This window comes from Lupinus angustifolius, chromosome LG04, assembly GCF_001865875.1.
Source record: "Lupinus angustifolius cultivar Tanjil chromosome LG04, LupAngTanjil_v1.0, whole genome shotgun sequence".
NCBI lineage: Eukaryota > Viridiplantae > Streptophyta > Magnoliopsida > Fabales > Fabaceae > Lupinus > Lupinus angustifolius.
Genome location: NC_032012.1, coordinates 6,872,840 through 7,003,562, shown reverse-complemented (window position 1 = coordinate 7,003,562; position 130,723 = coordinate 6,872,840). Strand labels below are relative to the sequence as shown.

Here is a 130,723-nt window from a genome sequence, read left to right as displayed (position 1 = left end):
ACATCATTTAAATATTCATCTACTTTTACGTTCATACATTCATAAAAAAAGTATATTAATCACACATTCATTCATTCATGCAATCAAAAAGAAAAATTCTTTCATTGATTTAATCATACATTCAAAAATAAAAAATTGATTGACTTTTTCATTCGTTCATCATTATAAAAAAGAAATATTCATTAAGTCGCTTATGCATTTATTCATTCATTCAATTTTTCATGCATACATTATTCATACACTCATTCATTAAATCATGCATACATACATTTTAAAAAAAACAAATCATACATTCACTAAAAAAATTTAAAAATATAATAATCATACATTCGTCTAATTTTATTCATTCAATCATTCTAAAAAAAATTTATTCATGTATTCAGAAAGAAAAGTAATCATTCATTGACTTAGACATTCATTCATACATTCATCAAAAAAATAATAAATAAATAAATGATACATTCATTCATACATTCATCAAAAAAATAATAAATAAATAAATGATACATTCATTCATACATTCATCAAAAAATAATAAATAAATAAATGATACATTCATTCATACACTCATCAAAAAAATGAAAATAAACTATTCAAAAAGAGAAAAAATTCATTCATTCATTCGAGAAGTACATCATTCATACACATATTTATTTGTACATTCATGCGTAGATTCATAAAAAACAAAACTTCATTCAAAGAATTAATAACCATTTTTTATATTTTCATTCATTATCATAAAAATAAAAAATAAAAAATGTCAAACATATTCTTATATATCATAAACCTCATGCATTCAAAGTCGTACATATCATAAATTGCATTTTCAGCAGTCTCATTCATTCAAGAAAAAATAAAATTACATGCATTCCCATATCTCATGCATCATGAAGAGATTTAAATCCTTGCACCATCCATACATCCAAACATATGAATAATCATACATGTTTCTTGCATTTCATGCATCATTTTAAGTTATAGGTTGCATCAATTCATGTAACATGATAAAAAATTCACTTCATGCATATCTTGCATCAATAAGAAATCATTTTTTTGCATGCATTTCATGATCCCACTACTAAGGACACTCATAAATGGAAGATTGATTTTAAGAACAAGTCTGCTAGACTCGACTGAAAGCCATAAATATTGAAACTGAAGACATTCAAGAAGAAAGATAACTCCCAGTTTATGGTTGAGTCCATACTCGATAGTGCGTTATCTTCAACCCCAGAAAAGTTGGAGACCAATTTGAAAATTTCTCTTCACTTGAGGACCACAGTCAAGGTTGAATCATTCAAGCATTCACTCGGAAAAATTTATTTTCAAATGAATATTTTTTTAACAAGTATATACTAATACATTGATCATGCAAGTTTCACCATCTGATACCTAACCATACTAACTTCACTCACCATATTTATCCAAAAAACACATAACCAAATAATCCCAAATAAAATTATTAATCTATGCATTATTGTGAGATATTTGATTTAAAATAAAATAAAATGGAGAATGGTGCAAATGTAAAACAAAACAAAAATGATGTACATCTTCAAGCAAATTTTTCTAATGACACAAGGCATTTTTTGTAATTCCTAAACATCTTGGAGATATCCCTAGTCACCCCATTTGAGCCCAGACATAATGAAAGGAGATAATTTTTGAATAACCCTCAACAGCCCGGGGAGGGTAGTTTTTTAATAGTTTTCCTTGACATTCAATTACTAAAGAAAAATATCATTTTACACCAATCATGTGACCGAGGGATGAGAAAATACAAAGAACGTCCCTTGCCAAAAAAATAATAAACAAAAAAAAAACCTGCTGAGAATCCTAAATTAATATCTCATGCAAAAGTTAAGGCAAAAGTGCAATATCAAAGATCACAAAAGAAACCCTTAATGAAAAATTATCGCCTTAATCATAGGCCATCCTTATAAAAAATTCTCTCAATAGTTGAATGTCATGTTTGAAAAATGTTGAAAGTAGGATAAAGAAGAAAGGTGAATGGTGGATACGGGAAACACAAATTTTGAGCCTTATATCATTTTCTTAAAAAATCTTAGCCTAGCCACGATACAAGCATAAAAAGACCTTGTTGAAGACTTATTTACTTAAGATATGCATTAATACCAACAAAAAAAATGGCTGACTCCACAAATCTCGTAAAATTTTGATAAAATATCTCATCTTCAATGCATAAGTTAACATTTATTATCATCACCATCTACTATTAGCCAAACTCAAATTGAATTCTATCATCATCACCACCATATCTATAAGCCAAACCTAAATTGAATTCTATCATCATCACCACCATGATATTTACCCAAGCCAAAGACAATTTCAATTCTATCATAGCCACTACCACATCTACTACAAGCCAAACCCAAATTGAATTCTATCATCACCACCATGTCTACCCAAGCCAAACCCAAATTAAATTATATCATCATCATCACCATCATATCTATCCAAGCCAAACCCAAATTGGACCATCACTACCACATCACCACTCATAGCCCAAACACTTACCAAAATTTGCATGATCATTGTTTTAGAAAAAAAGTTATGCATGAAATAAAGAGCAATAAAGGCAAAGGAAAATTGGAAGCTTCTCAAACTGGGGCAGATTTTAAGATGATTCATGGCCTATAACTTGACAATCTAAGCTTACCAAAATGGATATAAGAATGACTCGGATTATCTCACAGTGGGGCAGTGGAAAGTCACAAGAAGTCCAAACTGGGGCAAATTTTGGTGTTGATCACATTTTCTAGTGGAAAGTTAAAAGAAGCCAAAACTGAGGCAACTTTTGGGTTGATCCCATTTTCTTGAGTAAAATTAAAAGGAGCCCAAAGCTGGAACAGTGTAGAAGTGATTTCTCATTAGTTCAATCAATCACAAGAAGTTAAAATCTCTCAATTAGACACAAGAAAGATCTTCATTTATCAAACATCTTGAAGAAAGAACTACTCATTGTTCAAAGCTTTCACTTTCTATCGAGTCAAAACATGTTCAAAGAAAAGAGCAAAAAAAAAAAAACAAAAGAGTGTTAGGTTGAAAACTCACATTGGTAACCTAGAAAAAGGCGAGGGGTCTTAAGTTGAAAACTTACAAAGGCGACTTGAGATCGTAATAAAACGAGAGAATTCCCGACAAATGCCTACATATGGTATTCTGGGCAAAAATTAGGGAAATTAAATGAACACCCCAAAGTTGAAGACTTGCTACTACATATCATCAATCACCCAAACTGGGGCAATCTTTTGGAGAATCTAAGTTGTAGCCTCCCGGGTGAAGACAAGAGTTCATAACAATCACATTAGGGCAATTTTTGCTGTTACAAAAAGCATCAACACTTTTTGGAGAAATTCTATGCAAACCTACACTCAGGCAAAATAGTTGGGTTTAGTCATTGTCCTCAAGATCATAATGAAGTGGTTTAAGGATCACCTTAAATAAAAACATCTTCAAGTAAACTGGGGCAGATTTTGACGGTACCAATCAACATCAAGCAACAAAGACCACTTCAGTTGAGTCTACAAAATTTGATGAATTTCATTCACAAGATAAAAAAAACAAATTGAACCATAAGTGACGCATTAGAACAATCGTGCACGAGTCTTACTCCTCATTCCATTCAAACATTATATATAGTATTCGTATCATACATGACATACATACATTAAAGCATAACTATATTTTTCAATGCATAGTCACATTCATATACCAATCATTACAGCACAAACAAAAAACATGACATAATCATTCATTGCATATAACTAGTCATGCATACATGCATATTCAAATTATTCTTCCTATAAGCACAAACAAACAAAAAAAACAAAAAATAATATTGCATTACATATAACCAAACATTAAAACATATATCCCCTATTATTCTTCTAATAAGTACAAACAAACAAACAAGACAGTGCATTGCATATAACCAAGCATTCAAACATGCATTCTTATACTATTTTTCTAATAAGCGCAAACTAATTATTGCATTGCATATAACCAAACATTCAAACATGCATCTCTAAATCATTCCTATAAACTCCCTGAATCGTTTTGGCAGCATGGGTACCTCAGCAAATCCCTGAATCGTTTCGGCAGCATGGGTGCTCAGCAAATCCCTGAATCGCTTCGGCAGCATGGGTGCCTCAGCAAATCCCTGAATCGTTTTTGGCAGCATGCGTGCCTCAGCAAATCCCTGAATCGTTTTCGGCAGCATGGGTGCCTCAGCAAATCCCTGAATCGTTTTCGGCAGTATGGGTGCCTCAGCAAATCCCTGAATCGTTTTGGCAGCATGGGTGCCTCAGCAAATCCCTAAATCGTTTTGGCAGCACAGGTGCCTCAGCAAATCCCTGAATCGTATTGGCAGCACGAGTGCCTCAGCAAATCCCTGAATCGTTTCGGCAAGCGCGGGAACTGCCTCAACAAATCCCTGGTCCATCACAGCAAGTGCGGGAACTGCCTCAACAAATCTCTGGTCCATCATGGCAAGCGCAGGAATTGCCTCAACAAATCCCTGTTCCACCAGCAGAGCATCGACCTGCTTCATCAAATTCGGTACCTTTCCTAATGGCCCTTTTCTGAGCCTCGACAAAATAACGTTCACTTCTTTACTGGTTACTTACCATAATATCTCTCAAACCTTGGTTTGCTTGCTATCTAGTAAGCAACAAGTAAAGAGGGGCAGCTGTGAACACCCAATTTTGTCCGGCCCAGAAAAAGGTCCAAAAAAACTTTGTATATAAAAAGAATAAATTAAATTCATTATATTTATTTTGACATTTTCCAAAATTTTAATATTTGATGAATATAAATAATTAAAATATTTTTATGAATCTTTTATAATTATTTTCGAAATTATTTAAATATAACAAAACAAAGCAAAATCAAGTTCCTAAATCTAATGATTAGGTTAGCTTAAAATTCAAAAAAAAATTAATAAACAAATGAAGTTCCTAAATCCAAGTGATTAGGTTAATCGGAAATTCGAAATAATAATAAATTAATGTTGATAGGGTTCCTGAATCCAAGTTGTTAGGTTAACCAAAGGTTCAAAACTAAAATAAATTAAGAAAACAATTTTAGGAAATAAAATTTTTGAATTAGGAATATGTCGCTATAAACTCATACTCTTTTTTCCAAAAAGAGAAAGAAAAAGGTTTTTTATTTATTTATTTTAAATTTTCGAAATTTTTAATATTAAATGTATAGAAAATAATTAAGTTTATTTTTATTCATATTTTATAAAAAAATTGAAACAATTTAAATAATTAAATATACTAACAACCTAATTTAAATTTGAAAAAGGAATAACAGAAAATTATTAAAATAATATGAAAAGGTAGAGTCAAACCAGTCTGTTAAGATCCCTAAATTTAAGAGATAAAATTTATCCGGGTTTGAAATTTTCTTAACCGAAATTTAGGGATTTAGTTGTTAAATTTTCACTATAAATAGAGCTTAGGTTAAACAAAAAGTTGGACACTGGAAACACTAAAAAGCTCTGCCAAAAAAGTCACCTACACTAAGAGAGAGAAAAGACTATCTTTTACTTTCAGAGCGATCCAGTGCAGGCAGGTTCATGCCATTCCCATTGCTTACTTTCCACTCCATCACGTTCACCAGAAATCCAGCCAATCAGACCAAGAAAAGGGTCCCAGCTATGGTACACTGCGTCACACAGGATCACTACATCCACTGGAACACGTGTTCCAGTGCAGCCGTGTACACAGAACCTTCTGTGCACCCTCCTCAGTCATCCAACACAGACACGCCACGTGTCCAGACTCTTCACATCATCATCTCCTCATCCACTCACCTGCTGCCAAGTGTCCAAGAGTTACCCAAGTGCAACACACTAGTCTCATCCTCACATTGCAATTCCCACAAAAAGGTATGCCTTTTTATATAATTTATTCTATTCTCACTACTTTCATATTATAATAACATCATCTAATATATTCTTTTTAACCATATGATAATTTTATTTGACATAAAATAAAAAAAATAAAAAAAAACAATAGCATATATTTAAATAATTTTTTGGAATAAACAAAAAATAATTTTTATATATCTATTTATTAATCAAAGCAAACTTTTTTTAATAAAAATCATTTTCTAGAAATAACTTGGATAAATTAATAAATTGTTTTTAACCTTTTTTTATATAAAATGACAAATAACTTTTTCAAAAAATAAATTAATTTTGAGATTTAATCAAAGATTGAGAGAAGGTCACCCTGGAGGCCTCTTTCTTCTCAGATCATCTTCGAAAGGTCGCGCTACGCCGCTTCTTTTCAATCGATTAAATCTCAAAATCANTTAGTTCAATTTTTTAAATAACAAAATAAAAAAAACATTTTTCAATGCTAAACAATACTTGCAAAATATATATTTTTGACTAAAAAATATATTTTCTTTAATTAAAATACACTCAACCAACAAACTTTTTTCTACTTAAAGAACTACGTAAGCCTTGATCCCCTTAATAGGGGTACGTAGGACCAAAGTCAATATTGTCAAGCTCAATAATAAAAATAAATAATTTTTTCATAATAAGTAACTAATTTACCAGACAATTTAATAAATAATAATAATAATAACAATAATAATAATAATGTCATATATTTTAATGAAGGGTACCGCTTAAGGCGGGCGGGTAGGGTGCTAATACCTTCCCTACCTTGTAACCGACTCCCGAACCTGGATATCAAAAATCCAAAAGCCCAAGGTAATTGGGCTTAAAAGATTTTTCTACATTTTTAACTATAAAATGTAGTGGCGACTCTAAACAAAGTCGTGCAGCCGAAAATCGGGGCGCGACATGGTGTATACCGATTCATAATGGCGCGACTGCAACAAACCACATCGGATCGCATTTGGGCTCATCGGACCGCAACGTAACCGCAACAGACTGTATCAATTTCAAAAATATTTTTTGACTTATAAAATAATTCACAACGCAATTGTCGTTACCTGTATCGCAGCAATTGCAACCGTAACTATAACTGCAATTTAAAACACTATTGGAGATCTTATTGAACTGTTAAAATTAAAGGGATTGACCATGTGATGAATAAATAACTTATAATCATAATCATTAATATTTAATATATGATTATAAGGCTCAAATTTATTATTCATTTTTATATATATGAGAATTTTTCCATTTTCACTTCCAACACATTTCATAAAATAAAATAAAAAAGAATTGAAAAAAATATAAGACACCTAGAAACATGTGCATAGAGAAAACATAGTTGTCTCCGTTATGTTCGGTTGCCGGCTTGAGAACAAAGTGGGATTTCTATGCACACTTTTAAAAAAAGGGAGAAGACATGAAGATAACGATAGGTTAATATCTTTCCTTTTCAATCTTGAAAAGATTTAGCAGCATATCTAGGAAGATTTTTTCTTCGAATAAGAAACGGATTTTGAATTGTCTTTAAACTTCATAATAAAATTTTCTTTCCGAAAAATTCTTTTAAAAGTTTGATATAAATTCTGACATCATGATACAAAATAAACACATAAATTCTCCTACTATACAAAATATTGGCAAATGTCACAAAATGTACTTTAAACTAGTACTTTGTTACAGGTATTTTTTATTATGATGTAAGAATATATATTATTTTAAAACTGTCTTGCATTAGAAAACACCCAAAATTAGGTTAAGTGTAGAGTAAAGAAAACGATACCATAAACATGAAGAGATACAAACAATAAGGTGTAGGAGAGGTAAGAAAAAATTATGTTTAACTATTACCCATAACATGAATATTAAATTATTTTTCAAATAAAAAATGTCATAACATCTAATAAAATTTTATCCATAGTGATGTTTCCCCCTTAAAGAATATCCCACAACCATAGGCCAAAACTAACATATGTTGCCTCTAATAATAATAAATAAATAAGAATGGAAGAACAAAAGAACATTATTTCTGAAAGGGTTTAAGAGTTCTAATTATTCATGCGCACACACACCATGTTTCATTTTAGTTGTTTGGTATGGTAAAAAATAGAAGAAAAATGGAGGGAAAAATATAATTATAATTAGAGAGAAAATGTATGCTTAATTATGTATGAATTTTATACATTATTTTTTGTGTCATTTACCATTCATGTTTAACATCAATGACTCTTCCTAAATTGATGATGATTATACAAGTGTTATTATCTCACAATAGAAATACTTCATTCCCTTAATTAAATCTAAATATTAAACTATGATATTTTATCCTATATAAATCTTTACACTCACAATGCATATCTATTAATTACACTCTTATAATTAATAATAAAAAAGATATGGATAACAACATAAAGACTTAAGTTCCACTATATTATTGTATTTGTTTGCTTTTTTCACTTAATCTTTCACCCAATACTGAAAAAAAAAACATAAAGGAGGTATGAATCATATCATCTTTTCTCATTATATAAAAAAGAACCAAAGCAATAAAAATAAATTAAATTTTTCTCATAGATCTAGAAAGTTTAAAAAGATGTAAGAAATAAATTAATTATTTTAATAAAGTTATAATTTTTGTGGTACATAATAAAGTTATAATGTGACTTACATTCTATTTGGTTTAAGAAGAAAAATGCGTGAAATGAAAGTTGAAGAAAAGAATCATAGAAAAAAATAGTGATTTTTTAATTATATGATATAAAAGAAAGAAAAAAAATATATTAGTGAAATGAAAATTATTTAAACAGCAAAAAATAAGCTTTACTAATATATAAGTTAAGAGCAAATTTGATTTTTCCATTCATTTTCTTCCCATATGAGAAGAAAAGTTTTTAGTAGACCCATAGCTATTTTTTCTTTCTTTCCTTTGTTTTCTTTTCAACCAAATGATGGAAAAGAAACTTTTCTTCTCCTTTTCTCTCCTCACTTTTTCTTCCATTTTCAATGGAACCAAACATAGCCTTAAACAGAACAATAGGACTTCACATTGAAAGTTCAAGGAAAATGCAGCTCGAGAGAAAATGTGAGTGAAGATGCATGTACCATAACGGCATAACATATCTAACCATATTTATATAGGTATCGACAATAGAGGCCCGTACAAATCAGAGGTATTAGTCAGCAACCCTGATTTATAAATAGACAAATGAGTAAACTAGGCACAAGAAAGTCTTAAGGATAAATATGAGGGTTGATTTTCCAATGTTACGACCCTTAAATAGATGATGCAATGCAAACTAAAAAAATGCTAAATTTCTCCTACAATCATCTAATTATCTAAATAGGAAAGAAAAGACAAGAAAAAAAAACCATTTTAGAACTCTCAACTTCAAAGGCATATTAAATTTACATGTCTTTAGTCTTTCTTTTCCTTCCATATCAAATAGGAAAATTGTTAAGCTGCTTTTGTTGGATGATTTAGCATTTCTAAAACTACAAAGAACATCACTGGAAAAGACTGCTGGTACAAGATATATATATTAATATATATATACACACACATATGTATATATATATACACTACAGATTGGTACTTTTGAAACCCATAAGCCATCTCAACCAGGAATCTACTCATAGTCCCCATTCTCATCAGGTGACTGTTGTGCTCCCTGGCCTGTTCTTCCTGCATGCATAAAAACTCGCATGAGTCTCGCGTGTCTCTCTTTTAAACCCATGACAAAAAAAACGGAGTGGGGGGTTTTCAAAATCGTCAAAGTTCGTACAGACCTGTCAGTTCAAAGGCAACATTTCTTGAATCCGGGTGGCCTCCCCAGTCGGAGGGACGAGAATGTGTCCCTTGCATACCACCTTGTTGAATCATGAAGTGACTTCCTCCAATAGTTTGTTGCTCCTCATTTCCCCTGACTGGATTCCCAGTAGAAGAGTCAACTGTTCGGGCGAAGCCAAAACTTGATACTGATTCACCAACCGGTGGTGGGGGCAACTTACTGGAAGCAACATCACCTTTAATTCCAGCACTTGCATCCTTCTTGGGGTCAATGGTGAATGTACCAAGGACGACCTGTATGAATTAAATCCAAAGTGGCTTCATGTATATTATATCAGCTATTATTTGGTATAAATGAAAAGTAGAACAGTGCAATTTGACAATATATTTGTACAAAGTCGTATGCATTAAGTCTTGATGAAGACAAAAATATGAGGTAGGACATGGCTCATATCTCTCCATCACAAGTTCAAGTTCAACAGAAGTTCATTAAGAAATTACCTGAACTGGACCAGCAGCTTTAAGGGGTCCACCAACGCCACCACCTATGATTTGCCCATCGGTACTAGATAAGCATACACTGAGACCACCAGATCGACTTCCAACTTCATTACGAATATAGGAACCATTAAGTGAAATAATCTCAAACCGACCCTGATAACAAAGTGGAGAAATAGTTAAACAGTGGCACTGGGCTAAAATTTTCAGAAAAGGGGGAGTGCAACTGTGCAAGAGATATCTACATGAAATGACATACTATTTTGTTTACACCTAGTTCTACTCCCAACCATTTCTACCATCAAAACCTTATCACGGGGGCAACATTGTGTGCATCAGTGCATCTGATTCTGAACCTCCTTAAACTACAAAAGGGAGGGAGCCTTGCGACTAGAACACCATTTCATTTTACTTTGTGCAAACTAGCTGTGAGCACGTACAGGTTTATGCTTAAAATTAGAGATAGAAATCACTCAGGAAAAATAAAGAGATGGAAAGAAAATCCAATGAGGCAGAAAAGTGATTTACAGATGAGTGAAGTGGAGAGATAAAATTAATTATTTAGTTATTATAACATTCATTGTCATTTGTATATTTAAATTTGTAAACCGGTGTCCTTTTAAAACTTTTGGGAAACGTGTGAGTAAAGGAGGAACCATTTTAGAACTTTATGTGAGCGGGAGAGAAGAAGAAGTGAAGATGGAACCTCTGTCTCTTTATTGATAGTACATAACTACAGATAACTTCAAATTCAACATATTTAATCACTTCAGTAGTTGAGGATAAGAGAGGAATCTTCAATAAAAGATAGCTTTAGAAATAAAAACAAAAGATAAGATTTTGAGTGTAGGATATCTGATAATCATAAGATCAGACTTTGAGCAAAGGTTGCAGCAGTCCCATTTCCTTTTGAAAGATTGTTGCGGGAATAGGGATCATAATAAAAGACATGGGAAAAGAAAGTGATTAACATTCTACCTCATATGTAATACTGCCTCCTGAAGTTGCTGGCTGACTAAGAGAGGCATCAGAGATGGAACCAGATGCCGACAGAATGCATATCTCACGCCTGCTTTGTTGCATGAACAACATAATTTTTTGGCCAACGTCCTATTAAAGCCATGCTCAAAATAATTATAAGAGTAACAGATAGACAATACAAAGCTGAAGAATTGAACAGACACAATATATTAAAGTATCATAGAAGAATAAAAATTCAAGTTATTTAAATAATAAAATATCCAAAACCATTTTGAAGGTGAACTTTGAGAATAAATGAGCTAAATTCAGAAAAATACGCACAATCATATAGAGTTCCCATTCCAGTGAAATAAAATGTTGTATGTGGAGATGGAAAAGGTAAATCAAAACATATCGCTCTAACTCTCAATTCATATCATACTGTTGTGTCTAACCCGAACCCATTAGCAGCTCCTTTAAGTAGGTTGCTAGAGAGTAATATGTGAGTTTGTAAATATTTCACGGGGCTAGTACTGATTACACTTCACACACATGGTCATGTATGATTAGGTTGATGTATATAAAATATGGAGGAAAAAAAACACTATCCTAACAGTGTATAAAAATTAAACTCCGACATGCATACTAAGTACTAACACTATCCCTCTACAGTATGTAGACACATTAACTAAGTTTAGACTCAAAAGCAAGCCTGTTTACATAAGTTCACTGTTAGTTAGATACGGCCGGAAGCAAGGTTGAAAATGTGGTCTGCAATCACAATTGAGGCCACATCAACCACATTTTCTCACAATTCTCCACAACTCCACCATATTAAAACCTTTGGCACTCTCAGCAACTGCAACCGCAATTTACAAACTCGTCCGGAATTGTATGAAATTAACATTTAGGAATAACTATACTCACTAATATAAGAACTTACCTACCAAATACTATGCAACAAATATAAAGACATAGAAAATAAAATCAACAGATCAAACATGATGATAAGTGAATAATAATAAATTAATAATAATGCATACCTCACCGGCGAGAACAGTAATGAACTGTGTACTGAAATCTTGTCCTACAGTGCCTGCATCAATGAGATTATAAAACAAAACAAAACAAAACATTCAATGAACCTCAAATATTAATAATAATAATGAAACGAAACCGTTGAAATTGAAATAAGAATAAGAAACAAAACCTATAGAAAAGGACTTCGACGATTTCTTGGAAGAAGCAACAGAGAGAGTAGCGGAAGCGGGAGAAGACGACGTCGTAGCAGCTTTCCTAGCAGCAAGTGCTTGTTCAGGTGAAGCGTATTTTCTTGGCCTCCCACGCTTCTTCTTTTGCAATTGAGATTGTGAGGACACTGCAGAGGGAGGGGGAGAGGGTACTACAGTAGTTGCGGTGGTTTGAGGGAAGAGTATGTGGGAGTGGGAACCGTCAGTGGTTGGTGGCAACACCCCATTGGACGGTGACTGGTGGTGGTTGAAGTGGTGGAAGTAGGAGCTGAGGTTGTTGTTGTTGTTGTTGGGTTCCATTTAGTAGAACCAATAGAGGAAGAAGGGTAGAGAAGCAACTAGGTCCTCACTTTACTCACTGTGCGACGTAAACCAATAAGCCCATTTTCTTTTGTTTTCTGTTTTTTATAAAAATAAAATAAATGGGTAATATTTGTTTGGATGCAGTGTCGGGTCGTGAACCGTGTGAGATTGGTTTTACATTGAGTGAACCGGTTCCATTTGGTCTAATTTTAATTGAATATGTATCTCACCAGTTCTCATTAGACCTGTGATTTTAAAAATTAATGTTTAAGATCGGGTAAATAAGAATTTTTACTCAACTCCACATATGAGAGATTAACTATTGACTTTTATTTATATATGTTTGTTTAATTATGTATAAAGTAATAATATCTTTTTAACCTATGATATATAACGTATTTGGTTGCAATGACCTATCTAATCATATAATTTCATCTTTTATGATATGGTAGAACTTGGCCAATAAAAAATGGCATGGGTGTTGAGATTGATTTATAACTACATAATATTAGTGGCTCATGTTTAAAAAGTTTTAAATAGTTCTAACTCACTCGAATTCTAATCTAAATAGTCATTCTCTCCCGAATTAATGTTTCATCTGCATCCTATTGCCTAATTCACTTATGAATGTATGAATCCTCTCAGAAGTTATAAAGCCAAATAATGATTTTGGATCCACTCTGAATATCACTTTTGGAACATAAGATCATATCTATTTGTCATAGTCAATATGGTAACAACTTCCTTTAATTTCAAGTTGACTTCCTTAATTACCCATTGGGGTTTCTAGGCACCTTCCTTTGCTGATATGTATAACTTGTATACAATAATTATTCATTAATCACAATAAAAACTATATTTAAAAAGTGGTTTGTAACAATAAATTCACTTATGTTTAGGGAAGTAGCTTCACCAAGTGCATATTCCCTAACAATCTTCCATAGGCCACCGGCACCTTGCAAGAAACTTGTTAAACCATAATTAATATTCTAAGATTAAATGTACCTTGAAAATAATTAATAACTCCCCTCTCAAAATAGACATGGAGTGGCTTTACATGGAAGATAAAGACTTGTATTTCCTTTAATAGGGGAAGCCCCTTACCCTAGTTCACATCTTGCCTCACATGCCTAAATTTACATAATGCTTCTCACCTTTTGCACCAGCTACCTTGCCATTATACTAATTATTATTTACTTCATCCATATGGAGGACTTGCTTCACGCTTCCTTATTATGTCTCTTCTTATCTCGTAAAAAACTTCAATTTACATTCTTTCTTATTTTTAGAGTAAATTATAGTGATTTCTCATAGTGAAATTTTATAAATCATCTATTAATTTTTAAACTTACACAAATCACCCCAAATTATATAGATATATTATATTGATTATTTTTGTACGAAAAATAAATGTAATATCTTAAACAAAAATAGTGACGAATGTAATTAATCAAACAAAATATGTTATACTATGAAGAGAAATCCAAATAATATAAAAGTTAATGTCTATTCATCTTAACCAATCAAAATAATGATGAACATCAATTGTTATGCTATTTGGATTTGCCTTCACAATATACCATATTTTGTTTGACTTAAATACGTTCAACACCATTTTTTGTTTAGGAAATTAAAATCTCTCCTACACGGGTAGTGACGTTAATGTATGTATATAATTATGGGTGGTTTGTGTAGATTTAAAAAACAATGAGGTGGTTTGCGTAATTTTACTGAAGGTCACATGGTGTCAATATAATTTACTACATTTTTTAGAGGCGTAAGTGGTTCCGATTTAAACCGTGAAACCAATGGAATCAAACTGAACTAAACTGCAAAATGTGGTTCGGTTTGGTTTTACGATTCGGTTCATTTATTTCTTAAGGAACCATTTATGTTCAGTTCGGTTTATGGTTTTAGAAATTTAGGAATTGTTGAAACCGCACCGCATATTAAAGAAATAGATACTAAAGAAGTATGTTTTATTGTTGTTTAAATTCTTTAAGAAATTTTGTGATTTAAATTATTAATTTTATGTGAATTGTAGTATTATACATGTTACTAAATTGTTATTATGTTAATAATATATATGTTATTACTAAATTTTGCAATACTGAGCTTGAAACTAATATATATGTTATACATGTATTATTACATGTGTTACTAATTTTGAAATATAAAGTTATATAAGCAACTACTATATATTTTACTAATTGATATATATATATATTACTAATCATGAATTATATTGTTATATATGTTAGTAATTGATATATATGTTACTAATTGAGGATTGTGTTATTATATATGGGATAATTCATCTTTTCTTCATAAATTACATAATTATTATATATGTTAGTAAGAAACAATTATGAGTTTCAATTTTTTTACTCATCTACATATGATTCATAATTTTTTTTATAATAATAGTAGTAGTATTTTTCCTTTTATAAATAAACAATATCTCTTATAATACATTTTGAACTTTCAATCGATACAAGATTTTTATAAAAAATAATAGAAAAACTGTTGAACCGGGCCAAACCATTCAAGAGCGTTTTAGTTCAGTTCCAATAGTTATATTTGCGATTAATCAAGCAAAACTGAATCATGTGTTTGTGTTCGGTTCGGTAAGTGAAATATACTAAAAACTAAACTAAACTAACCTTTTCACCCTAATATTTTTTATGATAATGAGTAAGATTGAAAATTTGTTAAGTCAAAAACTAATTAAATCCAATTAATAAAAATTATTAACTACAAATGAATATTAAAAAACTACTAATTAAGCCACCTTTCCAACATTTTTTCTAGGGAAGATGGTGAATGCCATCTCCTAATCAATCTTGATTTTTCTATTCCCAAGGCTTTAGCATCCATTTTATGGATTTTCTTAACTAAGTAGATAAATATGTTTTCTTGGAAATGATATATTAAAAAAATCACAAAATTTATCTTCAGCTTTTAAATAAAACTCATATATTTCTTACGTATATCAAACTTATCTAAATGACTTCAATTATTAATTTCTCTTAAATTTTGTGACCTTTTTATCCCATGTGACAATACTATACTATTATGACATTAAAATATCACATCCGTCCTAAAAATTCTACCCAACATGCTATATTTGTCCATGAATATTTCCAATGGATGGTTCATTGACATTATTAAATAAAATATTAAACATCAAATATGTAAAATATATGTATTTTGTTAAATGTAAGAAAATTTATTTCATTTGTTATATATAATTTGTATATCAAATATAAGAAAGTATTATCATATTCTTATTATGCCTATACATTTGTATCTCACATATTATATATATATATACATATGTATTATTCATTTTTATAATTTATATGTAAATTATGTACTATACATATTTTATATGTATTGTTCCATTTGTATGATTGTTTATTATTATAAATATATTAGTATGTAAAACATACATTGTTTATTTATATGTAGTGTATATATATTTTTTAATTTTATTTTGGGCAACCTACTATCCCACCTTACTTATGTTTAGGGACATAATATTTCATGTCTTATTTTAACATGAGCATGTCAAATTGCTAATATACCCTATCCATCAAATTACACTGTATCGTTATTGGGCCGGGTCAAAATTGGGTATGACTGAAGACTAATGAGAAATTGAGATTACGAATTGCGGTTATCTCTGGTTTTGAATTTGAAACAGTGTTAGATAGTATGGCGTTAATGGAAGAAGAGAAAGAAACAGCGATGGTTACACCAGGAGAAGTGTTGGGTAGAATCTCGGAAATAAAACCAGGAAGAGGAGCATATGCCGCAACTCACAACGACACCGTTTACGCCTCCTTAACCGGTTTCCGCCGTAACATACCTCCGGCGATAGACTCTTCCGACCAGGTCACTCTAAATAGTCACTGTTAGTTCTAGGTTTTTTTATTATTATTATTAGTTATTAATATGAATAATTTGTGTTACTGAAGATGTTCAATTAATATACAGAGACCGATTGTTGAAGTAACCGGTCATAAGGCACATGGACCTGTTCCACAACCTGGATCTATTGTCATTGCTCGAGTAACTCTAATGCACTTTTCGTTTCTATTTTTTTCGTTATACTTATATCTGTTGACCAAGATGTCACGAGTTCAAATATTGGAAGCAACCTATCCACTTGTGGGTTAAGGCGGTGTATATATACCATTTTCCAGACTTGTCTCGTGTACTGAGTCAGTCTTTTTTATATGTTGAAACCTTCAAATATATGACTTTTGGGCTATTATTATCATTTGTAGGTTACTAAAGTCATGGCTAGGAGTGCGTCAGCTCATATTGTATGTGTTGGAACTAAGTCCGTTCGAGAAATATTTAATGGCATTATTAGGTATCCTCTATTCTCTATGCTAATTGCTATCCATAAATGTTTATGTTCAACATTTTTAGACAGATTTGAGATAATATTTGATTTATCTGAGCATATATGAATATTAAGCTGTGAATTGTTACAAGCATGTCACTTTAATTTCTTACGTTTTAGTTTTACACATTTACAATTTAGCTGATCTTAGCTAGCGGGAAAGGCTTTGGTTTTTCTGTATGTTTAAATTTCACAATTTACCGCACATATACATATTTGACAATACTCTAACCTTCACAGATCTGACAATCATGTTTCATGTTTAAGAAACTTCAACTTTTCACAATTCTTGTTTTGACAGGCAGCAAGATGTTAGAGCAACTGAGATCGATAAAGTAGACATGCACCTATCTTTTCGTCCCGGTGATATTGTTAGAGCTCTTGTGGTATAATGTTACTGCTCGAAGATTTTGAATACGCTGATTTCAGATTGCTCTTAAATCAACTTGTTGATACTTGATGGGCCCTTAACTCAATCTATATTTTCAGGTTTCTCTTGGAGATGCGCGTGCGTACTTTCTGTCAACCGCAAAAAATGAACTTGGTGTTGTTTCCGCAGAAAGCATTGCTGGTGAGTCTGTGCTCTTATTCTGGGAGATAAATCAACATAATTGGTTCTAATTTATTATTGGTCACCTCTAGTTTGTGCTTGTATTCTGGGAGTTTGGCTTTTTCTTCTGTTTGTCTCTCTTTGGGAACGGACATGATAAGAACAGGGGAAGTGTATTTGAGGTCGAGGAAAGCTCCCTCTATGATTGATGGTTTTTCTTGTTTATGGGTCATTGATTTCTCTGGGTGGAATCATTTTTCTTGGATGACAGGTCTAGTAATGCTGAAGTACAAGAGAACAAAATGCATATTTAAAGTTGGTGAGAATAATTTGGATGTTCCCCAGATTGTCGTCCAGTCCCAGATGAGAGTAACTTGCATTAATTTATCAGATAGTAATACGCACAATAGCAGTTATCATTAACTATGTGCAAACAATTTAGTGATGCGGGTAGCTTTGACCTTGTTAGGGATTTGGAGTTGGACTGTTTTGATGATTTGATTGGAAACCTGAATTGGTTTCAAATGAACGGATGCAACTAGAGATGATTTTGTGTATGTTTTAGATTCTACTTGAAACTTAAGGTTTTTAATTAAGGTTTCAGCTCGAAGTTTAGCTTTTTATGCATTCTCAATTTAGTTGTTCCTTTCCCCTTTGTGCTCAATACTATTTCAATGAGTTTATACCAGGTACTGAAGTAAACTGTAATAGTGTATTATAAGCTGGTACATTCATAGGGCTGAGCGCCTATCAGGTGGGGATTCCCATAGATGCTAGGCACTACTAAAAAGATTGTTTCATTTAAGCTTATGTACCATGACACACCATCAATGATGTTTTACATATCCTTAGTCTCAACTTGTTATGCTGTCATTCTGTTTAGGTGCAACTATGGTTCCAGTAAGTTGGACTGAGATGCAGTGCCCATTAACTGGTCAAATCGAGCAAAGAAAAGTTGCAAAGATGGCAAGTTGACAAGAATAGCAAATTTCAAGCTGGAGTCTGTTCTCCCTTTCATCTGAATAGGTCCTGTAGAAATCTACTAACAAGCCTTGTTACAGTGAGACATTATATCTAAAGCAGTTTTGGTTAGTCACAAAAGAACACAAGCTTGTATTCTACATTGCAGACTTCGTCTTGTGAGCAGGATTTTAAGTTAAATGCTATTTACTTCCTTTGTAATGGTTTGATATTCAACTTGGAATCGAACTAATGTTTTATTTGTTCGAAAGCAGTTCTCGAGTTCAATACGGTAACAAAGGCATCATCTTTGGTCATTGTCAGTATGTTATGGCTGTGTTGAGAGTTTGATTCTCTACATTATAAGACACTCAAGGAAAAAGTTTTGATAGTTGATACGTAATATATCAGCTTCCAGCTTCACCCGGAAGTTTAAGTTTTCTGTTTTTTTCTCACCCTTGGTTTGTGAATATATATTTACAATATTTAGATAAAAATGGAAAATGTGAATACATATATAATTTTTCATGCACATCAATGTTCAAAAACTCTTCAATTTACTTTACTTGTTTCAAGTTGGGAAACGTATTTTCATATTGATCTCCATCCTTATGAGATATGCCTATTCATTCGCACCACATTATTTCTTGCTGTGAAGGTAAAAGTTAAAATTAGTGTTTTTTAGTAGACCTGGGTTGACAAGGCCTGATTTGTACATAACCAACTTTACTCAGTAAAAGCATTATTTAACTTTTTAGGTAGCATTAACTGTCACATATAATACACACATATGTAACAACATTGGTAACATCAGAATTGAATTTCCATAAGCATATAAAACAAACAAGGACCACTCTTTCGACAGTGCCAAAGAGTTGCGCTATAAAATTTCATGGACTCTAGTTCTTGGAAGATAAATAGAATATACATGAAGTCTAATAAACAAAAGAAATGGATAGAAATGATGCTGGATTTTCAAGTTTCAGTTCTGAGAATAATTCCACATATATGGTTGTCTTATACTTCTTGTGTCATTCAACAAAACATATGTATAAAAATCAAGCTGACAAAATTACAAAGCAACATGACAAATTATGTGCATGCATATTGTTCATCATGACAAGTCTGCAACCAAAGGTTGATATTGATGACTTTATTTTGTATAATGAACACTTCCCTCATCTCATCCACTGGCTGCAATATCCAAATAGAACAATGATCTGTTGTCCCAAACCATGTTCCGCACCAATAGCAATGAAGCAAAAACAGAAAAAAATAATGAATGTTTAAATTTTTTAATTGACATGACTTGTTTTCATTGTTGTGGGACATGATTTGGGACAATAGATCCTTATTCATCGAAATGGTGGCCACTTCCCTCATCTGATCCCATGCTACTAGCATGATAATGCATGCTTCCTCTCTCCTCTTCTGATCTTTTGCTGTTGCTGTTATCTGAATGAAAACTTCCACTGCTGGTAAGGCCTGAAGATATGTTCCCTTGTGATATTCTGCTGCTATTACGCCGAAATGCATAGCCTCCATGATCTGATTCCATGCTGCTCTTGGTGCTATTTTGGGTCAAGAAAATGCTTCCATCCTCATTGGATGCCATGCTACTCTTGTGGCTTAAAACTTTGACAGAAGATTTTCTGCTGCTCTTTGAGCTTATATCTTTTATGGAAGATTTTCTGCTACTCTTTTGTCTTAAATCTTTGGCAGAAGTTTTTTTGCTGCTCTTTTGGCTTAACTCTCTGGTAGAAGATTTTCTAGTACTCTTTTGGCTTAAATTTTTGTGTGATTTCCTACTACTTTGGTTGGTGGAAGAAGCACTTCCATCTTCTGATTCTGAAGTGATTGTTCCATTCCTTGATCTTGCACTACTTTTGCGGCTTGATTTGGAGTGAAACTTCTTGCTTCCCATAGTATCTTCAATATCTGAGACATCACTTTCTTGGTATTTTGAACTTGCTCCATCCTGATACTTAGAAGAACCCTTCTTTGAACTATACCTTTTGCGGCTCTCCTTACCCGATTCTGATTCGCTTCCACTTTCATATTCGCTTTCGCTTTCACTTGCACCTTCACTGTGCTTAGAGACCAAGACTGCAGGTGGTAGAGAGGGTGGAATAGCATTTGCAGGAGGAACTACGGAAAGAAAGCTTAGAGCAGTTACAACATCACTCATCAAAGGGCGAGCTTCTGGTTCCTCTTGTAAGCACATTGCTGTTATTGCAACAGCTTGGTTGAGATCCTTTTCTGGGAATTGTTTACTAAGATGTGGATCTGCCATATCTGGAAACCTTTTTGGGTCCCTGAATAAGGGTTGCGCCTGCTCAGTCACAAAAAGGAAATGTGTATCATTAAAGAAAAAGTATATCAATGAAATTGTTGGAAGTTGGTATGGTTTTAAATAAGGATTGCGATCCAAAAGAGTAGTATAATTTTACCCATGAAACTAGGTTTTGCTCATCATTTGGTCTTCTGGTATCGACGGCTCGCCGTCCAGTTATAAGCTCAAGCAAGACAACTCCAAAACTATATACATCTGATTTAATGGTGAGTTGTCCTGTTCTTACATACTCGGGAGCACAATGACCATAGGTACCCATAACTCTTGCAGGTGAAGGGGTCATTTTATTATCCCCACCACTAAACTTAGCCGTTCCAAAATCAATTAGTCTTACATTCATATTCTCATCTAGTAAAATGTTTGATGCTTTCAGGTCCCGGTATATAACAGGGGGATTGGCACTGTCATGCAAATACTCTACTCCTCTTGCAGCTCCAACTGCTACTTTCATTCTGTTGTACCAATCTAATGGAGGTTCATCATCTTTTTTCTCTGTGCCAAAGGTACACAAGTGTTAAATTTAAGATCGAAACAACTAAAAGGAGATAATATACTTCAACTTTTATTACTTCTCACAATTTTAATGGGCATTTTAAAGAGGTAGAGATCATTGAAGTGGATTTTATAGTTCTCACTTTTCATGCTTCTTTTGGTAGTTGACATGTTTTGGTTAAACATTTCCTATCATAACCAATACAATAGTAGCATTTTACATGCAGATAGAACAGAATGGAATAACTAGTATTTGCTACACTCTTTTGTGTAACAAAAACATCAGCACTTTTTAATCATCTAATGATTCTAAATATATAACATTCTCTTTATAAGTAACATCAAATATAAAACAGAACCCTATATTTTATTCTGTATCATAATGCTACCAGTGAATTTGCACATAGTAATAAGCTTTATAACCTTACACATGTTTAATGGCCTTCTTCATCCATCTGATTTAATATTCTCTACATTATCTAACCAAGAACTACTTCAAAATTCAACATCAGATTTTATATAAAGAAGGAAAGGTTAAGTACCGAAAAGACGGTCTTCTAGAGGAATGGATTGAATGAATTCATAAACCAGAAGACGTTGATCCCCATCAGCACAATAGCCAATGAGATTGACAAGATTTTCATGGTGCAAGAGACTTAGTGCCCAAACCTCAACCAGAAAATCCTTACTATCTTGCATACCATTTCGGTCGAGTTGCTTTACGGCCACTACCTGGATGAATGCAGAGAAAAAATGTAAGAAATTGTGAGGAAAAATGCAGAGAAAAAATATTCAGAGAATTTTTTTTTGAGCACTTCAAAGTTAATAATGAACCTTGCCAGTTGCAGGAATGATCCCTTTGTAGACTTTGCCAAAGCCTTCTTCACCAATGAGGCATTCTTGCCTGAAGTTCTTTGTTGCAGTTGCTAGCTCTCGGAAAGTGAAATTTTGTGCATTAATATTTGCAGGGTCAAAAACCTGGTTTGGTTCATCTGATCTTGGTTTCTTTATATCTGCATGTCAATATAACAAAGATCACAAAGTTTTTTAGTCATGCAAACAAGTGAATACTAATGTTTACTATCATGATAGTGTATATAATTCAGTAATGTTTGGACATGGTATCCATATTTATTCAAGACTCAATTATCATTAACAATGAATTTAAATAATATGCTTACAGTATAAAAGCTCCTACACTATGGATGCATATATTATTTTCTAAATTAAGTTTTCTATGGCATCATGTGAGATTAACTGTTCACATGCATGCAATTGACATCAAACAAAGTAGAATTTGTGCAATTTATCACAGTTTTATGATTGTGATCTCGGGTTTTAGTCTCTGATACCCGATTCTATTATAACACTACTTCCTTTTCGACAAACCCGGTATGTCATACATAGAATTATGTACGTAGCAGATAAGTTAAATGAGATAACCATGTAACTATGATCTATCACGTGTGTGTCTCATCGTTCCAATTTTATGGGATGTCCCCCAAGGATATTTCATATGATTTATAATAAATCTTTAACAATTTTTACATGATTCCTTTTATAAAAAGCATACAACTGATTCGTGTTTAACATCATTTGAAAAGTTACCTGGTGCTTTTGCCATAGCATTTTCAGGTGGTGTAGATCCATGCTCCCTTTTGCTATTGCTTTTCTTACTTTTCTGAGATGTAAAGCATGGTAAGCAATTCATGCTTCCAGCCATTATATATCAAAAAGCAACCTCCAATAAGGGTTCCTCCTAGTTGAGGAACTACAAAATATATCTATACATCAATGCTAAACAAATTTAATTTGTTTCAAAGTGTAAGTAAGCACTTTGGTTAAATTAATTAATAAGAATTTTCAATATCAAAGGTGATATAATGATTAATGCATCAAGGGTCCTTCAAATGACATTGAAGGACCCCTTTTGAGGGGAACAAAGTCTATAGGAATGGAACTACAAAGGATCAAAAGAAGAAGCCATGTTTTGTGACAAAGGAAAAAAATGGTGATGTTTTCCCTCAGAAAAAATGGGAGAATATTGAGTGGACTTAATTATTAGGAATGGATTCTATTAAATGTGGAATTCAAGTTATAGTTTTTGCGTTGAAATTAGTTGGATGTGACTATTGTCTTTCCATATATTGGTGGCATCCAGCCATTTTATTTTGTTAATTAAGGTTATATTTTGATTAGCTTGTACCATTTTTTACATCAATATGGTTATGATAATCACTACTACTTATCCTTCTATAACATATTTGAATCACACAGTGTTACAAGAGCTATGATTGGTTTACATCTAATTTATATTTTGGAATTACACTTGTACTCTTCCAAAAGTTTAGCTTTATTTTATTCATTATCTCTCTTATTTCTAAAGTAGTTACATTTACCCTTCCTTAGTTAGAAGCTGTCAATAAAATTTCAATCAATTATCACCTAAGGATAGAGAATCAAGATATTTTCCGCAGCAAATTGAAAAGAAACAAAGCAGTGATATATTTTGTGTATAGGTGAAGTGCCAAAGCAGGATATACAGCAAATTGAAACTCCAATGTTAATGTTCTTCCCTTTGGTAGCATCCATGCACCATGCTCCACCTAGTTTCAGGATATCTCCATTTGAAGGTGTTGGACTGTCCACAACCAGGAGCGTCCAACCATTCCAAACATCATGGAGTCTCATTGTTGCCGAAACATGAGAATAGTGAATAATCATAAATGAAACGGTATGTAACTAAAATCTTTAGACAATAATACCATAACATTTTCCACTTATAAATTTTTCTATTTATACCTACTGAATATGAGATTTCACTTATAAACTCTTATATTTGAACTGGATCTTAATAAACAAATATAGTCACCCGTACTAATATACATTGATAGTGTAAGTGTTTTTTATACTGTCAACAAATTCTCACCAATCATATATTAACTACAATTGACTTTCAAACAAAAGTATTATAAATCAATGGTGGGTAATATGCTGACAGTGTAAAAAACTTTACATTGTCAATATATAAATTTGAAACTCTTGATATAAATGATGAATTTAGTATTGATAATGTAAACATAACATACATTCTTTCTCATTGCTATTTGGGTAAGTAACTTATTTAGAACACATTAATACACATACAAACCAAAGTTTTGGCCACAACAGAAAGAAACCCCAAAACTCATCAAAAGAATACCAAAAGACTCTGCTGAAACCTTTTTTTACTTGTTGGTCGGCCACTCATCAACATCTTAAAGGGCTTGTTTGAGAGTGAAATTTTGGAAGGGAAGAAAAAGAAAGAGAAGACTTGAGAACCATAAATATAATTGTGAGATGACTCTCAAACCTTCACTTTCTCTTTCTTTCCTTTTAAAATTCAACTCTCAAACAAAGAGTGTATTACACTGCATAGGAATAGAAATTAGTAACACCATTCATTCTACTAGTATCAATTATTATTATTTTACCATTTTGGGTACATTTTGCCATACTTTTACCAATAGTTACTGCATACCATGCATCCAAACTATCCCTGAATATTAAGTACTTTGCGTTGATATTGTGTAACAAATTTTGATGTGCTACATTATGCATATAAGTGTGTGAGGTTCAAATTTGAAAATAATTATATTCCTAATGTGTAAAAGTTAAGCTTCGATAATTTTTTGCCATACTTTTCATGACCGATTTTGTGGAATTATAATATAACCAATTCCTTCTCAATTTTTAGTCATGATTCTAAGAGTTGTAATTTCAGAAATAGAGGTTTCATTTATCCACATCCTGGGGCAACCCATGTTCAACAAAACAACAAATTGTCATTGTGCTCACCACATCATAGTTATTCTGTCTATGCCGCAACTCCATCACAACCGTTACTAATATCACATCATAGTCTTCACCAGCACAATAAGCTCATCATGGTAACAACAATTATTCAGCACTTCGATTTTTCATTCGCCACAAATCCACATTTTTTGCAACTATCTCATCCTTCCCACCCCCAAAACATATAATTTATGATCATAAACCAATTTCAATTCCCACGGAATTGAAATTATTGTTTAAATTACTATTATTAAGTTTGATTAGAGTAATTTATATTTACAAATATACACTTTTGAATGAAGAGTTTATATTTGATGTCCAGTACACGATTAATACAATCTTACTAAAGATTGTTCAGTCAATATACACGATTAATATAATCCAATGCAACTAAATATCAAATTTTATATATTTTACTTTATATAATTATAAATTTTTTTGTATTTGATATATTTTATAATATATATTTTTATTAGATATACTTTAAATTATATACTTTTTATTAGAATCTTCGATGTAAGGTAAAAGTTACAGTTTTAACTTGTTGTTAATGTTTTAGTGGTGATTAGCTATGATTATATGTTTTTTTGTAAAATTTAAAAATGTTAAAAATAAAATAGAAATATAAAAATTATATTATAGTAATACTAATAATTACCCATATTTTGGTTTTATATATATAGTATAGATACAACTAAATATTACATCTTCCTAATAAACTTTATACGATAAAAAAATTGACTCGTGTAATTTGACCAACTCAAGCCAATACGAAGAGGAGGATCGTTAAACTTATTTTACTAGCAGAACATAACTCTGCTTTAAATATAATTATCTCCCAAAGTATTAAAATATACAAATATCCTCCCAAAAAAAGAAGAAAAAACAAAATGATGATAATGAAAGGCAAATTTGACACGAGTAGAGGACATGTGCAAGCATTAGATAGAGTCGATAAAGATAAAGATCCTTTGAGACATTCAATCCTTACTTTTATAAAATTGAATTTGTGTGGCAAATATGAATGATGCCATTTCAACCATACTTAACCACTAAGCTTCCCACCTTTCTCTACCACTATAAACAGACACAAACCCCAACCACATAAAACACAAACACAACAAACATAATTTTCCACAAAAAACACACAAACATAATATTTGATCATTTTATTGTTATTAGTATGATGATAGAAGAAGGTGTTGTAGACTTCAATAATTTACCAGAAGGTTGCATAGCAAATATTGTTTCTTTAACAACTCCTCGTGATGCTTGTAGGCTCTGTTTGGTTTCATCTACGTTCAGATCTGCTTCTGAATCTGATGCTGTTTGGGATAAGTTTCTTCCCTCTGATTATCAAACCATTATTTCACAATCTTCTTCCTCTTCATCTTCTTCTTTCCCTTCCAAGAAGCACCTCTTTCTCTTCCTCTCTCAAAATCCACTCCTCATTGATGAGGGTAAAATGGTAACTCCACCCTTTCTCCTTCATTTTATAATTATTTTAAAGGCATTAATCTTTCATCTGCTTTACTGTTCATTAAAATATGTAGAATTCCCCGCAGTAAGTAAGCGATGATCATTTATTTTAATAAAATACAATGTGCATTATTTTATATATTAAATTGTTCAAGTTTTTATATACCTTCATATAAATTTTATATATTATGATTGTATTATTCACCTGATAGATATCACACATTTCCCATATTATTTTCGTTGAATAATATTGTCACGAACAAAGAGACTATTGAAATGTATGGCAGTGATGCAAGTATTTAGACGTGCAAATATTGTTTTTGGTTTAGTTATCACGCGTTTTTGTTACAATATTCACCATGATGGAAATGTTTACCACATAAATGAATTTGATATGATTCATTAATTTATGTTTGATACATGGAATGGTATATTCAGAGTTTTCAGCTGGATAAAGTAAATGGGAAGAAATGTTACATGCTATCTGCAAGGATGCTATATATTGTATGGGGAGACACTCCCAGGTATTGGAAGTGGGTTTCTCATCCAGATGCCAGGTAACTAATTCACTACTACCGTTTTAGCATTTTTAATTAGGGTAATCTTAATCTATGTCTAATGTTAATGGTATCTGGTTAAGGAATTAAATATACAAACATATCGTGTATTAAGTGGGAAGGGCTGTGCCACAGTTTGTGTCACTCCATGTGTCATGAGCGTGAGATTGGTAAGAAAAATACTTAATAATTAAATTTTAATTTAAATATATTTTTCTCACCAATCACATTTCAATGTCACATGAAGTGAGTGTACCCGGTCAGCATGTGCTGTACCAAAAGAGGGTAGCACATCTGCCGTCTCATAACTTTGTGAGTCACTTCATGTGTCAAGATGTGGGATTGGCGATAAAAGTATTTAATAATTATAATTTTAATTTAAATAATTATCTTTAACAAATTAAAATTAATAGCAAATGAAGTGGTACAAAAAAAAAATGGGACAGCAAATGTTCTCCCACCAAAAGAGTGTGTCACTTCCTCAGATTGGGTGAGAAATATATGTTTGAGTTTAAAATTTAATAATAAAGTATTTTTCTGACTAATCTGAAAAAGTGGCACATGAAATGATACACTTTTTGGGACTGAAGATGTACTCCCTTATTAAGTGTATCATTAGTTTAGAAGTTCTAGTTTCCATGTAAAGTTTATGTTTTTGATTCATTACTTGTTAGGTTATTGGTTAACATGACTCGGCTCAACTTTTTGAACAAAGATGTGTTGTCACAAATCTTGTTTCGTCCAATATAATGAAGTAAAAACAACAATTTTAAAATTTTTAATTGACATCATTTTTCATTGGTGCGTGACAGAATCTGAGACAATAGATCTTTGTTCTAACTTTGTGACATGATGTCAAGAAAAAGAATATGATATATTCTCATACTAAATTCTCATAAATCATCATTACAAGAAAGTATCCCGCAAGAAAGTGATATATGTTACAAAGAAATATTTTGTTTATTTATTAATGATTGATTTAAAATGATATCACTTTCTTATGCGTAAGAAGATTTAGTAGGAAAATATATGATTCCTATTATCAGAATGTGCCACACATATTGTGTTATAAGTGGTGTTATCTTGTTAACTCAATTAGTTTGAGCTAGAGTTGTAATTGATCAATTTGTTAATTGCAGATTTTCTGAGGTGGCTGAACTTGTAAGTGTATGTTGGTTTGAAATCCGAGGCTGGATCAACACTATGTTGTTGTCTCCAAATACATTATATGCAGCATACTTTGTATTCAAGCCAAATCCTGTTGGAGCCTATGGCTTTGAATACCAGTCAGTCGATGTCTCCATCACAATCGATGGGGGTGAAGCTCGCGATCGAACTGTGTTCTTAGATGCAGAAAGAGGAAGAAGGCTAAGGTACCAGATTGTACCTCGCCGTGGTGGCATATTCAACAGAACTCGCTTTGTCCCTGTTGTCGAAGATAATAATAATGCTGCTGATGATCTTCAGTGTCCAAAAGAGAAAGGAGATGGGTGGTTAGAGATTGAATTGGGAGAGTTTTTCAACGAAGGAGGTGAAGATAAGGAGGTGGAGATGGGTGTTTATGAGGTCAAAGGTGGAGATTGGAAGGGTGGCCTTGTTGTCCAAGGAATTGAAATAAGGCCTAAACTAAATCATTAGATAAATGATTTCTTGCAATGTTTGTATTGATGTTGTTTCACTTTCAATGTTTTTGAAGTTATCATATGACCAAATTGTTACCATCTTAATGAATAATATCTTTCGTTTCGATCCAATTTATCATTTACTTGTTGGTATATGTTCTGTTCGTTCTAGTACTTGATGCGAGGGTGTGAAAAGTACAATGTATAAGAAGATACTACCAAGAGTATCATTTACCCTTTTGGGTAAGGAAGTTATCTCTTTCAGGATTTGTGTTGTCCTCTCAATAAGTGTCGCTCTCAATAATCGAACACTTCTTTTGGTAATCCTGAGCAGAACTTTACACTACTAGATCAATACCATATTAATCGGCTTTAGCAACTAGTTGTTAATTTATCAAATTTTCTTTTACTGTTTTCTGATGCAATTTTTCCAAAACTTTTCAATGTAAGGTAATTACTGATACACAATTTTTTTAAACAAAAATGTAATATTGTCTTTTAATATAATTGATGACTTTTTTGGTTCTATACAATCAGTGTTTAGGGTAGGAAACTTGTTGTTTAGTTTTAATTTTTCAATATACATGAAAGAGGAATTTATGTCCATCCATGGTGTTGATTATTCATGGTGAAACTAAATCTTAATTGTTATATATACCCATATCTACTTCTTGTATTGACTTGAAAATGAAGGAAAAATAAGATAAATATGATCTATTTTTTAAAAAGATTAGATAGTAAAAAAATTGGTAAGGAAAAGAAACTTGTGACAAATATTAAAATATATGCTAACATGTAATGTAAGTAAGTTCCTCCAGCTTTTAGAAAATAAAGTGTCACACTAAGTAAAAGTAATAGCTTTTGGGATAGTGATAAATCTTTGATAAAAACCTTTTAAGAAATAAAGTTACTTTTTAACTAAAAGCTATAACTTTTGCGAAAGTGATTGATCCTACGTCAGTTACAATCTAGTAATGATATCAACGGAATAATTAATATCTCTAGTACTTCCAACTAAAGAGGCTATAATTTCCCTCCAACTCATAGGGTTACTATATTAATCACTCTGGTATGGTAGTGACAGTGGTAGTGTACAATTCAGTGAATTCACCCTCCTCGATTCCTTAACTCTTTGTTTGGAATGGTAAAGTTAGAGAAGACAGAAAAAAGGAAAAGAGAAGTTAAAGAGAAAAAATAAATTTCTCTCATTTGATTAAGTGGAGAGGAAGAAGGGAGGGAGGAAAAAGTAGGTGAGCCACAAAATTTATTTCTGTTCATTTGTAAGGAAAAAATGAAAAGAGAAAGAAAATCTTTATTACAAGGATATGTTGTCTCAAATATTATTTGAAACTATATCATTGAAAATGTTAATTAAAATTATAATAAAATTTATAATTTAAAATTACAACATTTATTTTTAATTAATAAAAAATAATATATTTTTTTTATTTTAAAAATATTTTTGTAATTTGAATTGCAACATTGTCCTTCTCTTCTCATTTTCTATTCAACCAATTTGTATCTAACCAAACAAAAGAGAAATAGAAGAAAATATTTATTTATTCATTTTCTTTCATTCTTCTCTTATACCAAATATCATAAAAATCTAATATATTTCTCATATTTCTCTTTCTCACCTCTTTCTTTCTTCTTATTTTCTTTTCTTTTGTCAACCAAATAAAGAGTAAGTTTCACAATATAGAATGATCCTCCCGAGACTAAAGAAAAAACCTTAAAAAATGGAAAGATTGAAGCAGACAGGATGAAAGGAAGACAGAAGAAGAAGAGAGTAAATGCAGGTTTAGAAATTGATACCATATCAATAGAGCGGCTTGAGAATGAATGAATCACTGAATTTCATTGATTGAAGTATTCAATATCTATACAATGATTGGCCTTAACTGCATTGAAGCTGATAACTTTGGTAAAGCTGAAAATAACAATACTGCAAAACTATGTTAGTAACTTAAATAGATTAAATTGCCTTCATTAGCTACTAACATTTAAAATAGCATATCATATCAAAACTAACACCAGCGTAATATTTATGTATACTCAATACACTATCTATTATTCATTTGTATTATTTTTATAAGAGTTAATGATAACTGAACATGAATAGTGTATGATATAATACAATATATAAAATTCACCCACTGTCATTACATACATTTTTTTCTGAACTAACAAAGGTGGGTAATTGAAAGAGCACCAATTTGCATAGTTATCAAGGATCCACATAGATAACTCTTTTTACATTGTTTCAAATTGCATTAAAACAGTGTAAAATGAAAACCACACAAGGATATCATCCCAACTCAAAATCTAGCATTAGCATTAAGTATATATTTTGGTCACTCATATGTTTCTTACTTTCAGCAATGAGCATTACTTTTAGTTGAGCCATTTCCCTCATTAGTTCTAACAAGTGGTTTGCCATATTTGTATGTGCATATAACATTTTCGTTCTTCTTTCTTAGTTGTTTGATAAATCAATGTCCACTGTTTAATGCAGGTTTTTGATTTTCAAGTCTGCATGTGTTGAAGCGACTCTGTTTGGTAGTTCTACACTTATCACTGTCAGAGTCACACAATAGTCCAAGATTCTGTTCTTGTATACGATTCCTATCTAGCCTTTTATATTCAAATGTGAAGTACACATTAGATAAGATATGAGTTGTAAGTGAAAAAATTGCTTTAAGGTTTCGGTTAAAAAACGTTATATCTCACTTATCCATGATTCTTCATTCTGCTCATGGCCAGATGACAATGAGACTCCCCGATCGCGAATCTAACACCTTCGAAAAATGGGAGCTTCATAATTTGCTGAAAATAGCAGCATTTTGTTGGAGTTTTCTGAAGTTCAGACATTTGTCTGTCTACAAATCTCATTCATTTAATTCTCTACAAATAATATACTTCAACAAATAATTAACACATAATTACTGTTGCAACATACAGCTGCATGTGATCTTCAATTTTTATTTCACCAAATAATTTATAAAAGTCTATGTATCTGTTTGGCAGTTGAGTTTCTCAACGTAAATGATGTATGTAATTCTATTTTTTATCAGTTTCAAATGTACATAATCCTATTTATAGAATCAATGCAGAATCGATAATCATGTAATAATAACCAATTAACCATGTTTATAAAGCAAATCCCTGCATAATTACATATCTTTAACAATCAATATATTAAAGTAACAGTGTAACAGCACTACGAATCATTTGGCTAGACAAATAACTAAGATTCGCTCCCGATTCCAGAGACTGACATGCATGACAGAGACAAGAGAGAAAATTTTAAAATGTATGGACTGCCTGCACAAACTACTGTAAAATTGACATATTCGAAGTTGCCAACCAAATCTCAGTTGTTTTGTTTATATACATAGGACTCAAGTGAAGTGGATCAAATGTCTGAGTATTTCAGGTATTACTATGATTAAAAGGATATCACTCAAGTTTAAGAGGAAGTTTTACCGTATAGCTATAAGATCTATAAGTTACATATGTGACTGAATATGGGCGATCAAATATCAATAAGAGAATAGACTCCATCTAGCAGAGATGAGAATATTGTGTTGGATGAGTGGACATACTATACAAGATATGTTTATAAATGAATGCATTAGGGAGAAAATTGGAGTAGCCTTTACTATAGAAAAATGTGATAGAATTATGTCAGAAAATGTGGTAGAATCGTGTCTTAGGTGGTTTGGACATATGTGGAGAAGATTGGTATAAGCTCTGTAAGGAGGGTAGATTAAATGGAAGCTAGTACAATTCATAGAGGAAAAGGAAGACCAAGAAAAACCATAGATGAAATGATAAAGAATGACTTAGAGATCATTATTTTGTCAATGGACATGGATAGAGCATTATGGCATCGTTCGTTCCATGCAACCGACTCCATCTAGTGGATAAGGTTTGGTTATTCTTAGATACTTTCAATACATACTATTTATTTTATTTACCATAAACAGCCTCCCTGTAAGTATTATTAAACCTGGTCCAATTTCTTTCAAGTCTTTAACATGATTAAACTGCCAGATATATAGTTATTTATATCAATCCTTTATATGTATGTGTGTTTCCCTTCAGCCTTATAATTTTTGTAAGGTACAATGCCCTTCACTATTTACTTCTGAATTTATTTGACCCCACTTCAGCTTGTTAGTGCAAGGGAATAGTATACAGTTATTGTATAATGAAATTTATTCTAATTTTATTGTAAACATGCATGTCAATATCAATATATAGCCATGCACATAGAAAGCTTATATAATGAAGCTGCTTTTTCAAAACAAAAATTCACATTGTTAGATAGCTGCTTCTAGCCTTTGACAAATAATGGAGCCTCACCACTTCGTGGTTCCACTTCCACTAATGTTCTTAATTACTCATTGGCTTTTATTGGCTCTCTATGCCAAAGGTGAAAGTTTTACTACATACATTGTTCACATGGACAAGTCCCTCATGCCAAAAGTCTTTGAAAGGCATCATGATTGGTATAAATCCACCATTCATTCCATAAACTTAGCTACAGTTAATCAATCATCAAACTCCAACAAAACAGAGAAACTAGTGTACACCTACAATCATGCCATGCATGGATTCAGTGCAGTGCTATCTTCATATGAGTTGGAGACCCTAAAAAACACACATGGCTTTGTCACAGCTTATCCAGATAGGTCTGGTAGCATTGACACCACTCACACCTTTGAATTCCTCTCCCTTGATTCCCCTAATGGCCTATGGCATGCTTCAAATTTTGGTGAAGATGTCATTGTTGGTGTTATTGACTCAGGTGTGTGGCCTGAGAGTGAGAGCTTCAAAGACGATGGTATGACAAAGAAAATTCCATCCAAATGGAAAGGAACATGTGAGTCAGGACAAGACTTTAACACTTCAATGTGCAACTTCAAGTTGATTGGAGCAAGGTATAGAAGTGTTAACTTAGTCCTTATAATCTTATCCTACAATTTAATTTAAATTAGTTTCTCTGATCAGTTGGTTTTATCAATTAGAAATTTAAAAGCTACTATATACTAATGCAGTTGAGATGAGAATATTGTGTTGGATGAATGAGTACACTAGATAAGATAGGATTAAAAATGAATGCATATATAAGGGAGAAAGTTGAAGTAGTTCCTATTGTAGAAAAGAGGGTAGAATCGTACCTTAAGTGGTTTGGACATGTATGAAGGAGATCGCTAGAAGTCTCCGTAAGGAAGAGAGAGACCAAGAAAAATCATAGGGGAAATGATAAAGAAAGACTTAGAGTTCAATGTTTTGTCAAGGAATATGATTTATGATACAACATTATTGTGTCGTTCGATCCATAACTCGACATATTGAGATAAAGGTTTCGTTGTTTATAAGCAATAAAATTACTTCTTGGCTGAACTTGTTTACTAGGTACTTCAACAAGGGTGTGATTGCTGCAAAACCAAATGTCAAAATCAGCATGAACTCACCTAGAGACACACAAGGACATGGTAGCCACACATCATCAACAGTTGGTGGAAACTATGTTAATGATGTCTCCTTTTTTGGCTATGCTAAAGGTGTAGCTAAAGGCATTGCACCAAGGTCTAGACTTGCAATGTACAAGGTTCTTTGGGATGAGGGGCATCAAGCTTCTGATGTACTTGCTGGAATAGACCATGCCATTGCTGATGGTGTTGATGTTATTTCAATCTCAATGGGTTTTAATAATGTTCCACTTTATGAGGATCCTGTAGCAATAGCTTCTTTTGCAGCAATGGAAAAAGGGGTGCTAGTTTCATCTTCAGCAGGTAATGAAGGTCCTAAACTTGGAACCTTGCATAATGGTATCCCCTGGGCTCTCACAGTGGCTGCAGGAACCATCGATCGCGCCTTCGAAAGCTTGGTACTTGGAAATGGCCAAACCATTATAGGTTGGGCATTATTTCCTGCAGAAAATGCTGTACTGGAAAATTATCCACTTATTTACAACAAGACTTTATCAGCATGCAATTCAGTGGAGTTGTTATCCCAAGTTGCAGGAAAAGGTATCATTATATGTGATGCCTTAGAATCAGTGTCTGTGTTAAACCAAACAAGGTTTATTACATTGGCAAGTGTTATAGGAGCTGTGTTTATCTCTGATGATCCTGTGCTAATTGAACTAGGACATTTGCACTCACCAAGTATTGTAATCAGCCCAAGGGATGCACCTTCTGTAATCAAATATGCAAAATATGCTAAGAACAATAACCCTTTTGCTAGCATAAAATTTCAACAAACATTTGTTGGAATAAAGCCAGCACCAGCTGCAGCTTTTTACACTTCAAGGGGGGTCCTTCACAAAGTTACCCTGGTGTCTTAAAGCCTGATATAATGGCACCTGGAACTAATGTCCTAGCTGCTTTTATTCCTAAAATACCATCAGCCATAATTGGAACAAATGTGTTTCTATGGAGTAATTACAATTTTCTCTCTGGAACTTCAATGGCATGTCCACATGCTTCTGGTGTTGCTGCATTACTTAAGGCTACACATCAAGATTAGAGTGTATCTGCTATAAGATCAGCATTAATCACCACAGCAAATCCACTTGATAATACTCAAAATCCAATAAGGGATAATGGTAAGCCATTTCAACATGCTTCACCTTTGGCTATTGGAGCTGGTCAAATTGATCCTAATAGAGCTACTGATCCAGGTTTGATATATGATGCAACACCACAAGACTATGTTAACCTTCTTTGTGCATTGGGCTACACACAAAATCAAATCTTGACAATCACAAGATCAAGATCTTATAACTGTGATAACCCTTCTCTTGACCTTAACTACCCTTCATTTATAGCTTCTTATGGTAACAAAACAAGATCAGTGGTGCAAAAGTTTGAGAGGACTGTGGCCAATGTTGGAAATGGTGCTGCTACATATAGAGCCAAGGTGAGTAATCCCAAGGGCTCTGTGGTTACAGTGTTACCTGAGACACTAGAATTTGGCTTTAAGCATGAGAAGAAGAGTTACACTATTGTGATAAAGTACAAGAGGTTCAGCAAGAAGGAAGAAGATGTGTCATTTGGGGACATAGTTTGGGTTGAAGATGGTGGTGCACACACTGTTAGAAGTCCTATAGTAGTGGCACCAAATTTTGTTTGAACACTACTGCAACATAGTTGAATAATAATAACTATTAGCCACAGTATATAAGTATTAGAACAATATATTATTCATCATTTATATTTAATTAATATAAATTGATTTTTTAGAAAAAAATAATAAAATGAATATGAATAATATATTTAATATGTATAAATTTTTACACTAAAGTATAACATATATATATATATATAAAGTCATCTTAAAAATTTATACACAATTAAATTAGTACTTTATTTTATATTTATTTTTATTTTTTAAAGAGTTAAAGATAAAATATGAATAATCTAATATACATTTTTTCTCATTATTTTTACATGCCCCGAACAAAATATTACTTTTTGGTACATTGGATAACAAAACATATTATAGTAAAACTCATTCTGGTCAAACAAATTCAAAAACAAAATTGATTCTAAAAAAACAGATTAAATCAATCATCAACATAATAAATTAATTATTAATATACTTTACTTTTTAACTAATCAAAATTCATTCTAAATGTCCTGATTTAACTTAATTTGAAAACATGATTCATTATTTATAGAAATGTGAATGCTCGCTCACTCACATTTTCATTAAGTTAATGAATTATGCCCACGTATCTCATTTGATTAAGCTATTAAAATAAGCTTAAGATGAAGGTGTTAAAAAGATAGTTACGTAATTATGTAAGTGGGACATCTTCCTCAATGAAGATATCAAATAAAATGAGAAATGTCTTCTATGGTTTTATATGAAAGCTATGTGAGTTTGAAAAATAAATTTGGTAATATAGAAATAAAATGGAGCATCTCTTCAAAAACGTATTTTGTATTATCTATCAATACTTCAATATTATATATAAAGCCAAAACTTGAAATAACTATCATCATGATTTTTTTATTTGCCCTTAATATTTTTTATTTCTAAAGTAAAACCATATAATCCTAGATAACTATCATTAATATATCTTATTATAAGTTGAATATTATAATAAATATAAAAATTATAACATAAAGTACATCCAATAAAAAAATATTATAATTCTCTAAAATAAAAAATACAAATTTAATATTTAATATCATAAAATAAGAATGCGAGTTGGCAGATATGAAATGTTTGTTGACTACGTACATATGGTATAATTTTTTTTACATATTTTATCCTTCTAATTAACTATTATTATAATGTTTTCTCACATAATAAAAAAATATTAATGGAAGTTAGAGTAAGTTACATCCACAAAAGAATATCAAATCACCAATGCAATTTTTAATGTAAGTTTTAGTAATATCACAATTCATTATCATATTTTTCTATTACATAAATTATAATATTATCTATACTCAATAAAAACTAATATAATTTTCTAAAATGAAATATATAAAAATTAAAATTTAATTAAAAAAAATAAAATGCGGGTCGACATGTATGAAGTGGCTGTCGACACGTTAGTAAAAAAATTACTATTGCATCATCTAACATTTATATTTTATCAACATCGATTCTTCAAAAAATTAATACAAATAAAATAATAGATAATATATTAACTTTTTATAATTATATGCATAAATAACGAGTAAGACTCATGGAGAGGCAAATTATATTTTGTAGTGTATTTTTAAGGCTAAAATTGTAATTCCAATAAAAGTATAGATTATATATATCATTATTTTTTGAATTTTTAATGTATTTTTCCACTATTTTCCTCTCCGTAACGGAGAGGAGTCTAACTCATAAATAACACACTCAAAATCCTGATATATTAATGTAGAACATTCAACATTGAATATTTCAATTAATGAAGTGAACATGTGTTGGGCTAAGCCCATGTATTTTATTTTCCCTCTTCTCCATGCTATTTATTTAATATTATACTATTATTCATTATTGCTTCTATTGTTTCAAATTAGAGTTGAAAGAAGAAAAAAGAAGTAGATCGGAATAGCGGTAGCAGCAGTAAGATGAGGATTGTTAGAAAAGACCTTGTTCGCGATGGACCTGGTAGCGTTAAGGTACAAACCCTAATTCTCAATTTGCTAATTGTAATTCTTCAAATTCAATCATTTAATTGATGATAAGTGATATATGTAGATGGTTGCAGTTGATTCCGATGATCTATGGTATGCATATAACTTGATAGCTCCTGGTGATTCTGTCATGGCTGTTACTGTTAGGTACTCATATACATACACTCTTTTTCAATTCTCAATGTTTGTTTGTTTGTTTGATTGATGAATTCTATTTTGTCCTTTTGTTTATGCTGTTGGTTAATTTTGTTGTTGTAATAGGAAGGTTTTGAAGGAAGCAGCTTCTGGTGGACGAGATGCAGAAAGGGTTAAGCTCAAACTGGAAGTTAAAGTCCAAGAGGTACTACAACATTACGGACAATATCTGAACTATAGGACACTAAAACACAATACTATATATATATACACACACAACAACCAAACCTTATTCCATGTTTGAATATAGAAATACGCCATAATATTGGATCATAAATCACGTTTCTATTTACAAACCAGTGATGTGTAAGTCTTTCGTAATTGTTTTGCCTATGTTTTTTTGGGACCCCTTGTTGCTTCTAATAGTCTCCTCCACATATACACAAACCACCCTAGGCTTGATTCTACGGTTTCTACCACATGGAGCTTTAACCTTCTTTCTAATGCTTTCATTTCTAATCTTATTTCATCTAGTGACAACATTCTCATATCTGCTATATTAAGTTTATTCTCTTGTTGATATTTTATCGTCAAGCATTCAAACCCCTATCCTCTAGGCGTCCATGATGATTTTAAAAGGCGTCATTTGTCATTTTATTTTAAAAAATCTTTGAAATTGTTTTGAAGAGTTTTGTCCTTCATTCTTTGACATTTAACTTCTTTCAGATGGTGTTATAAAGGGCATTACATTTTGATTCCACAAAAAATAGATTCGTCAATGCTATCTTTTATTTTACTCATCCCGTCTAATATGATGTAAAGAGAACATTTCAAGTTACTTTTTCCGTTCTCTTATCTATATTTTTTTCTAGGTAGCAGATTATGACAAAGAAGGTTCTATTTTGCGTGTTCGTGGAAAGAACATTTTAGAGAATGAACATGTCAAGGTAGTTAGTTTACTTCCATCCCAATTTTAAATCCAATATAAACCATTACTTCTAAGTTCAACTTCTCATCTTTATAACTCACTTCAGATTGGGGCATTCCATACTTTAGAACTCGAGCTACAACGGCCTTTCGTGCTCAGAAAGGTATTCCTCTTAACTCCTAAATTATTTTGCTTCCTGTTACTGTTTTTTTCATGATATTATATATGTGATTCATAGACACATGCTAGGTCTCTTGCTTGGTCTTCTTTGGATATATCGTTATGCTTACTCTTATGCTTGTAAAAAAAAAATTAGACATTGAGGAGGGGGATGAATGTTTAAGAAACTCGCTCTGAGATATTTTTTCCTCCTCCTTTAAAGAATTATAATTGCTGAGATTACTTTTTACATTTTGTAGGATGTTTGGGACTCTTATGCATTAGAGGTACTACAGCAGGCCTCTGGTATGTTCTATGAATCTAGCAAAATTTCAAATTATGCATATACCTCTGGGAATTTAAATTAGTAGAATCTGTGTGCATGGAAATAACGGGGACTTCTAATTTTGAAGATATTTCTTTAACAGTACAGATGCAGCCTGGGTATTCATTTCTGAGATATGACTTTAGACCTGTCAAGCATACCTATGATTAAAACATGATAGTTTAAATCATGCACCCATATAAATTTGCATTGTATGACAAATGGGGGAAGGTGAAATTCATGCTTTATATAAAACTGCAATACGCTGAATAAAAGTTGCATGTATATTTTGCAGATCCTGGTGCAAGTGCTGATCTAGCTGTGGTTTTGATGCAAGAAGGATTAGCCCATATCATCCTTATTGGAAGAAGGTACTAGTAACTTTTGTTTGAATAGGTTTCGTCCATATAATCCTGTATATAAAAGATATTTAGACTATTTAGTCAGCATTCTATAGTTGGATAGTAAGTATGGGCTTGATTTCTGTGAGGGAACACATACTGTATATTGAATATTTGTTCTTATTGATATTGTAGTTGAAATTTTGACATGTAATCATGCTATTGCAATCAAATGACTCATCTTATTGTGACCAATATAACAGTATGACTGTTACTCGTTCACGGATAGAAGCTTCAATTCCTCGCAAGCATGGATCTGCTATTCATGGTTATGAGTCAGTATGTCCTCTCACTCTATTTCAAGATATGTCTGTAAACGAACACAATAATTTGAGCATTATGATTCTAAAGCATCTTCCTCCCTTTTGTAGGCTTTGAATAAGTTCTTTGAGAATGTTTTACAGGTATGTTCAACTCGAAGAACTTCAGACATTTTATTTATAGCATTTATTCATACTAGTCATATAATAAAATGTAAAAGAGGTTTAATGAACGATTATAATATTTATTTTCAATGAGAATGAATTAATCATACAATTAATGCTAATGATATGCTGCAAATTTAGAATCCCCGCAAAGCTCTGCAACCGGATTTGTGTTATGTGTGTCTCTAGCTTTGAAGTAGCTGTTTCTTTCTTTATTCACGGCCTTACAGTCCCTTCCATGCTCATGTTAATATGAGATGCTTGATAATTTCATACCCATGTACCAACATGAGCATCCTGATCAAGAATCTTAGATATCCGGAAACACTAGAGTCTGGATGGTGATATTATGTAGCAAATCTCTCATTACTGTATTCATGAATTTGTTTTCTGTGTTTCTTTTTTGTGCCTTGTCTAGGAGGATATCTTATCCTCCCCCTTTGCTGTAATATTTTGTTAATATATTCTACCAATCTTTTTTAGGCCTTCTTGAAACACATAGATTTCAATGTTGTTCGCTGTGCTGTAATTGCAAGTCCAGGATTTACAAAGGTTTGTGTTCACTCCTTGCTCATTTTTATTTGGATTCTTTTTCAGTGACCATATACAAGTGTGATACAGCATTATTTTTTATTAGAATTTTTATCTTTGATGACTTACATGTGTTAAGCTTTGGAAGGACTTTGGTATGTATATTTTATTGTACTTATATTGTTTTTTACCTCTAATTTGTTTCAGGATCAGTTTCATCGTCACTTATTTCTGGAGGCAGAAAGAAGACAACTGCGACCTATTATTGAAAACAAGTCGCGCATCATTCTCGTACACACAACCTCAGGATATAAGTATGGCTGATTTCTTCAGTTCATCTTCTTTTCTCTGTTCCTACTTTCCTAGGACTTCATTAGAGGGCATTGTGATGTAGCTAGCATTAAGTAACTCGTGAAAACATTACTGTGGTCAATAATTAGAGATATAACCTGCCTTGCATAATATTTTTTATATAATATGCTGGATAATGTGCCTGTCTCAAAAATTTGTATTCAGTTATTTGAGGCTGGTGACTGAAATTAATTTTGTCAGTACATCTGCTCCACATATAAAGGTTTAAGCCAAAGCCAAACCTTATGTCCTTTTTTAGACTGTTGAAAGAAGAATGTTCCAGCAAACATTGATTAAGACACTGTCCTTTTAATGATGGGCTTGTTGTTTAATTGCTTGTGAATACTCTATTAATTGATTCATCTTATCTCTTTGACATTAAAATTTCTTATCTGTAGGCATAGCTTAAGGGAGGTTCTGGATGCTCCAAATGTCATGAATTTGATAAAAGATACTAAGGCAGCACAAGAGGTACCACAAAATCCAAATTAGTACACATTTTATGGTTTTTTTATCATGTTTTCTTTATTTCCTGTTGAGCCTGAAAACAAGCTATATTCTTCCTCTCTTTTTTCAGGTTCGAGTATTGAAGGATTTCTACGACATGCTTTCAAATGTCAGGTTCTATTTTTGAGATATTTCTGTTTGCCTTGTCTATGTTTATATTTGGAACATCCAAGTCTCTATTTCAAAATTCCTGTTGACACTGATTTGAGAAGTAGTTCATCTTTGGTGGACCAGTAGTATCTTTGTATAACAATCATTTGCTCATAGTCATATCATACAACAATAACCAAGCCTTAATCCCACTAGGTGGGGTCAACTAGGTGGATCGAACAATATCATAATGTTATATCATAAATCATGTTCAATGACAAAGTATTGATCTCTATCATAAATCATGCTCATAGTCACATTATGCCTAGAAGAAGGGTATTTATGTTTTAGTCAATTGCATGATGAATTGCTTTAATGACTGTCAGGGGCACTTTACAGAAGATACTTGATAGAATAACATCTTCCATGAAATTTCCTTTCCATTCTAATTTGGCATTAAGTGTCTATAACTCAAATTAAACATAATTGTTTTTAAGAAAAGATTACCCCAAAACTATATGGAGCATTTTTTATCTTACTAGCATGGGAGAGTTGCTTCAAGCACGTGTTATTTTTTATTTTGAATGTGGAATATGGTGATTTTTCTCTAATGTATGCATGATAATACGATATCAGGTTTTTATCTCGTCCAGGGATGCTTGATTTCATGATGTTAGAGTTTTGCAGTTCATTAGTGGTGGAGAAACCCTTATTGTCCTTGTGTGTTATACAATGGATGTTCTTAGTTGAGCAAATCAGGAGTTAAGAATGTTACTGGGTGGAAGATTAGGGATCTTAACCACTGATGAGAAAACCAATGGCTCATATTATGATAAAATATATGCATAACTACAAAATTTGTTAGAATCCATCCCTCGATTTTCTCTCCAATGTTTAAGAATCAAACCCTCACATTTCCCACAGAAGTAATCACTCTAAAGGGGCAAAGAAATGCAATTTAGCATAAAGGGAGTATAACATGTTAAACTGGTTACCACATGAAACATGTGAGATGGCTATATGAATGTTGCATTTTCAGAAATCTAGAAAATCCTTAATGAAAATTTATGTGTTTGGGCAGGACTCATCCCGTGCTTGTTATGGAGCAAAACATGTTGAGGTTGCCAATGAACGACTAGCTGTGCAAACCCTTCTCATTACAGATGATCTTTTCAGGTTTGTATGATATAGCCCTTAGATATTCTGAATCAATGGCAGTGTGCTGCATTGTCCTATCTGATTCATACTCACTTTGGCATTTTTGTATCCTACATTTTTGTGCAATTCAACAATGTATCTTAATTTATCTGTTAAATCCATTCGAGTTGTTTAAGTCAGACTTCTTTTTAAACTGCTTTCCTTTACAATCTGTTTTATAGAATTGTTTTGGTTCTGAGCCACTAAACTGCATCATGACAATTTAACTTCAATCTCTGTTATTTCTTTTTCATCCTATTTTAAGCTTTCGGCGTTGAGATACAACCTAGAAAATACACCTTTGATATTTAGATCGATAGTTGTGACATCAACATATCTACTTCTTTTGGTTATAGGAATTCAGATATAGCAGCAAGACAAAAGTATGTCAACTTGGTCAACTCAGTTAAGGATTCAGGTGGCTCTGTCCATGTATTTTCGTCCATGCATGTCTCTGGGGAACGTAAGTTTTATTACGTTCTTTATTCTTTGCATTTTTCTGGGGTGGTTTAGTATGTAATATTTACGTTGGTTCCCCTTAAACTGAGAACTATGAATTTTTTTAAAGAAGGCAGAAATATTAATATGGTAATGCATAAAAATACTAAAGATCTTGTTCTCCCCTCCTTTTCCTATGTGGTACTAAATCAAACTTCTGCATGAAAAATATGCTTTAATTTTCAAAGGTCATTTTAAATTTAACTTGCCAACTTTTTACGATGCACAGAGCTAGCACAGATAAGTGGCATTGCAGCAATTCTTCGGTTTCCTCTCCCGGATCTTGAAGACATTGAGATGTGATGATTGGCAATTCAGAGAAAACATCATTGATCAACCTTGTTGCCAGGCACTGTCATAGCTTATTTTCAATTTATACTATTGCCAAAAACACAGCTGATGTTGCAACAGTGCCTTGGAGCTCCTTGCCGGTTGCTGACTCAACTTACGTTGAACTGTGGACCTGTATATTAAACCAAACAATGGTATGTAGCAATTTCAAGATATGTTCAATGTCGAGTGAATAATTTGTGGTGAATACAACTTGGATTTGTATGTTGAAATTGATACTCCATCATATGTATGGAACTGTAGAGTAATTATTTATACACTCATGTACAATAAACACCACAAAGTGATGAGTTAATTACCTCTCTTTATCTGCAATGACTATACTTCCATTTGCCATCATAATACCTTTGTTTCTTGCTGCACTCACTTGCATGCTTTGTAATGCCCCGAAAGTTACTCCAACAATATTGCCCAAAAATGGGTAAAAAATTTTGTTTTTTTGTGTGATAATGTAAAACTCTTCATTTACATTTAATTTCTTTTCGGGACATCACATTTAGTAACCTAAAATGCGGAAAAGACAACAATAATTTGTGGAATGATCCTTTATTGAAATATCTGAAAACATATACAAAGGAAAGCGGAATACATCCTAATTCAAACTGAAATATATATCATAGTCTGATTTATTCAGAACATTATAAGTACCCTACACAGATACTCGCTTCAAGGGCAACTAGAAATAGAAATGACCACTAGCGACTAGCTCCGGGGTTAGCGGGTGTACTAAAACACTCGCTGGGATCCTCCTCCGTCTCAGAATCAGAAGAGAGGTCCATCACCTCAATGGAGTCCTCTATACATGCCAACTCCACACAATCTTCCTCTTTGGCTTATCGCTCCTCTTTCGGGTTGTTGGACGAACCCTGTGACTTTCTTCCTACTTCTGCATCTGCCTGGAGATTGGGCGGTGTCGATATAGCAGCTATCTTCCCCGGTGGGGAACTGGGCACATCATCCCTGCTCCATCTCCGAGCAGATGGTCCAACATCAGTGGGTCTGCGAGGGATCACATACTAAATGGATGGCGAAGTAGACGCAAATCTTTGAGCAGACAAGGTGAATGAAGCCTCCAAGTTTGCATGTTGAGAAGGGAAACCCATCGTAGAGCCGTCACAAACCATCTCTAGCTCTAAGGCACAAGGGCCTGTATAGGTATATTTATGTCCATCACTACTCCATATCCCCTCCTGGGACATCGAGAATCGGTAGCTCTGAATCCTCGCCATACGGTTCATCTGAACGAGAACGCGAACCGAGAACAAGTAGAAAGAAAAGAAAAGAAGAGAGAGTAAGACATCTAATGAATATAATTCATTGACGCCGTGGAATTACACAGAATATCACATCCAAACGGACATGTATAATATACACAATATAGATCACAAACATAATGCACAATGATGAATGTGGTTATAACTCGGATCATGGGGATTTAACATCCACGATCTCAATGTATGAATCTTATGATTATTTCATCCATTCTTACACCAATATTCTCCCAATATACTATTCGGAAATAACCAAGAGTACAAGTCCCATAACAAGCCGATTTGACCGCACCAAAAATTATTCATCGCAAGGATATATATATGATCGACCGGTTCCGAAGAACTGTCCATTTCAGGACGGTGTCGTATCAAACACTTTCTGGGCATCCCTCTCATTGATCCTGATTGTAAAGAGGGGTTGTTAGAGATAGTCTAGTTTGCGCTGTGAGAACTGTCCGATCCAACAGAATACCTCATCCAGGAATACAGGGGACTCGTCTCACCTAGACTCTCCCTCAAGACTTTGCTGACGAATTACCGTCATCGCCGTCCCTCTCAACATCGTGGGGCTCGTTCGTCTCCCATAAATTTCCCCTCCACTACTTCGTTATTTTATAATGAATATGCACACTAACTGAAGTTAACCGATCAAATATTTTAATTAGTCTTTTAAAATGATCGGCCCATCCTAAGACATCTCCCAAAGGAATGCTTCTTGTGGGACCCGATCTTACGTTATCACGTAATATAGGATTAACATCCCTACCACTACGAACCATCGCTGACTTACCCTGGACGACCACACAACCAAGCCTCTTACGGTCAGACGATCTCACTGCGTGATATCATATAATATAGGAATAACATCCCTATCACTACGAACCATCGCTGACTTACCTTGGATGGCCACATGGTCAAGCCTCTTACGGTCAGACGACTTCGCTGCGTGGTATCATGTAATCCTTTTTAGGCATAGCCTTGCTCACGACATCCTCGTTGGAATCCTTGCCCACATAAGGCGCAAGAACCAAAAGTAACAGTATAAGTTTATTGATTTGGGCACCGAACTCAATCCTCTGAGCCACGGTCTTTCCCAAGTGTAAATACACTTCACGCCCAAGCTAGGGCTATTGTCTAAGCAATAAATTAACCAAAACAATCATAATTTATGTTTGTCTTTCGCCTAAGCGAGAGACTGCCGCTCAAGCAACCAATTCATCAAAACCGACTCAATTTCCTGCATGGTTCTCGCTCGAGCGAGGGGACTGTCGCTCAAGCTAAAAATCCACAAAAAACTGGTCAAAATACCTGTCTTGACTTGCCCGGGCGAAATACAGACCCTTTGGCCCTCGCTTAGGCGAGAAACGCTCGCCCAAGCGAGGATGGCTCGCCCAGGCGCCAACTGGGGGTCTAACTCACTGTGTCTTTGGGCGAGGTGGTCCAGTTACCAGGACCATTTTCCTCGCCCTTTTGGGCTACCTGATCGAAACCCTCCGTTGTTTTCGATCCAATACATTTTAGTTTCTCGAGTGGTGTTCCTTCATGGATAACAACCATGAGACTTGATATTTTATACTATCTTAGGGGCATTCAGCCTAAAGAAACATCATACTTAATCCAGGCACGAAATCATTTGGTTAAGTACGAGTTTCTAAGAAAACAGAAATAACTCCCAACTTTTGAGATGGTTGGGAGACCCGGGTGTCATATTCAGACACCACCATATCACGATGTGTTCTCTCTCACCTTGGGTTATAGCGTGGTTGATTCCCTTTCCGTGAATGAATCAGTTGTCCAACTTCGAACGCCTCGAAACTAACACAAAACACAAATCAATGATTCACGAGTTAAATCGCTTTCCTAATAACTCTAAGATAAAAACATAATTTTAATCCATTATAAAAACATCTGAGACTTTCATCCATCCGGTCCAAGATTCATAATCTCGAACCATCCTTTATCCTCGAAAGTCTCGTTCCCGATCCCTAATGTGTTCATGATCACTTCAACACCTTTTCACAAGGATTGATCTCATCATCAAAATGACATTTCGATTTAAAATATTATTCAAAATAATCATCTTTCATCAACATAAATAACATGCATATATTCAAAACACTAAAACAGCTCAATGAACAACAAGATTTCATAGTTTCCAAAACAACAATTTCTAGAATCACAAAAACTCATTTTTCGCGTTCTTGCGTATAACAAGATATAGTAAGGTTTTTTAGAAAAATTTTGACGGTTGAAAATGTTCGTAACATATACATAACATCATACTCGAATATTGAAAACATTGAACAGCTAAATTTCTAAGAGATCAGGAACAGAGAACTAAGAACTTACCTTAGAGTTCTTGAGAAAAATCTGAATGAAGAAGAGAAAAATGAAATGAAATGCTAAGGGTTCTCCAAGTTAAATGGTTCTTTTAAGGTGCAACGAATCAACTTTAGAGAGGCAAGCCAAGGGTTTTCTAACTAGAGTGACACTTTTATAGGAATTGAATCAGATTTAGAGAGACAAGCCAAGAGTTTCCAAGATTAAATGGTGAAAGGTTAGATGAAGGATTTAAGGGGTTTAGTGTAAAAGATGATTATTTTTGCTTGCTTACCCAACAAGTTTCACTTGGGAACATGAGGTGACTTTTTGGCGAAACATTCACGATGAGACCATGCCCAAGTATTGTAGGCTAATACTTGGTTGGATATAAAAATCTTTCGATTACGGTCAGAATTTCGAAATGCCGAGTGGAAAAATATTTAGAAATGCGTTTTGGATAAACTTGATGTCTATCCTGGCTCAAAATAATATTTCGAAGCCAAAAGCGAAATCGGAATTCGATTCCGAGCTACGGAACTCAACTCGGGTGAATTTGGTCCCGACATTAGTCCAAAAACTTTTCGTCACAAAAGATTACGAAAATTTATCACAAGCTAGGAATTCACAAAACAAGACTAACACCCAACTAAGGTTTAGCCTAATTCATTACCGATTAATTTCTAAAATTATTATTTTTTAAATAAATAATTAATAAAATATATGGAATTTTCACGGTGTTACATGCTTCATATGATCAACATACATTATGATGAGTTAATCAAATGATCTTCTAGATGGATAGTTATTTAAGGTTTGTACTATCAATATTTTTAATTCCTCATGTTTTGCCTTATATAGAGGTAGCACAGTATTCATCCTAGCTTTCACTACCATTAAAGCATCTCTAACTTTAATAATACAACTCAGAAGAGTTGCATACACTATGAGTTTCATTATACCACATTATTTTGAAACTTGGGAACAGTTAGCATGTAATTTTGTTCAACTCTAAATTTATTGAAGAAATTTTAACTATTTGTAAATCCTCCCACTAGAAGACATGCATTTATATCCTTTATCATTGGGTGGGTAACCCATAAAAATGTATTCTTAAAACATAGGTTGTAATTTGTGCTTAGTATATAGTCTGGTAGGGATTTGTGCATAAGAGTGAAAGGAATTCCCCATTTAATGAACTGACTGGGAAGTCTATTTCATAGTGAACAATTATTTCATATACCTTATGTAACCAAATTCACTGAACCATATATTACATAATGGGTTCATCATAAAGAAATTCATGAAATTAAGGTAAAAACTGATGAATCACATACTCAACAAAACCAAATATCAATATCATTACTGATATCCATATTGTATACCAAGTAGTCTGATTTAAGAGGCATAACACTAGCAAAAGCATGATCGTAGTGAACTGTTAACATAGAAGCTTATGCTAGTAATTTGAGACCTATTTCATCAATATGCCTATGTTTACTTTCCATAACTTAAATGGTGGTGCATATTGGGGAATATAACTCCCTGCAAACACAAATACTACTAAGATAGTTTCAAAATGATCTTAATTCCCCACCCATATCAATGGACTACATAGGTAAATAACTGTTTAGACAATGTTAAAGACCATTTATTTTTGTTTTAAAAGAAATAGCCATCTGAATCTCGTGCATGAGTCCAAGATTTAGTATTTATTAAGGGTTAACAAGACTCTACCCTACTCGTTTCCCACTCAGCCATAGCTTTATGACACATCTTTAGCTCATAATAGATAGTGCATTTGAGAGAAGTAAAACCAAACAATTATGCATTCGCTATGTGCCAGAATCTTCCGTTGAGTATTTGGCCCCATTGTAAGAAGTAAAACCACACAATTGTGTCTCTCATTCATCACAGGATGTGGCTACTTGCAATTAGTTATTTATATTCACAATAAACAATGAATCGGGGTAGTGAAGCACATTTTAAGATCAAATTGAGCACAATAATACTTACACAACCTCAATAAAGATCAGAAAAAAGCACCAGTTAAACTATGCTCAATCAGCAACTCTATTTATTGAGAGAATAACTCACTAAATGCTCAATTCGTGTGCACTTGTATCCACAAATATCTCATCTAAAAAGTTTTTATTGCCTTCAAGAAGCTTTCAGTTGACATGGACATACACGAATGCAAGCGTACAATATCTGAAGGGTTCAGGACAGAACAGGTTTAAGAGTATAATTTAACCAAAAACTTTATAACAGTATGAAAGCCCATCAAAAAAATATGAAACTAATTAGTAATTACATACCGTTTAAAATGTTAATCGTTCAACATGCCAAAAAAAATGTAACCATGACAGAAATATAGCAAACACTACAGTATTGTTGCTTGGCAACAATTTAACAGTTACTGCTCCTTAAGATTTCCCTTCAAATAAAAATATTGACACATAAAAGAATATTACAAATCAATTATGCCAATGGAAGGCAATAATGTAATTCATAAATCTCTAAAAAGATGGGGTCTTGCATATTTTAACAGGATTAACAGCCACCAGAAGAAAAAGGCAACATACGGATTCAATATTTCCTCATTCCTTTTGTGCTCTGGTGGTTTGTGATTTACACCCCAGAGGATGATGTCCGGTTTATCCGCTGAGCACCTAATTTTGGAGCGGCAGGTTTCGCTCCCCGACCTCTGCCAGCAGATAAGGGTTTGGCCTTGGTAGTGGGTGCAGGAGCAGCAATGGCAGCCCAGGGATCGTTATCATCAGTTACATTTGGTTTAAAATTTATAGCTTTTGCTGTTTTGGGGGCGGGAGCTGCTATGGCACCCCACAAATCATCATCTTCATCCTTGCTTGACCTTGGTGTACTTTTGGGTTGCAAACTTGAGGCTAAATTAATTAATAAATAAATGGAACAGCCATCGAATTAATACACAGGTATGTAAAAGCAAACAAATAAATAAATGAATGGAGTAATTAGTATAAAGAAAATTCCAATTGAATTTAGGGATATTATCAAACTTTCAGGTTTCAAATACAGATCATAAGCTATATAAATTGGTAGCAGCATCTCTAAAACATAACTGTATTTTCTTCAATAATAATTTGAGTTAAATAGTCTCCTAGCAAACAACAAAAACTCAAAGTGCTTGGTCACTAATTCACTAAATGCCAAACTACTCATTAGCTGCAATCCTAAACTAGGAATTCATACACTCACATAAATCACGTCTTGAGGATACTGGCATTATTCTTTAAAAAAGGCATAAACATGTAAGACTTTTTTTGGCCTGACATAAAATTATTAATAGTAACCAGTAGTCATGGAAATGAGTAAGTCTCTACCCAAATACTGGTAATTGAATAGTAAGTACCTTGTCTAACGGGTTGAGAAACTGGCCGCCGTTGAGCCGCTTGAATGTTTGCAAGAGCTGGAGTAGGTTTTGTCTCTTCAAGTGGTTCCAGATCATCCCACCCATCCTTATCATTTTCATGCTCCCCATCGATTCCATTCTCTAGTTCTCCCCAGCCATCTGTTGATGTTGGGGATGTAGGCACATGGTGCTCAGCAAAATCTGGTGTGGAGCTTACACGGAAAGGTGCCGGGTGTTCAGCAAAATCTGTTGTGGAGCTTACACGGACAGGTGCTGTCGATGGAGTATCTACAGCTAGAATACCCAAAAAGAAATTAAATAAACATATGATATATTATAAAATTTACTCAGAAGGAAGCCATCCTAACAGAGCAGAACAAATTAAAGAAGCATCAACAGATCATAAAGAGGAGCAAAATCAGTAATGTTGCTTTGAGGACAAAGGATAAGGAGATGGGGGATGAGGTCTTCAGTTGTGTTTTACCCTCTAAGTTTTCCGTTTTCTACAACTTATTTTTCTTCATTCCATAAATTAACATAAGACCACATATATATGGTCACTACAACTTTTGGGGGCCAAAGTAAAGTAAGACAAACCATTTTAAGAACTTGCAGGGTATAGCTTTTGATCACCTCAAGGACCCTGTTCGACAAGAAAATGTATGTCCACCTAAAGGTCAAGAAGGTGGTGCACTGGCCTGAAGGTCAAAACACGGGCAAGAATGGAAGGTTTTCTCCTATTGCAGTTCTATTATACAAGATGAAGGTTCCACTCGCTTAATGCTAACACATACACCTGTCATTGCTGTTGTGGATTTGTATTTACCTCTCAATTGTTCATCAGGAGTGTTGACATTATTCCAGTGAAATGACTATGAATGACAGATGTTGGTTAAAAAGCATTTTAAGTTATCTGAATAACCAGGGGTAGAACCCAAGCTCCACTTATTAGAGGTTCAGTTGTGAATATAAAGATTAATCAAGGGCTTTGCTATGCAGGCCAAAAGGGGGAGGGGAAGAATAAACACATTCAGGGGAATAAGCAATAAGCAATAAGCAAATCAAATTCAAATTCACTAAGATACATCATGATCATGAGGCATACCTGAGCTGGCATTAGAAGATGAGGGAGTAAGTGCACTAGAACTTGCAGAAGCAACTGGAGCATGATCAGAAGGTTTACCTTTCAGGGTCAAGGAGCTCATAGCCCATCTGCATAGTGATGAGAGTTAAGTCAGAACCAATTTCATAGGGCAAATCTGGAGGAACTGCTCTGCAGCAAGATATAGTTAAGGACGGCTGAAGCTCAACTAGAAAATCAGGCACTCTAAGGTAATGGGGAGCTCCTTCAGATTATTTATACAAATAACCATAGCCAGGTGCTTATATTTTACAATAGATTAAGCACCTTTCCTAGAGTAGCTGTGGCATGCAACAAATGCAAATATCATTTAACTAATTTACATATCGTAGATTTGCAATCTAGACATATATATATACCTCCCGAAGTATTGACAATCTCTCGTCCTGCACCATACCACCATATTTCACATGCATGCAAGAATGCAAATATACTACCACTAAGAAGACATAAATGCGAGCTTCTGAGCATACCTCCCCATTTATCATGTATTTATATGTGGCCACTAAATCAAGTACTTAAAAGTAGATTACAAGAAACACACTACGGACGAAAACTGCTAGAAGGTAGACATGAAATCAAGAATTAGCTATTACTCTGTGCATTTTATTGATACTAATTTTAAAAAAAACGGAAGCTAAGTTATATCTAAATGTTACAAACTCACTATCACACTCTTCCTCTATATATATTTACTTATATATTGTTTAATATCTGAAACTGTCTGCTCAAGCACAGTTTGAAATGACTTACCCAAGTAAACTTGCATTTCCTGGATTTGATGAGATTCCCATGCCCGCACCCCCAGTAGTGTCTGCTGCATTTGTCTATTATAGAAAAGATAAGAACATAGAAGCAGCATATATCACCATAAAAGGAGGCAACTAGAAAATATAACCATCCAAGACAATAATTTAGACTTAGAACCTGGTCCGCAAAACTCAGAAATGTGGCCAACCACATAAGACCTTTTTAATTTTGTGCAACACTAAACTATATAAGTAGTTTTAACTTTTCGTTTTCTTGTTTATCTGATGCATATAATGTTTGTCAAACACCCCATTGTTTCCTGTGGGTTCAACCCTTTTCTTATACTTCTTTAGTTTTTGCAAATATAATTTACCACTAGAATCAGGACCACTGATACTGCATAAGCTAAAGATTGCCCAGTCTGTACACACATTATGTTAGTATGCACCTTCACTGTATGCCCAAGATAATCCCAAATTTCGTTAGTCCATATGCACATAATGGGATGCAGGTCTTGGGGGAGAACCAGCATAAACATGAGGAATAGTTGTGCTTTCTTCGCATAAGAGATTTCCTTCTACTAAAATGTATTTTCCATCCAAAAAACTTGACAGAGGAGACACTATTGGTAAAAATGTACACCAAAGGAGATGATATGTAAAGGATAAACTAAAAACCATAATAATACGCATCTGAGTAAAAGGCAAACAGAATTTCAGATATACCTTTTCATAATATTGCTTTGCTATCTGCAAAAATTGATCAACAGCTTGAAATGCCTTGGTTCGAACATCACTATTTGAAACATGATAAAAACAATATATGATCACTATAAAAATAAGAAATAACCAAAGGTTCAATAATAAGAATGATCTCAATTTGGAATCTGAAGGCAGGCGAAATAATGATAATGAAGATTCCAATATTAAAAAAAAAGAAACAAAAAAAAGGAATCAAACAACAATAACAGTACAATAAAAAAACATAAGCCAACCGACATTTTTTTATAATAAAAGAAGTATATTAGATGAGAAGTGGACATTACAAAGAAGAGGGTAAGACATTCTAAAAAAGAACAAAAAGAAAGAGCTAGACTAGGATATAAAGCTATGCAACAAAGCATACCAAAAGACAGGAGGTTGCCACTTGTGAGAATATCTAGAAAATATACCACGATATATGTCTTGTACCTTGTGATATTTTAGAATATCTTTAAAATATATTGTTGACTCAATTAGTCATCTAATTGAAGAAGCAATCATACCAGTTATTTCCTACCTCAGTATATTTCCTCATTTGTTTCCTAATTTAATTAATTTTAGACCATTGTCTTAGTCTTTTGTATCACAGCACTGTACACAAGAATAACATTCAAAGTCTCTATTCTCTCTTTTCCACCTTCCCTACCTAAAAGCATACAATCTCAATAGGGATATAAGAAAGTAATAAGCAATTTGCAGGGTGTAACCTGTCAGGATCAATTGTGAGTACAACAACGTTGGGAAGAATCCGGGTCGCAACTTCAGTTATGTCATAGTAGGAACTGGTGGCACATAAAGCCATAATGCCTGAACAATCAAAATGTTAAATGCTGAGAAAATTACTGCTTAGGAATTTGTTAACTCCAAAACCAAAGAAAAAGACAAATAGACACCTGCTCCTCTAGCAGGTGGAAAAGTATCACGTAAAGCGCGGACAGTAAATGCATTAATCAACACTCTTTTTCTTGTCTGCAAAAACAGGTCTGAGCCATCAGTTAATTTATCAATGCAATATATGCTACAACTATTTAATAGAATACAGCCGACTGATTAAACTTGCACATAGCATTTGGACCATACCCCTTCGTTTAAGTGGGTTGCAATATTTCCCAATAAGATGGTAGTATTTGTTCGAATAGCTGCCTCTTCATCAACCTACAAAACAATTTGCAGATTTTACAAATTATAGAAAAGAAAAACCATGAACTTAAAGGAAATAATGGGTGGGCGGGGGGAGAGGATCATTGCAAAAAGACCCCTTAAAATGCTATCATTTCAATGAAAGTTTGAAATTTCCAGTCAGGTAATCAGCAAGCTTAAAGGGTTAAAAAGTCCAAATTGTTAATGGACAGCTAAAAGAAAGCCTTGTCTACTATTCACCTCCTTAGTCAACATAAGCGACTAGCCTTTAATTCTGCAGACATTTAAAGTTGAAGCAGTACCTGTAACTTCGACAGATGCTTCAATAACGACCCTGAAATGGTCCTTTGAGACAGCTGCAATTAGGAGACAAACAACATTTTTTCAAATAAATATACAAACAAACAAATATTCACTGAAGATTTATCACATAAAAGAGAACATTTGGGGGGGGGGGGGGAAGAAAAGGAATATTGAAGATAAAGTAAGCTATTTTTTTAAATATAGAAAAGGATGTGTTATTAGATGAAGATGAGAAGAGCACAAAGAGGAAAAGACATCCACACAAACAAAAAAATACAACTAAAACCTATGACACTGTGTCATGCAACAGTGCATGCCAATCTCTTAGCATGTCTGACAAAGAAACATGAAAAGGATACCACAAGGAAGCCAAAAAAATAACCCTATCCTAAACGAAGTGTAAAAAAATATCCTTTAAAAGTCCTAGCAACACTTTCCAACAATAACACCATAGAATAGTGAAGACAGAACACCGCCATAAGATTTTTGCTTCTTTAAGAGAGACAAAACATCTAACCTTTAATAGAGTAGACCCAGGCCTCTTCAACTCAACACACAGAGATAAAAAGTTTACTGCAAAAAATGCAGAAAGAAGCAGACCCCTGATTATGAGGTAAAACAGCACATTATACACATTAAAGGCAAGGCTGTGAATGGTCTGTGCTTCTGGAGCCTGTTGATAGTCTTAGTCTTTCGAGGGTTGTATTGAATGACCACAACGCATAAGTAATGGGTTCGGTTGAGTGCAGTTATCATGAGAGTAGAAATTGGGTTCAACTGAATCCGAGTTATGTATTTTGAGAGAGAACCCTGTCGGTTTCTGGGTAATTCACCTTCAATAGCATCAAACTTGGTAATGGGTGTGATCAATAAGGATTTGTTTATGCCATTGTGGAGCCCCCAATCCTGGGGCATTTCTTATCTTACCTTACCATATATTTTTATCCTAACTTATCATTTATTCAGTTTAGAATAATCTGTACTTGTAATTAATGATACTAAGCAAAAACATAGTCTTTGTGGATTCGATACTCTTTTTATTACTTGATGGCGAAATTTTACACTTACAGATTTGCACATCAAGGTATGACAAGCTTGTGCATAGTCCACGCTTCAAGCCCAAAGGACTCATGCGTGAGAGGGCATGTTAGAAATATAAAAGCATTCATTTGCCTTCATCCAACAGCTTAAGCTTTTGGGATGTGTTCCTTAATGATCTCTACATTATACCTTCCACCAAAGCTTAAATCGAACAGAGATCATTTTAACATAAATCTCACAATAGCCAGGTCACACATGCGATACAAACACCAAAAGACCAGTACTAGCAACGTAATTTTCATGACACTTTTTATGTTTCCAATATTCTCATTAAAATATCTCATTTTTAGCATAAAACTAAGAAGAAAAATTAACATAAGAATAAAATAGGCAATACCTTCGGAGAAAGAACTAGCATGGACTTGAGAGTCAGTTCCCTCAAAAAAGCAGATGTATCAGAGAACCCAGTAGCAACATGAGGGTAAACCTGATCATAAGTGTCAACAACAATTGTGAAGTAATCACATTGTTAACATGAATCTTTGAATATTGTACAAAAAGGACAAAAGAAGGAAAGCAAAAACAAATGAAACAATCTTATCCTGACTACATACCTGCTCGTCAACCATTTGTGGTGATAATGACTCTCCATATTGATCAATATGTTGCAGAAGGCCAACTCGAATAGCTCGGTCATTGGAGGCAAAGAGTTTTACAATTGATGGAAGCACCTATATATTAATATAGAAATGAAAAATAGCATGAGATGAATCCTAATTAGAGAGATAGGAGAGATGACGAAACTCTCTATGAAATAAAGAAAAAGCTCATCATGAAGGTACTGAAATTATTGTTTACCTTGACGCGAAATTCCTCATCTGAAAGCCAGGAACCCATTTTCAACAATGCAGTCAAAGCGGGGGCAGCAGCTGAACCGAATTCAAGGGAAGAAGCTAATACAGGAAGTAACTGTGAAAAAAATGAGAAATATAATCAATTGGGAGAAAACATTGATCAAATCAGAAGTTTAAAATTAGAACTTCCAATGTAAATACCTTCTTCAACACGATCTGACGAGGAAGCTGCTCTGCTAAAGTTGGAAGCTTGCGGAAGAAGGTATCTTTTTCAACACTATCTTTCAAACTAAGAATTTCCATGAAATGTATTGTGTCTACCAACTTATTTTGAAAATACTCTGCACATCCATTAGCAACAAACTCAGACTAAATACAAAGAAAGGATTACATAGAATTATATCAGGACTCAGGAATTCCAAAAATGATAACTATCAAAACAAGAAAGTCAAACATTTTTAGAATGGGCTATAGATTGTTGAAGAGGATTATATTTTTTGTTGTTCACAACTAATCCTCTCTCTCCTCCACTTTTAATAAAAACTGTCAGATTTCTCTCATTTACAATCTCATCAGGAAGTTAGAGTTATACAGCACATTTCTGACTTGAATGCATTCTGATAAACCAAAGCCATACCTGGACTGATTAAGTAAAACATGAAACTTCTTTCCAAAAAACTACGCTAAGCATCCATCTTAAAACCACTTAATTATAACTAATACCATATTGTCACAGTGCAACCAATTACCAATGTACTTTGATGCAGTTTTCAGCTGCAGTTTATGACAATCTAAAGCCAATAACAAAACCAAAGACATAGATATAACAAGACAAATTTTAAGTGGCCTTATACATCAATTAAGGAGATCCTGCATAGCTTATTAGATAAACTACAAAACAAACAAATCCTTTAAATAAAGCAGGAAAACAATACAGCGGCAGGTCAAACAAATTTTCTATAAATGATAACTACAAATATATAGAGGCACTAACCACTTTCTATAAGCTTTGATGTATTTAATCTTCGGGAAGGCATGGAACTCAGTAGCCGCTGATAATCTGGAAGCAGAGACTGTGAGGAAAATAAGACATACAAAGATGAAGTATAAATATTTCATTAAACGAGAAATAAAAGTAACTGACACTACAACCTTCGCTAGTGTTTATATGCGGTAATAAATATAGTTATATGCAGTAATAAATGCATAACAAAGATCAAATTCCTAAGGAGGCAAACCTTGGGAATGGAGACTGTGTTGCGTAGCTCCTCTGTTTTGGCCAACTTCGTACCCGAGAATAGCTCATAGATTAGACAACCTATTAGATGAGAATTTTTTTAATGACTTAGAGATTTCTACTAGGAAAGAAAAAAAGGTTGGACATAAATTATTCTGTAAATATGCAACATCTGCGGAAATTCACATAATTTAAAGTAAAATTACTAATTCAGAAAAAGGTAGAAAGCTTAAAGCCTTTAAAGAAGGATCAAGATTAGTTTTTACATCTCTCATGCATCCCCATGTAAGAGCCTTTTGGGATCAAAGTGTGGATAATGCGCAAGCTTATTCTATATTGTTTTGAAATTCAACATTATTTAAAAGAATGGGGTGGCAAGGATCGAATTCTTGACCACCTAGTCATCGAGGCTATGATACTAAGTGTATAAGTCAAGGATCAATTCTCCCAAAAGCTTATGTTGTTTGGTGAAAGTTCAAAATTAGTTTTTAATCTCTAAGTAGGGCGGCCCAACACACAAAGATCCCACCTAGTGGGGTCTGGAGAGGGTGAACCTCGACACAACGGTAAGGTTGCTTGCTTGTGACCTGGAGGTCATGGGTTCAAATCCTGAAAATAGCTTCTTCGCTTACAAGGGTAAGAGTTCATGTTTTAATCTCTAAGTAATGACAAGAAAGTTAGTGCAATTTCAGACTAAAAGTTGAATTCATTTGTTCCTTTTAGGGAAGCAGCTAAATGAGAACAAGTTGCTGAATATAAGTTGTGACCATGTAATAATACACCCATACTTACTAGGCTTAACAAAAAGGGGAAGTGAAATGTCAACATCAGCAAGCAAATATAATGCAAATAATGCCAGAATGCTACTTTGCTCCAATCCACCTTATATTCCAACTTGCTATCATAATTTCTAATAATTAAAAAGAACGGAAATAGCATACCCATGCCCCAAGAATCAATGGCCCATGGAGGAGACTTCTTAATTGCAGCCCAGTCAGATTTTGCCAACTCCATTGGTTTGTATTGTGTTCCAACAAGCCATGCATATTGCTGAATGGAAAACATGAAAACATATGTGAGGAATATATATTAAGCTTTACTGCTTGATATCCCTTATTTTTTATTTCAAAAAAGGCCTAATAAAATCCTTGCAAGATCGCCCAAGACAAACCTTTGCAAGGGAGCATCCATAATGTCAGTCAATTTCGACATAAATGTTACAAAGTGAAGCCACCCATGGCTGAAACTTGAGATTTGAGAACAAGATTAAAAAGGCACACTTCAGCCTGATGAAGATTTAAAAGGCACACTTCAGCCTGATGAAGATTTAAAAGGCAATGACCTTTTAATCTCTTACGAATAAACTTTCAAGTTGTTTGGAGTGATTATTTCACAAGGATTAGTTGCTACTTGCTAATATATAAACTGAAATGAATGCTAAAGCTAATAAGAAATCAAGGTACTGCAACCAAACATAAAATTACCAGCATTTGCCCGGAGGCAGCATCATTACTCCCATCAAACTCCGATAAAACATCAAGTGCATGGAGTTTCCAATCCAAAGTTTGTGTGACAACAACACTAGCCAAGCAAACATTACCATGAACCTGCAACAGACAAAATTTGTAAAGAAAAACTGAAAAAGTAACAGATGAGCCCCCAAAAAAACAATATTTGAGTCATGAGTACTCACTAGTTTACAATCATTATTTAAGAAGCTCACAGCTTTAGCTATTTGATGCAGGCCCCAAGCATAATATTCATCCCTACAACCCCAGTAGAGAACAAAATAACGAGTGAATACTAACTCAATCACAAAGCAGCTGATACTTGACAGTAAAAGCATAGTATGTGCTCTCTAATTCACGGATAAATTTTACACATAGGAAACAAAGTGCATAACACTTAGATTAGATAAAACAAAATCCGACACACAAATTTATGAGTAAAATAACAAAGAACGCTTAGAAACTGAAATATATGAAGCAGGAAATGGAACTCCATTGGCATTCATCCATACCTTTGTGTACCTTTAAGACCTAACTCCTTAATTTTGTCTGACAAAGGCATTACAGGCTCGGTTACAATATAAATCGTAACCTTGGGAGTACCAGCATCATAAGTTTCAATCTCTGCACTGTGAAGAAACGACAAAACATTTGGATGTCGAACCTGAAAATAAGAACCATGATGCCACACAAAACTGAAATCCAACTGTCCAATTTGATCCATCTATAACATACCACACAAAGATTAGATTACATACCGTACGGAGACGTTTGACTCCATTTCGACCCGCAGCTAAATGCCCATCCTGAGCGCTACTTCCTGATAAAGAAAATATTGAAACTGCAGAACCATCATCCTGAAATCACAGTGTATCAAATCAAATCAAAGCAACGTGAAATTAAGACTATCCAAGCAATCCAATGATTCAAATTATGGACCACATCACATGATGCAGCCACAATAATATCGGTTGCGGTGACTACCACATCACGCCGCAATTGTGGTATGACACCGAATCTAGTGCGGCTGCAATGGACCACATTTAGGCCGCATCAGACTGCAATGACAGTAATCGCAGTAACAGTACCCGTAATAGTGAAGGCAATTTAAAACACTAAAGCAATCTTAATGTCCAAATCGAAATAGAAAACATGCAGTAGGCGCTAAACTAAAATTAAATTCAACAAATCATCCTAAGTAAGAATTTAGAATAACTGATTAATGCTAATATTATATAATTAAGAATTAGGGAAAATAGCAATTGATTAATGATGATGATAATTACCTTGGAGGTGCCACGGCAATGAAGCCAAGAGCCCCAAGCACAAGAGTAAGGTTCACCGATGTTGTAAGGGAGATCTTTGAGTCCAGCACCAGATCCACCAACAACTTCTTTCAGAAATTTGAACATTTTGTTGTTTCAATCTGTGATGTGATGAAATTACTCTTCGATCTGAATCACTATTATTCAATACGATACTATATGTTCATATGAGATGGGATTACGAGGGAAAAGCCCACGCACCTTCTTCGCCGTAGCCAACAGTGGAATGAATGATACTTTTGAGGAAAAAACAAAAACAAAAAAATACAATTATTTGTGGTTATTTCGTGTTCACTTTTCACATTTCGTTCGACGTTAAGAATTTTATTTCTTAATAGTTAATTTTTTTTACAAGTAAGGTCTCACTCATTTGGGTGATTGTAATATTGGTGTGAATGACACTTGTTGGTAGGATCATTTACGAAGAGATTAGTAAAAAAAAAATAATTGAATGTTACTTTTAAAATAAGATGTTTTCAGTAAAAATGAGTTGAATTGATTTTTAACTCCTTTCCAAAATATTTTGTAAATTTTGTTTTAAAGATATATTATCACACCACAATGATGATTATCATAACCTATTATCACTATCCTAACACTCTGTCTATATTCATCAACATTCAACACAACTAAAACCACCATAATACCATGTGTCTTCTATTATCATAATCAGTATTGTCATCATCACACCATCACTATCAAGATAGGTCTTTCACCTTTTATGAACATTAAAAGTGGAATATCATGTAAGCTAATTCTGTATTAAGTGTACCATATACTATTTAACTTGCTAATAGTATCAAAATCCCTACGCCTTTTAGATAAGGAATTTTACATAGGTAAGTTGTTTTGCTGAGAGAAATGAAAATGATTTTGAATATAGTGGGGCAAGATGTGAATGGAATACATATGAAGGGATTACTTTTTTAATATTAAGCTTTTCCATAAGCAGAACCATTCATTATACTATTGTTATTTTCAAAAGCGGTACATGAACTCACATGGTGCATCCTAAAATGAGCATATTTTGATTACATGAACATGTCTCAGTTAAATACTAATGTTTAAATTTAAAATATGCATTAGACAATTCTTATTTGTCTCTATTAATAATAAAAAGTAGTTCAAATTTTCACCATAATGGGGCCATCAGGTATGTTCCATGCTGATAAAAAAGGCATGCCCACTCAATTTGAAGGAAGCACATTTGTTATCTTGTAGTTTATATCACACCATGTGTCATCAATTGTAATAATTGGTTGATGAAAATATTTGTGTTAAAAATTTAATTATTAAGCATTTTTCTAACCAATTACAGTTAATGATATATAGAGTGACAGAAGATGTGCTCCTCAGTTTGAAGGGGTAGTAATCAGTTTGGTTATTTAGGTGTAGATAACTCATAATTGCTTAACATGACTAATGTTTGTTCAAGTTATATCTAAATCAAGAGTAACAAGAATATGGTTGGTACAACAGCTACATCATTTTCAACTGGTACAGAACAGTAGTAGCCTACCTTGGCTCTTAAAGCTTACTTTAAAGCTTAAATTCATAAAAAGGTGATCCAGAGCGAGCACAAGGCTCTCACCAAGTGAGGTATAGGAAAGAAAAATGTATACCCCTACCTCACAAGCAAAGAGGTTGTTTCTAATGATTAAATAGTAAAAACTAAAGAGGAACTCAAGATCTTCACTAAACAGGCAAGAGTAACCTTGGTTCACAAGAAGCTTGTGTACTCAACAGAGACTACTAAAACAATAACACTAGTTAGTAAGTGCATAATAATACATGAGGGCATACCCATAATATCATGGGGCAATTCTACACTAAAAGTTGTGTATAAAGTTATAAACTAGTCATATTCTTCAGCTGGGGTTGCTTGTTTTCTGTTTAGCCTTCTCGATGAGAGGCTTCAACTGCTTCTTCTCAGCAAGGATCTTAAGAAAGTTAAACAAAAAGGGTATGTAATTGTGCTTTCTACAAATATTTTCCGTTTTCCATCTTATGAATTTTTCCTCCTCCATTGAGATCTTCTCAGTAGCAGCTTCAATCCCAGCATTGACTTCAGAGAGAGAAATGTTCAATGCCTCAACATTGCTATTATCCTCTAGTCCCTCTGACTTCGGAACATTCAGCTGATGCAAAATACGTTCCCTCTTCTTTTGAAGCTCCTTGAGCTCTATAGTATATATCTCTTTCCTGTTTTTGATGATTGCCAGGACATTAAATCGTATCTCGCTTTGTGAATACCTTTCAATGCGTTCCTGGATCACAGGTTGCACCATCTTCAGCCATTCCATATCACCTTGCTCACCAGTGCACTGATCAAGGCTGATAGGACCCTCCTTTAATCCATCAAGCTCATACAGTACCCCATCGACAGGTAGGTAACTTATAAAATGGTAAACATTGTCATCTTTGCCAGCAACCTTTTGCTCTTCGGGGACAAAAGGTTCCGGCCTTGCAAAGCTGTTGTGGGCTGTTCGTATGGCTTCACTATTATTGATAACCAGACCTTTGAGTTCAGGAGGAAAGCTCTTGGTAAAGTCTTTCAATTTCTTCAACTCTGGACCAATATCAACATCTGGAGAATTCATAAGAATCGATAAGATCGCTTGGGTTGCACAAGCATTATTAATCACCGGTAAACAGACCAATAAAATCAGTAAAACTCTAAAATGGCAAAACAAAATTTTGATATTGTTTTTAAAAAAAAACCTAACCTGGCTAGCAAAAAACAAGTTAGGATTTGGATCTTCAATTACAGCACGGTCATCATTTTCTCCTAGTCGCGTTTGAAAAGAAAAATCAAGCCATATACAGGCCTGTGATTGAGGGTGGAATCATCACAAAGAAAAGGGAAAGAGAAGGCAAATGTTCAAAATTAGTTATCATAACCAATGAATGTCATTACAAGTTCAAGACCAGTTTAGATAGTACACTGACCTAAGGCTGTTGAGAGAGTCTAGGTCCAATAAATATAGTTCCTCAACCTGCCAATATCTACGCATCAGAGTAGAATACTTTGAGAATATAATAAAATATAGAGCTAAGAAATTAAAATTAAATCGCTTAAGTGTGTGGTACAAAATCACATTCTGAGTAGAGTCGTACATAAAATAATCATCATGCATAGCCCTGAATTTTTCCAGAACAATTCGGGGTCACAAAATTGAACAATTAAATTGAAAAATAAGCAGATATGTACTTTACTCGTTGCCAGAAATCCATTTGCACAAACTACAAGCTTTTCATGAGGGAATGAAGAGTTTAAAGGACCTTTTTACCTTCATCATTCTATTTTTTTTTTAATTTTATATCTGGTTTTCTTGTCTGAAGAGGAAACCCGCAATCCTTTTTTTGTAGGACAAAATTAAATTAATTGAAGTACAAGTGGTACTTCAACCCAAATACAAATTACAAATAGATCAAAACAAATAACCCACCCTACATCATGTGAACAGAAAATACATGAATATTACTGTATGAGAAATATCCATCCTTTATAACATTGAAATGAGACATCTCAAATAAACATGTTTCATCTCCTTGAGCCCTTCAATCCAATATAAGGTAGTACAGGTTTCTTTTACTTCATCACTTTTTCCTGCCATTATTATACTGAGCCACGTAATTTCCCTTGTTATTTTTATATTCATGTACGCCATTCAGACCACGACCTCATGGAACAATCCTTTAACATTCTTGTTTGTTTTTCATAGAATGAACCAGAAGCCCAAAAAGGTTGTTTTTAATATAAAATATATAAAAGACCCCAGCATAGTCTTTAGGCTATTATTTACTTCTTTAGGAATCTTATGATGCATGCAACTGTGAAGGTTGACACACAATATTTTCCAGAATTCCTCCTAACTAAATTTAGAGGTTTTGGCACACGAAAATATGCCAAAATTATGCGCCAGTGCTCTCTGTTTTTGCTATCCTTTGGTGTATGTGGTTGGAAAGAAACGGTAGAATTTTCGATGACTTCTTTTCGTACATTGACATTGTTCTCTACACATGCAGAGGGATCAGCATGCTTTGTTGTATGGCCTTGTTGTTGATTAGTTTTAACTGATTCTTTTTGTTTTCTTTAGGTATCTTATCCTCTTCCTGTAACTTTCTATCTTCTCGTCTAGCAATATGTCGTTAACTATAAAAATAAAAACACCATTATTTGCCACTTTATTATCCATGTAACTTTCATGCCAAAATCTCACATTGAGCATGTCAAGGAAGCTAAAGCAGGGTAGAAGGAAGCAAATGGCCCTAAACTATGACAGAGTATGTGTAACTTCAATAGAGGAAAAAAACAAACAAAATACCTGGGCGCCTTTGACTTGCATTTGCTGAATAAGTTCTGTAAATACACATGGAGAAAAAAGAAATGAGCAAACTCTATAGCAGTGCAGCAATAAAAATGTATACCAGAGTGTACAGAACAAACAAAATACTTCATGAGCTCTCGACATTAGTTATCTTTTCATCGGTAAGAATGGAATGGACTATGGACCATAACACATGTTCCATGCATCTTTTTATAGGCAGACTTTCTTTAATTATTTTCAAGGGGAATAATACCAAGTTTGAACTCGGGCACTCACACTTTATGGTTTATGCCCGGTAGCTTAACCAACTGAGCTAACTCTAGTGAACATATGTTTGGTGCATTTTAATGATGTTCAGTGACTTTACAAACAGAACAGAAGATGGACTAAAAAGTGGGCCATTTTGGTTCCGCTGAAAGAAGCTAAGAAGAACTTAACAAAACTACTCCCACTTGGCCACTCCATTCCTTTCAATTCCATTCCCTTTTATCCACACATCACACCCTATCATAGGCACAAATATAAGAGAGAATGGGTTGTCCACTAAGGGTGTAAAGATTTTTTATAATGTCACTGCATCATCCATAGTTGTTAATAATCATCCACACTTCACTAAGCAATACAGCATCAAAATATAATATTCATATCAGGGGGGAAAAGAAAATACATTCATTAAAGTCGAATATTAAGTTGAGAAACATACCAGAATCAGATTCAATGGTGCACCAAGACATAATTATTAGAAACTGTACAAAACAACCTGCAAATTAAACAACCACTGAGATAAACTATGCATATAATGAAATTCACAAATAAATCTTATTTATACTTCAATTTCATATCTTCTCTCCCCCACAGGAATGTTAAGTATTGAGTAATCACGATGTGAAGAGTACCTTTCTCTTTCGGTTATTCAACTTCCTTCTTCACTTCACTTCACTTCTCCCTTCTAGTTCCACCCTTCACTTTTCAGGGTTTTTATTTTCTTTATTTTTACCCAAAAAATATATAATTTTCTTACATTATGACACCATATTCAACAACAATTTTAAAATAATCATCAAAACTATATCATCTATTGTTAATATTCAATCATCATTAGTATTACATATTTGCATATATATTTTAAAATGTAATAGTTAGTAGTATAACAATATTAGAATGTAATATTTATTTAATGTCTATGTATAAATTTTCACCCAACATGAAAATATTATTGTGTTATTAGCTCTACTTTTTCTTTTCAATAATTGGGTTAAGCCATGAGAAAATATTAAGTTAAGTCATCAGAATTGGGAATAAAATAGTTTGGGTGTGTTAGCAAACAGGCTTATTTTGATAACAAAAAGTTTCTTATTAGTGTAGGAAATCCAAATCATAGACTTTCCATAATGGATGAGACAATCCTAAGGCCTATGAATCCCTAAACTACACAAAAACCTAATTAGCCCCTTAGACTAAATCCAATTACTAATTTATATTCCCAAAACACCCTCAACTTTACTCACCTTGCAAAACACCTCATTCTCTCTATGGTCTGTTTACAATTTGAGTTTTGAAGGGGAATGAAGGAAAATAAAAAACTTAAGAATCATCTCACAAATATATTTCATAACTCTAAAACTTTTCATTTTCATTTAAAATTCAACTCACAAACTACACAACCAACAAAAAACAAAACAACTCCGACCATATTATCAATATCAACTCAACTCACAACAAAACAATAAGATAATGGACATACTTTAATTGGACTAGAATTTGTACAAAATTTAACAATATTCTAGCATATATGGAGTAAAATTTATATATATGATTATTCTTTTAGAAATATTATTCCTTTAGAAATATTATTCATTTATGTTACAATGGTTTTGTTAGTGTAAACAATAGATAAATTGAAGCTCAAAGCCTCATCAACAAAATCCAATTAAAATGAATCCAATAACACTCAAAACATTTAATGTTTATGTTTTTAGAAAGCTATTAGTTTTCAGTTAGTGTTTTTTGTTCTTTTTGTATGCTATTTTTAGCAGTATATATATATTTGATTCTCCTCTTTTAGTTAATCAATCATTTCAAAATTACAAGATACTCTTTCATTCTTTTTCAATAATATTCAGAAACATTTCTTCATTTACTTTCTTCTTGTACGTTTGCTTTCTTTTCTTGCCATCTTTAACTTCTTGTATCAAGCTTCTATTTCAAGCCTGTTTTCATGAATTGTCCATTGCTTCATTCTTTACCATGGCAAGTTACAACTTTGACATGGTATTAGAGCACATTCTATGAATGTGTCTCTATTGCGCCATTTCCCTTTCATATCACATAACATTCCTTCTTATCTATTGTTCTTTACCAAATGTAAAACTAGATCACCAACCCAATTTTAGATCTTGGTAGCCCTTTCTTTATGCACCCTAATAAGAACCATAGTGCAGTAGTGGTTTTTTCTCTCTTAAAAGGAGACAACTATCTTCGATGGTCCAGAGCCATGAGCATGGCATTAGAGTCAAAGAATAAACTTCAGTTTGTGGATGGATCATTGTCAAAACCAGCTCTAAACGATGCTATGTTCTTGGCCTGGAAGAGACGTAACACCCTTGTGGTATCTTGGCTGAATCAAGCAATTGACCATGAAATAGTGCATAGTATCCTATTGATGGAAACAGTTGCTGAAATTTGGAAAGATCTTTGAGAAATGTATTATCAAGGTGGTATTTTTCGTATCTCATATTTAATTGGTGAAATTTACACTATAAAACAAGGAAACTCATCTATTAATGCATACTTTACACGAATTAAGGGGTTTTGGCAGCAACTTGATAACTTTAGGCCAATCCCCCTTGTCTTTGTCAAATCAAATGCACTTGTACCATAATCCCCATCATTCAAAATTATAGGGAGAATGACTATGTCATATGCTTCTTGAGAGGATTAAATAAATCTTTTGCAACTGTTAGATCCCAAATTATGATAATAGATCCTCTCCCCTCCAGAAATAAATTTTTTTCTATCTTAATCTAACAAGATGCAAATGGATGATTCTAGAGTCTTAGTAAAATTTTCAAATAGATACATGCAATACAAAGCATGGATATCCTCCAAATTACTTTATTACAGGCTCTGCAAATAACTATGTTACAACAAAAAATGAGCAATCACATGAGGAAGAGGGGTTTGTCACTGAAACTCCTAAGCAAGCATCAGATGGATACAACTCAAACTCTTCCTTTACACCCGAAGAGCAACATGCCTTAAGATCCATGTTAAATAAGCAAAAGCACACTGCCAATTATATCACATCTAACTCCTCTAGTTTAGATGCCAAGAATCCAGGTAACCATTTAATACTATCATATGCCACCAAAGATAACTCTTGGATCCTGGACAGTGCAACAACAAATCATATTTGTTACTCCTTGTCTCAATTTCAGTCCTACAAGCACATCAAACCTATATCAATTACTCTGCCAAATGGGAGCCAAGTTGTTGCCCATTATTCAAGAACAGTGATGTTTTTTGCCCTTCTATACCTTACTAATGTTTTATATATTCCAACTTTTAATTTCAATCTTATCTTCATTTCTAAGCTTATTTCTTCTCTACCATATAATCTAATTTTTTCTAATATCCTCACTCATTAAAGATGATTGGTGCAGCTGTTATGAAATAAGGATTGTATGTTATGGTATCATCTATTTTGACTCAACCAAAGCCTCACAATGTTAATGCCTATACTAGCTATACTGATTGTAATATTTGACACTCTAGGTTAGACCATTTATCTCATGATAAGCTAGTAACTATGTAGAACACTTATCCTTTTATACATTGCAATAATCCTCGTGACATTTGCCATAAACCTAAACCAAAAAAAACTTCCTTATACTGACAGTATTACTAAGTCCGCTTGCATATTTGATCTCATACATATGGATATATGGGGACCTGTTTCAAGTCCGTCTACCTTTGGTCATAAGTATTTCTTAACCACTAGTGATGATAATAGCACATTTACTTGGATTTATTTCATGAAGTTTAAATCTGAAACTTGGCATCTCATAAAAGGTTTCATACAATATGTCCAAACTTAGTTTTCTTGTAAAGTTAAAGTCATTAGAAGTGATAATGTAAAAGAATTCCTAATGCCTGAATTTTACTTGTTTAAAGGAATCCAACACCAAACTTCTTGTGTTGAAACCCCTCAACAAAATGAAATTATTAAGAGGAAACATCAACACATACTTGCTGTTGGAAGAGCCTTGATTTTTCAATCTAATATGCCTATATGTTTTTGGAATTATGTTATCTCTCATGCTACTCATTTAATAAGTAGACAACCAACTCATTTCTTATCAAATAACTCACCTTATCAAGAATGGTATAATTGTCTGCCTAACATTAAGAATTTAAAAGTGTTTTACAGTCTTTGCTTTGCTTCTACTATTGTTTCTCATAGGACCAAGTTTGATCCAAGATCAAAGAGGTGCATATTTCTAGGATTCAAGCAAGGAAAAAAGGATACATTCTCCTGGATTACAAAACCTATGAAATATTTGTCTCTAGAAACATTATCTTTTATGAGCACATATTTCCATTTCATCATTATGAACCTGACTTTGAAAGTTCAACACCCATTCTACATATCACTCAGTGTGATCCTTTCAACTATCATTCTTCTGATATGCAACTTGTTCCGACATATTCCATTCCTAACAGAGAAACTGAAGGCCAAAGTTCCATCAATCCTGATCCAAATCAGCATACTGATAACTCAAACCCCTCTTCAATCTCTACTAACAGAAATTCTACTAGACCTAGAAGACCACCTCATTACCCGTAGGATTACCATTGCACTATCATAACCAACTCAACCTCTAATCCCCATCCAAAAATCAGATATCATATTTCAAATATAGTCTCGTATGATAAATTGTCTTCATTTCACAAACACTTCTCTTCATCCATCTCCACTACCCATACACCAACACAATACCATGATGCAATTCAATATAAATGTTGGACTGATGCCATGAAGACAAAATTGGATGCTCTAGTAGAGAACAACACCTGGACTCTAACACCCTTACCATCCAATACAAAGGCCATAGGATGTAAGTGAGTCTAAAAAATCAAACATAGAGCAAATGGTTCAGTTTAAAGACATAAAGCTAGATTGGTTGATAAAGGCTACAACTAGGAAAAATGTATTGACTACTTGGATACCTTCATTCTAGTAGTGAAAATGACTACAATAAGGATTCTTTTTCCCTTACTGCTGCTTACAACTAGAATTTACATCAATTAGATGTAAACACAACCTTTTTAAATGGATAATTAAAAGAAAATGTATACATGAAGATTCCATCTGGTCTATAAGTCTCCAATCCTAATCTTGTCTGCAAGTTACAGAAGTCCATTTATGGACTTAAACATGCTTGTAGGCAGTGGCATGCCAACTAACCATTACCTTACTCAAATATGGCTACAAGAAATCCCAATCACATCACTCTTTGATCATCAAATCCAATCATCCAGGTTTCACATCAATTCTAGTTTATGTAGATGATTTGGTTCTGGATGGCGACAAACTTCAAGAGATCATACAAACTAAGCTCCTCTTAGATAAAGAGTTCATCATTAAAGACCTTGGGACCCTCAAATGTTTTCTAGGCATGGAGATAGCTAGATCCACTCATAGAATTACCCTTTATCAAAGAAAACACAATCTTGATCTACTACAAGTGGTTGGATTTCTTAGATCGAAACCAGTTTCCACACCTATGGAGTACAACACTAAACTTCATACTCACTCAGGGAACCTCCTTCCTGATGGATAATCCTATAGAAGATTGATGGGAAAGCTTCTCTACAACACACACACTCGTCCATATATCTTATATTCAGTTGGCATTCTAAGCCAATATCTAATTACTCATACTCAACTTCATCAAACTAGTGCATACAGGATTCTAAGGTGCCTAGAAAATTCACCCAGAAATGGAGTTTTGATAAGGCAAATCGCAAATGCACAATTATGTTGTCAAGTAATAAAATATTGATCCCACGAAGACTGGAAAACTCCTTTAATTATAACAATTAATTTATCCTTAACTCAAATAGGAGTTAAAAGTGAATTTAGAACAATTGACAAGAATAATTATGAAAATAGTAAAAAGGGATTGAAATCTAATTTAGGAAGAGTTCTAGGATAAGGGTTACCGCATTTACACTCGCAAATTCTTGTTTTGCTCCTTTTCATGAACTTTAAGTTATGAGGGTGAATTTCTTTTTGATATGTGTCATCCTCTCCCGAGCTCTGACACGTGTACTCAATTGAAGTCGCACCTACTCTTGTGGTACGGTTATCAATCCAACCTTTTACTTGGATCTTTCTATCCAATCGCTTCGTAGCAACCCAATGTGAATTCCAGAAACTCCCGAGAATCCTAATATTAATCTCGTGAATTAGGATTTTAGTTTGAAAAACTGAATGGTCAGATAGTTGGGTTCACCTCTTGGTCATTCCCCAATGCATCTAAGAGGTGTAATTTGTTGGTCATACAAATCACACAAATAAAACTCAGTTTAATAATTCAAATTATAACACTCAATGAAATAGAAGTAAGAAAAAGTATTTATTGAATGTAAAAGGGCATAGCCCCAATCCTATAAACAAATGTAATTACTCACTCGTGATGGAATATAGTATACCAAATTCTAAATTAGAGAAATGTAATGTAAATTGTAATGTATTTCATCATTAAGGGAGAACCCTCATTTATCCTAATTACAAAATATCGGGTTAAGCCCAACAAAACAAATCTAAAAAATAGGAATATAATATAACATCTATGACTTCTTTTGGCCATTTAATTGGTCTTCGCATAGCATCAACACTGAGTTCCATCTTTTGGCACCCAATCTCTACTCTTTTTTACTTTAATCCATCCAAACTGCACAACCTAGTTAAAAACACTTGCTCAACCCGAAAAACAATCCAAAAGTCCTAATTATGTCCTAACATCTAAGTTAAATGCAATGCAAATGTAGCACAATTTCACATTCATCAAAACCCCCTCAAGTTTATCTCTTTCTTGTCCTTAAGCAAGTATTAAGTCTAACTTTTACAATCATGTATGAATGATGATATAGAAACCATGGCCCAAAATAACAAGCAATCTCATGTTAGTTTGAAATAATCCAGACATAAAGACAAGACAGTCATAAACAAATTTAATTCAAGATAAGTCTTTGAGCCATAACAACTGCATGAATTAGGGTCACACTTCTCTCATCACTTTCATGTGTTTAAATGTCATAATGTTTCGGTCAGAAATTTTCATGAAAGTAAATTATCATAGGCATGATTATAGACCAAATCGCCACTAACTGTATTTGAATGCATGCAAAAATTAAGAGGTCTTTAATTGGTTGTAATGGGGTCAAGGTGAATGATTTAAGGTGGGATAATCAAAGAAAGGATAATTCAAAAGGCCTACAAATGTTTCCCAAAATACTTAAACATTTTACACATCTGATTGAAGCATTGAGACTCTCTTAATATGCCTTACTTTACCATATTATCTTATTTTAATCAACTTTTCTCCTTACAACATACTTTTTTTAGTCCCTTCTCTTTTAGTATACTTTGTATTTCTTCTTTTTTTTTCCTTTTTTTTGAGATTTTCTAAAAGAGAATGGATGAAATTAATTAATTTATTTTCTTCTTCACATTTTTATAGATTATTTCATCACACATGACATTTTTTACCTTTCTCATTGCTTCAATCAAACATCATAAAATACTACAAACTCTCATCTGAGTAGCTCTAAAAAAATCATTAAAATTCAGGCTCAAAAGTATGCAACTAATGAGTTTTCAACGTTTATAGCAAGCAGTTGAAGGTCAAAAGAAAAAGTCTTAATTGCCTCTATCATTTTAATGCATACAGATAGACTTCAATCTTGAAAAGATCACAAATCAAGTTATAGAACGTACAACCATAGAAAATTATGCACTCATGAAAGAAAAAAATATTTTATGTCATTGTCAATTCAAATCAGAACATTTATTGTATTTGGCCCAAGTTTCTCACATTTGGTACATTCAGCAGAAGTTGAAACAAAGATCTTTATTTAACCAAATTTAATTCACAATTGTCAAATCTAATGTCTTTCATATGATTATTCTATCAACAATTTTTTCTTCAATGAGGTCACAGATCAACAATCATCATTCATGCATACTTTTTCATTTAAAGCAGATAGACAACACACAGAACAAAACATATGATTAATGATATATGAAACATATGATAATGCATGATAATATGAATATTCAACCTAAAAAAATTAAAATCTATATGGTATAAATGACATTAATGAGCTATCTAAATGTGAAACTCCCTCAAGCTTAGAAATTTACATTGTTCCCGATGTAAAAATCTAAACAATAAGAGAAAGAAAAAGAAAAATCACGGGTTAGGTAGGAAGTGTCCTTAACTCATGTGTCAATTATAAGTGGTTGACTTCATTGAGTATAGTGCAAGTACCTACAAAAGAAGAGAAAAATGTCCCAAATGGACCATATGTCCTAAATGGACTAGGTGTAAATACCCTATTTGAATGGAGCACTAATAGGCATTACAGTGTTAGTACTATTCCATGTAATTTTTAGTTTTTTTATAGTTGATGATTTTTTTTGGCCGACACTATATACTTCCCCTTACAAAGGCTTCAAACTCAAGGATGCACTACAGCCGACACTAAATCACTAAAATTAATGAATTAAAAAATGTACCTCCAGCGTTGGTTGCCTCACACAAAGCGCTCGTTTAACATTATTAACTTGACGGTTGGTCCTTGCACATCACGCAAGATCTCATGAACTCATACCTGATGGTGTAGGGGAGTGTTGAACTTGCATTTATAGATTCACTACCATCAGTCACTTCCTCATCAAAGTTTGTAGTTTCACCTTCCAACATTCTTCTCTCCAAGAGATTCTCATATGTCACTTTAGGCAGTTTCTCCTTCACTACTTGGTTCAGCATATCAATCCTGCAACACAAGTCCTCAAGAGAATATGGTTTAATAGATTTAGCAATATCAAACTCAAAATTTTCATCCCCTATACTTAAAGAAAGTTTTCCATTTTTAACATCAATTATAACACCAGAGGTAGCCAAAAATGGTCTACCTAATATGATTGAAATTTGTGCATCTTCTTCCATCTCTAGTATTACAAAATATGTTGAAATGTAAAACTTCTCAACTTTTATAGGAACATCTTCCAAGATACCTATAAGGAATTTAACTGACCTATCCGCTAATTGAAGTGATATAGTAGTGGATTTTAGTTCATCCACATCCAATTTTTTACACACGGATAAAGACATGAGGCTCACACTTGCCCCTAAGTCAAAATTAATGTTACCAATTAAGCAAGGGATAGAGAAACTACCAAGATCTTTTAGTTTTGGAGGCAATTTATTTTGAATTAAAGCATTGCACTCTTCAGTTAAAGCAATGTTTCATAATCCTCTAGTCTTCTCTTTTTAGATATAATATCCCTAAGAAATTTCATGTACGCAGACATCTCTTACAGTACCTCATTGAAGGGCAGTTCGATATATAATTTCTTAAGGATATCTAAGAATTTCCCATATTTCTTTTCTAACTTTGCTTTTGCAATTCTCTGGGAAAAAGGAATTGGTGGTACATATGGTGGTGGAGCTACAAACTTAGACATATTTTCAGAATTTTGTTCCTCTTCAGGGGGTTGTGTTTCAGTGTGTTTCTCTCTCACTTGTATATAATTCTCAGTTTGTGGAACATCATTGAGTTCCTTCCCACTCCTTAATCGGATAGTCTTACAATGTTCATTATTTAGATTTTTCAATGGTTGTCCTAGAAACATTCATATTTGCCTATTAAAGTTACTAGCTTGTTGGGCAATTTGTGTTTCTAACATTTTTCCATGGATGGTTAGGTTTTATATCTTAGAATTCAAATAATTTAACATATTTGCAACATTATCAATCATGATTTGATCCTCTTGAAATTTATTAAGGTTAGCAAATGATTTTTCTTAACCTTCCATTATTGTTATAAGAGTGGGATTAATATAAGAAGATTGTACCTGTGGAAACCATGTTGTAGGTTTCCTATTACCTTGTTCATCATGATGTTGATGATTTAAAGTGTTGTTGCTCCTCCAAGAAAGGTTGAGATTGCTCTGTCTGTATGGTGGGTTGAATTGTTGTCTACTCATTTCCTTATTGTCATAGTAATTGCATGATTTAGGTTGTTCATTGACCCAACCTCCATGTACAGGTTCAGTGAATTGTTTGCATTCAGATTATTCATGTCCTTTTGTTCCACACCCCTCACATGTTGCAGTAGACCCAATAGCATTAGCATGGTAAATTTCCAGCTTTCCAAACCTTTGAGAAAGGTTCTCCAACGTGAAAATTACATTCTTCATCTGATTGTATGAGTATTGTGCACCAGAGTCTCTTCTTGGATGGTGTCTCCTCTCATTCGTCCATTGATGATGATTGGAAACTACATTCTATGTGATCTTTGAAGCATCATCAATTCCTTTGCACATAAAGACACCACCTACTGAAGAGTCCAACAATTGTTATGATGGAAAGTCTAGCCCACTGTAGAAGTTCTGAACCAGCATCCAAGGTGGAATAGGAATACCATGATGAGGGAAATCTTCAGTTAGCTCATTTAATCTTTCATAGGCCTCAGCAATTGACTCCCCATACTTTTGACTAAAGTTTTGGATGAGGTGCATATAGTGCACAGTTTTGGAAGGAGAAAAGTATTTGTTGAGAAAAGCTTCCTCCAATGTTCGCCATGTTGCTTGAATTTTAACATTTTGATTCCTTAGCCACATCTTAGCTCTATGTCTAAGGGAATATTGAAACATGCGGATACGAATGACCTCTTCAGAAGCCCCATGAATCCTTATTGTTTCACAGAATTCTAAGAACTGATCAATATGTGCATTCGAATCTTCATGAGCTCCTCCTCCAAATTGGTTTTGCATCACCATTTGGATCAAAGCAAATGGCCAAGAAAAGTTCTCTGCCTCAATAGCTAGGCTGATTATTCCATAACGTGAAATACGAGCATTAGGGGCTGCATAGTCGTGAAGTGAATTTTCATCTCGTTCAGCCATTGTTTGTACACGTGCACGTCTTTCTCTTGTTCTTTCTCTTTGTTGTCTTCTTCTTTTACGAAAAGTTCTTTCTGGCTCTGAGTAGTAATTTGAACTTTGCATAAACCAAATGGGTAACCTGGAGAGGTACCAAGAAAAAGGAAAACATGTAATACACTAGAGTAAAGTAATGAATTAATTGAGAATTAAAGAAATTTTGACACAATCCCCGACAACGGCGCCAAAAACTTGATAATGCAAATCGCAAGTGCATGATTATATCGACAAGTAGTAAAACATCGATCCTACGAGGACTGGAAAACTCATTTAATTATAAAAATTAATTTATCTTTAACTCAAGGAATTAAAAGTGAATTTAGAACAATTGAACAATTGACAAGAATAATTATGAAAATAGTAAAAATGGATTGAAATCTAATTTAGGAAGAGTTCCAAGGATAAGGGTTACCGCCTTTACACTCGCAAATCTTTGTTTAGCTCCTTTTCATGAACTTTAAGTTATGAGGGTGAATTCCTCTTTGATATGTTTATTCCTCTCTCGAGCTCCGACACTTGTACTCAATTGAAGTCGCACATATTCTTGTGGTACGATTATCAATCAAATCATTTACTTGGACCTTTCTATCCAATAGCTTCGTAGCAAACCAAGGTGAATTCTAGAAACCCCCGAATATCCTAATACTACTCTCGTGAATTAGGATTCTAGTTTGAATAACTGAATGGTCATATAGTTGGGATCACCTCTCGATCCTTCCCCAATGTATCTAAGAGGTGTAATATGTTGGTCAAACAACTCACGCGAATAAAACTCAGTTTAATGATTCAAATCACAACACTCAATGAAATAGAAGTAAGAACAAGTATTTATTGAATGTAAAATGGCATAGCCCCAATCCTAGAAACAAATGGAATTACTAACTCATGATGGAGAAGAGAATACCAAATTCCAAATTAGAGAATTGTAATGTAAAGTTTAAAGTGTTTCATCTTTGAGGGAGAACCCTCATTTATCCTAATTACAAAATATTGGGCTAAGCCCAACAAAATAAATCTAAAAATAGGAATATAATATAACATCTATGACTTCTTTTTGACCATTTAATTGGTCTTCGCATAGTCTTAACACTGATTCCATCTTCTTGCACCCAATCTCTATTCTTTTTTGCTTTAATTCATCCAAAATTTACAACATAGCCAAAATCATTCGCTCAACCCGAACAAAGAGAAATAAAGGCTAAAAACAATCTTAAAGTCCTAATTATGTCCTAAAATGTAAATTAGATTCAATGTTAATGTAACATAATTTCATACTCATCAAGTTTTCTTTCCCTACTCAAACACAACAGTAATCAATGATTCTCATATTCAAATTTGGGGCATGTTTGGATACACGAAAATTCATCACAGGTTGGTGCTTCTATCTAAGATCTGTTAGAAATTCCTTATGATTGGTTGGTGAAATACCAATCATAGGATCTTGAATTTAATGATTCTCACGCACATATATGAATCAAAGGGTGCAGTGTCATACATGAATCCATGTTCCTGGATGTGCTCCTTTGATCTACGTTTCTGAAAGAGGTTTTGTGGTAAGATGACCTTCCTCAACCAAATCCCTGATTCCTCTTGGGACTTGCGTTTTCACTCTGATGGGGAGAGGAGAAAACTAAATTTTTGATTTGGTGTATTGGGGACCATAACCTTCTTGATGTGTTAACTTCTAGGGTTCCCATTATCCCATATGGGTTAACCTGATGGGTATCCACCCATTAAGCCCATATCCGTTATAACCTTTTAGAAATCTAAGGGGTGTCAGTAATTAAATCACTTATAATGTAACCCCGAAAATAAATAGTTGATATCATTGTATCAAAAAATATATTATGCTCACCTTAATTAGAAATTTATAATTTCTAACAAGATCTTCATTGGTTTCATGGAAAAGTAAGAAGCAAAATACAGTTTCAAGGTCCTCTACAGAAGTAGAGTATATAGCATTAGTCATTGCTTCTTGTGAAGCTCAATGACTTCTCTTTCTGCTCAAAAATTTTGGCGTTACACATTCTACTCCTATCAGTATCTATTGCGATAACAAATCAGTCTTATACATTGCTACAAACTCGATTTTCCATGAGAGAACCAGACATATAGAGATTGGCTGCCATGTGGATCGAGAAAGAGTTCAAAATGACACAATTCACCTTCTACATATTTCTTTTTCTTCCCAAATTGCAGATATCTTCACTAAGTCCTTATCACCAACACCATCCATACTTTAGTTTCCAAGCTTAGCATGATAGATATCTACATGTCAGCTTGTGGGGGACTGTCAACAACAGATAAATTGAAGCCCAATGCCTTATCAACAAAACTCAATCAAAATGAATTAATTAACACCCAAAATACTGAAAGTTTCTGATTTTAAAAAGCTCATAGTTTTTAGTTAGTTTTTTCTGTTTTTATGGTATGCTATTTTTAGCAATATATATGTATTTGATTCTCCCCTTTTAGTTAATCAATCAATTCAGAATTACAAGATACTCTTTCATTCTTTTTCAATAATATTCAGAAGCGTTTCTTCATTTACTTTCTTCTTGTATGTTTGCTTTCTTTTCTTGTCATCTTTAACTTCTTGTATCAAGCTTTTGTTTCAACCTATTTTCACTAATTATCCATTGCTTCATTCTTCACCATAGCAAGTTACAACTTTGACGGTCAGAGATGATAAAGGAAGATGACATGTGGGTTTTTATGTTTTTCTGTCCTCGGTCACCAACATTATTAAATAGAGCTTTCTTTTATTTGATATAGACAATTTAAACATTGTTTCGTGAATTGAGTTTATAAATACATAATTGGTATATATCCCTTTACGACTTTCTTTGTGATCATTATTACTTTTCATGAGCATCATGTCTATGATTCCAATAAAAGATTTTAGTATTAAGATGATTTGTAGCAAGAAATTTGTTGTCCCTGTTTTATGTTATTTCAAATGTTAAAATATTGCAACTGTAAAACAATTATAATCTATTGTTAAAATAGTATGAGATGCATGAATGAGAAAGATAAGAAAATCTTAAAGAAAGAAAGAACGAGAAATGGATGAATAATATTATCATTATTGAATTGAACGAGTGATAGTTTACGATGAAAGTGAACTATATATACATGTAAACAAAGTTTAACTAACTAAAATCACTAAAAGCAACTCTAACTATGACCGGCCTAATACAATATCAACCCACATATTAAAATATAGTTTAAAATATATTTCAATAACCCCTTAAGCAGGAATGTATCATGTATTTCAAGCTTGAAATGATTGTGTTTAACACGATCATATACTTTAGTACATCTTCTACTTGGTGAGTGAATTCTTATCTCTCAGTCTTGAAATCATAATATGAAGCAATATTGACACTTAATCATTATAGACAAAAACAACTTCATCTAAAGTTTAACCATTTATTTTGATAAGAGCTTAACTAATCAAACTAACCATAATGAATGAGAGAGAGAGAAAATGGTTGTTTAATTAATGGAGAAACCAAAGCAACCAACTCAAAAAATTGACATCAATCTGGACAAGTTATGTTGTAAAGATGTGCCCACAATGAAGCTTTTCCAAGATGTTGACCACCTTCCACCTTCATCTCCTCTTTTTAATGTGAATTTCTTTCTTCTACATTGTGCATGTGAGCTGAGAGATGAACATCATCTGAATGTCATTGTAGTTAATGCAGATTGCAACAGCTCCTTTCTTTCTTCCAATTATTCCTCCATAGTTCCAAGGGGTTCTTTGTCCACCTTCAATTCTTTAATGAATGTTCCTACATGCTTTAGCCCAAACAAGTATAATTGTAGAGATTTCATCTTTACTTTACCTATCAAAGTGTGAAACTCAAGCACAACATTATTGCATACTTCATCAAATTGAGAACACTTATAAAAAAATCCACATAAGGTGTTAAACAAGAAAGAACAACTCATGCAACAAATAAGCATTGACTTGATAAGAAAGATATCACCCTTAGAAATTACACGCCAAACCATGTAGATTCACATTTGATTGAATAGAAGGTTCAATATGAGTCCGAACAAAATGTCCATCAACAATCACATGAAAGTAGAGCAATCTTTAATGCGAATGATGATTCTTTGTTGAATCTTGAAATGATAGAGCTATAAGTGGAAGCTATAATAATAATTATGCTATGATACTATCTTAAAATGGCAGGAGCCATTAATAAATGAAAAAGATAAGAAAAACTTAAAGAGTAAGAATGAATGAGAAATGAATGAATAATATTCTCATTATTGAATTGAATGAGTGATAGTTTACCATAAATGTAAATTATATTACATGTAAACAAAACTTAACTAACTAAAACCATTAAAACTAACTTTCATTATAACTAATCTAATACACTATCAATCCCAATACTAAAATGTAGTTCAAAATATATTTCAACTTCTATTAAATTTTTGAATTAAATTTGTTATTTTTGACCGATCATACTTTATTTGTTTTGCAATTTGCATATGTTGCAGCCAAGGAGTTCACTCACCACGTGGACTGAAAAATGGGTTCATGCATATACAGAGAAACATGTTATATAGTCTTGGTTACCACATTTGCGTTAGTTTTGACCCTATAAATAATTACTTTAATAGCTGAAAAGTTTTCTGTTATATTTTGCGAATACCATCGAGAACCGAATCATATGCAATTGCAATAGTTGAATGATTACTTGGTTAAGGAATTTTTAAAGTATTAAAAATGAAATGTTATAATATGAAGAATAATTATAATATACATTCATACAATTAATAATATGTTATATTTCAAAGGTATCAATTTTAGGTGTTTTGCTTCCACACGACTTAAAGCTTGACTTTGTAACTACATAACGTGTACAATTTCTTTGGATTTTTCTTTAAATTTCATTGATTATAAATATCAAGTAACTATAATTAATTTTTTATGTAGGTAAGTAGGTTCATTGCATGTTTATAAAATTTAAGTTTGGCATATCACACAAATCATGCATTCATTGTAGTATATTATAAAAAATATTATATCGTTGTATAATAATTTATCACACTTGCACTATTATATATTGATATTGATGTTATTGGTAGAAATTGAATATGCATATATAGTAATAACTCATGTACAAAAAGAAAGTAATTCATCATATTCATCTCTCTTTTATTATCCCAACAATGATTCACCTCCCATAAAATTTGAGATTCATTTATTATAGTTTTTGAATTCAGATGTTGAGACGATAAGTGTAAGTATAGTAAGTTTTATTTATCAAAAAAGATTCATCTAATATTATAGGGTTTTGTTAGATTTCCAAGAGGACTAAAAAATTAAATGTTCGATTTCTATGATTAATACTTATTGAGATAGACAATCACGCACCACAAAATAAATTAATTGTTTACTCATAGAATAAGTGGATATTCTAGTAGTACTAAAATATTCAAAAAGCTACGTGTAATTTTTAAAATAAAAGTAGTGCATCCTATAATTAAGAGTAAAGCTAAACTGTTCTAACTTCTAAGCTTCAAATCAATTATCAGAGTTGCAGAAAATTAATGCGATTACTTGAGTTTAAATCAACCTATTAAAAAATATATTATATTTTCCTCAAAAAATCAACATAAAAATCATCTCAATCATATAAAATTGAAATGTATTAAAACATGTTTTTTTCTTAAAGACATGATTTAAGAGAAAATGGAAATAAATCTTGCATTGAAAAATGACAATGTTACATTTCTAGAATTATTGGACTTAGTTTTTTAACATTAATTTAAAAGTAAATATAAGACACTGTGATAATGTATCAAAACTATTCTTATTAGGTTTTTACATTTTTTATTTTTAATGCTTAGTCCGATCAATTTTTAAGTGATTTTTTCATAGAATTATTATGCGATAAATATCAAGCAGGTGTAACCTAGTAATTATTATAATACATTTTTGATTATTTTTAGAGAATTCAACCATTTTCTTAAAAAATTACAACCGTCTACTTTACTTATATAAAAAAGTAAAGGAGTATACTTAAATAACAATTATGATATTTACTCACGCAACCTAAAATTATTATAGTAATAAATGTGTCTTTCTTTGAGAATTGAATAATAATTTTATGATAGAGATATTGGTTGTTGAGGTAGACTAGCCAACCAAAAATGTTTGGCAAATTATGATTCCTATTGACGAAAAGAGAGTGACGCAACCGTTATTTTAAAGAAAATTTGATGAAGCATTGAATGAATTTAATTATTCTGAAATTTTATTGCTTGATCTATGAGGCTTTGCTCTTTAGTGTTGACCAAACTTATTTATGATTCTAAATTCTATGTATATTGTGTATTAGTTTAAAAATAAGAATTTATTTTCTTACATCATAACAGTATTATTATTTTCATCCGCGTGGATACTTATGTAACATGTTATGTTTGAAAACCATGAGTTTTTTGTATTTTAATCTTATTCAATAATAAATAATTAATATTACATCTTAATTAGAATTAAAGCTTTTAATATATTAAAAATATTTCATTATATAACACATATATGTATATAACTGAACAATTTTTATTTAAACGTTAATAATACAAGAAAAGCAACAAAAAAAATCAGATTATCATTATATATGTTAGATTCTTTCTTGTCATGCGTTCTTAAGAAAATGTTTAGTAAAATTGAACTTATGATTACAATAATATACAAGTAATGAAAGATATGTATATATCAAATATATTATTTTACCATTTATATTACCTTTATCTAAAAAATTAATAATAATTATATATAAATAGAGATGGCAAAATGGGTCGCCCGACCCGTTTAGCCCGCGTCCGTAAATACCCATAAAAATTTAAGCGGGTGCGAGCATGCCCCATTGATTTAGCGGACAAAATTCAATGTTCTGCTCGTTTTAAAATGGGCTAATGGACTTGCGGGCGGCCCGCGGGCATTATTGAATAATTAAAAAATAAAAAATTTATATAATAAATGAAATGAAATTAAATAAAGTAGTTGAAGATAAAAAATTAACAATTTTTTTGATATTTTATATGAAGTTGAACAAATTAATTAGATTACAATTTTTTTAGGAAATAAAAATCACGTAACATCATAAATTATTTAAAATTTTCTTATTTTTTTTAAATTATATTTATGGACTGCTCGCATGCCGAACGGAAATATCCACAAACTTAGCTTTGGAGAAACGGGCAAATGGACAAAAAATGTATGTCTTGCCCGCAAAGAAATGCGAGCTATGTGGGTACGCCCGCGGGGAATACCCATTTTGCCATGTATATCTACAAATAACAATTAATATAGATAAATAATAAATATTGTTGTTTGGTATAAATGTTTTTCAGGTAAGGAAATAAAGTTTTTTGACTACTCATTTTAACAATTATCATTTTTAGGACTTGAATACTTGATATTTTGGTATTGTCAGGTCTCTTGTTTTCTTTTTGATACTACTCATGGTATCTTCTTACTTTTTTTGATAAATAATTAATCTTTCTTTTAAAATATAAGATTGACTTAACCAATAAATACCCCTTAGAAGAATAGAACCAATAAAATACACGATTGACTCAACCAATAAATATATAATTTAGTAGAACCTCACCGTGAGCATGATTTTCTTGTTTGTTGTATATACATGTTTATTTACGAGGAGAAAAAAACAACTTGGTATGTTCTGTGGCAGAGACCCCGCGCTGTTCGGTTCCCGCTCCATTCTCGTCAACTAATATATCTCTGATCACTAATCTCTTTCAACTGCCACTTATCTATTCATTCATTTTTCCCTTTGTTTTATATTTCCATAACTCACAATTCACAATCAAAATCACCATCACCATCACGATCACGATCATCGTGATCTCTTATTAGCTTCTTTTATGTGAATTTCGATTTTGATTCACAAACAACATAACAGCTTCTCCTTCTCCACTTCTCAATCACAAATATGAAGTCTCCTCGAGTATGCGTTACCCATAACTCTTTTTTCTTCCTATTATTATATATTATCATTATTACTATTATTGATATTGTTTCTATTCTTGTTTCCTCCTTCCCTTTTTTAATACAAAAATACTATTATTGCTATCATTCTAAGTGGCAAAGATTTTGTTTAGTCACGATTCTGAAAGTAGTTTCCTTTTTAAATCCAAAATACTATTATTGCTATATGTCTAAGTGACTAAGATTTTGTTTAGTCGTAATTCTTAAAGTAATGTCTCGTTCTACTCTTGTGAATGAAAAAAGAAATAGAATAAATTATGCTTTGAGCCTGTTTTGTCGGTTAGGTTCTGTTTGCGAGTTGGTTTTAGAGAGTAATGGAGGGAAGAGAAAGATTTGGAAGCCATAAACCTTCCATTTCATTTCCTTCCCACAAACTCGCAAACAAAGATTTAGGATTCTATTGTGAATTGGGTTTTGGAGGGAAAGAGAAGGCTTGCTCCAAAACCCAAATCGCAATCGGACCCTTAAGATTTTTCTGGTTCAACTAAGTCTACAGTGATTTTTGGATACAGAAGGATTTCGGACAAAAAATTTACTGTTTCATCTTTTTCTTTTCAATTGGTAGACTTCTACTTGACATCGAAACAAAACTTCTTAAGGACTAAAAAACGTATCATCCATATACATTAAGAGTTAAGACACATCGATTTGCTTTAATTGAATCATTCATCATCTTCTGCTGCTGATTACTTGTTTAAACCTTCATGTAGTAGTATTTCTTCAGTTCTATTACAATATGGTATATTACTTTATCTAACTAACTAGTTAACCTTTGTCTATGTACTTGAACCAGGCATATATAGTTGCTGATTTAGCATCACGTCTTTATACCCTCTTCCCAGCAACTTTTTTAATTTGTCTTGTTTTGTTCTTAACGGTTTCAATATATTCACAAGGCTGCAACCAGGTATGCATCTAAATCGAGAGTATCTGTTCGTATTTCGTAGTTCAAGTACCCGTATGGATTTAACCTTGATTAAGTAGGATTCATGTTGTTCCATACATCTGCAGAAACTATCAAGCTGGAAAGTGGACAAACATGATGTGGTGGAAATTGATCGATGCAAGGTTCATTTCTAACTGTGCTTGCTTGTTCATCAGATATTAACTACTATTACTATTTAAGATGTTCAACCTTGGTGCTTATATTTGTTTATCTTGTTTAGTAGAACCAGTGCAGGCCTAGAGGAAGTGAAGCATTACCTGTTGGTATAGTCGACAACACTTCCAGTTTTGAAATGAAACCTTTGTGGGAACTTCCTAATAGGAAACGTCGTCACACAATTGATGTAAGTTTCATTTAGTCATGACTCATGACCATTCAACTTTTGCCTTTTATGTGAGCCTACCAAGAAGAGATTATTGGGGTAAGGTAGGCGTAGCTCTAATGCTCCTTAGTTCAAGGAATCTTGTTAGTTGTGATGTGTCTCTGAATACAGTGTGAAGGTGACATGGTTGTTAAACCGTCCTTATTTGTTGATTTTTAATGTAAATAATATATATGTGTGCGTGTGTGTGCGCGCATTCAAATGCTCAATTGCAAAGTTAGTGTACTTAGACTTAAAGGCAGTTGGCTTATTAAAACCAGTTTGGAGATATTTTGTTGTATTTAAGTCGAGAAAGATTAAGTCTGATTTAGTGACCTTAAAATGTCTTTCTGTTTGTACTCTTTTATTTCTAACTTTTTTGTTTGAAATTATTATTGATCAAATAGAGGTTAATCCTATTCCTAGAGGAAGAGGGAGACTAAGAAAAACCATTGGGGAAACGATTATGAGAGATTTAGATATTAATGCTTTGCCAATGAACATGGTTTATGATAGATAATTATGGCATTGTTCGACCTATGTAACCGACCTCGCCTAGTTGGATTATTAAAGCTTGGTTGTTGTTGTGAAGTTACTATTGATGTAGCCTATGTAATCTCTTTAATTAGCATAGAACATACATCACCATTTCTGTTCAATGGTCCTAGTTATTTTTTCTTTGCTTCTGGTATGTATTGACTTGTCTTCGTTTGAGCAGATTAAGGCAAATGCAACCAATTTGTTTGCAATGGCAGTCGGGATAAAGCAGAAAGATCTTGTGAACAATATGGTCAAAAAGGTCCTTTAATGAGTTCTGTTAAGATTAATCATTACTAATAATCTATTTTAGTCCATTGATCATGACCCTCTTCTGCACCAAATTTCAGTTTGTAGAAAGTAATTTCATGGTGATGCTCTTCCACTATGATGGTATTGTTGATGAATGGAAGGATTTTGAGTGGAACGATCGTGTCATTCATGTGTCGGCAATCAATCAAGGCAAATGGTATCTCACATTTCATTCCAATCCATATCTTCAATAATTTCAGTTATTATAAACGTCTTTCTGTTCCTGGAAATGTTTTCAATGACCAGGTGGTTTGCCAAGCGTTTCTTACACCCGGATATAGTCGCAGAATATGATTATATTTTCCTCTGGGATGAGGACCTAGGAGTCGAAAATTTCCACCCTGATAAGTATGTTTCGTACTTCTCTAACTTCTTCAAAATACAATTATACAGTTTTTTTGGCGAATATACAATTATATAGTTTAATACACTTGCATTTTAGTTAAAATAAGCAATTATAAGTTCATATCTATCCTCTCAAGTATGATTTTTTGTTCAGACCATCATATTAAGATTGTATACTTAAGAGAGAGATGACGTTTAAGTAAAAGAAACGCTATATTAGTATATCATCTTAAGAATGAATTTCTGATGTGTTCTTAAATGATTTGTAGGTATGTTTCTATTATCAAACAAGAAGATCTAGAGATATCACAACCAGCATTGGATCCCAAGAAATCAGAAGTGCATCATCAAATTACTGCACGTGGGAGGAGGTCAACAGTGCACAGGTTACCCTTCTTATGCTGTCAATAGTGATATATACATATTTGATCATTATGTTTTGTCACAACACAGAATCTACAATTAGCTATACTAAGAGTCTCACCTTTATAAGGCATGGCTTAGTTACATTATATCATTTGTTAGACCATGAATTACCATTAGCAATCTGCAATATGTACTTCAGCCGCTGATAGACTCTGCTAGTACTTTTGCGGTGAAGGGAGTTAGTAGTTACCAAATAGTAACCATACATCTAATTTGAGAAGAAGATCCTGAGTTCAAAACCTGTCATAATGTTTCGTAATGAACATTTGTCGAAAAAACTAGAGAAGACCATAGCTTTTGCCTCCGAAAGATGTTATTATTAAATAAGTGTTAAGGGAGATGCTTGCTTATGCTCAGTTACTTGAATCTAATGTCGTGCACTGTTTTGGTTGTTGTGCTTGCAGAAGGACATACAAACCTGCTAATGGTGGTAAAGGCTGTGATAAAAGCAGCACTGCTCCTCCTTGCACCGGGTAAATTTTCTTTGCGTAACTAAGAACTAATTTAATGAGGATTTTTCTTTAGTTTACTTCGTTGAAGAAAGTTGAACTATTTGTTTCAGGTGGATAGAAATGATGGCTCCTGTTTTCTCAAGACCTGCATGGCGTTGTGTTTGGTATATGATTCAGGTGCACCATTATGTTCTGTTAATGCTTCTGCTGAGAATTATCATAAGCATTGTTCTGTAAGGATTATATATGTATATTCACCATATGTGGTTTATTTTACAGAGTGATTTGATCCATGCATGGGGTCTAGATATGCAGCTTGGCTACTGTGCTCAGGCAAGTTAAGCTCATTATTTTTTGGTTTGATTTCATGATTTCCCGTTTTTCTACATTTGAATATTCATTTGATGGCATTTTGCTATTTTAATTTTATTTTCCACAACAAGGATATATAGGATAAGATCTTTTATTTAATGCAGAATAGTACGCAAAATCAATAGATGTCAATGAATTAAAAAAGGATTTATGACTATGCAATTGCAAACTATTGAGGGTAGTTTTAGATATGATCCAAGATGAACTGTGTTAGAGGATTCATCAAAACATTGAATTTTGAATATAGTCGAGTATCCTCGGGTGGTGATCTACTCCCTTGATTGGTGTTGCAATTGCTTTACTTACAATATTTCTATTTATTATTTTCGACATTTATAGTTTGTCTATTTTACATATCAGATTTTCTACGAATTTCACTTTGACCTTATTTGTAGTGGACAGGGTGATCGAACAAAAAAAGTTGGAGTTGTGGATTCTGAATATATAGTACACTACAATCGTCCTACTCTTGGAGGCATAGATAAGACTAAGGTCAGAAATGTAGCTGGCATATTTATCAGAGTCTACTTTATGCAGAAATGCTTTTCTTGATTATCCTTAAGATTATAATTTCATAACACGGTTCTAATCCGGAATGTTGTTTCGTATTCTATGAGCCTTGAAACTGAGACTTATCTGTGACTTGCAGGTTACATCTAACGAAAAGGATCATAGAGTTGATGTAAGTTACTTAACCACTGTCTATCTTACCTATTTTAAAAGTATGTTCCATTTCGCTCTATGAATATTTTTGCTTCTTTGTTTCATAGAAAAGTAAACAAAAAATTGTTATGAGAACTTTCTGCCATTATCTTAATTGCATTGCATGCTTCTGAATGATTTTGTTTCTACTGTTACTAATGCAGGTGAGGAGACTTTCCTACCGGGAATTAGATGTTTTTCGAAAACGTTGGAGCAAGGCGGTGGAGGATGATAAATGTTGGGTAGATCCATATCAATAGCCAATGCAGACATTAGAGTTATAATCAAAGTTTTGTGTAAATTTTTGTAAAGACACACATTGCTTCATTTATGTAAAGGGAAAAAATGCAACTGGCATCTACAGCAAGATTGAAACAGAGAAGGCTCAGAGGATTTCAAGGCCAAGTGCAACATGACTCAAGGAATAAAGTATTATCTTAAATAAGGTGGGAGTATCTTATGGATTTTTTAAATTCAATCAACTTTGGAGCTGAATAAAATAAAGGAGTGGTAGATATAAAGAGGGTGAAGTTAGAAACTTAGAAGTCAGTTTTTTTCAAGTTTTGTTTCCCTTGAAGATAACATTTCTATAGTCATTCATTTTTTGAATTTTAATTTTAAAGCAATTGATGTCAAGTGAATCAAGAAAGACATGTATGCATTTTTCCAACCAATTTTTATTCTTCATGTATTATATGGTTTGAATTTTAACACCCAATGCAAATATGCTCCTTCCTGTTATGTGTTTAAATAAATTAACAAAAGAAAGGAGATTATACTCTCCCATGCTGAACTTGAAGTCTTTGTAGTAATATGTTGGTGCTAGTTCTAATAATAATAAACCACAATATTGTTACTTCCTTAAAGAGAAAGCATGCTAATGTTACTAGAAACTACAACATTATTATTAACTGGTTCACTTAATGGTATTTAGGATAACATGAGCAAATATGTGAGTCAACTAATACTCTACTTCCTAGAACTTTTGGGTCTCAACAGCTATATTATCATGTAAAAGTGCTTTGTTCAATAAGCTTAATATTTTTTGATCTTTTACAAACTAATTAAATCTCCAAAAAGGCACCAAAGATTAACATTAAATATTTATACTTTTTTGGAAAAAGAAAGAAATATAAATATCAAATTTTATCATTTTTATTTTTTTCAAAAAGATGTTCATACTAATGCCAATATTATTCTTAAACTTCTCACCACTTACAAACTAAACTTTTACTTAGATATGTCTAAATTAGCTGATATGTTATAATCTAATTTGTAATATGATACTGTACCACTCCCCTTTTCTACTCCTTTTTATTTATTTGGACATTTAAAGGGTTCTCTAATTCTTAAATCATATGACTTGCAAAAAAAAGAAAAAAGGAAAACAGCAAATTTATTTGAACGAGTGGGCCAAAATTGGTATCAACTATAATTTTTATATACAAATGATTTAGAAAATTTTAGTGGTACTACATATGCGATAAAAACACACTAATAAGATGTTGATGTAGTGATGTAAGGATCTACTAGATTCTAAGGTTGATGTTTCGATTACTGGGAACAATATTTGTTAGAAGAAGCAGTCACAAACCTCAAAAGAAATTAGTTCATTACCTAAAAAAATGAGGGATACTTTTAGCAATATAAAAAAATACCCTGTCGAGACAAAAAGAGGGAGTGTTGGCTATCAGCACCCAATTTTGACCATTAAAAAAAGCCAATCCTGTAGAGTCACACTCATCTACATGACTCTAGGGGGCTAATCATTTACCACAAATATATGTATTAAGCAACTTGTTAACTATTTAATACATATGAATACTCATAAATTAATGGTGCAAAAAGTAGTGTGCGATGATAATTCTTTTATCATTATTTATTTTTATAAAAAAAGAGTGATTTGGTGTGTACTTCAGAGAGTGATCCAATTAGATGAAACAGACAGTCTTATCTTACCAGAAATAGAAGACATAGGGATGAAACAGCCATAAGCCATTTAATTTGACCCTTAAGTTGTCCTTACAATAACACATGGGTTGTTTCCTAGATGAGGTCAGAAAGATTCCCCAACACTCTTCTCATGATTCATGATGCAAATGCAACTCTCAAATCTAAAGCCTATAGCCTCACAAATTTCACAATAGATCATATAGAACTCATATATGATAATCATGCATCATAAATTTAACATGTGAGGGAATCCCCTTATTCTAAGAATAAGGGGAACTTACTCTAAGAATAAGAGAACTTATTCCATATTTTAGTCATCTAGATAAATCAATAACTTAAATTAGTAAGTTGATTTAACTATTAGATTTTCCTAAAATAAATGATTAAAATGTAGAGTAGGTTTTTTAAACGTATTCTTGTAATAAGTGTATCCGCTCCCATTAACATTATAGGAAGGATCGGTAATTTGGTATTAGTAACATTGAACACTAAAAAAAGAAAGAATATTACAAAAGCCAAGTCTTATTGCAATGATACATGGTCAATTCTCAATTATTGAACCAAATAGCAAAACATATTGCAAATAAAGTAGACTTGAAGCCAAGACTTAACTGCATCACTAACACTCCTATCAAATATAACACTTTCATTAGTATATTGATTCAAAACATGAGATTATGATGAAGCCCCACATTCTTGACTTGCCATTCTTGAAATTTGCAATGGACGTAATTAAACTAGGAGTTAATGATATATTCTCCTATTAAATCATCTTATAAATTATCCTACAACACAAGAAAGTGACACATATGACTTGTAAATCGATCATTATTAAACAAAATATCACTTTGTAACACATGCTATTTTTCTTTTAATATAGGAGAATTTGTAAGAGATTTTGTAGGATGATATATCATTTTTCTTAAACCTGACATTCAAGGCAATTACAAGTTTTAGGGGTGAAGGAACAGAAGCCAAAAGGTTTGTTGGGAATGCTGCAATTGAGGGCATAGCAACAAGGAGAGGGCAAGCACAACCCTTTAGCTCCACCACAGCAGGTGCATAGTGCACATATCTGGAAGCTTCCCAACTTCCTTCTACTCTTTTCCATGGGAACTGCCACCTCATTTGCCTCCTGAAAATCAAGAACTTTAAGTACTTATGTCTACACATTCAATTGGGTTTTTGAGGGAGAGAAGAAAGGACTCACATTGAGTAAGAAAATGGACAAAAGAATGAGAGTGATGATGAAGCCATGAGCATGAGCAGAAGCAGACATCTTGACAAATGATTCTTTGAATGGAGCTTGAAAGTGAAGAGTTTTATTTGTTAATTGAAAAGCAAATTATATTGCTAGCTTTTGCATAGTGTTGGGTTGGAACTTGGAACCTGAAAAGGACAGAAGAGCAAGTGAAGGAATAGGATTCTCTAGGAACTGCAGTTTATGAATCATGATCCAATGGTTGATATTTGTTGAACTAGATTTTGCTATGAAAGAAAACATTTTTTTAAAAGGTTGAGATTCTCTGCACTTTTTTTAAACTGCTTTGGATCCAATTCCTGAAGTGCAAGGACATGGACAAATGTTTTCTTTGAAATCAGAGACCACTGAGAGTGACCCCTCTAGTCTCCATGCTTTCTATCTCATACTTTTTTTGGGTATAAATAATGGTATTCCTTCACCATTTAGGTCATAAACTAATCTTTTTCGATTGTATGACTTTTCCAACAAATATCACTCACATGAATCAAACTTTTGATTTATCTGAGATTCAATAGGCCCTTATAACACTAGACAAACACCTTATTAGTTTTCTATAGTGCACAGAGTGAAGGCTTTAAAGACCATGAGATTTCACTGACATCATCAACTTCTATGATCAATATTTCTAAAACTAGTACAAGTAAAAAAGACACCAAAAAAAAAAACATTTACTAACCTCATATAATTATATAATCATTCAAATTGATAAAAAAATATTGAATTTTTTTATAAAACTTCAATAACTAATTATTGTAATAACATAATATTATTCTCTTGATGTTTTAATCAATGAAAAGATTCAACAATATGGGTTCCTAAAGTGAGATGCTAAAGATTCAATTCTTGACATGTATATGAATCAACCAAAGGACAAAACTTCTGTCTCAAGGATTAATCTTCAATTATCATACGCTCTTAAATAATAAAATTGATTCCATTTAAAAGAAAATTAAAACCAAGTTCTAGATTTTTGCTTCATTTATAACAAGACATAGTTGTTAGCCATGCAGGAGCATTTATCCATGGACAGTCCCAATGTTGTCATATTCTCTATCTCAAACCAATAACATAATGTCACATGAATAAAAGAAAATTTTTTAAAATAAAAAATAACATTTTAATTTATTTAAAACAGATGTTTTATATTCTTTAAACTGTTTGCTTCCACAACTGAAGTTGTCAGCATTTGATTGGACATGCCAAGTACCAGTGGTTGATTTTGTACATCCCACATGAAGACCCATGTCTATTCTTAAGTCATGACCAATTGACCACGTACTTTGTGTAACATGACAATAGTGATAATATATATAAGTATCCAATAAAGATCTATTATCCCATATACTATTGTTTTATGTTGATGAAAACATGATATATCAGTTAAAAATATAAAATATTCATTGTTATTATTATTTTTGCTTTATAATCATTGAGTTGTGACAAAATTTGGGATATGATTGGGGATGGACAACATAACCAAATCCAATCTTCAGAATTAAAAAATCAATCAAACAACACAATGAAAGAGCAGTAATTACTGTTTCACATATTTAGATTACTGAAGGAAACAAAGGCCTAAAAAATTAGCAAATGTAGTAACCAATGAAGATTCTCCACTCACGGAGCATGACAAATATCAAATATGGGTTCAGCAGCAATGGTTGAAAGAAAAGATCCAATCCAAGCAAGGAACAATATGAACAAAGAGTACCTCAACAAGGAGAATAATAAACAGGGCAATATTCCCCATTGATTTATAAGTTAAAACGTACTATGATTTTAAATACACTAAAATTTAAAGATGGATAACCCTCACTTGATTACTTTAGAAACAATTTCACTTTAAAGTTTTTCCTAAACCAGGGAACAAATCCAGTCAATTGCTCTTTTTCAAATATATTGCAAACCAGCACACTGAACTCTCATGTTAATGTTATCTACAAATCTGAGAATAAAGGACGAAATAATCGATTCAATACCTGCACAACTTTAATCATAAACTGAACAAGGAATGGTGAACAACACATCAGATACATGATAACTTGTGACAGAAAAGGAGAGTTTCCAGTTGAGTGATCCTATATGTAGATTAAACGGCATATTTAATCAACGACTCACAGCATATTGAACTGCAAACCAAACTCGAAGCGGAAAAGAACACCCAGCCCTCCAGCCACATTTGATTGGACCATGTAATTTGCAGCCTGAACCCCAGAGAACTTTCTATAAGAACATGTTTAAAATGTGTTGAGGCATGGCATTTGGGAAAAAGCATCACAACAAGGTGCTACTTTCACTGACTCCAACATTCACAATCAGAACAACCTCCAATTTCTGCAAAACAAACTCCATCCAGCACAATCACTACAGCTAGCAGAAATAAATAATGAATAGATATAAATTACAAATTAAAATTATGTTCCCACAGCTGTTATTTAGAAATGAGGAAAATATACAGATATACAAAATCATGGTTGACTTCATTGAAACTCTGCTAAATTTAGGTATTGATACAATAGAAAGCATAAACCCAAGTGTAACAATAAAGTAGAGGCTTTGTAATATGTTTCAAACCTACAGGTCCTGCAACCGAGATAGATTCAGAGTAGGTGAAATTCAGACACTATGTTTCTCATACGGAAGACCGGAAGCATATGGACAAAATAAATATTCACATTGAGTCAGACCAAAAGGTGAAATATTTGATTTTTACGCAATGTGCAACATTAAATCCAGATTAACTCAACCAGTTGTTATTTTGACTTGAAGAAAGTATACAGATATACAAAATAGGTTGACTTCATTGTAATTCTGCTAAATTCAGATATTGACAACACTGCTGGCTTGCTACTTAAAAAAATTCTACACATGCACAGTAGACAGCATAAACTCATGTATATTGAGAAAGTAAAGGCTTTGAAATGTGTTTGAAACCTGCAGGTCCTGCACTCAAACAAGATTTAAAGAGGTAAAATTTTGTCATCATAGATTTTCCAAAAAATAATTTTTTTTTTTACATATTAGGATAAGGTTAATCAGAAAGAGCAGCAGCTTAAGGACAGAAGAACTGTTCACATTGGGTTAGACCAAATGTGACAATCTTTGTTTAAATTTACACAATTTGACAACATTAAATCCAGAATAATTGGATCTGTCAACTGCATTTAGTTTCAGATTGACAGATCAACCTGACATGAACTCTGTACATCTCCAGCAAGGCGAAAATAAATTTACAGATTGCTCATTTCTCCCCTCAAAAAATTGTAAAAGCCAAATAAACCATTTCCAAGAGACATCACCCCTCATCATCAATGTCATCATCACTAGAAGGAATTTGTCTTGTCTCTGATATTGAAAGCCTCCTGGAGCCTGACTCAACAAGCCCTTCTGATGATAAATTTAATGCAGGTGTTCCTGATGAAGAACCTAACAAACGCCGTCCTGGGGCCTCAGCTGAAGGCGATGCGGTTACATTATATGTGAAGATTCCCATTGGGTGGTCAAACTTGCAACTTGGGCCAAATTTGCATATGCTGTAACGTGAGTAAAAGACACACAATGGTTCTCCCTGTAGGAAATGAGACAGCAGCTCGATCAGCTTCTACTAAATCATAAGATCAAAAAATCAGAAGAGAATTATGACAAAAACATAGGCAGATCTTTCCATTTTGTCCAGTTGCTAAATAAATCTTTTTATCATGTATTCACTTCATCAAAAAAACATCTATATTATGATACTCTACACAATCCACATTTAAAAAAGGAAATAATATCACAATTGTACTGATCACTTATGTTGCGAATGAAATGATAAATTAAAAACCATAGGGAGCAATCACAATGCCGTCAAACATCGTAGTTTGATTTTGATACGTATTATAGAAAAATCATACTTCAAACAACTCGAGATGGTTATGATTGTCTTGAACTATCTCTCATGTCTTCATGTTTATAACTGCTGCAAACCATTCTATGTTATTTTGGTCGCAAATTAAGGTTACACTTAAAACTACGATTCTTCTATAGCCACATTACAGGATTCAAGAAACTGAGCAATGCTACATGCATTGTTTCTAATGTCTAGTGTGATTTAAGCCAATTATAAATGTTATATGTAGAATTAGGACATGCCACTTTGTGTTAAAATTTAGTTAAAAATAATAGTGGTGCGGATCCTAAGTTTACGAAAATGTTACTTTCGTGCCATGAAAGAAATGTAAGTAATCAACCATTTTATGTTTGCTAGTTACTTATTCCTTGCTTGCTAGTACCTGGTTATACTGGTGAATGAAATATGTTAGTAGCCTAACTTTTTGAGCACCGACAAAAACAATATCATGAATTACTAGCAAGAGAAACAAGAGTTAGTAGCTATCTTAAACCGGTGTAAATATTGTTGCTTATTTTAGCTCTGAACATGATTATGCCACTGGGAGAGAGATAGACACAACACCTTGAAGCAGGGGACCCATATTTCCTCAAGTGTCCAAAATTCAGAGTCTCTCAGCTGTGTCTATGTCTCTCCTAAATGACAAGGTCGTGTTAGGAGAAAAAGGAGAGGATCCAATTCAAAACAAAGAGTAGAAGAGTAATAGAGTTAAAAATCGAATAAACCAACTTATGAGAAGTGTACTGAAGCATAAATGCTGAAATCATAAAATGTAATCCTATGAAAAACCAACTTAGTAGATAGAATTCCACATCAAGAACTCAACTCACAGGACGTAAAGGAAGGCCTATTGGACTCAAGACACAGTCGGGAACAGGAATAAGCCTCTCAAGCGGATGATGGAACCGACAGACTGCACCAAACTTACAATCTCCGGTCTTCATGTAGAATGGGCATTCAGGCTGACCAGGTCTCACAGGAAATATGTTCTCCCTCTGCAATGCATAAAACCCTACAGGAACAGAGCCAGAACGGAATTGAGAATATGCCCCTTGTGATCTTGCATTTTCTATTTCATCTTGGCGAGAAGTTCCATATGTTTGACCAGTTCCTACTGTTTGCTGTGGACTATCTGAAATAGAGATTGATCCCGTTTGTCCCTGCAAAATAAACATTCTATTAGGATGTTGGCACATCTCAGAAATGGCAGGTTCTAGCAAAACAGATGGGTGCATAAGTGCAATGTTGCATTGTACTAAAAATAAATATGATGAAAATTCACATCAACACAGGTAGACTTCAATATTACACAGGATTAGTAATACCTGCATGAGATGGAAATTGGGAATACATCTTACAAGCACTACAATATTAAAAATCAAGACAAAAATGGCCATGTAACAAAGACTGATCAAAATCAAAAGGAAACATAAATGAAGGAAATAAATGTTCTACCATACATGTTTGACATAAGTTAAACTCTCCTGCAAAAGCTTTAGTCACAAGTATAGAGTAACACTTCTTTATATTTCTTTCTTACGACAATTAAGAAAGAACGGATGAGCTTACACTGTATGCACTCCACCCAGGCACTGAAACCATTCCTTGAGGTAGAATTAAAGGTGTGTAACTTGAAGGGCCTTGCCAGCGTGGACTAGCAATGTAAGATGCTCTTGGCCAATTTGCAATTCCTCCGGCATATGACTGATGACCTGGTGTAGTTGGAGATTGGACAGTAGGGTAAACAGGAGAACCCCGTAATGAAAGCATCATATTACTTGGTTGAGGATGGTGGAATTTGCAAGTATTCCCAAATTTACACTGTCCGCTTCTTAAATAATAAGTGCATTCAGGCTCATTCTGCAGAAGAAGCAGGAAACAAAGAAAATATATAGAAGTTATAAGAAAATCAGTATAAAGAATCCCAGAAACTAAACTAAATATCTATAAAGGTTCAGATGTCCGATATTAAGCAGCTGCATGCAAGACCACATTTTTTTGGAAAATATAAACAGGACATACAGGGTTGATATCTGAATTAATTGTCAATTGTAGATCTAACGGTGGGTCAGACAAGATAGTGGCTACTAAATAAGCAAAGAGACGATATGAGCTACGGACTTACAGACAGCTTCTAAGTCTTACTTATAAATGAATGAGAAAAATATTTAAAACTAACAGGGCGGAGCGGATAGCCTAAAATATTTAAGGCAACTCTTCCAGCAATCCCAGCCTGGTCTCTAGGATGATGAAACTTGCATGTAGCTCCAAATTTGCAAGTTCCTGTCTTCAAATAGTACTGGAAAGCATAAAAATAAGTATTAGATTTTTGTTATGGTTAATGTTCTATATATATATATATTGAATGTCAAGGCACAAATAAGTACTCAAAAGTACAAGGTTGATGTTAACATTTATGCCGCTCATAGATAAATCTAAATAAACGATTTCAGAGAAAGAGCACAGAAAATAAACGGCACGCAATGCAACACACATGGACAGATTGCTCTGTTTCCCCCTCCAAATTACCCCCACAGGCCCACACCGATTTCTAGGATTTGAAGAAATTACAAAATTCTACCTTAATACAAGCAGACTCCGAAATCATACACATAAACATGCAATATGCACCTTATGCATGCTGAGAAACTAGTACATGCCTGACATTCAGGTTGCCCTATTCTTTCTGGGAACTCGCCTTTCATCATTGCCATTGCAATAACCTGATGTATTCGGAGAGAAAAAAACTATCAGGTATCTAGATTCTCCGAGTAATAGAGTGATATCAAAATGAAAAACACCAACAGCACAGCATGGAAAATTCAACATTATATAGCCCAGACACAAGAACAGGTATATGTAGATTGACATGTGAATCTGCAAACATACACAAAAAATGTTCTATACACTTGAATAGAGAGAAAATCAGAAAATAAAAATATGTGAACACCAAACCTAATTACAAGTGCTGTATCAGGAATAAAAACACAGACTGATATTCTCCTTGGAGTCTATATGCATGCAGAAGGAATAGAAAATGCAATTGTGTTGAATAGGAATAAAAAAAAGGCACATAAAATAGTGACCTAGTGCACGAGGCTCCCACCTAGTAGGGTCTAAGGGGGGAGATGTATGCAGCCTTACCCTCACAAGCGAAGAGGCTGTTTCCAGGATTTGAACTCATGATCTCCAGGTCATAAGGCAAGTAACCTTACCTTGCGCCGAGGCTCACCCTCTTAAACTATAAAAACCATATTTCACAAAATATTAGAGGACAACAGAAAATAGTTTGAACTATCCGTTGCTTCCATCTCCTAGGGAGACTATTTTTTGGTAATATAATAATAGTAATGCTTTTGAAGAAACCCATATAAGAACCTGCGGAATTATATAATATGAACACATACATCATAAATCTATGAATACAAATTGTATAAATAGATTGAAGGTTATACAAGCTTCCTGTTAGGAGGATGATTAAATCGACATGTTGCACCAAATCTACAGAGGCCTGTTCTGATGTAATATGAACAATCTGGCTCTCCAGGGCGCTCTGGATAAGTTCCAGCTTCCATTGTTTCACTGGATGTCATTTGCCACAGTGCATCTGAAATAGGATGATGTGAATAAGTCAATTTTCTTAAAGACACATACTCTAAACCTATAAGCGAGTGAATGGAGTAATACAAGTCTAATATCATCATCTGTCCCAACCCAGTCTACATTAAAAAAAATCGAGTGAGTTCGATTAGTGATTTTATTCCTGTCAATGGCATACAAAATAGGCTCATGAATGGGCATTTGACAAATGGAAGAACAGAGTATTCCATCTGAAACATGCCCTAAAAATTATGATCCACTATAAATATGGGGATCTCCTTCCTACCATTGCTGGGTCTTTAGTGGCCCAACCTGGATGAAAAAGTTACTTCGATGAAATCGGAATTTCAATTGCATTACAATCTTCAAATTGATGCAAGCCTGAATGACATCGAACACTTGTTCGGGAATGCAATGCATCGACCGCTTGTCAAAAGATGCTGTACCCTATGTGCCCTATGCTGTAGATGCTTTGAATAACTGGTAAGGAAGGTTAAAATGTATGGAACTTATTAATAATTGTCAATAAAGTTTATCCTGAAAAACTATAAAAGTATATGCATCTACCATTACAAAAATTTGTGTCTGAGAAATGGAATAGATGCTATTTTAAATTAGAAAATGATATTGACTTCAATTTAACATATCAGTATATTCTCTCCTAGGGTGCTTCTGAAAAGCACCTTTGGCCATAGCTTTTATAAAGAACCAGAACAAATACTTTCATTCTGTCAAAAAGTACTAAAACCATGGAGCACAGGATTCCCAAAGGAACCTAATGTTGTGTTCAGACTTCCGATAGAGTATTTCAAAATTTTAAACACTTTGAAATACAAGGATAGTAAATTTGAGACCATATAGGACAGGATTCCCAAAGGGGACTATCCCTTCTACAGCTGGCTCCACACCAACGTCAAGTCCCCGGACATCGGGGCGGCGTATCTTGTATTCTTCGGAGCAGTTACGGCTGCCCCAAAGTTACTCAAAAAGCAAGTTTTTTACATGTAACTTTCCGTAAAATTTTCAAAAGTCAAGTTGCTAACAGCAACTTTTTTAAGAAACATAGTTTTTTAACTTTGCCTTCTCAATAAAGTATTTCTCTTCTTTGGCCTCTAATACAAATGTTGTAGCTCCATCCCTGCCTATATGGCCTTTGGTCCACCACACAAGCTAGATCCGGAATCTTACCCAAAAATTCCAATCAATTGCTTGAAGATATCATTGAAGAGCCATTCTAACCAAAGATAGCAAGGAATTTCACATAATTTGGTGGAATTTGAAATTCCACATTTTTGATCCGGAATTACACAGTAATAAATCCTCTTGATTTTCATTTGTTTCATAAATCATTATAAACCCTCTACCTATCCTTAAAATTCTCTATAAAAAAAACATACGCTACCCAGACATTAGCCAGAAGACTGTTTCCAGGATTTGAATAAATTTCTGGGATTTGAAAACATGAGAGTGAAGATGATAATGATTATAACAGAATTGTATTAATGAAAGGTGACATAACATAAATGAGACAGGCAATATATTGGTGATTGTGAATTATGAAAATAAAAGCTATTGATCATAAAACAACTTAATAATAAATAAAAAGCTTTAAAAGGGTGTATAGATGATAATAATAATGAGAAAAAGGAAGGATATTAACCATGTTGGGAGATAGGAATAGCATTATGATGAAATTGCATGAAGAATTAGAAGGTTGAAGTTGATGTTCTCAATTCATATCATAAATTCGTTTCATTATCAACTACAACCTTCAATTCCTACTCTTTCCTTAGTACAAAAAAACAAATATAATATTAAAAAACACAAAGGAAAGAGAAGAAGAGTCAAGTGTGAAAAGAGAGAAGAGGGAGCGTTCTCTTCTCCTCTCCACAAACCAACCATCCACATTATATAATTTCATTTATTATATTTCTCTATGTCACCATCACTTTCCTTTTCTTAATCAAATATATATATAAATTTCTTATATACTTTTTGACTTTTCTGCCTCATGTTGATGAATAATAATATTTTAATTTTGTTGTGCTTCAAAGTTTCCCGCATTTAGTAGTGGTAAATAAGATGATATATGTTTTTCCACTTTTTGTATATCCATGTAATATTAGTTATGATTGGTTAAAAAAATTATTTAAGTTAAAATTGTTATTATTAAATATTTTTATTAAATATGGTATATCAGATGTTGTCCTGTTGTAAACAGGGTTGTAAAAATTGGTTTGTGTCTGTCGGTTCAATCGGTTACTCATACGGTACAATAGTTATATCTGTCATTTAATCATACCGATTAAAACTGATCAAAACTGGTCATACCAGTAAGTTTTTAATTGAACCGTATCGGTCATACTAGCCGGTTTTTATTTAAAATTAACTTTTTAATGAAAATAAAAAAACTATTTGCTCTTTATTGATTTTTCAACATTAATGTTAATATATTATATTGGTATATATAATTTTACTGTATGTAGTTTAATTAATGAATCATCGATTAAATTATATATCACATATACCCTAACTAATTTGATTATCGATATTAATAACTTTTGTTATAAATTAATTTCTTTCTCTATGGTAGTTGCTTTGAAATTTGCTCAATAAGTCCCATGCTAGTACCAACCAAAAAATCAAATAATTAATATGAATGATAAATGATAAATAATAATTAATAAAACTTATACATTATTTTATTATATAAAATTGAAAATTCAGTTTTGTTCATATTAACCAAATCTTTTCATGTAGTTACAACATAGCAAAAATTATTACCTACACTTTTCTTTTCATCACTTTTTTTATCCTATGTCTTTTTTATCATAGGATTGTTATCTCTTCATTTTAAGTACATCACGTTTTCAATTAGTGTAGTATTAATACATTTGTTCATCTTCCATCGCAAAACTTGCTTATATGACTAGTCAACTATCATTATTTTTATAATAATGTTATATGTATAGGTAGAATTTGATAACTTCTCTTACATCAAATCAAATCATTTATATTTCACTTAATACAACTAAAAGTTGTAGCATATTGATTATCGAAATAATATTATCTATATTTACAAATAGTGTGTTGATAGAGTATGTTAGTCAAGGTCAATCTAGACATATTTGTGGTCGGAAAGAACATAGATCCTAAATTTACTAAAACAAATTATACATAATTTGTTATTTCTGACAAATTGAATTTTAAAATATAATTGATTTTTGGATACTATCTGACTTGAGAAAAATATGGAGCCGTTGATATGTTTGGCATGATAGGTTAATGACTTAGCATATGAGCTTCCTCACACTGTAGCCATTAGAAAAAGTATGCTCGCATACACTTCCTAGGCAAAACAAAACATAAATATTAAACATTAAATGATACATGAGTTGAAATGTTGATTTAACTAAAACATAGTATTATTCTATTTTATTTGACTTAATAAAGACAGTGATCAACCATAACTTATTGCACTGTGACCACCTACTACTATTCTGATTCTTACGTCTCCTTTATAATGTTTTAGTGCTGATAATTTTGGATGTAGTTTTGTATAAAAAAATATTGGACGTGCTAACTTAACTTTTGGAGTAGATAAATTAGATAAATTGTGTGTTGGGCTGATTTTGTCTGAAGCAATATGTTAGGAATGAAATGAAATCCTTTCAGGTAGCTAGGTACTGGAATACGATTATATTATGAAGATGAGATTATTTTACATGTTTGTTATTTATTTAATTTAAAAATTAAAGAAAATTTATACTCTTAATTTTTCATAATTATTACATGTTATAATCTGAGTTATAGTACGGTCTGCAATAATGTATAGGAGTCTAGTCTATAAGCAATATAAGCTGAACAGTAAATAAAGAATTAAAATAAAAGTATATATTGACAATGTAAATCCACTATTCATTTGTATTATGATGATTAAAAATAAATTATGGATAATACAATAATAAATTAAAAAACTCATAGTAATACATACATTTTTTTTCTCTTACATTAAATGCACCTATCCCATACCACATTTTGATCATGAACTTTAAAGACATTGGGTTTATGTCACCATTTATTTATAAGACTTTCAAATAATTCAAGGATGTGTATCCCATTAACATGTTCCCCTGTTCCAATTATTACATAGCAAGTGAATATGGCTCCTCTAATTCATCCTTAAAAAAATTCGTTTATTATCACATATATTCATTATATTGTATTAAATAAATTCAATGACAAAAAAGCTGAAAATTTTAAAATATCCCTCACTACTCCTAGGTATCCCACAAACTAAATGCGGACATTTAATACCGGGGAAAAATCCATTTATTCTAAGAATAAGTTTTTTAAATTTACTTCTTATTATAATCATCAATTTTAGGAAAATTCAATAATTTGAATTAGTGAATAAATCTAAACCATTAGATGTCAATAAAATTGATAGTTAAAATGAAGAATAAATTTAACTTATTTCATTAAGTACATTCAGTGTGCCCAAAATAAGGGTACAGATAGTCCATGTTCTAAATTTTAAAGAGCAATGGATACCTGGAATGGACGTAAAAGACATGGTCTTTTACTTTTTGATACATTTAAGTTTTAAGACAAAAATCAATATTCAAAATTTGCTTATAAACTTAATATTGTCTTAATACATTAATTCTATATTGTTCTTATATCATTTATTGTTTAAATTATATTGTTATTTTATGGTAGTGAGTGTTCTTAAATAAGTTTTTTGGAAAATAATTTTGTTTTATTTACTTTCCTCTTTGGAAAATCAATGCAAAATTTCTGACTTTTTCCTACAACTCTACTACTTGATTAATAAGAGATAATACATGAAATTGAATGACTATAAATATTATATAGAGATAAATAACAAAGTAGTCAAATATTACATAAATTAAATACAAGTGGAAAGTTTATAAAAATACTATGAGCTTTGTTATTTAGAAATAGTCATTATCAACAAAATACAAATTAATCAAGAAGATGATAAATAACTGTAGAGCTAAAAATGAGGGTAGTATATTAATAATGTTTTAGAAAATTTTAAATTAACTAATAATGGTTTGATTGTCGACCATAAAAAATGCATTTGTTGACCTATCTCTAATGGAGAGGAGATTCTATTATATATGTAGAGATCAATTTCATAAATCTTTAGAGTTTAATGAGTAATTAGAAAGAAAATTAGTTTATGGTAAATTTGCAAAATACATAAAATTCAAAATGTTTATATAGACTTATATAGACTTTTCCAAAAAAAAAATTAACATTAACACATCCACCAAATGCAATATGTTTAGTCTCTCCCCCTTTATTTTATTTTTTATATTCTTAGAACCGGCTAAGCAAGCTAAAATGGCTCCAAAGCTTCTAAGAAGCAAGAACTACATGTCATTTCAGTAATACAAGCTGCAAGTGATGGTTTGCATTAATTTAAAGTGATAAAATAAGGTGCATAATTTTTCATGATAAAATGTTATTTTATAGAGTGTAATAATACGCACTTTATACACTATTAGTACAATAACCACCATTCATTTATATTATTTTTTGAAGAGTCAATAATAATAAAAATGAATAGTGAATAATACACGGTGTACACATTTTTTGGTTTTATATTGGAAAATATGTTTGAAACTCATCTTAGTTTTTTCATTAAAATCTTATCTAGCATCATACCCTGAAATATTTTGCTTTAGGTTAGTCACTACATTTTATTAAAAGGGAAAGGAGGATATCCTAATTTCTCATTTTTTATATTTCCCTGATATAAAAAGTTGACAAACTTTAAAATACAAAGTTAACCAAGAAAGAAAACAACAAAACATCATATGAAATGGATTCAATATCAATTATGAAACCCTTGAAAAAAGAGGATGAATGAAATATAGCTAAAAACTAGGCATAAAAAAACCAACCAGACTGACCTAATAGATAAATCAGGAATAAGGAAACACAAACAATAATTGGACCAGAAAATGCAATTATTGCATTATAATTTATAATTATAAGGCCACAATTGAACAGATCCAGGAAGTCCCATAAAATCCAGAACTTTATTCTGGTCGAAGTCTAAAACAAACCCTTTGACATACACATTGGTATTTATGCCACTTGTACCCAAGTATACATCAAATACACACCATAGTTTGTCTCAGTTATAAAATAACTGAAACGACACTGACTAGACTTCAGAATCACACAATACTTCAATTCAAACACAAACAAAAGCCAACCTAACAAGGAACTATTGTACTGTCTCGATCAATGGTTTAAGATACATTTTCAATGTCGATGTAAAATTAACTTTTATGATTTCAAATCACGACAAAGATGTATATTAAACCATTGGTTCGAGATAATCCAATGATTTCTCTAATAGAACTTGGTTGGCTACACCGACCAGACACACACTGAAAGAAAGTGCTTTTGCATGCATGGCATGCAATATGCATTATTACCATCCTTATGCTTTTCCAGTTCAAATCTGAGGCTCAGTTGAGGCACTATCATCATGTTCCTGAGGTGGTGGAAGATTTAGGTCAAATATAAATGGTGAATTTAGCACTGCATCAGTGGCAGAAGAAGCTGAAATTACAGATCCATCATCAGCAGTATGATGAGGAGTATCAGAGGAAGCAGACTCTGAATGATCACTGAGAGTTGCAATCATACTGGGAAAAGGAAAGGTCTCATTGTTGTTCAATTCAAGTGGTTGTTCAGATGGTGTTGGAAATTCAGAAAATTCATCCATCTGAATTTTTCCTTTGGGTGGAGGCACCTGATGATTATGCCTCCCATCATAGGTGGTTATCACATATCTAGCATCATCAGCACACCTTTCCACATGTTTCCTTGTATAGCATCCACTGAAAGTGCATCTGTAGTAGCACCTGAAATTAATGGATCCATCAATACACATAATAATCATAAACAGTTATGTAGCAATCCTAGCTAGTTATATATATATATATAGTCTATTATTGATTCACAAAATAAAATGTTGAGTTTATTCAAATGTGAAGTCTAATATTGGGTAGGAAAAGAGAAATGAAAGAATTTATAACTGGAAAAGACCCATGAAACCTAATGTTAATGTTTTGGTTCAAGATGTGGTGTCTCACTTGTATCTCTCTATTGTTCTCATGCTCCTATTCTATGGTGTTCTGTTGGGTTTATTGAAGTGCGAAGTCCCATATTGAATATGAGAGGAGGAGTTAAAGACTTTTTAAGTGCAAAATGCATATAGAACCATTGTCTTAAGGTTTTGTTTAATACGTGATATCTCACTTGTGACTTTTCACTCTTCCCGTATTCTGGTCTAACAACTTCCATGCATGTCAGCAAATTATGATTTCAGTTTCCATAAATAATAAAAGGGTATACATTGTTTAACTAACTAATAATTTCTCATAAGAAAGAATGCATATGATTGATATGTCATAAGTTAATAACAGATTGAACATTGAGTCATTGATGCAAGCTTTATATATATTATTATATACCTAGGGCTGTGTGAATTTCCTTTGACCATTTTTTGTCCATACTTACGCCATGTGTAACCATCATCAGGTATATTATCTTGGCTCTTAATTCGAACTATAGTTCTTGGACCATCACGGGGAGCAGACCTCTCACCCATACAATGTTGGATCACAATGGTTTCTCTCTTTCTGCAATAAAAAATAACCAAGTATTAATATTTTAATATAATATAAATCAATCTTGCATCATATAATTTCTTGTATTAAGCTTTGGTATGTCGTGTCTATGTGGAAAATGTTAGTGGATTCAAAACTACATTTACTTCTTTGATGTCAACTGAAAACTGTTGATATTATAAATTAAATAGGAACAAAGAAATGTACATTTCATTAATTTAATGATTGAATCAATTGTATTGAATGATAATGATTAAACAACAAAGTTAAGTGAAAACTTTATATAAAAGGAAGGAAAACTAATCAATTTAACAATCAAAATTAACTAATCAATTAAAATGTAAGTGAGTTTAAACTAATATTAATATAATACAATATTAACTTAAAATACTAAAATATTTTCAACATCTTGGATGGGGATCACATGTCCCCATTCATTCATGTCTCACTTGGTATACTAAATCAATCACAAAGTTCTATTCATTTAAAAAGAAAAATTATAAAAACAGAAATTAATATTTTAATATTATTTTGTGATGTTTGATTGGTCCGGGACAGAGAGACAAAAAAATTATAGGACAAGTGATCCTTGTCCCAACATCTTACTCAAGGTGGAGAGTGGATATTGATAACTCTCAACTTGGATAAAATATGATTGAATGAAAAAGACTCCAAAACCTTTACTAAAAGGTCTTTGGAATGAGTGATAATTTTGTGTTGTATTATTATTTCTTAAGAAAGCCATGATGTCCTTCATTCAACATGACTTTGTGGATTATATATACCACCAGTGAGTTCGAGCCACTTTTGTTCTCCAACTTCACTTTGAAGCCTAATACTTGGTTGGCATGATCATGACTTGATCACCATGGAGAGATCGCATAGAATGAGAGTCATAGAAAACTTGATTAATGAATAGAAGAAACTTTAAGATATAGAATAATTCTTCAAATTATGGTACATGAAACTAGTAAGATTGTGCTAAAAAAAATAATATAAAAAATAGAAGAATTCTTAGAAGAAAATGAATAGGAATCGAAAGTAATGATGTTGTTCATGAAGAACTAACAAAATGGAAAGAATATCAAATGATATTATTGTTAAAAAATATCATCTTGGTTTCTTGGCTAAAGAATGAGAAAAATCTTGAATATGATAAAATATGAAAATCGTCTTTTCAAAAATAACAATGCTCAAGAGTATCATCTTGATTTCTTTGCCAAAGAATAATAGTAATATAGAATATGATGAATATGAGCAATTTTCTTGATCAAGAATAACAAGTGAAAAATATAATGAAATATGAACATTTTTTCTCAAGAATAACGAGAAGAATATGATGAAATTTGAACAATATTTTTCTCAAGAATATAAAATTAATTGAGAGAAAAGTGAATATGGAGATTGTAAAAGAGACTGATAAATAAAGAGAAGAGAAATAAACTTTTTGAAGAGGTTGCAATGGTTAGGAGTCCATGTCCTTGTCCTATTGTTGCACAAACCAATATCAAGAAAATTATTGCAAGCATTTTGTGAAGGAGTGTGGACTAATGGATGAAATAGAAGGATAAAAGCATAAGAAGAAACCCTGAAATGCATAATTATTGCTCAGATACCATTTTATAAATAAGAGGTAAGAAAAGAATATGTATTTCATTGCTTGAATGAATCAATTGTATTGAATAATGAATTGAATGACAAAGTTACAATGAATGCCTTATATAAAAGGAAGGAAAAGTAACTAACCTAACAACCAAAACTAACTAATCAACCAAAAGACAAGTGAGTTTAAACTAATTACTAGCTCAATACAATATTAACCCAAATAACAAAAATATTTTTAACACCCCCTCAAGCTGGAGAGTGTATGTTGACAACTCCCAACTTAGACAAAAGATGGTTGAATGGAAAGACTCCAAATCCTTTCTTAGAAGGTATTTGGAATGAATGATAATTCTGTTGCATTATTTCTTAAGAAAGCCCCAATGTTCTTGATTCACCAACATGACTTTGTGCATTATACAACCAAAGAATTCCAGCACTTTTGCTGCCCAATTTTACTTTTTAGCCTCATATTGGTTGGCTTGATCCATGACCTAATCACATTGGATCGAAATTTTTCTCACAAGAAGGATTGCATAGAATGAGAGTCATAGATGACTTGATTAGTGAATAGAAGAAACTTTAAGAGATAGAAGAATTCTTCAAAATATAACACATGAAACTAGCAAGATTGTGCTAAGAAAATTAATATTAGACATAGAAGAACTCTTAGAAGAAAATGAATTGAAATTAAAATTAATGATGTTGTTCATCAAGAACCATCAAAATAGAAAGAATATCAAATGATATTATTGCTCAAGAATACCATCATGGTATTTTAACCAAAAAATGAGAGAAATCTAAGATATGATGAAATATGAACATTACTTGTTCAAGAATAACAACGCTCAAGAATAACATCTTGGTTTCTTGGCCAAAGAATGAGAGAAATCTAGAATACAAACAATTTTTTACTTAAGAATAACAAGAGAAGAATATGATAAAATATAGATATTTTTGCTCAAGAATACCAAGAGAATAATATAATATATAAGAGCAACATTTGCATGAAGAATATCAAAAATAGTTTAGAGAAAGGAGAATATGAAAATTGAAAAAAAAGAATGATAAATAAAGAGAAGAGAAATAAATTTGTTGAAGAAGGTCACAATGGTTAGCGGTCTATGTCCTTGTCCCATTGTTGCACAAATCCATATCAACACAATTCTTGCAAGCACTTTGTGAAGGAGTTTGGACTAATGGAAGAATTGGAGGGATAAAAGCATAAGTTGAAGCCTTAAAAGATATAATTATTGTTCTGATATCATATTAGAAAGGAAAATGATATATTCTTCTACCCACACAAAAATGACATATGTCACAAGGTGATACTTTATTTATTAATGATTGGTTTACAAGTGATATATGTCACTTTCTAGTGGATAGAAAGATTAGTATGAGAATATAACATTGCTCTATTAGAAATCAAAGAACAAAAAAATATATAGTTATTTCATTGATTGAATAAATGAGTCAATTCTATTGAATGAATTGAGTGATATTGAATTTAATGACAAAATTACAATGAAAGTCTTGTATAAAAGGAAGAAAATTTAACTAATCTAACAACCAAAACTAATTAATCAACTAAAATGTAAGTAAATTTAAACTAATTACTAACCTAATACAATATTAACACAAAATATCAAAATATTTTCAAAAAAACCATCCATTTATCAGAACAAAAAAAATCAACTAAAAGAAATGTTCATTGAAAAGTGGTGTATATTTAATAAATTAAGAAATTATATATTTAGTTTGCAATGAAAAAATTACTTGTTAGTTGATGGTTTACAAAACCAATAAAACATAGTACAATATAATATCCAATAACAACAATTTATATATTAACAACGTGAGAACAATAAATTTGTATGGTATTATATGTTGGGAATCCTTCCTAATTGATGTGGAAGCACGAGCAATGAATCTTGGTAGATGAACCATTGAATAATTCAATGATGGCTATTCCAAGGTCTTGGAATTACTCCTTGAAGCTTGAGATTATGAAGTCTAACTTAGAAAGTTGGAGTAACACTTTTCAAAGTGTCTTGAAAAGTATGACATCAATTAATCATCTACTATGTCTTTATGATGGAGTCTTCCTCCCCTTCACTATATATAGGGGACTTGTGAGGAAGAGATACAACAAACAAGTGAGAAAAACAACATAGAGAGAAAGTGAGGGAGTTTATATCCACATAGTATGAGATTTGTATTCTTAGTGAGACACTAGAGAGTTTGTATTTCCATCTTGTTTGGGTGAGATTGAGTGTTATCCTCTTTGTAAGTGAGAGTCAAATATTGTAATCCTACTTTCTATAGTGGAGATATTTTCTGGACTAGGTCTCGTGGTTGTTTCCTTCTCACATTGAGGAGGTTTTTTCCACATTAAAATTTGTGTTATTCTTCTACTCTTCTCTATTTTCTTTATCCACTTGCCGCTTCTGCAAGTGCCCATTTTGCATCGCACAGAGGAGGGAAATTGGTTTTGAATTTCCCAATGGTGATATCAGAGCTCCCAGGTTCATTCAGGGAGCTTAGCCTATGTAGTCGAAGATGGAAGGAGCCGCTAATATATCATTTGATGGAGATATGTTTAAGTTGACAGCTGCTAACTATTCCCATTGGAAGCCCATGATGGATGATCATATATACTGCAAGGATATGCATGAACCTATTTCTTTCAAAGACAAGCCAGAAGATAAGGGTGACAGAGATTGGGAAGTTTCGAATCGAAAAGATGTTGCAATGATTTGGAAGTATATTGATAGAAGTTTATTTGAGTATGTGTCCACATACATAAATTCTTATGAGTTGTGGTCGAAACTTGAATCTATGATTGAAAAGAAAACTCCTAGAAATAAAGCATATCTTGTCAGAAGGCTGGTGAAACTCGACTACGAAGATGGTCAGAGCATGATAGAGCACTTGAATTCATTCAAGGGTCTTGTCAATCAATTGACAAAGATAGATATGAATATAGATGATGAGTTGCAAGAACTTTTGCTATTGAGTTCGTTGCCTAAAAGCTGGGATACATTGGTGGTCACGCTCAACAACTCAGTCCCTGATAGGAAGGGCTCAATAGATACTGTTTCAGACAGTCTATTGAATGAAGAATCTAGAAGGAAAGAATGGAGTACATCCTTCCACTCTGAAGGAAATATTATGTAGAGACGTGGAAGAAGTGAAACTCATGGGAGGAATGAATCTCGTGGAAGAAGCAAAAGCAAATTCAGAGGTCGCCCTCAATCTCACATGAGGCCAATAACATGTTATTATTATAGTAAATAAGGACATAAAAGATCTGAATGTAGGTCCATAAAGAGAGACCAGAACGATGGAAATGTCCATGAAGATTTAGTTGATCCAAGGAAAAATGGTCATAAGTCTACCACAGCCGTCACCGCAGATGATGATGTTATCCTCATTGGAGAAGACAATTACCTAAATGTTGCATATGGTGATTATGCTTGAATCATTGATTCCGGTGCTTCTTTCCATGCAAGTCCACATGAAGGTTTCTTCTCAATCTACAAGAAAGGTGATTATGGTACTGTGAAAATGGGAAACAATGTTACTAGAAAATTGCGGGAATTCGTGATATTGTGCTGCTAACAGACACATGAGGAAAGCTTATACCGAAGGAGGTGAGACATGTCCCGGATATGCGTCTCAACCTTATCTCAATGGGTAAGTTGGATGATGTTGGTTTTGTAAGTCACTTTGGTGCTGGAAAGTGGAAACTAGCAAAAGGCAACCTCGTTATTGCTAGAGGCTCAAAGGAAGGATCTTTGTACATTATGCAAGAAGGAATTTGTTCCGGAGAAGCAAATTTTGCTACTGACTCCAAAGATCTTTGGCATAAGCGATTGAGGCACATGAGTGAGAAGGCACTTCAGATTCTCGCCAAAGACCATCTTCCAGATATAAAAGGTCAAATTTTAGCTTCATGTACTGATTGTCTTTATGGTAAACAACATAGAGTCAATTTTCAGAGAATAGGCAATCCTTCACTGAGGGATGAAGTACTTGAATTGGTGCATTCAGATGTTTGTACACCATCTGAAAGATATCTTGGAGGAGCCTACTACTTTGTCACATTCATAGAAGATCACTCGAGAAGAGTATGGGTGTACTTGCTGAAAAGCAAAGATCAAGTATTATCAGCATTCAAAGAGTTCCATGCACTAGTAGAATGTGAGACTGAGAAGAAGTTGAAGTGTCTAAAAGCAGATAATGGTGGAGAGTATCATGGTCCATTTGAAGTCTATTGCAAGACTTTTGGTATCAGACTGGAGAAGACACCATCAAAGACTCCTCAATTGAATGGAGTAGCTGAGAGGATGAACCGCACAATTGAAGAGAAGATCAGATGCATGTTGCAAGATGCCAATCCCCCAAGTCTTTCTGGGGTGAAGTAGTGAAGATTGCAGTGGATCTCATAAATCGAACACCTTCAAGACCCCTGAACGAAGAAATTCCAGAAGAAGTATGGTACAAGAAGAAGGCATACTTCAACCACCTGAGAGTATTCGGATGCAGAGCCTTCGTTCATATTCCAAAAGATGAGAGAAAGAAGTTGTATGCTAAGACCAAGCATTTACCTTGGGTCTCCAAAAGATGAATTTGGGTACAGATTATGAGATCCGATAAACAAGAAAATTGTGAGAAGCAGAGATGTTGTGTTCTTTGAGGATCAGACGATCAAAGATGTTCAGAAGAAAAGCGAGTGCAAGTCAAAAACTCGCATTGATTCAGGGGGATGAGATTCCTCAACAAACAGATCCTGATCATCAGATAGATCTAGAACAAATAGACCAACAAGCAGATCCTGCTCACACGGAAGTTGACCAAATTAATGAAGAGTCAGATCATGATGAAGTGGTGGTAGACACACAAATACATCAGGAACCCGAGCTCGTAGAGCATTAGATGCAAGTTGAACTGAGGCGCGCCAGAAGAGGCAGAATACCTTCTTCAAAGTATCCTGAAGAAGATTATATCACATTGACAGATAATGGTGAACCTGAAGACTTCTCAGAAGTTATGCAAACATCTGATAAAGAAGAGTGGATTAAAGCCATTGAAGATGAGATGAACTCTTTACATGAGAACCACACTTATGATCTGGTGGAGTTGCCCAAAGGAAGAAAATCCTTGAAAAACAAATGGGTTTATAGGCTTAAAGTTGAAGAAGGAAGCTCAAGACCAAGGTACAAAACTCAGATTGTTGTGAAAGGACGCAATAAGAAGAAAGAAGTTGATTTTGATGAGATATTCTCACTAGTGGTAAAGTATTCCTCCATAAGAGTAGCATTGATTCTAGAAGCTAGCCTAGACTTAGAAGTTGAACAACTTGATGTCAAAATAACTTTCTTACATGGAGACATCAAAAAATAAATCTATATGGAGCAACCAGAAGATTATGAAGAACCATGCAAGGAACATTTAGTGTGTCATCTGAATAAGAGTTTATATGGTCTGAAACAAGCTCTGAGACCATGGTACAAGAAGTTTGAATCCTTCATGACCAAATACAGTTTCAAGAAGACAATTAATGATCATTTTGTAATCATTAAAAGGTATGAAGATGTAATCTTTATTATCCTCCTCTTATATGTTGATGATATGTTAATCATTGAGCATGACAAGACTAAGATTGTTGGTTTAAAGAATGCTTTAAGCAAGTCTTTTGCTATGAAAGACTTGGGTCGTGCAAAGCATATCCTTGGAATAAGGATAATCAGAGATCATTCCAAGAAGTTGTTATGGCTATCACAGGAGAAGTATACTAAGAAAGTTCTCAAGAGACTCAACATAGATAAGGCAAAGCCTGTTAGTGTTCCACTTGCTGATCATTTCAAGTTAACAACAATGCAATGTCCAACTAGTGATGAAGAAAGGAAAGAAATGAGCAGAATGCCTTATTCCTCCGTGGTAGGAAGCCTAATGTGTGTTATGATTTGTACAAGACCAGATATTGCCCACGCAGTTGGAGTTGTGAGTCGGTTCTTGTCCAATCCTGAGAAAGAGCATTAAGATGCAGTAAAGTGGATATTGAGATATCTGAGTGAAACTACCAAAAGATGTTTATGCTTTGGTAATGAAGATCCTATGTTAGTTGGATACACAGATGCTGACATGGCTGGAGATATAGATTCCAGAAAATCCACATCAGCTTATCTAACTACTTTTGTAGGGGAGCTGTATCTTGGCAATCCAAGTTACAAAGATGTGTTGCATTGTCAACAACTGAAGCAGAGTATATTACAGCATCTGAAGTTGGCAAAGAGATAAAATATATGAAAAACATCTTGCATGAGTTGGATCATGTTCAAGATAGATATGTTTTGCACTATAATAACCAAAGTGCAATTCACCTAGCTAAGAATCCTATCTTTCATTCTCGGACAAAGCATATTGATTATCGTTATTATTGGATACAAAATGCTTTGGAGGATGGTGAGTTGCAGCTACTGGTCTGACATGATGACCATGACAGTTTCACTTAGGAAGCTAACAGACTGTTGCAGAGGTATAGGAATGGTGATACCCATCAATTAATTCAGGAAGGGGGAGATTTGTTAAGAATCCTTCCTAATTGATGTGGAAGCAAGACCAATGGATCTTGGTAGACGAACCAATGAATAATTCAATGATGAACATTCCAAGGTCTTGGAATTAGTCCTTGAGTCTTGAGATTATGAAGTCTAACTTAGAAAGTTAGAGTAACACTTTTCAAAGTGTCTTGAAAAATATGACATCAATTAATCCTCCACTATGTCTTTATGGTGAAGCCTTCCTCCCCTTCACTATATAGAGGGGACTTGTGAGGAAGAGATACAACAAGCAAGTGAGAAAAACAACATAGAGAGAAAGTGATAGAGTTTATATCCACATAGTGCGAGATTTGTATTCTTAGTGAGATACTAGATAGTTTGTATTTCCATCTTTTTTGGGTGAGATTGAGTGTTATCCTCTTTGTAAGAGAGAGTCAAATATTGTAATCCTACTTTCTATAGTGGAAATATTTTCTGGACTAGATCTCGTGATTGTTTCATTCTCACATTGAGGAGATTTTTCCACGTTAAAATTCTTGGTATTATTCTTCTACTCTTCTCTATTTTCTTTATCCACTTGCCGCTTCCGCAAGTACCCATTTTGCATCACACAGAGGAAGAAAATTGGTTTTGAATTTCTCAACATTATATTCTATATGGGTGGTCAAGAGAAAAAAATATATTTAGTGATTAAATAACCACTTAAAAATGTGATCATATATATATATATATTTATATTTAGTGATCAAATATATATCACTAGTTTATATGTTATTTCCAATAAATAAAGAGTACAAAACCTTTTTCTTGATTCATCAGATTCATTCTGAGCAGCATCCTCAAGTGGAACAATTCTACGAGGAAATGCTTGTGGAGCACCATGGTTAACAGCAATTGCATTTGAATTACGACGAGGTAATGGTAATGTTGGATTAAGATGTCTAGTTACAAAAGCAAATTGTTGTGCTCTTTCTTCGTTCCATTCCATGCTAGGGTTTTGAGGCAATTGGATAAAACTATGCATGTTCGGTTCAACTAGTACTCCAGATTGGTGATTGTTTCTCATTAACGACCTGTGATAACTCGAGTCGCCATGAAAGTTAGACATCTGAATCATGCCATAATTAGCATTAGGAATTGCAGGGCTTGCAATTCTTGCATCATTTCCCATATAGTTGGCAGAAACCTAAGGCATTCAAACATAACAAATTCGTAAGAATACATGAATTGTTAGTAGTATTGGAAATAAATAAAAACAATAGCAAAAACTTGTTTTCTCTTCATAAAGTGGGGTGAATTAAATGATGTGGGTAAATATATTTTTTTGTCAAAAATTTAATATTTTAAGAAGCAATTTAAATCTAAATCCACTTATTGATGAATATAATAATTTACAAGATCTCAAAGGCCGAGTTAATAAATCCAATACAAGATAGAGGCCTGTTTGGGATTTTTTTATAATTAAAATATTAATAGAATCAGCATTGTGTATAAATGTTTCAAGTTGTAAGCATTAATATTGAAATCACACTAATTTTCACGTACTTCATAACAACCACATGCTAGTGAGGAATTTTGGTTTTCATTATGGAAATAATTCATAATTTCACTCCATTTTAGTCAAACGAATTTGGACAAAAGAAAAAAAAGAGGCGAAATTATGATGATAACATCCTTTATTTTATGTAAAAAACAAGGTACATATTTGATGTCCAAGTAAATGGATCCACCATTGCAAAGAACATTTGAAAGCTTACATTTTAGTTTCTATTAGGTGTGTTAAGAATTTGTTTCATTAGGTATATTAAGAATTTGGAAATTATGTTGTTTATTAATTGAAGTAATCAACCTATGCTAAAGATTTCATTCTGAGATAATTATCCAAAATACCAGGGTTGCTAAAAACCTTCGTGGATCATTTGTGGCGACAATAAATGAGACGATTCATCGAATCTCCACATATTTTACTACTGAGTTCTAAAACCTCCACCGATAACAAAAAAAACCTTCCACCTATTACCAACTTTCTTATAGTGCATGCTAGTAGCATAAATTATAAATTTGCATTATGAATAGAGAAAAGAAATAAAGAGACATATATATATACCAGAGAACTAGGAAACATGCGAGTGACAGGAGGAGGAGGCATAATGCTAGCATTGATCATAGCAGGGAAACCAGAAAAGCCTATTCCTCTACCAATGTTGTTGTTATCCATTGGACGAGAATAGTTATTATAATGATACATGATGTATGCAAAAAACTTGGTAATCTTTTTGCTCTAGAGATTTTAGAGAATGTTTTCAAGGAATGAAAATGAAACCTTGACTTTGTTTAAATAAGAAGTCAAACAAAACCAGTGATTATTATTGTATAATGAGTAAAGTGTTTTGGAGAAGTATTAGAATAAAAGGAAAATGTTAGTTGCTAATATCTATACACAACAGGAGCAGCTGGAAGGGTTGGTGGCATGATTAAAATATTAGTATATATGGAAACAAAAATGTGGCATTTATTATATAATTAATTGATATAAGTTGAATAAATATGAAAGGAAAATAATTAGTAATCACTTTTATTTTGTTCACATAACTGGTTGCCAAGTTAGCTAAAAGCTTATAAGATATGAGTTGAAAGTTAAAAGTGGATATGCTAGTTGATTGTGTCAAAAATGTTTGATACAATTAATTAACTAATAAATTACTTGATATGTGTAAAATAAAATAAACTCATAAGTTACCTCAAATAACTTATTACTTAAATCTCATAAGTATATAAGGTAATCAAATAATATGTTTTGACAAACATAAGGGATGAACTTATTTTTTGTCAAATAAGCTAATCAACTAGGTCAGAAGTTCCTTAATAATGTTTTGAAAGAAACTTTATATATGATCAACAATATTATTTGTAAAATAACTTTTTACATCCTTATTGAGGAAAGAAAAGAGTTTTGATACTCTTACTTTTCCTTCTGTTTCTTTTTCTTTCTTTACAAAAAAAAAATTTGACTTTGTCAAACTTTTCTATAAGACTATTGGTACACCAAATAATTTATTAAATGATCATTAATTCTTTCTCTATTTTTAATGTAATTACTTATCTTTTGTTGTTTTCAAACCAAAGTTATTTTGACAAATGATTATAAAGTAAGTAAGAATAGAGGTATATAGATAAAGAATTTGAGAAAAAACATTACTCAATGTGAAATATAATGCAAGTGTTTGTAGCACTATTTATAATAAAATAATACCATAAATAAATTTCTATATAAATATTCTTAATTACCAATTGTCCAATTATACCATAAATAAATTTCTACCTTTAAATAAATTAATACCATAAATAATGGCCACCGTCCATTCCCTAGGAAAAAGATTAAACACAAAAGAATTTTATTATGTAAATATTAAAATTATAATATTTAGATGATATTCTACTCACATTTATATGTGGTATATTTATTTTAGCTTGCATAGTATTTAACTATTTTGACATTAGATAACATATCTTAAATAAATATTATATTGTGGGTGTGGTTTTGCATCTAGGTGTTTCAATTTGTTGCTGGGAGTAAGTTTGTTATATAGCTTGTGGGATCTTTCTTCTTCTTTGTTTATTATATAGCTTGTGGGGATCTTTGTTTACTATATTTGAAGTCCATAAGAATATTTTTCCTAATAATAACAATAAATAAATAAAGACTCTAACTGACATATATAAATTTGGTATATCTATATCTATATCTATACTATTAATAAAGAGAAAACACAAAATAACCATCCATCATGGTGTAATTTGTGTTTTCCTCTTTTGCCCCCAATATCTTTTTATTTCTACCAAAAAGCCATATAATATTATTTTCTTATTTTATCCTTATTATCTTCTTATTTTAAAAGTGTATTTAAAAAATTGAATATTAGACCGATTGAAAAAATTCAACCGTAAATTTAGCGCAAAAAATTATATTTGAATTTATAAAATACAAACTATACATTACAAACGATACGAGTTGACAGACACGACAGTACATGTCAACACGCTAGTACTAGATAATGATAATATTATTGTAGTGGTAATGATAGTACCATGGATCTATTCATTTGCACTCAATTTTTTTTGGGTAAAGTAAATAAAAATAGACGTGTATATATATAAATAAAGGTATGAAAAAAATCATTAGATGATTACCTATTATCCATTTATACCATAAATAATGTTTCACCTTATATAAACCAATAAAGGTCATGGTCTCATGCCCCTCCAGTTAGGAAAAATATTAAAACAAAAGTAATTGTATTATATAAATATTAAATAAAAAATACAGATATATTAATAATATATTATTTTTTTGTACCAATTTTTGATCTATTTGACATCAATAATATATTATTTTGCACCAACTTTTTCTATTTGACATAAAAAAAACTAACCTTCTTTTCTTACATTTATATAGTCATAGCAAAACGGGCTATCCATGCTTTGCATAGCTCACAATTTTTTATAGACAAAATGTATATTATTAGTATATTTGTTTATTTTGCTTGTTTCATTTAACCGTCCAACCACAGTCATTTTTATTGGCGGTCTACTAAGTTAATGTTTAAAATTGTCCTAAAATTTATATAAATTATAATATAATTTGATTTAATATCTGAATTTGTTAGGATGTAATATGAGTTGTTTAAGTTGATATAATATATTAAGATTTTTTATTTCTTCAACTTCTTTATTAATTTATTTTTATTTATATATATAATTTTTTCTTACATTTTATTCTTTTCCAAAACTCGTTGGTCTTCCACATACCTTTTAGTTTGTTTTAAAATGGGCCGAGCATATAAACAGGCCAAGTCATCCATTTATCCATCAATAATATATTTACATATGTGGTATATGTATCAGGTTGGGGCAATAAGATTGCTCACCTTGTAGCTTTTTTATCTCATGAGTTTAAATTTGGAAAGAAATTTTTTACTTGCTTGAATAAGGTTGTGTACATATATCTTGCTAAGATCATAGTAATTAAGTAGAATATGATGAGTTATGCCACATTCTTTTTAGAATTTAATATATATATAGACAGTGTAACTGTTTTTTATATTGTCGACATATTATTCATTATTTATGTGTTAACCATTATTGACTAACAGACAAAAGTAGTACAAACCAATATATTTCTTATATTTTTGGACTATTCTATTATATAATGATTTTTAAACTTTGTGGATAATGTATGATAAGTGTAATATTTTTATATTAACGGTATATAAATATTAATCTTTTCTTTATATGTAATATCTATTTGAAGCTTGTATACAATATCTAATTATTTTCACTAGATAGCGTATCTTAGGTAGATATTATATTTGAAGTACATAAAATTCATTTATATTCTAATACTAAAAAAGAAAAGAAAAAAGTCAAAGTGTGACTTCCAAAACAGAAGGGAAGAAAAGGCTCCAAATATAACAAGAAAGGAATTTATGATGGAAATGTTACTCATCAAAGTCCTTACCCACTCACAAAATATGTAATATTTTTTCCATTGCATTTTGTCAACTTTAACCCCACCCATTTTGGTATTTACATTCATTCTATTATATATATATATATATATAATATATATATATATATATATATATTACATCGCAATAAACTCCTTTTCCTTTATTCACCAATTACCATATACGCCACCTCTTTAATTTATCACTAGCAAACAATTTAACAAACACAAATGAAAGGCATTTTATTCGATTATTTGACCTTTTTGAAGTGGAAATGAAAGAGGAAAAAAACAGCTATATTAATCTTAATAGCATCACTTAAGTTATCATATGTCAAATTCGAATATAAAGAAATATAATTTAATAGTTATGGCTAAATGTGTGTATGTAAAAGTAGATATTTTTGATATATTTAAAAGTCTTAAAGCATAATAGACTTTTAATTATTCTTACATGCCAAATAAATCTTTTAAATAGGTCAAACATGACTTGTTTTTTAAACATTTAAATGGTTAGAAACTTGTTTAAGCAAAGTTTGTGGTAATATAATTTTCACCATAGGGGATAATTAAAGTTATGTTAAATTATTGTTTGATTACTTTTTTTTAATGATGTATTGATTCTTTATCATATGAATAGGAAATGAATGGATTTAGATCTTAATAAATAAATGAAAAGTCATTTATCAATTTATATAAGTTCATTTAAGTTATATTTTAAATTATTCTATTCATCCACGTCATAACTTAATGGGTGGTTCTAATCCATTAATGAACCCATTTTAATATATTGGATGAATTGATTTCCAATTCATTTGATTTCCTATTTTGAAATAAAAATAATTTTGAATAAAATTATCTTTTTAAAATCCACTATTTCAATAAAAATTTATAAATTCATTTAAAAAAAATCTTTTAAAAATCATTTTTATTAAAAATGTTTTTTATTTAAAAAACACTTTTTACAAACATGTGATGTTTAAGGTTCAACATGCAAAATAATTATATATATTTTTATATGTTATGTATTTAAGAACAAAATTTTGATATTAACTTCATCAAATGTTAAAAGTGATCTCAATTCAATAAAAAAATAAATTGAAGGTGAGAACACTACAAGAAAGTGAGAGTTAATATAATTAATGAAATTGAAAAACAAAAAATGTTATTCCTGAATAATTTTATATTGAATGTATTCAGTATCCATTAATATATATATAAGATTAGCAAAACAAAGCATAGGAGAGAAATGATTGCAAAACAAATTTATGATTTAAGATAGACTTTCTTACAAAGACTTTCATTATTACTTAGCTTCTTTTCTTAGTTGTGAAGCTTCTTCTTTATATATATATATATATATATATATATATATATATATGTGGATATCCATGAGATAAAATTAATGTATTCAAATTCATTTACCACAAAAATTATTTATTTGACTGTATTTATTTAAATTTATTAACTCTAGTTGATTAGTTTTCTTAGATTTGGATGATTATGTATAATTTTCTCCCCTCTACTACATATTAAATACTATACTTTAAGGTTTATGGGGTTTAGTATTATGGTATATATGGGCTGAATTGTTTCTTTTTTTAATTCTATCAAGTGTATTATTCAACTTTTTTGGGTAAAGAACTAATCTTTTTTAGGGTTTGTGGTTGTCTCTCCTAATATATATCGCTCGCAGGAATCAAACTCTCGATCTTAGGGATTTAGTGAGCCTTACACAACTAAATCAACATGTTGTTGGTTGAATTACTACGTTTATACCATAAATAAAGTATATTTTCTATAAACAAAATATTAATTGAAATTACCCAAAAAAATAAAATAATTGATTTAACTTTTGTTAGAGGAAAAATACTTTATTATTTAGGAAAGATTAAAATTTAATGAATTTAAAATGCTTAAGAATTAATTGAATTAATATTTTTTAGAAAGGTAACTGATTTTTCTGGAATTGCAATTAAATTAATGTTAAATGTAAAAATAGTTAATACTTTCATGGATTAATGTAATATTTTGAATAATGAATTCAAATTTAAAAATTCAAAAATTAAACTGTAAAAAAGTAAGTGCTTATTTGGTAAATATTTTTTATTCTTTAAATCATAATATTAAAACGCGGGTATAAAAAAATATTCTCTCTATCTGACAAACGAAAAAAACATTTCAAAATGCCATCTCAAATCAAAGTTAAAATAATAAACTAGGAGAACTGAAAATCGTCGAATTACAATTATGATTGAGAATTGAAAAAGAGAAAAAAGTGTGCATTAATTTAACATTGTTACATTTCAAATGTTATCTGTATCTCCTTGTGAGAAGAATTATAAAATGATTAAGTGTATATTGTTATTGTTATTATGAAATATGTGTTACAGATTTATAAAATGTGTAATAGTAATGTCGAACGTTAAAAGAGGTAGTAACATTATATGTTTTAAAAAAAATTATATTTGTGGGACTTGGGAGGTAAAGTCTTATAAAATTTGATTTATATATTGACTTTTGTCAAACTTTTAATCACTTACCATAGTCAGTGATGAAATCATTAAAAATATATTAATTATTAATATGAAAAGAAAGGTTATTCAACTCTCCCAGTAGAATTTGTAGAAGATGAGTAAAAAAGTAACTTAAGCACAGATTAGTGGTCTGTTCAAATGAGTAAGGACTTTTATTAATAAAGAGAGGGATGACAAAAAACACCACATGAGTATCCGTGGAAATACTCATAATAGATAACCGTAAAATTAACTTATGAGTGATAATAAGTTTTATGATAATCATCTTGTAGCTACCCGCGAATTTAAATATTCAGTTTTTAATTAAATTTATATATATATTTATTATTATTTTAAGATTATATATCATATATTTTATTATTATTTTATAATAAATTACACCTATTTGACTATGATCACAATTTATCAAATATATATCATATTATTCAATAATTATTTTTATATATTAATTATTACATATTTTATAAACATATAACTAAAATAAAAAACCTGTTGGGTACCGACAAATATCTGCTACTCGCACAGATACCCGTAAATATTACGGGTTTAGGAACGAGAAAGCACTACTCGCGCCTGCCCGTTGTCATCCCTATGAGTAGGGATGACAATGGAAACCGAACTCGTGGGTACCCGCCCAAACCAAACCCGAATTTAATCGGGAAAACCCGATGTGATGGGGTTCGGGTTTTACCCAGGTTTAATTTTCAGGTCCGGGTTTGGTAGAGCAAAGACGCTAAACCAAACTCGTCCTGAAGTAATGTAATTCAATTTAAAATTGAAATTTCTATCATGTGCCTATTGTTTTTAATTTCTAATTTTATTTTACATACTATTGGATCTTCAAACATACAATAAATAAAATAATACAAGAGAAAATAGAAATACTAGTGAAAAATGAAACAAAAATGATATCATACTTTCCTTAGTACATTGGTAATTTCTAGGTTTTTTCCGAGTTCGGGTTACCCGAAACTCAGGTTTTGAATTTCGGGTTCGGGTTTGAGCATGCAAACCCAACCCCAACCCGCGCTGTTGCCATTCCTACCTAGGAGAGACAAGTATCACACACTAACACAGAAAAGACAACATATGATGACATATTTACTATTTTATTTATTATGAAATTATATTTTTACCATTAAAAATATGAAGAGAAACAAATATTTGTCTCTCTATTACTTGAGAGAGGATTTTTGTTTGGTTCAACTTTTTTGGCAATACTTAGGTTGGAGTTTTGGTATGAATAAAACTTATGATGAGTGAACTAAATCAGCTATATTTGTTAGTAACAAACTAAGAATCAAATATTAAAACCAATTCAAATCATATTTAAGGTATAACAATTCGAAACAAAGATTGATCAAAAGACCAATTCCATTTATACTTAAAATTCCCATGGAAAATAATTCATTTCAAATTAAATCCATCTATTCACACTACGCCAGATTTGATATACAACAACACCAATTCAACAACGCATTCCAGAATAACACTGTTAATAAAAAAGACGGAAGCTAAACAACAACACAAACAAAAGCACACGCTGTTAAATCCATAGCGCATACTAAAGCACGCGCTGTTAAATTGGATGCATGGATAACACTTCCACAAGGCACGCGTTTATAAGTTTTGTTGAATGAATGTTGTATTATAAGAGTGATCTTTAACAGTGAACTTTTAAGCGTGCACTATTATTTGAAATATATTCAACAACGCTTCTTTAAACAAGCACTGTTGATCAATTTTTAAAATTATTATCACATATTTTTATTAAAGTCATTAAAAATTATATATTGAATTTTATGTCATTATTTGCATGTCATTATTGGTGTTATTATTTGAATGTCAATAAAAAACACTATTACTTAAATATTCTACATATTTAACTAATTGTTATTAACATTATGGCATTATTTTAATATCTGTATTTTTTAATTGATAGTTGTGTCATTTTTTTTTAATTTGAAGGCTCTTTAACAACGTTATCTCAAGATTGCGCTGTTAGTTAACATATCATCAACATTGCTTATGAAAGTTGGCGCTGTTGTAGAGTGCTCAGCAACAATGCTACTTTAAAAAAACGCTATGAATGAGTACTCATCAATAGCGCATTCTTAAATACGTGTCGTTGATGTGTTACGATGTTCTAAATATCAGAAGTTGAAACACTTACCTCTACACTCTCAAAACTTCCACGATAAAAAACTCTCAAACACTCTGAACTTTCAAACACTCAAAAACCATCACACAGCTTCAAAAACTTCATCAATGGCTTCTCACAATGACGATTCTTACAATGGTGATGATACAATAGTACCTACTACTCCTTTCAAACGTCCTCCTCGTGGAATAACTTGCACGAAGAAGGCGATTCGTGCAAGAAGTAAGAACGTGAAGATACCGTTTGAATGGAACACAAAAGGTCAACCATTAAACAAGAAAGGTGGCAACACTTTGGTAAGCTTCATTGGTGTCACGATTAGACAAAATGTGCCTATTAGATTCAGCTGTTGGACTGATATTCTGTTGAATCTCATGAAGGAGCGTATTTGGAATAAGATTACAATAAGTTTACATTTACATTTTTTTATATTTGTGTTTTCATGCAATGCATATGTGTTTTCATACAATGTATATGTATTTACGTGTTGTATAGTAAACGTGAAATGTATATGTGTTTTCAGACATTGTTTTCATGTACTATATATATATATGCATGTATTTACTGTCTTCACAGTTTTGATTTACGTGTTGTATTTAATTATGCGCTTTAATCAACTTTTGATGTTGGTAAGGAGCACAATGATTACATTCTTAAATCGGCTGGAAAGACTCTCCGACAATTCAGAACCGATGCCGTAAAGCTTGTTAGAGATGCCGATGACAAACACAACCTTCAAATTCCAACCAGATATGTAAATCATATTCAAGAGGAAGATTGGAAGGTTTTTGTCACTCTACGCACACAAGATGAGTCTTTCTTGGTAAAATCATATTCTTTTTTGTATATGGACTTTGTACTTATGCTTTTGTATACATATATATGTGTTAGATGCCTCTCATTACTATGCCTTAAAAGAATTTTATGACTATTTTATGGCTCTCTTTAAGGGCATTTTATGTCACTTTTATGGCTTTGTTTCCAAGCATCCAATGCTTGGAATCCAAGATACCAAGACTTTGCTTGCCTATAAAAGGACACATATAGAGAGCTTCAAAATCATCTTCACAACACACAACATCTCTTTCATTTACACATATATTGTGAGTGCATTCTTGGTGAGAATTCTTGTTCCATTTGAGAGAGTATTTGTGAGAAAAAATATTGTCATTTGTCCTCATCATTATAAGAGGATTTCTTGTACTCTTCTTTTTTACATAGTGGAATTTTGCTCTTGATCGCCCATGGTTTTTTTCCTCTCACACTGAGGGGTTTTTCCACGTTAAATCTTGTGTGTTATTTTCTTTATCCTTTACTTGCTTCTCTTTTGTTCTCAATTGATTCAATCCTGTGCTTCCGCATTGTGCTCTAACCTTAACAAGTGGAATCAGAGCTCTTACTAAATTGAGAATTTCAAAATGTCTGCAAAATTTGACATTGAGAAGTTTGATGGCAAAATTAGCTTTTCTATTTGGCGAGTCCAAATGAGGGCCGTTCTTATCCAGAGCGGATTAAAGAAAGCTTTAGATGGGAAGTCAAAGAAACCAGTTTCCATGACCGATGATCAATGGGACGAGTTGGATGAAAAGGCGCTTTCAACAATTCAACTTTGTTTGTCGAAGGAGGTTCTTCGTGAGGTTGCCAATGAAGAAACCGCTGCGGCTTTGTGGCTGAAGTTAGAAACTTTATACATGACCAAGAGCCTCGCAAACAAGCTTCGTCTCAAAGAACGGTTATACACCATTCGTATGGTTGAAGGTACTCCTATTCAAACTCATCTTGATGAGTTTAATTCTATTATTATGGATATGCAAAATATTGATATTAATATTGAAGATGAAGACAAAGCTGTTTTGTTGGTTGTCTCTTTACCTTCTACCTATAAGCACTTCAAAGAAATCATGTTGTATGGAAATAATGATACCTTATCCTTTGAAGATGTTAAATCTAATTTATTGTCCAAAGAAAAATTTGATCTTGAAGTTAATTCTGTGGACAAGGGTGAGGGCTTAAGTGTTCGAGGTAGAACTCAAGAAAAAGGGAGTACCAATTATAAAAAGTTCAGATCCAAATCCAGAGGTCGCAAATCCAACAAAACTTGTCGCTATTGCAAGAAACCGGGGCATGACATTCCTGATTGTTTTATCTTAAAGAAAAAACAAGAAAAACAAGATAAGGGAAAATTTCAACAATCCTCTGAAGCTGCTAATATTGAAGCCAATTCTGACGGTGATATTCTTTTATCTGTTGTCTCTTATAATAATAGGAGTAAAACAGAATGGATTCTTGATTCTGGATGTACTTTTCATATGTGTCCTTATAAGGACTTATTCACCACTTTTGAACATGTTGACAGTGGTGTTGTTTTGATGGGCAATGATACCCAATGCAAAGTTGCAGGAATAGGTACTATTCAGATCAAGGCTCATGACGGTGTTGTCAGAACCTTGGCTAATGTCCGCTATATTCCAGATTTGAAGCGGAACTTAATTTCTCTTGGCACCCTAGAGTCTCTCGGGTGTAGGTATTCAGCTGAAGGTGGAGTTCTAAAGGTATTGAAAGGTGCTATGGTATTATTGAAAGCTAACCGGATTGGTAGTTTATATGTCTTGCAAGGTTCTGTTGTGACAGGTTCAACAGCTGTATCTTCTTCAATGCATGATAATGACATTACCAAATTATGGCACATGCGCCTGGGCCATATGAGTGAAAAAGGTATGCACCTTCTAAGCAAACAAGGTCATCTTGGTAAACATGGCATTGGTAAATTGGATTTTTGTAAACATTGTGTTTTTGGGAAACAGAAAAAGGTTAGTTTCTCCACTGCAACTCACCGTACCAAAGGTATTCTTGATTATATTCATTCTGACCTTTGGGGGCCTTCTAAATTTCCTTCTCATGGAGGATGTCGCTATATGATGACCATCATTGATGATTTTTCTCGCAAAGTTTGGGTTTATTTTCTGCAGCATAAAAATGAGACTTTCTCCACTTTCAAGAAGTGGAAAACTCTTGTTGAAACCCAGACAGGGAAGAAAGTGAAGAAGCTTAGAACAGACAATGGATTAGAGTTCTGCAATGGTGATTTTAATGAGTTCTGCACAAAAAATGGTATTGCTAGACACAAAACTATTCCAAGAAATCCTCAACAAAATGGTGTTGCAGAACGGATGAACAGGACTCTACTTGAGAGAGTTCGTTGTATGCTCTCAAATGCTGGGTTATGGCATCGGCGTGAATTTTGGGCTGAAGCAGCATCTACTGCTTGTTACCTGGTTAATCGTTCTCCACATTCAGCACTTGATTTCAAAATCCCAGAAGAAATTTGGTCAGGTAATCCTGTTGATTATTCTAACTTAAGAATCTTTGGATGTCCTGCTTATGCACATGTTAATGATGGTAAATTAGCTCCAAGAGCTGTTGAGTGCATATTTCTTGGTTATGCATCTGAGTCTAAAGGATATCGCTTATGGTATTCTGATGCAAAGTCACGGAAATTAATTCTTAGCAGAGATGTGACTTTTAATGAGGATGCATTTTTATCTTCTGGAAAACAATCTATTGTGTCTTCTTCTACTAGTACAGGTAATCTACAGGGTACTAGCGAGAAGGTGGAGTTGATAGTGAAACCTACAGTTCCTAATGTTGATGTTCCATCTTCCTCTACAAATCAATCTAGCATTGATGATCATTATGTTGATTGTGATGACAGTACAACTTCTCCTATTCATCAGCAAGAAGATGATTATTGTATTGCTCGAGACAGAACCAGAAGACTAATTAAAAGGCCAGCTAGATACACTGATGGTGATAATTTAATTGCTTATGCATTGTCAGTTGCACAAGAGGTAAATGATGATGTTGAACCTGCCAGCTATACAGAAGCTGTTTCTTGTGTTGATTCGTCACAGTGGCTAGTGGCTATGAATGAAGAGATTGAAAGTCTTCATAAGAATGGTACTTGGGCTTTGACAGAGCTTCCCGAAGGCAAACGACCATTACGATGTAAATGGATCTATAAGAAGAAAGACGGTATTCCCGGGGTTGAAGATCCAAGATGCAAAGCACGACTAGTTGTTAAAGGTTTTAATCAAAAGGAAGGTATTGACTTTAATGAGATATTCTCACCTGTTGTTCGTCATACTTCTATACGTGTTTTGCTTGCTTTTGTTGCTTTATTTGATTTGGAGTTGGAGCAACTTGATGTAAAGACAGCTTTTCTACATGGAGAGCTGGAAGAAGAAATTTACATGGAACAACCTGAAGGATTTATTGTTCCTGATAAGGAGCATCTTGTCTGTCGATTGAAGAAATCATTATATGGCCTTAAGCAAGCTCCCAGACAATGGTACATGAGGTTTGATTCTTTTATGATTGGGCAAGGTTATTGCAGGAGTCAATTTGATGACTGTATTTATTTCCAGAAATTTCCAAATGAATCATTCATATACTTGTTACTGTATGTTGATGATATGCTAATTGCTTCACGTGACAAGTCTTTGATCCGGAAATTGAAAATTCAACTCAATAATGAGTTTGAGATGAAAGAATTAGGTGCAGCCAAGAAAATTCTTGGTATGGAGATTCACAGGGATCGTCAAGCTGGTAAATTGTTTTTATCCCAAGAGAAATATATTGAAAGAGTGCTTGAAAGGTTTAATATGAATAATTGTAAACCTGTTTCTACTCCACTTGCTGCACATTTCAAGTTATCTTTAGATCTTTGCCCACATACAGAGGAAGAGATGGAGCGTATGTCACATATTCCTTATGCTAGTGCAGTTGGTAGTCTTATGTATGCTATGGTGTGC

General features: G+C 32.6%; 9 protein-coding genes, 1 long non-coding RNA gene and 2 pseudogenes across 19 annotated transcripts; 5 read left to right on the top strand and 7 right to left on the bottom strand.

The window, feature by feature from the left end:
- On the bottom strand, positions 9,051-12,820 carry LOC109345383 (AT-hook motif nuclear-localized protein 14-like). Its single transcript, XM_019584353.1, has 6 exons — positions 12,397-12,820; positions 12,230-12,282; positions 11,205-11,336; positions 10,230-10,382; positions 9,728-10,022; positions 9,051-9,623 (listed from the first exon to the last, which is right to left on the bottom strand). Exons 1-6 carry the CDS (start codon positions 12,734-12,736, stop codon positions 9,568-9,570), a joined length of 1,029 nt encoding a protein of 342 aa, XP_019439898.1. The 5' UTR covers positions 12,737-12,820; the 3' UTR covers positions 9,051-9,567.
- On the top strand, positions 16,406-18,979 carry LOC109345382 (exosome complex component CSL4). The gene is made up of 6 exons (XM_019584352.1): positions 16,406-16,636; positions 16,739-16,813; positions 17,032-17,120; positions 17,455-17,539; positions 17,643-17,724; positions 18,587-18,979. Exons 1-6 carry the CDS (start codon positions 16,457-16,459, stop codon positions 18,676-18,678), a joined length of 603 nt encoding a protein of 200 aa, XP_019439897.1. The 5' UTR covers positions 16,406-16,456; the 3' UTR covers positions 18,679-18,979.
- On the bottom strand, positions 20,015-23,569 carry LOC109345379 (probable serine/threonine-protein kinase PBL26). Its single transcript, XM_019584348.1, has 5 exons — positions 23,117-23,569; positions 22,343-22,521; positions 22,051-22,240; positions 21,114-21,508; positions 20,015-20,995 (listed from the first exon to the last, which is right to left on the bottom strand). Exons 1-5 carry the CDS (start codon positions 23,229-23,231, stop codon positions 20,015-20,017), a joined length of 1,860 nt encoding a protein of 619 aa, XP_019439893.1. The 5' UTR covers positions 23,232-23,569.
- LOC109345381 (putative F-box protein PP2-B12) lies at positions 26,479-29,148 on the top strand. The gene is made up of 3 exons (XM_019584351.1): positions 26,479-26,810; positions 27,260-27,378; positions 28,518-29,148. Exons 1-3 carry the CDS (start codon positions 26,526-26,528, stop codon positions 29,014-29,016), a joined length of 903 nt encoding a protein of 300 aa, XP_019439896.1. The 5' UTR covers positions 26,479-26,525; the 3' UTR covers positions 29,017-29,148.
- On the top strand, positions 33,338-36,169 carry LOC109345378 (annotated as a pseudogene).
- On the top strand, positions 38,005-44,369 carry LOC109345380 (protein PELOTA 1). Of its 2 annotated transcripts, XM_019584349.1 has the most exons (16): positions 38,005-38,143; positions 38,223-38,305; positions 38,420-38,498; positions 39,166-39,240; positions 39,328-39,384; positions 39,641-39,686; positions 40,001-40,076; positions 40,310-40,385; positions 40,478-40,510; positions 41,015-41,083; positions 41,270-41,376; positions 41,812-41,884; positions 41,991-42,029; positions 43,092-43,186; positions 43,564-43,670; positions 43,935-44,369. In XM_019584349.1, the coding sequence occupies exons 1-16, from the start codon at positions 38,093-38,095 to the stop codon at positions 44,006-44,008; spliced, it is 1,140 nt and encodes a 379-aa protein (XP_019439894.1). In that variant the 5' UTR covers positions 38,005-38,092; the 3' UTR covers positions 44,009-44,369. The 2 variants fall into 2 exon arrangements, with proteins under 2 accessions (XP_019439894.1, XP_019439895.1); XM_019584350.1 differs by lacking the exon at positions 43,935-44,369 and having other exon boundaries at positions 41,991-42,034; positions 43,564-43,583.
- On the bottom strand, positions 49,935-61,380 carry LOC109345377 (probable inactive serine/threonine-protein kinase scy1). The gene is made up of 21 exons (XM_019584346.1): positions 61,059-61,380; positions 60,531-60,629; positions 60,285-60,436; positions 59,958-60,030; positions 59,749-59,871; positions 59,206-59,314; positions 58,266-58,345; positions 58,022-58,100; positions 57,229-57,368; positions 57,032-57,142; positions 56,788-56,904; positions 56,571-56,660; positions 55,132-55,185; positions 54,770-54,844; positions 54,583-54,658; positions 54,397-54,496; positions 53,654-53,723; positions 52,932-53,005; positions 52,143-52,249; positions 51,038-51,331; positions 49,935-50,552 (listed from the first exon to the last, which is right to left on the bottom strand). Exons 1-21 carry the CDS (start codon positions 61,182-61,184, stop codon positions 50,278-50,280), a joined length of 2,424 nt encoding a protein of 807 aa, XP_019439891.1. The 5' UTR covers positions 61,185-61,380; the 3' UTR covers positions 49,935-50,277.
- Positions 62,763-66,415, bottom strand: LOC109345376 (annotated as a pseudogene).
- Positions 84,359-89,835, top strand: LOC109345374. Of its 2 annotated transcripts, XM_019584344.1 has the most exons (14): positions 84,359-84,661; positions 85,496-85,609; positions 85,714-85,770; positions 85,872-85,991; positions 86,728-86,808; positions 86,897-87,015; positions 87,105-87,206; positions 87,473-87,589; positions 88,034-88,102; positions 88,192-88,258; positions 88,361-88,414; positions 88,856-88,945; positions 89,103-89,135; positions 89,320-89,835. In XM_019584344.1, the coding sequence occupies exons 1-14, from the start codon at positions 84,647-84,649 to the stop codon at positions 89,413-89,415; spliced, it is 1,134 nt and encodes a 377-aa protein (XP_019439889.1). In that variant the 5' UTR covers positions 84,359-84,646; the 3' UTR covers positions 89,416-89,835. The 2 variants fall into 2 exon arrangements, with proteins under 2 accessions (XP_019439889.1, XP_019439890.1); XM_019584345.1 differs by lacking the exon at positions 84,359-84,661 and having other exon boundaries at positions 85,551-85,609; positions 85,869-85,991.
- LOC109344809 lies at positions 91,568-92,744 on the bottom strand. 2 transcript variants are annotated; one of them, XR_002107341.1, is made up of 3 exons: positions 92,319-92,744; positions 91,751-92,243; positions 91,568-91,701 (listed from the first exon to the last, which is right to left on the bottom strand). It is a non-coding gene; the product is annotated as an uncharacterized LOC109344809 (long non-coding RNA). The 2 variants fall into 2 exon arrangements; XR_002107340.1 differs by having other exon boundaries at positions 91,640-92,243; positions 92,319-92,738.
- LOC109345373 (zinc finger CCCH domain-containing protein ZFN-like) lies at positions 95,404-101,736 on the bottom strand. 7 transcript variants are annotated; one of them, XM_019584337.1, is made up of 7 exons: positions 101,522-101,736; positions 99,717-99,868; positions 98,922-98,984; positions 98,441-98,560; positions 97,831-98,121; positions 97,092-97,421; positions 95,404-95,940 (listed from the first exon to the last, which is right to left on the bottom strand). In XM_019584337.1, exons 1-7 carry the CDS (start codon positions 101,559-101,561, stop codon positions 95,668-95,670), a joined length of 1,269 nt encoding a protein of 422 aa, XP_019439882.1. In that variant the 5' UTR covers positions 101,562-101,736; the 3' UTR covers positions 95,404-95,667. The 7 variants fall into 7 exon arrangements, with proteins under 7 accessions (XP_019439882.1, XP_019439883.1, XP_019439884.1 ...); XM_019584338.1 differs by lacking the exon at positions 101,522-101,736 and adding an exon at positions 100,148-100,341; XM_019584339.1 differs by lacking the exon at positions 101,522-101,736 and adding an exon at positions 100,174-100,341.
- LOC109344587 (probable WRKY transcription factor 33) lies at positions 106,033-107,521 on the bottom strand. The gene is made up of 2 exons (XM_019583351.1): positions 107,385-107,521; positions 106,033-106,772 (listed from the first exon to the last, which is right to left on the bottom strand). Exons 1-2 carry the CDS (start codon positions 107,519-107,521, stop codon positions 106,361-106,363), a joined length of 549 nt encoding a protein of 182 aa, XP_019438896.1. The 3' UTR covers positions 106,033-106,360.

What these genes read in the sequence shown, in the direction of transcription:
- LOC109345373 (XM_019584337.1), bottom strand. Translation starts at nt 101,561, where the DNA reads ATGCAATTTCATCATAATGCTATTCCTATCTCCCAACATG. An exon ending in CTGGGTGGAGTGCATACAGT is followed by an intron (nt 97,422 to 97,830) that starts GTAAGCTCATCC and finishes TTTATTTTGCAG; the next exon opens with GGACAAACGGGATCAATCTC. An exon ending in TAGGCCTTCCTTTACGTCCT is followed by an intron (nt 95,941 to 97,091) that starts GTGAGTTGAGTT and finishes CATTTCCTACAG; the next exon opens with GGAGAACCATTGTGTGTCTT.
- LOC109345383 (XM_019584353.1), bottom strand. Translation starts at nt 12,736, where the DNA reads ATGGAACCCAACAACAACAACAACAACCTCAGCTCCTACTTCCACCAC. An exon ending in GAGGCAGTATTACATATGAG is followed by an intron (nt 10,383 to 11,204) that starts GTAGAATGTTAA and finishes CTTTGTTATCAG; the next exon opens with GGTCGGTTTGAGATTATTTC. An exon ending in AAGCTGCTGGTCCAGTTCAG is followed by an intron (nt 10,023 to 10,229) that starts GTAATTTCTTAA and finishes TAATTCATACAG; the next exon opens with GTCGTCCTTGGTACATTCAC.
- LOC109345377 (XM_019584346.1), bottom strand. Translation starts at nt 61,184, where the DNA reads ATGTTCAAATTTCTGAAAGAAGTTGTTGGTGGATCTGGTGCTGGACTC. An exon ending in GGTCTTAAAGGTACACAAAG is followed by an intron (nt 60,031 to 60,284) that starts GTATGGATGAAT and finishes CTGGGGTTGTAG; the next exon opens with GGATGAATATTATGCTTGGG. An exon ending in ATCAAAGCTTATAGAAAGTG is followed by an intron (nt 57,369 to 58,021) that starts GTTAGTGCCTCT and finishes ATGGATGTGCAG; the next exon opens with AGTATTTTCAAAATAAGTTG.
- LOC109345380 (XM_019584349.1), top strand. Translation starts at nt 38,093, where the DNA reads ATGAGGATTGTTAGAAAAGACCTTGTTCGCGATGGACCTGGTAGCGTT. An exon ending in CTATTCATGGTTATGAGTCA is followed by an intron (nt 40,386 to 40,477) that starts GTATGTCCTCTC and finishes TCCCTTTTGTAG; the next exon opens with GCTTTGAATAAGTTCTTTGA. An exon ending in CACACAACCTCAGGATATAA is followed by an intron (nt 41,377 to 41,811) that starts GTATGGCTGATT and finishes TCTTATCTGTAG; the next exon opens with GCATAGCTTAAGGGAGGTTC.
- LOC109345381 (XM_019584351.1), top strand. Translation starts at nt 26,526, where the DNA reads ATGATGATAGAAGAAGGTGTTGTAGACTTCAATAATTTACCAGAAGGT. An exon ending in TCATTGATGAGGGTAAAATG is followed by an intron (nt 26,811 to 27,259) that starts GTAACTCCACCC and finishes TGGTATATTCAG; the next exon opens with AGTTTTCAGCTGGATAAAGT. An exon ending in GTTTCTCATCCAGATGCCAG is followed by an intron (nt 27,379 to 28,517) that starts GTAACTAATTCA and finishes TGTTAATTGCAG; the next exon opens with ATTTTCTGAGGTGGCTGAAC.
- LOC109345382 (XM_019584352.1), top strand. Translation starts at nt 16,457, where the DNA reads ATGGCGTTAATGGAAGAAGAGAAAGAAACAGCGATGGTTACACCAGGA. An exon ending in ATATTGTTAGAGCTCTTGTG is followed by an intron (nt 17,540 to 17,642) that starts GTATAATGTTAC and finishes CTATATTTTCAG; the next exon opens with GTTTCTCTTGGAGATGCGCG. An exon ending in TTCCGCAGAAAGCATTGCTG is followed by an intron (nt 17,725 to 18,586) that starts GTGAGTCTGTGC and finishes CATTCTGTTTAG; the next exon opens with GTGCAACTATGGTTCCAGTA.
- LOC109344587 (XM_019583351.1), bottom strand. Translation starts at nt 107,521, where the DNA reads ATGGGTGAGAGGTCTGCTCCCCGTGATGGTCCAAGAACTATAGTTCGA. An exon ending in GGAAATTCACACAGCCCTAG is followed by an intron (nt 106,773 to 107,384) that starts GTATATAATAAT and finishes CATTAATTTCAG; the next exon opens with GTGCTACTACAGATGCACTT.
- LOC109345374 (XM_019584344.1), top strand. An exon ending in AACGTCGTCACACAATTGAT is followed by an intron (nt 85,992 to 86,727) that starts GTAAGTTTCATT and finishes TCGTTTGAGCAG; the next exon opens with ATTAAGGCAAATGCAACCAA. An exon ending in GAAAATTTCCACCCTGATAA is followed by an intron (nt 87,207 to 87,472) that starts GTATGTTTCGTA and finishes AATGATTTGTAG; the next exon opens with GTATGTTTCTATTATCAAAC.
- LOC109345379 (XM_019584348.1), bottom strand. Translation starts at nt 23,231, where the DNA reads ATGGCTGGAAGCATGAATTGCTTACCATGCTTTACATCTCAGAAAAGT. An exon ending in TGCTATGGCAAAAGCACCAG is followed by an intron (nt 22,522 to 23,116) that starts GTAACTTTTCAA and finishes ATTGACATGCAG; the next exon opens with ATATAAAGAAACCAAGATCA. An exon ending in AGCAAAACCTAGTTTCATGG is followed by an intron (nt 20,996 to 21,113) that starts GTAAAATTATAC and finishes GTGACTGAGCAG; the next exon opens with GCGCAACCCTTATTCAGGGA.